The sequence below is a fragment of the Oncorhynchus masou genome, chromosome 31 (assembly GCF_036934945.1).
Source record: "Oncorhynchus masou masou isolate Uvic2021 chromosome 31, UVic_Omas_1.1, whole genome shotgun sequence".
In the NCBI taxonomy this organism is placed as follows: Eukaryota; Metazoa; Chordata; class Actinopteri; order Salmoniformes; family Salmonidae; genus Oncorhynchus; species Oncorhynchus masou.
Window position 1 is genome coordinate 29,101,117 of NC_088242.1, and position 144,179 is coordinate 29,245,295.

General features: G+C 43.6%; 5 protein-coding genes and 2 non-coding genes across 12 annotated transcripts; 4 read left to right on the plus strand and 3 right to left on the minus strand.

Moving 5' to 3' along the window:
• The first annotated feature begins 46,759 nt into the window (after positions 1 to 46,759).
• On the plus strand, positions 46,760 to 60,069 carry LOC135523755 (transmembrane protein 238-like). 2 transcript variants are annotated; one of them, XR_010452865.1, is made up of 3 exons: positions 46,760 to 47,405; positions 52,819 to 52,907; positions 59,768 to 60,069. XR_010452865.1 is itself a non-coding variant. In XM_064950635.1 (2 exons), exon 1 carries the CDS (start codon positions 46,855 to 46,857, stop codon positions 47,395 to 47,397), a length of 543 nt encoding a protein of 180 aa, XP_064806707.1. In that variant the 5' UTR covers positions 46,761 to 46,854; the 3' UTR covers positions 47,398 to 47,405; positions 59,768 to 60,069. The 2 variants fall into 2 exon arrangements, 1 of the variants encoding a protein (XP_064806707.1); XM_064950635.1 differs by lacking the exon at positions 52,819 to 52,907 and having other exon boundaries at positions 46,761 to 47,405.
• A 6,024-nt stretch (positions 60,070 to 66,093) lies between these two features.
• Positions 66,094 to 82,514, plus strand: foxk2a (forkhead box K2a). 2 transcript variants are annotated; one of them, XM_064950637.1, is made up of 9 exons: positions 66,094 to 66,580; positions 68,999 to 69,193; positions 71,461 to 71,611; positions 72,306 to 72,452; positions 72,786 to 72,979; positions 79,996 to 80,198; positions 80,294 to 80,554; positions 80,664 to 80,858; positions 81,015 to 82,514. In XM_064950637.1, the coding sequence occupies exons 1-9, from the start codon at positions 66,300 to 66,302 to the stop codon at positions 81,221 to 81,223; spliced, it is 1,836 nt and encodes a 611-aa protein (XP_064806709.1). In that variant the 5' UTR covers positions 66,094 to 66,299; the 3' UTR covers positions 81,224 to 82,514. The 2 variants fall into 2 exon arrangements, with proteins under 2 accessions (XP_064806709.1, XP_064806708.1); XM_064950636.1 differs by having other exon boundaries at positions 66,095 to 66,580; positions 81,012 to 82,514.
• A 1,002-nt stretch (positions 82,515 to 83,516) lies between these two features.
• LOC135523757 (WD repeat domain phosphoinositide-interacting protein 3-like) lies at positions 83,517 to 96,885 on the minus strand. Of its 4 annotated transcripts, none has more exons than XM_064950638.1 (11): positions 96,541 to 96,885; positions 93,699 to 93,773; positions 93,431 to 93,460; positions 92,735 to 92,836; positions 92,403 to 92,490; positions 91,806 to 91,900; positions 91,257 to 91,447; positions 90,998 to 91,083; positions 89,298 to 89,399; positions 88,831 to 88,952; positions 83,517 to 87,027 (listed from the first exon to the last, which is right to left on the minus strand). In XM_064950638.1, exons 1-11 carry the CDS (start codon positions 96,605 to 96,607, stop codon positions 86,921 to 86,923), a joined length of 1,065 nt encoding a protein of 354 aa, XP_064806710.1. In that variant the 5' UTR covers positions 96,608 to 96,885; the 3' UTR covers positions 83,517 to 86,920. The 4 variants fall into 4 exon arrangements, with proteins under 4 accessions (XP_064806710.1, XP_064806712.1, XP_064806711.1 ...); XM_064950640.1 differs by lacking the exon at positions 96,541 to 96,885 and adding an exon at positions 95,561 to 95,699; XM_064950639.1 differs by lacking the exon at positions 93,431 to 93,460.
• Positions 96,886 to 108,408: 11,523 nt separating this feature from the next.
• Positions 108,409 to 108,481, plus strand: trnar-ccu (transfer RNA arginine (anticodon CCU)). The gene has a single exon. It is a non-coding gene; the product is annotated as a tRNA-Arg (tRNA).
• Positions 108,482 to 108,598: 117 nt separating this feature from the next.
• Positions 108,599 to 114,107, plus strand: mrpl58 (mitochondrial ribosomal protein L58). The gene is made up of 6 exons (XM_064950642.1): positions 108,599 to 108,995; positions 109,348 to 109,372; positions 109,480 to 109,539; positions 113,363 to 113,445; positions 113,580 to 113,749; positions 113,937 to 114,107. Exons 1-6 carry the CDS (start codon positions 108,831 to 108,833, stop codon positions 114,019 to 114,021), a joined length of 588 nt encoding a protein of 195 aa, XP_064806714.1. The 5' UTR covers positions 108,599 to 108,830; the 3' UTR covers positions 114,022 to 114,107.
• A 561-nt stretch (positions 114,108 to 114,668) lies between these two features.
• Positions 114,669 to 114,741, minus strand: trnar-ucg (transfer RNA arginine (anticodon UCG)). The gene has a single exon. It is a non-coding gene; the product is annotated as a tRNA-Arg (tRNA).
• A 321-nt stretch (positions 114,742 to 115,062) lies between these two features.
• Positions 115,063 to 134,590, minus strand: LOC135523760 (cerebellar degeneration-related protein 2-like). Its single transcript, XM_064950643.1, has 6 exons — positions 134,076 to 134,590; positions 119,879 to 119,991; positions 119,292 to 119,440; positions 119,020 to 119,184; positions 118,535 to 118,742; positions 115,063 to 118,376 (listed from the first exon to the last, which is right to left on the minus strand). The coding sequence occupies exons 1-6, from the start codon at positions 134,314 to 134,316 to the stop codon at positions 117,615 to 117,617; spliced, it is 1,638 nt and encodes a 545-aa protein (XP_064806715.1). The 5' UTR covers positions 134,317 to 134,590; the 3' UTR covers positions 115,063 to 117,614.
• Positions 134,591 to 144,179: the final 9,589 nt, after the last annotated feature.

A 144,179-nucleotide genomic window follows, 5' to 3' on the forward strand; every position in this document is an offset into this window, starting at 1 on the left:
ATCAGCGACCGATGTGACAGTTACTCAGCGAACGACGTGACAGTTATTCAGCTACCGACGTGACAGTTACTCAGCTACTGACGTGACAGTTACTCAACTACTGACGTGACAGTTATTCAGCTACGACGTGACAGTTACTCAGCTACTGACGTGACAGTTACTCAACTACTGACGTGACAGTTATTCAGCTACTGACGTGACAGTTATTCAGCTACCGACGTGACAGTTACTCAGCTACTGACGTGACAGTTACTCAACTACTGACGTGACAGTTACTTCAGCTGACAGTTACTCAGCGACTGATGTGACAGTTACTCAGCTACTGACGTGACAGTTACTCAGCTACTGATGTGACAGTTAATCAGCGACGTGACAGTTACTCAGCTACGTGACAGTTATTCAGCTACCTGACGTGACAGTTACTCAGCTTACGTGACAGTTACTCAACTACTGACGTGACAGTTATTCAGCTACCGACGTGACAGTTACTCAGCTACTGACGTGACAGTTACTCAACTACTGACGTGGCAGTTATTCAGCTACTGACGTGACAGTTATTCAGCTACCGACGTGACAGTTACTCAGCTACTGACGTGACAGTTACTCAGCTACCGACGTGACAGTTATTCAGCTACTGACGTGACAGTTACTCAGCTACTGACGTGACAGTTACTCAGCTACTGACGTGACAGTTACTCAGCTACTGATGTGACAGTTACTCAGCTACTGACGTGACAGTTACTCAACTACTGATGTGACAGTTATTCAGCTACCGGCGTGACAGTTACTCAGCTACCAACGTGACAGTTACTCAACTACTGACGTGACAGTTATTCAGCTACCGATGTGACAGTTACTCAGCTACCAACGTGACAGTTACTCAGCTACTGACGTGACAGTTACTCAGCTACTGACGTGACAGTTACTCAGCTACCGACGTGACAGTTACTCAACTACTGACGTGACAGTTATTCAGCTACCGACGTGACAGTTACTCAGCTACTGACGTGACAGTTACTCAGCGACTGATGTGACAGTTACTCAGGGACTGACATGACAGTTACTCAGGGACTGACATGACAGTTACTCAGCTACTGACGTAACAGTTACTCAGCTACTGACGTGACAGTTACTCAGCGACTGATGTGACAGTTACTCAGCTACTGACGTGACAGTTACTCAGCTACTGACGTGACAGTTAATCAGCGACCGATGTGACAGTTACTCAGCGAACGACGTGACAGTTATTCAGCTACCGACGTGACAGTTACTCAGCTACTGACGTGACAGTTACTCAACTACTGACGTGACAGTTATTCAGCTACCGACGTGACAGTTACTCAGCTACTGACGTGACAGTTACTCAACTACTGACGTGACAGTTATTCAGCTACTGACGTGACAGTTATTCAGCTACCGACGTGACAGTTACTCAGCCACCGACGTGACAGTTACTCAACTACTGACGTGACAGTTACTCAGCCACTGACGTGACAGTTACTCAGCTACCGACGTGACAGTTATTCAACTACTGACGTGACAGTTATTCAACTACTGATGTGACAGTTACTCAGCTACTGACGTGACAGTTACTCAGCTACCGACGTGACAGTTATTCAGCTACTGACGTGACAGTTACTCAGCTACTGACGTGACAGTTACTCAGCTACTGACGTGACAGTTACTCAGCTACCGACGTGACAGTTATTCAGCTACTGACGTGACAGTTACTCAGCTAGCGTGACAGTTATTCAGCTACTGACGTGACAGTTATTCAGCTACTGACGTGACAGTTATTCAACTACTGACGTGACAGTTATTCAACTACTGAAGTGACAGTTACTCAGCTACTGATGTGACAGTTACTCAGCTACCGACGTGACAGTTATTCAGCTACTGACGTGACAGTTACTCAGCTACTGACGTGAAAGTTACTAAGCTACCGACGTGACAGTTACTAAGCTACCGACGTGACAGTTACTCAGCTACTGACGTGACAGTTACTCAGCTACTGATGTGACAGTTACTCAGCTACTGACGTGACAGTTACTCAGCTACTGACGTGACAGTTACTCAGCAATCGACGTGACAGTTACTCAGCTACTGACGTGACAGTTACTCAGCTACCGACGTGACAGTTACTCAGCTACCAACGTGACAGTTACTAAACTACTGACGTGACAGTTATTCAGCTACCAACGTGACAGTTACTCAGCTACTGACGTGACAGTTACTCAGCTACCGACGTGACAGTTACTCAACTACTGATGTGACAGTTATTCAGCTACTGACGTGACAGTTACTCACCAACGTGACAGTTACTCAGCTACTGACGTGACAGTTACTAAGCTACGTGACAGTTACTCAGCTACTGACGTGACAGTTATTCAGCTACTGACGTGACAGTTACTCAGCTACTGACGTGACAGTTACTCAGCTACTGACGTGACAGTTACTCAACTACTGATGTGACAGTTATTCAGCTACCGACGTGAAGTTACTCAGCTACCAACGTGACAGTTACTCAACTACTGACGTGACAGTTATTCAGCTACCGAGGTGACAGTTATTCAGCGACCGACGTGACATTTACTCAGCTACCGACGTGACAGTTATTCAGCTACTGACGTGACAGTTACTCAGCTACTGACGTGACAGTTATTCAACTACTGACGTGACAGTTATTCAGCTACTGACGTGACAGTTATTCATCTACCGACGTGACAGTTACTCAGCTACCGATGTGACAGTTACTCAGCTACTGACGTGACAGTTACTCAGCGACTGATGTGACAGTTTACTGACATGACAGTTACTCAGCTACTGACGTGACAGTTACTCAGCTCGTGACAGTTACTCAGCTACTGACGTGACAGTTATTCAGCTACCGACGTGACAGTTACTCAGCTACTGACGTGACAGTTACTCAGCTACTGACGTGACAGTTACTCAGCTACTGACGTGACAGTTACTCAGCTACTGACGTGACAGTTACTCAGCTACTGACGTGACAGTTATTCAGCTCACGTGACAGTTACTCAGCTACTGACGTGACAGTTACTCAGCTACTGATGTGACAGTTACTCAGGGACTGACATGACAGTTACTCAGGGACTGACATGACAGTTACTCAGCTACTGACGTGACAGTTACTCAGCGACTGATGTGACAGTTACTCAGCTACTGACGTGACAGTTACTCAGCTACTGATGTGACAGTTAATCAGCACCGATGTGACAGTTACTCAGCTACGACGTGACAGTTATTCAGCTACCGACGTGACAGTTACTCAGCTACTGACGTGACAGTTACTCAACTACTGACGTGACAGTTATTCAGCTACTGACGTGACAGTTACTCAGCTACTGACGTGACAGTTACTCAGCTACTGACGTGACAGTTATTCAGCTACTGACGTGACAGTTATTCAGCTACTGACGTGACAGTTACTCAGCTACCGACGTGACAGTTACTCAGCTACTGACGTGACAGTTACTCAGCTACTGACGTGACAGTTACTCAGCTACCGACGTGACAGTTATTCACTACTGACGTGACAGTTATTCAACTACTGATGTGACAGTTACTCAGCTACTGACGTGACAGTTACTCAGCTACAGACGTGACAGTTATTCAGCTACTGACGTGACAGTTACTCAGCTACTGACGTGACAGTTACTCAGCTACTGACGTGACAGTTACTCAGCTACCGACGTGACAGTTATTCAGCTACTGACGTGACAGTTACTCAGCTACTGACGTGACAGTTATTCAGCTACTGACGTGACAGTTATTCAACTACTGACGTGACAGTTATTCAACTACTGAAGTGACAGTTACTCAGCTACTGATGTGACAGTTACTCAGCTACCGACGTGACAGTTATTCAGCTACTGACGTGACAGTTACTCAGCTACTGACGTGAAAGTTACTAAGCTACTGACGTGACAGTTACTCAGCTACCGACGTGACAGTTACTCAGCTACTGACGTGACAGTTACTCAGCTACTGATGTGACAGTTACTCAGCTACTGACGTGACAGTTACTCAGCTACTGACGTGACAGTTACTCAGCAATCGACGTGACAGTTACTCAGCTACTGACGTGACAGTTACTCAGCTACTGATGTGACAGTTACTCAGCTACTGACGTGACAGTTACTCAGCTACCGACGTGACAGTTACTCAACTACTGACGTGACAGTTATTCAGCTACCGACGTGACAGTTACTAAACTACTGACGTGACAGTTATTCAGCTACCAACGTGACAGTTAGTCAGCTACTGACGTGACAGTTACTCAGCTACCGAGGTGACAGTTACTCAACTACTGACGACAGTTATTCAGCTTACGTGACAGTTACTCAGCTACTGACGTGACAGTTACTCAGCTACTGACGTGACAGTTACTAAGCTACTGATGTGACAGTTACTCAGCTACTGACGTGACAGTTATTCAGCTACTGACGTGACAGTTACTCAGCTACTGACGTGACAGTTACTCAGCTACCGAAGTGACAGTTACTCGACTACTGATGTGACAGTTATTCAGCTACCGACGTGAATGTTACTCAGCCACCGACGTGACAGTTACTCAACTACGTGACAGTTATTCAGCTACTGAGGTGACAGTTATTCAGCTACTCACCACGTGACATTTACTCAGCTACCGACGTGACAGTTATTCAGCTACTGACGTGACAGTTACTACGTGACAGTTATTCAGCTACAGACGTGACAGTTACTCAGCTACTGACGTGACAGTTACTCAGCTACTGACGTGACAGTTATTCAGCTACTGACGTGACAGTTATTCATCTCACGTGACAGTTACTCAGCTACCAACGTGACAGTTACTAAACTACTGACGTGACAGTTATTCAGCTACTGACGTGACAGTTACTCAGCTACTGACGTGACAGTTATTCAGCTACCGACGTGACAGTTACTCAGCTACTGACGTGACAGTTACTCAACTACTGACGTGACAGTTATTCAGCTACTGACGTGACAGTTATTCAGCTACCGACGTGACAGTTACTCAGCTACCGATGTGACAGTTACTCAGCTACAGACGTGACAGTTATTCAGCTACTGACGTGACAGTTACTCAGCTACCGACGTGACAGTTATTCAGCTACCGCGTGACAGTTACTCAGCTACTGACGTGACAGTTACTCAACTACTGACGTGACAGTTATTCAGCTACTGACGTGACAGTTATTCAGCTACCGACGTGACAGTTACTCAGCTACTGACGTGACAGTTACTCAGCTACTGACGTGACAGTTACTCAGCTACTGACTAGCTACTGACGTGACAGTTACTCAGCTACTGACGTGACAGTTACTCAGCTACTGACGTGACAGTTACTCAGCTACTGACGTGACAGTTACTCAGCTACTGACGTGACAGTTACTCAGCTACTGACGTGACAGTTTACTTCAGCTACCTGACGTGACAGTTACTCAGCTACTGACGTGACAGTTACTCAGCTACTGATGTGACAGTTACTCAGCTACTGACGTGACAGTTACTCAGCTACTGACGTGACAGTTACTCAGCTACTGATGTGACAGTTACTCAGCGTTACTACGACGTGACAGTTACTCAGCTAACGACGTGACAGTTATTCAGCTACCGACGTGACAGTTACTCAGCTACTGACGTGACAGTTACTCAACTACTGACGTGACAGTTATTCAGCTACCGACGTGACAGTTACTCAGCTACTGACGTGACAGTTACTCAACTACTGACGTGACAGTTATTCAGCTACTGACGTGACAGTTATTCAGCTACCGACGTGACAGTTACTCAGCTACCGACGTGACAGTTACTCAACTACTGACGTGACAGTTACTCAGCCACTGACGTGACAGTTACTCAGCTACCGTGACGTGACAGTTATTCACTACTGACGTGACAGTTATTCAACTACTGATGTGACAGTTACTCAGCTACTGACGTGACAGTTACTCAGCTACTGACGTGACAGTTATTCAGCTACTGACGTGACAGTTACTCAGCTACTGACGTGACAGTTACTCAGCTACTGACGTGACAGTTACTCAGCTACCGACTGACAGTTATTCAGCTACTGACGTGACAGTTACTCAGCTACTGACGTGACAGTTATTCAGCTACTGACGTGACAGTTATTCAACTACTGACGTGACAGTTATTCAACTACTGAAGTGACAGTTACTCAGCTACTGATGTGACAGTTACTCAGCTACCTGACGTGACAGTTATTCAGCTACTGACGTGACAGTTACTCAGCTACTGACGTGAAAGTTACTAAGCTACCGACGTGACAGTTACTAAGCTACCGACGTGACAGTTACTCAGCTACTGACGTGACAGTTACTCAGCTACTGATGTGACAGTTACTCAGCTACTGACGTGACAGTTACTCAGCTACTGACGTGACAGTTACTCAGCTAATCGACGTGACAGTTACTCAGCTACTGACGTGACAGTTACTCAGCTACTGACGTGACAGTTACTCAGCTACTGACGTGACAGTTACTCAGCTACGACGTGACAGTTACTCAGCTACTGACGTGACAGTTATTCAGCTACTGACGTGACAGTTATTCAGCTACTGACGTGACAGTTATTCAGCTACCAACGTGACAGTTACTCAGCTACTGACGTGACAGTTACTCAGCTACCGACGTGACAGTTACTCAACTACTGATGTGACAGTTATTCAGCTACTGACGTGACAGTTATTCAGCTACTGACGTGACAGTTACTCAGCTACTGACGTGACAGTTACTCAGCTACTGATGTGACAGTTACTCAGCTACTGACGTGACAGTTATTCAGCTACTGACGTGACAGTTACTCAGCTACTGACGTGACAGTTACTCAGCTACCAGTGACAGTTACTCGACTACTGATGTGACAGTTATTCAGCTACTGACGTGACAGTTACTCAGCTACTGACGTGACAGTTACTCAGCTACTGACGTGACAGTTATTCAGCTACCGAGGTGACAGTTATTCAGCTACGACGTGACAGTTACTCAGCTACTGACGTGACAGTTATTCAGCTACTGACGTGACAGTTACTCAGCTACTGACGTGACAGTTATTCAGCTACCGACGTGACAGTTACTCAGCTACTGACGTGACAGTTACTCAACTACTGACGTGACAGTTATTCAGCTACTGACGTGACAGTTATTCATCTAGCGTGACAGTTACTCAGCTACGATGTGACAGTTACTCAACTACTGACGTGACAGTTATTACTGACGTGACAGTTACTCAGCTACCAACGTGACAGTTATTCAGCTACCGACGTGACAGTTACTCAGCTACTGACGTGACAGTTACTCAACTACTGACGTGACAGTTATTCAGCTACTGACGTGACAGTTATTCAGCTACGACGTGACAGTTACTCAGCTACTGACGTGACAGTTACTCAACTACTGACGTGACAGTTATTCAGCTACTGACGTGACAGTTACTCAGCTACCGACGTGACAGTTATTCAGCTACTGACGTGACAGTTACTCAGCTACTGACGTGACAGTTACTCAACTACTGACGTGACAGTTATTCAGCTACTGACGTGACAGTTATTCAGCTACCGACGTGACAGTTACTCAGCTACTGACGTGACAGTTACTCAGCTACTGACGTGACAGATACTCAGCTACTGACGTGACAGTTACTCAGCTACTGACGTGACAGTTACTCAGCTAGCGTGACAGTTATTCAGCTACTGACGTGACAGTTACTCAGCTACTGACGTGACAGTTATTCAGCTACTGACGTGACAGTTATTCAGCTACTGACGTGACAGTTACTCACGTGACAGTTACTCAGCTACCGATGTGACAGTTACTCAGCTACTGACGTGACAGTTACTCAGCTACTGATGTGACAGTTACTCAGCTACTGACATGACAGTTACTCAGGGACTGACGTGACAGTTACTCACTCAGCTACTGACGTGACAGTTACTCAACTACTGACGTGACAGTTATTCAGCTACCGACGTGACAGTTACTCAGCTACCACGTGACAGTTACTCAGCTACTGACGTGACAGTTACTCAGCTACTGACGTGACAGTTACTCAGCTACTGACGTGACAGTTACTCAACTACTGACGTGACAGTTATTCAGCTACCGACGTGACAGTTACTCAGCTACTGACGTGACAGTTACTTATGTGACAGTTACTCAGGGACTGACATGACAGTTACTCAGGGACTGACATGACAGTTACTCAGCTACTGACGTGACAGTTACTCAGCTACTGATGTGACAGTTACTCAGCTACTGACGTGACAGTTACTCAGCTACTGATGTGACAGTTATCAGCGACCGATGTGACAGTTACTCAGCTACCGACGTGACAGTTATTCAGCTACTGACGTGACAGTTACTCAGCTACTGACGTGACAGTTACTCAACTACTGACGTGACAGTTATTCAGCTACCGACGTGACAGTTACTCAGCTACTGACGTGACAGTTACTCAACTACTGACGTGACAGTTATTCAGCTACTGACGTGACAGTTATTCAGCTACCGACGTGACAGTTACTCAGCTACCGACGTGACAGTTACTCAACTACTGACGTGACAGTTACTCAGCCACTGACGTCAGTTACTCAGCTACCGACAGTTACTCAGCTACCGACGTGACAGTTATTCAACTACTGACGTGACAGTTATTCAGCTACTGATGTGACAGTTACTCAGCTACTGACGTAACAGTTACTCAGCTACCGACGTGACAGTTATTCAGCTACTGACGTGACAGTTACTCAGCTACTGACGTGACAGTTACTCAGCTACTGACGTGACAGTTACTCAGCTACTGACGTGACAGTTATTCAGCTACTGACGTGACAGTTACTCAGCTACTGACGTGACAGTTATTCAGCTACTGACGTGACAGTTATTCAACTACTGACGTGACAGTTATTCAACTACTGAAGTGACAGTTACTCAGCTACTGATGTGACAGTTACTCAGCTACCGACGTGACAGTTATTCAGCTACTGACGTGACAGTTACTCAGCTACTGACGTGACAGTTATTCAGCTACTGACGTGACAGTTATTCAACTACTGACGTGACAGTTATTCAACTACTGAAGTGACAGTTACTCAGCTACTGACGTGAAAGTTACTAAGCTACCGACGTGACAGTTACTAAGCTACCGACGTGACAGTTACTCAGCTACTGACGTGACAGTTACTCAGCTACTGATGTGACAGTTACTCAGCTACTGACGTGACAGTTACTCAGCTACTGACGTGACAGTTACTCAGCAATCGACGTGACAGTTACTCAGCTACTGACGTGACAGTTACTCAGCTACTGATGTGACAGTTACTCAGCTACTGACGTGACAGTTACTCAGCTACGACGTGACAGTTACTCAACTACTGACGTGACAGTTATTCAGCTACCGACGTGACAGTTACTCAGCTACCGATGTGACAGTTACTCAACTACTGACGTGACAGTTATTCAGCTACTGACGTGACAGTTACTCAGCTACTGACGTGACAGTTACTCAGCTACCGACGTGACAGTTACTCAACTACTGATGTGACAGTTATTCAGCTACTGACGTGACAGTTACTCAGCGACCAACGTGACAGTTACTCAGCTACTGACGTGACAGTTACTAAGCTACTGATGTGACAGTTACTCAGCTACTGACGTGACAGTTATTCAGCTACTGACGTGACAGTTACTCAGCTACTGACGTGACAGTTACTCAGCTACCGAAGTGACAGTTACTCGACTACTGATGTGACAGTTATTCAGCTACCGACGTGACAGTTACTCAGCTACTGACGTGACAGTTACTCAACTACTGACAGTGACAGTTATTCAGCTACCGAGGTGACAGTTATTCAGCTACCGACGTGACAGTTACTCAGCTACCGACGTGACAGTTATTCAGCTACTGACGTGACAGTTACTCAGCTACTGACGTGACAGTTACTCAGCAACCGACGTGACAGTTACTCAGCTACCGACGTGACAGTTACTCAACTACTGACGTGACAGTTATTCAGCTACTGACGTGACAGTTACTCAGCTACTGACGTGACAGTTACTCAGCTACTGACGTGACAGTTACTCAGCTACCGACGTGACAGTTATTCAGCTACTGACGTGACAGTTACTCAGCTACTGACGTGACAGTTATTCAGCTACTGACGTGACAGTTACTCAGCTACTGACGTGACAGTTACTCAACTACTGACGTGACAGTTATTCAGCTACTGACGTGACAGTTATTCATCTCGACGTGACAGTTACTCAGCTACGATGTGACAGTTACTCAACTACTGACGTGACAGTTATTCAGCTACTGACGTGACAGTTACTCAGCTACTGACGTGACAGTTATTCAGCTACTGACGTGACAGTTACTCAGCTACTGACGTGACAGTTACTCAACTACTGACGTGACAGTTATTCAGCTACTGACGTGACAGTTATTCAGCTACCGACGTGACAGTTACTCAGCTACCGACGTGACAGTTACTCAACTACTGACGTGACAGTTATTCAGCGACTGACGTGACAGTTACTCAGCTACCGACGTGACAGTTATTCAGCTACCGACGTGACAGTTACTCAGCTACTGACGCTACTGACGCGACAGTTACTCAACTACTGACGTGACAGTTATTCAGCTACTGACGTGACAGTTATTCAGCTACCGACGTGACAGTTACTCAGCTACTGACGTGACAGTTACTCAGCTACTGACGTGACAGTTACTCAGCTACCGACGTGACAGTTACTCAGCTACTGACGTGACAGTTACTCAGCTACGACGTGACAGTTACTCAACTACTGACGTGACAGTTATTCAGCTACGTGACAGTCAGCTACTGACGTGACAGTTACTCAGCTACTGATGTGACAGTTACTCAGGGACTGACATGACAGTTACTCAGGGACTGACATGACAGTTACTCAGCTACTGACGTGACAGTTACTCAGCTACTGACGTGACAGTTACTCAGCGACTGATGTGACAGTTACTCAGCTACTGACGTGACAGTTACTCAGCTACTGATGTGACAGTTAATCAGCGACCGATGTGACAGTTACTCAGCGAACGACGTGACAGTTATTCAGCTACCGATATGACAGTTACTCAGCTACTGACGTGACAGTTAGTCAACTACTGACGTGACAGTTACTCAGCTACCGACGTGACAGTTATTCAGCTACTGACGTGACAGTTACTCAGCTACTGACGTGACAGTTACTCAACTACTGACGTGACAGTTATTCAGCTACGTGACAGTTACTCAGCTACTGACGTGACAGTTACTCAGCTACTGACGTGACAGTTATTCAGCTACTGACGTGACAGTTATTCAGCTACTGACGTGTGACAGTTATTGACAGTTATTCTACCGACGTGACAGTTACTCAGCTACCGACGTGACAGTTACTCAACTACTGACGTGACAGTTATTCAGCGACTGACGTGACAGTTACTCAGCTACCTGACGTGACAGTTATTCAGCTACTGACGTGACAGTTACTCAGCTACGTGACAGTTACTCAACTACTGACGTGACAGTTATTCAGCTACTGAGGTGACAGTTATTCAGCTACTGACGTGACAGTTACTCAGCTACTGATGTGACAGTTACTCAGCTACTGACGTGACAGTTACTCAACTACTGATGTGACAGTTATTCAGCTACCGACGTGACAGTTACTCAGCTACCAACGTGACAGTTACTCAACTACTGACGTGACAGTTATTCAGCTACCGACGTGACAGTTACTCAGCTACCAACGTGACAGTTACTCAGCTACTGACGTGACAGTTACTCAGCTACTGACGTGACAGTTACTCAGCTACCGACGTGACAGTTACTCAACTACTGACGTGACAGTTATTCAGCTACTGACGTGACAGTTACTCAGCTACTGACGTGACAGTTACTCAGCGACTGATGTGACAGTTACTCAGGGACTGACATGACAGTTACTCAGGGACTGACATGACAGTTACTCAGCTACTGACGTGACAGTTACTCAGCTACTGACGTGACAGTTACTCAGCTACTGATGTGACAGTTACTCAGCTACTGACGTGACAGTTACTCAGCTACTGATGTGACAGTTAATCAGCGACCGATGTGACAGTTACTCAGCGAACGACGTGACAGTTATTCAGCTACCGACGTGACAGTTACTCAGCTACTGACGTGACAGTTACTCAACTACTGACGTGACAGTTATTCAGCTACTGACGTGACAGTTACTCAGCTACTGACGTGACAGTTACTCAACTACTGACGTGACAGTTATTCAGCTACTGACGTGACAGTTATTCAGCTACCGACGTGACAGTTACTCAGCCACCGACGTGACAGTTACTCAACTACTGACGTGACAGTTACTCAGCTACTGACGTGACAGTTACTCAGCTACTGACGTGACAGTTATTCAGCTACTGACGTGACAGTTACTCAGCTACTGACGTGACAGTTACTCAGCTACTGACGTGACAGTTACTCAGCTACTGACGTGACAGTTATTCAGCTACTGACGTGACAGTTACTCAGCTACTGACGTGACAGTTACTCAGCTACTGACGTGACAGTTACTCAGCTACCGACGTGACAGTTATTCAGCTACTGACGTGACAGTTACTGACAGTTACTCAGCTACTGACGTGACAGTTATTCAGCTACTGACGTGACAGTTATTCAACTACTGACGTGACAGTTATTCAGCTACTGACGTGACAGTTATTCAGCTACTGACGTGACAGTTATTCAGCTACTGACGTGACAGTTACTCAGCTACTGACGTGACAGTTACTCAGCTACTGACGTGACAGTTACTCAGCTACGTGACAGTTACTCGTGACAGTTACTCAGCTACTGACGTGACAGTTATTCAGCTACTGACGTGACAGTTACTCAGCTACTGACGTGACAGTTACTCAGCTACCGACGTGACAGTTACTCAACTACTGATGTGACAGTTATTCAGCTACTGACGTGACAGTTACTCAGCTACCTGACGTGACAGTTACTCAGCTACTGACGTGACAGTTACTCAGCTACTGATGTGACAGTTACTCAGCTACTGACGTGACAGTTATTCAGCTACTGACGTGACAGTTACTCAGCTACTGACGTGACAGTTACTCAGCTACCGAGTGACAGTTACTCAGACTACTGATGTGACAGTTATTCAGCTACCGACGTGACAGTTACTCAGCTACTGACGTGACAGTTACTCAACTACTGACGTGACAGTTATTCAGCTACTGAGGTGACAGTTATTCGTGACAGTTACTCAGCTACCGACGTGACAGTTATTCAGCTACTGACGTGACAGTTACTCAGCTACTGACGTGACAGTTACTCAGCTACGGACGTGACAGTTACTCAGCTACTGACGTGACAGTTACTCAACTACTGACGTGACAGTTATTCAGCTACCGACGTGACAGTTACTCAGCTACTGACGTGACAGTTACTCAGCTACTGACGTGACAGTTACTCAGCTACCGACGTGACAGTTATTCAGCTACTGACGTGACAGTTACTCAGCTACTGACGTGACAGTTATTCAGCTACAGACGTGACAGTTACTCAGCTACTGACGTGACAGTTACTAACTACTGACGTGACAGTTATTCAGCTACTGACGTGCGTGACAGTTACTCAGCTACGATGTGACAGTTACTCAACTACTGACGTGACAGTTATTCAGCTACTGACGTGACAGTTACTCAGCTACCGACGTGACAGTTATTCAGCTACGACGACGTGACAGTTACTCAGCTACTGACGTGACAGTTACTCAGCTACTGACGTGACAGTTATTCAGCTACTGACGTGACAGTTATTCAGCTACCGACGTGACAGTTACTCAGCTACCGACGTGACAGTTACTCAGCTACTGACGTGACAGTTATTCAGCTACTGACGTGACAGTTACTCAGCTACTGACGTGACAGTTATTCAGCTACGACGTGACAGTTACTCAGCTACTGACGTGACAGTTACTCAACTACTGACGTGACAGTTATTCAGCTACTGACGTGACAGTTATTCAGCTACCGACGTGACAGTTACTCAGCTACTGACGTGACAGTTACTCAGCTACTGACGTGACAGTTACTCAGCTACCGACGTGACAGTTACTCAGCTACTGACGTGACAGTTACTCAGCTACTGACGTGACAGTTACTCATCTACTGACGTGACAGTTATTCAGCTACTGACGTGACAGTTACTCAGCTACTGACGTGACAGTTACTCAGCTACTGATGTGACAGTTACTCAGCTACATGACAGTTACTCAGGGACTGACATGACAGTTACTCAGCTACTGACGACAGTTACTCAGCTACTGACGTGACAGTTACTCAGCTACTGATGTGACAGTTACTCAGCTACTGACGTGACAGTTACTCAGCTACTGATGTGACAGTTAATGACGATGTGACAGTTACTCAGCTACTGACGTGACAGTTATTCAGCTACCGATATGACAGTTACTCAGCTACTGACGTGACAGTTACTCAACTACTGATGTGACAGTTATTCAGCAACTGACGTGACAGTTACTCAGCTACCGACGTGACAGTTACTCAACTACTGACGTGACAGTTACTCAACTACTGACGTGACAGTTATTCAGCTACTGACGTGACAGTTACTCAGCAACTGACGTGACAGTTACTCAGCTACCGACGTGACAGTTACTCAACTACTGACGTGACAGTTACTCAGCTACTGACGTGACAGTTACTCAGCTACTGACGTGACAGTTACTCAGCTACCGAAGTGACAGTTACTCGACTACTGAAGGGACAGTTATTCACGTGACAGTTACTCAGCTACCGACGTGACAGTTACTCAGCTACTGACGTGACAGTTACTCAGCTACTGACGTAACAGTTACTCAGCTACTGACGTGACAGTTACTCAGCTACTGACGTGACAGTTACTCAGCTACTGACGTGACAGTTACTCAGCTACTGACGTGACAGTTACTCAACTACTGACGTGACAGTTATTCAGCTACTGACGTGACAGTTATTCAGCTACCGACGTGACAGTTACTCAGCTACCGACGTGACAGTTACTCAACTACTGACGTGACAGTTACTCAGCCACTGACGTGACAGTTACTCAGCGACCGACGTGACAGTTACTCAGCTACCGACGTGACAGTTATTCAACTACTGACGTGACAGTTATTCAACTACTGATGTGACAGTTACTCAGCTACCGACGTGACAGTTATTCAGCTACTGACGTGACAGTTACTCAGCTACTGACGTGACAGTTACTCAGCTACTGACGTGACAGTTACTCAGCTACCGACGTGACAGTTATTCAGCTACTGACGTGACAGTTACTCAGCTACTGACGTGACAGTTATTCAGCTACTGACGTGACAGTTATTCAGCTACTGACGTGACAGTTACTCAGCTACTGACGTGACAGTTACTCAGCTACACGTGACAGTTACTCAGCTACCGACGTGACAGTTATTCAGCTACTGACGTGACAGTTACTCAGCTACTGACGTGACAGTTACTAAGCTACCGACGTGACAGTTACTCAGCTACTGACGTGACAGTTACCCAGCTACTGATGTGACAGTTACTCAGCTACTGACGTGACAGTTACTCAGCTACTGACGTGACAGTTACTCAGCTACGTGACAGTTACTCAGCTACTGACGTGACAGTTACTCAGCTACTGACGTGACAGTTACTCAGCTACTGACGTGACAGTTACTCAGCTACTGACGTGACAGTTACTCAGCTACTGACGTGACAGTTACTCAGCTACTGACGTGACAGTTACTCAGCTACTGACGTGACAGTTACTCAGCTACTGACGTGACAGTTACTCAGCTACTGACGTGACAGTTACTCAGACTACTGATGTGACAGTTATTCAGCTACCGACGTGACAGTTACTCAGCTACCGACGTGACAGTTACTAAACTACTGACGTGACAGTTATTCAGCTACCAACGTGACAGTTACTCAGCTACTGACGTGACAGTTATTCAGCTACCGACGTGACAGTTATTCAGCTACTGACGTGACAGTTACTCAGCTACTGACGTGACAGTTACTCAGCTGACGTGACAGTTACTCAACTACTGACGTGACAGTTATTCAGCTACCGACGTGACAGTTACTCAGCTACTGACATGACAGTTACTCAGCTACTGACGTGACAGTTAATCAGCTCGATGTGACAGTTACTCAGCTACTGACGTGACAGTTAATCAGCGACCGATGTGACAGTTACTCAGCGACCGACGTGACAGTTATTCAGCTACCGACGTGACAGTTACTCAGCTACCGACGTGACAGTTATTCAGCTACTGACGTGACAGTTACTCAGCTACTGACGTGACAGTTACTCAACTACTGACGTGACAGTTATTCAGCTACCGACGTGACAGTTACTCAGCTACTGACGTGACAGTTACTCAACTACTGACGTGACAGTTATTCAGCTACTGACGTGACAGTTATTCAGCTACTGATGTGACAGTTATTCAGCTACCGACGTGACAGTTACTCAGCTACCGACGTGACAGTTACTCAACTACTGACGTGACAGTTATTCAGCGACTGACGTGACAGTTACTCAGCTACCGACGTGACAGTTATTCAGCTACCGACGTGACAGTTACTCAGCTACTGACGTGACAGTTACTCAACTACTGACGTGACAGTTATTCAGCTACCGAGGTGACAGTTATTCAGCTACTGACGTGACAGTTACTCAGCTACTGATGTGACAGTTACTCAGCTACTGACGTGACAGTTACTCAACTACTGATGTGACAGTTATTCAGCTACCGACGTGACAGTTACTCAGCTACCAACGTGACAGTTACTCAACTACTGACGTGACAGTTATTCAGCTACCGACGTGACAGTTACTCAGCTACCAACGTGACAGTTACTCAGCTACTGACGTGACAGTTACTCAGCTACTGACGTGACAGTTACTCAGCTACCGACGTGACAGTTACTCAACTACTGACGTGACAGTTATTCAGCTACCGACGTGACAGTTACTCAGCTACTGACGTGACAGTTACTCAGCGACTGATGTGACAGTTACTCAGGGACTGACATGACAGTTACTCAGGGACTGACATGACAGTTACTCAGCTACTGACGTAACAGTTACTCAGCTACTGACGTGACAGTTACTCAGCGACTGATGTGACAGTTACTCAGCTACTGACGTGACAGTTACTCAGCTACTGATGTGACAGTTAATCAGCGACCGATGTGACAGTTACTCAGCTACGACGTGACAGTTATTCAGCTACCGACGTGACAGTTACTCAGCTACTGACGTGACAGTTACTCAACTACTGACGTGACAGTTATTCAGCTACCGACGTGACAGTTACTCAGCTACTGACGTGACAGTTACTCAACTACTGACGTGACAGTTATTCAGCTACTGACGTGACAGTTATTCAGCTACCGACGTGACAGTTACTCAGCCACCGACGTGACAGTTACTCAACTACTGACGTGACAGTTACTCAGCCACTGACGTGACAGTTACTCAGCTACCGACGTGACAGTTATTCAACTACTGACGTGACAGTTATTCAACTACTGATGTGACAGTTACTCAGCTACTGACGTGACAGTTACTCAGCTACCGACGTGACAGTTATTCAGCTACTGACGTGACAGTTACTCAGCTACTGACGTGACAGTTACTCAGCTACTGACGTGACAGTTACTCAGCTACTGACGTGACAGTTATTCAGCTACTGACGTGACAGTTACTCAGCTACTGACGTGACAGTTATTCAGCTACTGACGTGACAGTTATTCAGCTACTGACGTGACAGTTATTCAACTACTGACGTGACAGTTATTCAACTACTGACGTGACAGTTACTCAGCTACTGATGTGACAGTTACTCAGCTACTGACGTGACAGTTACTCAGCTACTGACGTGACAGTTACTCAGCAATCGACGTGACAGTTACTAAGCTACGACGTGACAGTTACTCAGCTACTGACGTGACAGTTACTCAGCTACTGATGTGACAGTTACTCAGCTACTGACGTGACAGTTACTCAGCTACTGACGTGACAGTTACTCAGCTATCGACGTGACAGTTACTCAGCTACTGACGTGACAGTTACTCAGCTACTGATGTGACAGTTACTCAGCTACTGACGTGACAGTTACTCAGCTACCGACGTGACAGTTACTCAACTACTGACGTGACAGTTATTCAGCTACCGACGTGACAGTTACTCAGCTACCAACGTGACAGTTACTAAACTACTGACGTGACAGTTATTCAGCTACCAACGTGACAGTTACTCAGCTACTGACGTGACAGTTACTCAGCTACCGACGTGACAGTTACTCAACTACTGATGTGACAGTTATTCAGCTACTGACGTGACAGTTACTCAGCGACCAACGTGACAGTTACTCAGCTACTGACGTGACAGTTACTAAGCTACTGATGTGACAGTTACTCAGCTACTGACGTGACAGTTATTCAGCTACTGACGTGACAGTTACTCAGCTACTGACGTGACAGTTACTCAGCTACCGAAGTGACAGTTACTCGACTACTGATGTGACGTGAAGTTACTCAGCTACTGACGTGACAGTTACTCAGCTACTGACGTGACAGTTATTCAGCTACCGAGGTGACAGTTATTCAGCGACCGACGTGACATTTACTCAGCTACCGACGTGACAGTTATTCAGCTACTGACGTGACAGTTACTCAGCTACTGACGTGACAGTTATTCAACTACTGACGTGACAGTTACTCAGCTTGACAGTTACTCAGCTACTGACGTGACAGTTATTCAGCTACTGACGTGACAGTTACTCAGCTACTGACGTGACAGTTACTCAGCTACTGACGTGACAGTTTACTGACAGTTACTGACCAACGTGACAGTTATTCAGCTACTGACGTGACAGTTACAAAGCTACTGACGTGACAGTTACTCAAGTACTGACGTGACAGTTACTCAGCTACGACGTGACAGTTATTCAGCTTACGTGACAGTTACTCTACTGACGTGACAGTTATTCAGCTACTGACGTGACAGTTACTCAGCTACTGACGTGACAGTTACTCAACTACTGACGTGACAGTTATTCAGCTACTGACGTGACAGTTATTCATCTACCGACGTGACAGTTACTCAGCTACCGATGTGACAGTTACTCAGCTACTGACGTGACAGTTATTCAGCTACTGACGTGACAGTTACTCAGCTACCTGACGTGACAGTTATTCAGCTACCGACGTGACAGTTACTCAGCTACTGACGTGACAGTTACTCAACTACTGACGTGACAGTTATTCAGCTACTGACGTGACAGTTATTCAGCTACGACGTGACAGTTACTCAGCTACCGACGTGACAGTTACTCAACTACTGACGTGAGAGTTATTCAGCGACTGACGTGACAGTTACTCAGCTACCGACGTGACAGTTATTCAGCTACCGACGTGACAGTTACTCATCTACTGACGTGACAGTTACTCAACTACTGACGTGACAGTTATTCAGCTACTGACGTGACAGTTATTGACGTGACAGTTACTCAGCTACTGACGTGACAGTTACTCAGCTACTGACGTGACAGTTACTCAGCTACCGACGTGACAGTTACTCAGCTACTGACGTGACAGTTACTCAGCTACCGACGTGACAGTTACTCAGCTACTGATGTGACAGTTATTCAGCTACTGACGTGACAGTTACTCAGCTACTGACGTGACAGTTACTCAGCTACTGATGTGACAGTGACAGTTACTGACATGACAGTTACTCAGGGACTGACATGACAGTTACTCAGCTACTGACGTAACAGTTACTCAGCTACTGACGTGACAGTTACTCAGCTACTGATGTGACAGTTACTCAGCTACTGACGTGACAGTTACTCAGCTACTGATGTGACAGTTAATCAGCTACAGATGTGACAGTTACTCAGCGAACGACGTGACAGTTATTCAGCTACCGATATGACAGTTACTCAGCTACTGACGTGACAGTTACTCAACTACTGATGTGACAGTTATTCAGCAACTGACGTGACAGTTACTCAGCTACCGACGTGACAGTTACTCAACTACTGACGTGACAGTTACTCACCTACTGACGTGACAGTTATTCAGCTACTGACGTGACAGTTACTCAGCAACTGACGTGACAGTTACTCAGCTACCGACGTGACAGTTACTCAACTACTGACGTGACAGTTACTCAGCTACTGACGTGACAGTTACTCAGCTACTGACGTGACAGTTACTCAGCTACTGAAGTGACAGTTACTCAGACGTGACAGTTACTCAGCTACCGACGTGACAGTTACTCAGCTACTGACGTGACAGTTACTCAGCTACTACATTTGACATTTAAGACGTGAGTTACTCAGCTACTGACGTGACAGTTATTCAGCTACCGACGTGACAGTTACTCAGCTACTGACGTGACAGTTACTCAGCTACCGACGTGACAGTTACTCAACTACTGACGTGACAGTTACTCAGCTACTGACGTGACAGTTACTCAGCTACGACGTGACAGTTACTCAACTACTGACGTGACAGTTACTCAGCTACCGACGTGACAGTTACTCAGCTACTGACGTGACAGTTACTCAGCTACTGACGTGACAGTTATTCAGCTACTGACGTGACAGTTACTCAGCTACTGACGTGACAGTTACTCAGCTACTGACGTGACAGTTACTCAGCTACTGACGTGACAGTTACTCAGCTACTGACGTGACAGTTAGCTCACGTGACAGTTACTCAGCTACTGACGTGACAGTTACTCAGCTACTGACGTGACAGTTATTCAGCTACCGACGTGACAGTTACTCAGCTACTGACGTGACAGTTACTCAGCTACTGACGTGACAGTTTCAGCTACTGACGTGACAGTTACTCAGCTACTGACGTGACAGTTATTCAGCTGACGTGACAGTTACTCAGCTACTGACGTGACAGTTACTCAGCTACTGACGTGACAGTTACTCAGCTACACGTGACTCAGCTACTGACGTGACAGTTACTCAGCTACTGACGTGACAGTTACTCAGCTACTGACGTGACAGTTACTCAGCTACTGACGTGACAGTTACTCAGCTACTGACTCAGTTACTCAGCTACTGACGTGACAGTTACTGACGTGACAGTTACTCAGCTACTGACGTGACAGTTACTCAGCTACTGACGTGACAGTTACTCAGCTACTGACGTGACAGTTACTCAGCTACTGACGTGACAGTTACTCAGCTACTGACGTGACAGTTACTCAGCTACTGACGTGACAGTTACTCAGCTACTGACGTGACAGTTACTCAGCTACTGACGTGACAGTTATTCAGCTACTGACGTGACAGTTACTCAGCTACTGACGTGACAGTTACTCAGCTACTGACGTGACAGTTATTCAGCTACTGACGTGACAGTTATTCAGCTACCGACGTGACAGTTACTCAGCTACTGACGTGACAGTTACTCAACTACTGACGTGACAGTTACTCAGCTACTGACGTGACAGTTACTCAGCTGACGTGACAGTTATTCAGCTACTGACGTGACAGTTATTCAGCTACCAACGTGACAGTTACTCAGCTACTGACGTGACAGTTATTCAGCTACCGACGTGACAGTTATTCAGCTACTGACGTGACAGTTACTCAGCTACTGACGTGACAGTTACTCAGCTACTGACGTGACAGTTACTCAACTACTGATGTGACAGTTATTCAGCTACCGACGTGACAGTTACTCAGCTACCAACGTGACAGTTACTCAACTACTGACGTGACAGTTATTCAGCTACCGACGTGACAGTTACTCAGCTACCAACGTGACAGTTACTCAGCTACTGACGTGACAGTTACTCAGCTACCGATGTGACAGTTACTCAACTACTGACGTGACAGTTATTCAGCGACTGACGTGACAGTTACTCAGCTACCGACGTGACAGTTATTCAGCTACCGACATGACAGTTACTCAGCTACTGACGTGACAGTTACTCAGCTACTGACGTGACAGTTATTCAGCTACCGACGTGACAGTTACTCAGCTACCGATGTGACAGTTACTCAACTAGCGTGACAGTTATTCAGCTACTGACGTGACAGTTACTCAGCTACTGACGTGACAGTTATTCAGCTACCGACGTGACAGTTACTCAGCTACTGACGTGACAGTTACTCAGCTACTGACGTGACAGTTATTCAGCTACTGACGTGACAGTTATTCAGCTACCGACGTGACAGTTACTCAGCTACTGACATGACAGTTACTCAGCTACTGACGTGACAGTTAATCAGCTACAGAGGTGACAGTTACTCAGCTACCGACGTGACAGTTATTCAGCTACCGACGTGACAGTTACTCAGCTACTGACGTGACAGTTACTCAACTACTGACGTGACAGTTACTCAGCTACCGACGTGACAGTTATTCAGCTACTGACGTGACAGTTACTCAGCTACTGACGTGACAGTTACTCAGCTACTGACGTGACAGTTATTCAGCTACCGACGTGACAGTTACTCAGCTACTGACGTGACAGTTACTCAGCTACTGACGTGACAGTTACTCAGCTACTGACGTGACAGTTATTCAGCTACTGACGTGACAGTTACTCAGCTACCGACGTGACAGTTACTCAACTACTGACGTGACAGTTATTCAGCTACTGACGTGACAGTTACTCAGCTACTGACGTGACAGTTACTCAGCTACTGACGTGACAGTTACTCAGCTACTGACGTGACAGTTATTCAGCTACCGACGTGACAGTTACTCAGCTACCGACGTGACAGTTACTCAGCTACTGACGTGACAGTTACTCAGCTACTGACGTGACAGTTACTCAGCTACCGACGTGACAGTTATTCAGCTACCTGACGTGACAGTTACTCAGCTACTGACGTGACAGTTACTCAACTACTGACGTGACAGTTATTCAGCTACCGAGGTGACAGTTATTCAGCTACTGACGTGACAGTTACTCAGCTACTGATGTGACAGTTACTCAGCTACTGACGTGACAGTTACTCAGCTACTGATGTGACAGTTATTCAGCTACCGACGTGACAGTTACTTACGTGACAGTTACTCAACTACTGACGTGACAGTTATTCAGCTACCGACGTGACAGTTACTCAGCTACCAACGTGACAGTTACTCAGCTACTGACGTGACAGTTACTCAGCTACTGACGTGACAGTTACTCAGCTACCGACGTGACAGTTACTCAACTACTGACGTGACAGTTATTCAGCTACGACGTGACAGTTACTCAGCTACTGACGTGACAGTTACTCACTACTGATGTGACAGTTACTCAGGGACTGACATGACAGTTACTCAGGGACTGACATGACAGTTACTCAGCTACTGACGTGACAGTTACTCAGCTACTGACGTGACAGTTACTCAGCTACTGATGTGACAGTTATTCAGCTCAGGTGACAGTTATTCAGCTACTGACGTGACAGTTACTCAGCTACTGATGTGACAGTTACTCAGCTACTGACGTGACAGTTACTCAACTACTGATGTGACAGTTATTCAGCTACTGACGTGACAGTTACTCAGCTACCTGACGTGACAGTTACTCTACTGACGTGACAGTTATTCAGCTACCGACGTGACAGTTACTCAGCTACTGACGTGACAGTTACTCAGCTACTGACGTGACAGTTACTCAGCTACTGACGTGACAGTTACTCAGCTACTGACGTGACAGTTACTCAGCTACTGACGTGACAGTTATTCAACTACTGACGTGACAGTTATTCAGCTACTGACGTGACAGTTACTCAGCTACTGATGTGACAGTTACTCAGGGACTGACATGACAGTTACTCAGGGACTGACATGACAGTTACTCAGCTACTGACGTAACAGTTACTCAGCTACTGACGTGACAGTTACTCAGCGACTGATGTGACAGTTACTCAGCTACTGACGTGACAGTTACTCAGCTACTGATGTGACAGTTAATCAGCGACCGATGTGACAGTTACTCAGCGAACGACGTGACAGTTATTCAGCTACCGACGTGAGAGTTACTCAGCTACTGACGTGACAGTTACTCAACTACTGACGTGACAGTTATTCTGCTACCGACGTGACAGTTACTCAGCTACTGACGTGACAGTTACTCAACTACTGACGTGACAGTTATTCAGCTACTGACGTGACAGTTATTCAGCTACCGACGTGACAGTTACTCAGCTACTGACGTGACAGTTACTCAACTACTGACGTGACAGTTACTCAGCCACTGACGTGACAGTTACTCAGCTACCGACGTGACAGTTATTCAACTACTGACGTGACAGTTATTCAACTACTGATGTGACAGTTACTCAGCTACTGACGTGACAGTTACTCAGCTACCGACGTGACAGTTATTCAGCTACTGACGTGACAGTTACTCAGCTACTGACGTGACAGTTACTCAGCTACTGACGTGACAGTTACTCAGCTACCGACGTGACAGTTATTCAGCTACTGACGTGACAGTTACTCAGCTACTGACGTGACAGTTATTCAGCTACTGACGTGACAGTTATTCAACTACTGACGTGACAGTTATTCAACTACTGAAGTGACAGTTACTCAGCTACTGATGTGACAGTTACTCAGCTACCGACGTGACAGTTATTCAGCTACTGACGTGACAGTTACTCAGCTACTGACGTGAAAGTTACTAAGCTACCGACGTGACAGTTACTAAGCTACCGACGTGACAGTTACTCAGCTACTGACGTGACAGTTACTCAGCTACTGATGTGACAGTTACTCAGCTACTGACGTGACAGTTACTCAGCTACTGACGTGACAGTTACTCAGCAATCGACGTGACAGTTACTCAGCTACTGACGTGACAGTTACTCAGCTACTGATGTGACAGTTACTCAGCTACTGACGTGACAGTTACTCAGCTACCGACGTGACAGTTACTCAACTACTTATGTGACAGTTATTCAGCTACCGACGTGACAGTTACTCAGCTACCAACGTGACAGTTACTAAACTACTGACGTGACAGTTATTCAGCTACCAACGTGACAGTTACTCAGCTACTGACGTGACAGTTACTCAGCTACCGACGTGACAGTTACTCAACTACTGATGTGACAGTTATTCAGCTACTGACGTGACAGTTACTCAGCGACCAACGTGACAGTTACTCAGCTACTGACGTGACAGTTACTAAGCTACTGATGTGACAGTTACTCAGCTACTGACGTGACAGTTATTCAGCTACTGACGTGACAGTTACTCAGCTACTGACGTGACAGTTATTCAGCTACTGACGTGACAGTTACTCAGCTACTGACGTGACAGTTACTCAGCTACTGACGTGACAGTTACTCAGCTACCGACGTGACAGTTATTCAGCTACTGACGTGACAGTTACTCAGCTACTGACGTGACAGTTATTCAGCTACTGACGTGACAGTTATTCAACTACTGACGTGACAGTTATTCAACTACTGACGTGACAGTTACTCAGCTACTGATGTGACAGTTACTCAGCTACCGACGTGACAGTTATTCAGCTACTGACGTGACAGTTACTCAGCTACTGACGTGACAGTTACTCAGCTACTGACGTGACAGTTACTCAGCTACCGACGTGACAGTTACTCAGCTACTGACGTGACAGTTACTCAGCTACTGATGTGACAGTTACTCAGCTACTGACGTGACAGTTACTCAGCTACTGACGTGACAGTTACTCAGCTACTGACGTGACAGTTACTCAGCTACTGACGTGACAGTTACTCAGCTACTGACGTGACAGTTACTCAACTACTGATGTGACAGTTATTCAGCTCACGTGACAGTTACTCAGCTACCAACGTGACAGTTACTAAACTACTGACGTGACAGTTATTCAGCTACCAACGTGACAGTTACTCAGCTACTGACGTGACAGTTACTCAGCTACGACGTGACAGTTACTCAACTACTGATGTGACAGTTATTCAGCTACTGACGTGACAGTTATTCAGCTACCAACGTGACAGTTACTCAGCTACTGACGTGACAGTTACTAAGCTACTGATGTGACAGTTACTCAGCTACTGACGTGACAGTTATTCAGCTACTGACGTGACAGTTACTCAGCTACTGACGTGACAGTTACTCAGCTACTGAAGTGACAGTTGACTACTGATGTGACAGTTATTCAGCACCGACGTGAATGTTACTCAGCTACCAACGTGACAGTTACTCAACTACTGACGTGACAGTTATTCAGCTACCGAGGTGACAGTTATTCACGTGACATTTACTCAGCTACCGACGTGACAGTTATTCAGCTACTGACGTGACAGTTACTCAGCTACTGACGTGACAGTTACTCAGCAACCGACGTGACAGTTACTCAGCTACCGACGTGACAGTTACTCAACTACTGACGTGACAGTTATTCAGCTACCGACGTGACAGTTACTCAGCTACTGACGTGACAGTTACTCAGCTACTGACGTGACAGTTACTCATGTGACAGTTACTCACAGTTACTCAACGTGACAGTTATTCAGCTACCGACGTGACAGTTACAAAGCTACTGACGTGACAGTTACTCAAGTACTGACGTGACAGTTACTCAGCTACCGACGTGACAGTTATTCAGCTACTGACGTGACAGTTACTCAAATACTGACGTGACAGTTATTCAGCTACTGACGTGACAGTTACTCAGCTACTGACGTGACAGTTACTCAACTACTGACGTGACAGTTATTCAGCTACTGACGTGACAGTTATTCATCTACCGACGTGACAGTTACTCAGCTACCGATGTGACAGTTACTCAACTACTGACGTGACAGTTATTCAGCGACTGACGTGACAGTTACTCAGCTACCAACGTGACAGTTATTCAGCTACCGACGTGACAGTTACTCAGCTACTGATGTGACAGTTACTCAACTACTGACGTGACAGTTATTCAGCTACTGACGTGACAGTTATTCAGCTACCGACGTGACAGTTACTCAGCTACCGATGTGACAGTTACTCAACTACTGACGTGACAGTTATTCAGCGACTGACGTGACAGTTACTCAGCTACCGACGTGACAGTTATTCAGCTACCGACGTGACAGTTACTCAGCTACTGACGTGACAGTTACTCAACTACTGACGTGACAGTTATTCAGCTACTGACGTGACAGTTATTCAGCTACCGACGTGACAGTTACTCAGCTACTGACGTGACAGTTACTCAGCTACTGACGTGACAGTTATTCAGCTACCGACGTGACAGTTACTCAGCTACTGACGTGACAGTTACTCAGCTACCGACGTGACAGTTACTCAACTACTGATGTGACAGTTATTCAGCTACTGACGTGACAGTTACTCAGCGACCAAACGTGACAGTTACTCAGCTACTGATGTGACAGTTACTCAGGGACTGACATGACAGTTACTCAGGGACTGACATGACAGTTACTCAGCTACTGACGTAACAGTTACTCAGCTACTGACGTGACAGTTACTCAGCTACTGATGTGACAGTTACTCAGCTACTGACGTGACAGTTACTCAGCTACTGATGTGACAGTTAATACGATGTGACAGTTACTCAGCGAACGACGTGACAGTTATTCAGCTACGATATGACAGTTACTCAGCTACTGACGTGACAGTTACTCAACTACTGATGTGACAGTTATTCAGCAACTGACGTGACAGTTACTCAGCTACCGACGTGACAGTTACTCAACTACTGACGTGACAGTTACTCAACTACTGACGTGACAGTTATTCAGCTACTGACGTGACAGTTACTCAGCAACTGACGTGACAGTTACTCAGCTACCGACGTGACAGTTACTCAACTACTGACGTGACAGTTACTCAGCTACTGACGTGACAGTTACTCAGCTACTGACGTGACAGTTACTCAGCTACCGAAGTGACAGTTACTCGACTACTGATGTGACAGTTATTCAGCTACCGACGTGACAGTTACTCAGCTACCAACGTGACAGTTACTCAACTACATTTACATTTACATTTAAGTCATTTAGCAGACGCTCTTATCCAGAGTGACAGTTTACACTGACGTGACAGTTATTCAGCTACCGAGGTGACAGTTACTCAGCTACTGACGTGACAGTTACTCAGCTACCGACGTGACAGTTACTCAACTACTGACGTGACAGTTATTCAACTACTGACGTGACAGTTACTCAGCTACCGACGTGACAGTTACTCAACTACTGATGTGACAGTTATTCAGCTACCGACGTGACAGTTACTCAGCTACCAACGTGACAGTTATTCAGCTACCGACGTGACAGTTATTCAGCTACTGACGTGACAGTTACTCAGCTACTGACGTGACAGTTACTCAGCTACTGACGTGACAGTTACTCAGCTACCGACGTGACAGTTACTCAACTACTGACGTGACAGTTATTCAGCTACCGACGTGACAGTTACTCAGCTACTGACGTGACAGTTACTCAGCTACTGACGTGACAGTTATTCAGCTACTGACGTGACAGTTATTCAGCTACTGACGTGACAGTTACTCGTGACGTGACAGTTACTCAGCTACTGACGTGACAGTTACTCAGCTACTGACGTGACAGTTATTCAGCTACCGACGTGACAGTTACTCAGCTACTGACGTGACAGTTACTCAACTACTGACGTGACAGTTATTCAGCTACTGACGTGACAGTTATTCAGCTACCGACGTGACAGTTACTCAGCTACCGATGTGACAGTTACTCAACTACTGACGTGACAGTTATTCAGCTACTGACGTGACAGTTACTCAGCTACCGACGTGACAGTTATTCAGCTACCGACGTGACAGTTACTCAGCTACTGACGTGACAGTTACTCAGCTACCGACGTGACAGTTTCTCACTACTACTGATGTGACAGTTATTCAGCTACCGACGTGACAGTTACTCAGCTACCAACGTGACAGTTACTCAGCTACTGACGTGACAGTTACTCAGCTACTGACGTGACAGTTACTCAGCTACTGATGTGACAGTTATTCAGCTACCGACGTGACAGTTACTCAGCTACCAACGTGACAGTTACTCAACTACTGACGTGACAGTTATTCAGCTACCGACGTGACAGTTACTCAACTACTGACGTGACAGTTATTCAGCTACCGACGTGACAGTTACTCAGCTACTGACGTGACAGTTACTCAGCTACTGACGTGACAGTTAATCAGCTACCGATGTGACAGTTACTCAGCGATCGACGTGACAGTTATTCAGCTACCGACGTGACAGTTACTCAGCTACTGACGTGACAGTTACTCAGCTACTGACGTGACAGTTACTCAACTACTGACGTGACAGTTACTCAGCTACCGACGTGACAGTTATTCAGCTACTGACGTGACAGTTACTCAGCTACTGACGTGACAGTTACTCAGCTACCGACGTGACAGTTACTCAACTACTGATGTGACAGTTACTCAGCTACCGACGTGACAGTTACTCAACTACTGATGTGACAGTTATTCAGCAACCGATGTGACAGTTACTCAGCGAACGACGCGACAGTTATTCAGCTACCGATATGACAGTTACTCAGCTACTGACGTGACAGTTACTCAACTACTGATGTGACAGTTATTCAGCAACTGACGTGACAGTTACTCAGCTACCGACGTGACAGTTACTCAACTACTGACGTGACAGTTACTCAACTACTGACGTGACAGTTATTCAGCTACTGACGTGACAGTTACTCAGCAACTGACGTGACAGTTACTCAGCTACCGACGTGACAGTTACTCAACTACTGACGTGACAGTTACTCAGCTACTGACGTGACAGTTACTCAGCTACTGACGTGACAGTTACTCAGCTACCGAAGTGACAGTTACTCGACTACTGATGTGACAGTTATTCAGCTACCGACGTGACAGTTACTCAGCTACTGACGTGACAGTTACTCAGCTACTGACGTGACAGTTATTCAGCTACCGACGTGACAGTTACTCAGCTACCGATGTGACAGTTACTCAACTACTGACGTGACAGTTATTCAGCGACTGACGTGACAGTTACTCAGCTACCGACGTGACAGTTATTCAGCTACCGACATGACAGTTACTCAGCTACTGACGTGACAGTTACTCAACTACTGACGTGACAGTTATTCAGCTACTGACGTGACAGTTATTCAGCTACCGACGTGACAGTTACTCAGCTACTGACATGACAGTTACTCAGCTACTGACGTGACAGTTAATCAGCGACCAATGTGACAGTTACTCAGCGACCGACGTGACAGTTATTCAGCTACCGACGTGACAGTTACTCAGCTACCGACGTGACAGTTACTCAACTACTGACGTGACAGTTACTCAGCTACCGACGTGACAGTTATTCAGCTACTGACGTGACAGTTACTCAGCTACTGACGTGACAGTTTACTACTGACGTGACAGTTATTCAGCTGACGTGACAGTTACTCAGCTACTGACGTGACAGTTACTCAGCTACTGACGTGACAGTTACTCAGCTACTGACGTGACAGTTATTCAGCTACTGACGTGACAGTTACTCAGCTACTGACGTGACAGTTACTCAACTACTGACGTGACAGTTATTCAGCTACCGACGTGACAGTTACTCAGCTACTGACGTGACAGTTACTCAACTACTGACGTGACAGTTATTCAGCTACTGACGTGACAGTTATTCAGCTACCGACGTGACAGTTACTCAGCTACCGACGTGACAGTTACTCAACTACTGACGTGACAGTTATTCAGCTACTGACGTGACAGTTACTCAGCTACCGACGTGACAGTTATTCAGCTACCGACGTGACAGTTACTCAGCTACCAACGTGACAGTTACTCAACTACTGACGTGACAGTTATTCAGCTACCGAGGTGACAGTTATTCAGCTACTGACGTGACAGTTACTCAGCTACTGATGTGACAGTTACTCAGCTACTGACGTGACAGTTACTCAACTACTGATGTGACAGTTATTCAGCTACCGACGTGACAGTTACTCAGCTACCAACGTGACAGTTACTCAACTACTGACGTGACAGTTATTCAGCTACCGACGTGACAGTTACTCAGCTACCAACGTGACAGTTACTCAGCTACTGACGTGACAGTTACTCAGCTACTGACGTGACAGTTACTCAGCTACCGACGTGACAGTTACTCAACTACTGACGTGACAGTTATTCAGCTACCGACGTGCCAGTTACTCAGCTACTGACGTGACAGTTACTCAGCGACTGATGTGACAGTTACTCAGGGACTGACATGACAGTTACTCAGGGACTGACATGACAGTTACTCAGCTACTGACGTAACAGTTACTCAGCTACTGACGTGACAGTTACTCAGCGACTGATGTGACAGTTATTCAGCTACCGAGGTGACAGTTATTCAGCTACTGACGTGACAGTTACTCAGCTACTGATGTGACAGTTACTCAGCTACTGACGTGACAGTTACTCAACTACTGATGTGACAGTTATTCAGCTACCGACGTGACAGTTACTCAGCTACCAACGTGACAGTTACTCAACTACTGACGTGACAGTTATTCAGCTACCGACGTGACAGTTACTCAGCTACCAACGTGACAGTTACTCAGCTACTGACGTGACAGTTACTCAGCTACTGACGTGACAGTTACTCAGCTACCGACGTGACAGTTACTCGACTACTGACGTGACAGTTATTCAGCTACCGACGTGACAGTTACTCAGCTACTGACGTGACAGTTACTCAGCGACTGATGTGACAGTTACTCAGGGACTGACATGACAGTTACTCAGGGACTGACATGACAGTTACTCAGCTACTGACGTAACAGTTACTCAGCTACTGACGTGACAGTTACTCAGCGACTGATGTGACAGTTACTCAGCTACTGACGTGACAGTTACTCAGCTACTGACGTGACAGTTACTCAACTACTGACGTGACAGTTATTCAGCTACTGACGTGACAGTTATTCAGCTACCGACGTGACAGTTACTCAGCCACTGACGTGACAGTTACTCAACTACTGACGTGACAGTTATTCAGCTACCGACGTGACAGTTACTCAGCTACTGACGTGACAGTTACTCAGCTACTGACGTGACAGTTATTCAGCTACTGACGTGACAGTTATTCAGCTACTGACGTGACAGTTATTCAGCTACTGACGTGACAGTTATTCAGCTACTGACGTGACAGTTATTCAACTACTGACGTGACAGTTATTCAACTACTGAAGTGACAGTTACTCAGCTACTGATGTGACAGTTACTCAGCTACCGACGTGACAGTTATTCAGCTACTGACGTGACAGTTACTCAGCTACTGACGTGAAAGTTACTAAGCTACCGACGTGACAGTTACTCAGCTACTGACGTGACAGTTACTCAGCTACTGACGTGACAGTTACTCAGCTACTGATGTGACAGTTACTCAGCTACTGACGTGACAGTTACTCAGCTACTGACGTGACAGTTACTCAGCAATCGACGTGACAGTTACTCAGCTACTGACGTGACAGTTACTCAGCTACTGATGTGACAGTTACTCAGCTACTGACGTGACAGTTACTCAGCTACCGACGTGACAGTTACTCAACTACTTATGTGACAGTTATTCAGCTACCGACGTGACAGTTACTCAGCTACCAACGTGACAGTTACTAAACTACTGACGTGACAGTTATTCAGCTACCAACGTGACAGTTACTCAGCTACTGACGTGACAGTTACTCAGCTACCGACGTGACAGTTACTCAACTACTGATGTGACAGTTATTCAGCTACTGACGTGACAGTTACTCAGCGACCAACGTGACAGTTACTCAGCTACTGACGTGACAGTTACTAAGCTACTGATGTGACAGTTACTCAGCTACTGACGTGACAGTTATTCAGCTACTGACGTGACAGTTACTCAGCTACTGACGTGACAGTTATTCAGCTACTGACGTGACAGTTACTCAGCTACTGACGTGACAGTTACTCAGCTACTGACGTGACAGTTACTCAGCTACCGACGTGACAGTTATTCAGCTACTGACGTGACAGTTACTCAGCTACTGACGTGACAGTTATTCAGCTACTGACGTGACAGTTATTCAACTACTGACGTGACAGTTATTCAACTACTGAAGTGACAGTTACTCAGCTACTGATGTGACAGTTACTCAGCTACCGACGTGACAGTTATTCAGCTACTGACGTGACAGTTACTCAGCTACTGACGTGAAAGTTACTAAGCTACCGACGTGACAGTTACTAAGCTACCGACGTGACAGTTACTCAGCTACTGACGTGACAGTTACTCAGCTACTGATGTGACAGTTACTCAGCTACTGACGTGACAGTTACTCAGCTACTGACGTGACAGTTACTCAGCAATCGACGTGACAGTTACTCAGCTACTGACGTGACAGTTACTCAGCTACCGACGTGACAGTTACTCAACTACTTATGTGACAGTTATTCAGCTACCGACGTGACAGTTACTCAGCTACCAACGTGACAGTTACTAAACTACTGACGTGACAGTTATTCAGCTACCAACGTGACAGTTACTCAGCTACTGACGTGACAGTTACTCAGCTACCGACGTGACAGTTACTCAACTACTGATGTGACAGTTATTCAGCTACTGACGTGACAGTTACTCAGCGACCAACGTGACAGTTACTCAGCTACTGACGTGACAGTTACTAAGCTACTGATGTGACAGTTACTCAGCTACTGACGTGACAGTTATTCAGCTACTGACGTGACAGTTACTCAGCTACTGACGTGACAGTTACTCAGCTACCGAAGTGACAGTTACTCGACTACTGATGTGACAGTTATTCAGCTACCGACGTGAATGTTACTCAGCTACCAACGTGACAGTTACTCAACTACTGACGTGACAGTTATTCAGCTACCGAGGTGACAGTTATTCAGCGACCGACGTGACATTTACTCAGCTACCGACGTGACAGTTATTCAGCTACTGACGTGACAGTTACTCAGCTACTGACGTGACAGTTATTCAGCTACCGACGTGACAGTTACTCAGCTACTGACGTGACAGTTACTCAGCTACTGACGTGACAGTTACTCAGCTACTGACGTGACAGTTACTCAGCTACTGACGATGTGACAGTTACTCAGCAGACGTGACAGTTATTGACGATGTGACAGTTAGCTACTGACGTGACAGTTACTCAAGTACTGACGTGACAGTTACTCAGCTACCGACGTGACAGTTATTCAGCTACTGACGTGACAGTTACTCAAATACTGACGTGACAGTTATTCAGCTACAGACGTGACAGTTACTCAGCTACTGACGTGACAGTTACTCAACTACTGACGTGACAGTTATTCAGCTACTGACGTGACAGTTATTCATCTACCGACGTGACAGTTACTCAGCTACCGATGTGACAGTTACTCAACTACTGACGTGACAGTTATTCAGCGACTGACGTGACAGTTACTCAGCTACCAACGTGACAGTTATTCAGCTACCGACGTGACATTTACTCAGCTACTGACGTGACAGTTACTCAACTACTGACGTGGCAGTTATTCAGCTACTGACGTGACAGTTATTCAGCTACCGACGTGACAGTTACTCAGCTACCGACGTGACAGTTACTCAACTACTGACGTGAGAGTTATTCAGCGACTGACGTGACAGTTACTCAGCTACCGACGTGACAGTTATTCAGCTACCGACATGACAGTTACTCATCTACTGACGTGACAGTTACTCAACTACTGACATGACAGTTATTCAGCTACTGACGTGACAGTTATTCAGCGACCGACGTGACAGTTACTCAGCTACTGACGTGACAGTTACTCAGCTACTGACGTGACAGTTACTCAGCGACCGACGTGACAGTTACTCAGCTACTGACGTGACAGTTACTCAGCTACCGACGTGACAGTTACTCAACTACTGATGTGACAGTTATTCAGCTACTGACGTGACAGTTACTCAGCGACAAACGTGACAGTTACTCAGCTACTGATGTGACAGTTACTCAGGGACTGACATGACAGTTACTCAGGGACTGACATGACAGTTACTCAGCTACTGACGTAACAGTTACTCAGCTACTGACGTGACAGTTACTCAGCGACTGATGTGACAGTTACTCAGCTACTGACGTGACAGTTACTCAGCTACTGATGTGACAGTTAATCAGCGACCGATGTGACAGTTACTCAGCGAACGACGCGACAGTTATTCAGCTACCGATATGACAGTTACTCAGCTACTGACGTGACAGTTACTCAACTACTGATGTGACAGTTATTCAGCAACTGACGTGACAGTTACTCAGCTACCGACGTGACAGTTACTCAACTACTGACGTGACAGTTACTCAACTACTGACGTGACAGTTATTCAGCTACTGACGTGACAGTTACTCAGCAACTGACGTGACAGTTACTCAGCTACCGACGTGACAGTTACTCAACTACTGACGTGACAGTTACTCAGCTACTGACGTGACAGTTACTCAGCTACTGACGTGACAGTTACTCAGCTACCGAAGTGACAGTTACTCGACTACTGATGTGACAGTTATTCAGCTACCGACGTGACAGTTACTCAGCTACCAACGTGACAGTTACTCAACTACATTTACATTTACATTTAAGTCATTTAGCAGACGCTCTTATCCAGAGCGACTTACACTGACGTGACAGTTATTCAGCTACCGAGGTGACAGTTACTCAGCTACTGACGTGACAGTTACTCAGCTACCGACGTGACAGTTACTCAACTACTGACGTGACAGTTATTCAACTACTGACGTGACAGTTACTCAGCTACCGAAGTGACAGTTACTCGACTACTGATGTGACAGTTATTCAGCGACCGACGTGACATTTACTCAGCTACCAACGTGACAGTTATTCAGCTACCGACGTGACAGTTATTCAGCTACTGACGTGACAGTTACTCAGCTACTGACGTGACAGTTACTCAGCTACTGACGTGACAGTTACTCAGCTACCGACGTGACAGTTACTCAACTACTGACGTGACAGTTATTCAGCTACCGACGTGACAGTTACTCAGCTACTGACGTGACAGTTACTCAGCTACTGACGTGACAGTTATTCAGCTACCGACGTGACAGTTATTCAGCTACTGACGTGACAGTTACTCAGCTACTGACGTGACAGTTACTCAACTACTGACGTGACAGTTATTCAGCTACCGACGTGACAGTTACTCAGCTACTGACGTGACAGTTACTCAACTACTGACGTGACAGTTATTCAGCTACTGACGTGACAGTTATTCAGCTACCGACGTGACAGTTACTCAGCTACCGATGTGACAGTTACTCAACTACTGACGTGACAGTTATTCAGCGACTGACGTGACAGTTACTCAGCTACCGACGTGACAGTTATTCAGCTACCGACGTGACAGTTACTCAGCTACTGACGTGACAGTTACTCAGCTACCGACGTGACAGTTTCTCAACTACTGATGTGACAGTTATTCAGCTACCGACGTGACAGTTACTCAGCTACCAACGTGACAGTTACTCAGCTACTGACGTGACAGTTACTCAGCTACTGACGTGACAGTTACTCAACTACTGATGTGACAGTTATTCAGCTACCGACGTGACAGTTACTCAGCTACCAACGTGACAGTTACTCAACTACTGACGTGACAGTTATTCAGCTACCGACGTGACAGTTACTCAACTACTGACGTGACAGTTATTCAGCTACCGACGTGACAGTTACTCAGCTACTGACGTGACAGTTACTCAGCTACTGACGTGACAGTTAATCAGCGACCGATGTGACAGTTACTCAGCGATCGACGTGACAGTTATTCAGCTACCGACGTGACAGTTACTCAGCTACTGACGTGACAGTTACTCAGCTACTGACGTGACAGTTACTCAACTACTGACGTGACAGTTACTCAGCTACCGACGTGACAGTTATTCAGCTACTGACGTGACAGTTACTCAGCTACTGACGTGACAGTTACTCAGCTACCGACGTGACAGTTACTCAACTACTGATGTGACAGTTACTCAGCTACCGACGTGACAGTTACTCAACTACTGATGTGACAGTTATTCAGCTACTGACGTGACAGTTACTCAACTACTGACGTGACAGTTACTCAGCTACCGACGTGACAGTTATTCAGCTACTGACGTGACAGTTACTCAGCTACTGACGTGACAGTTACTCAGCTACCGACGTGACAGTTACTCAACTACTGATGTGACAGTTACTCAGCTACCGACGTGACAGTTACTCAACTACTGATGTGACAGTTATTCAGCTACCGACGTGACAGTTACTCAGCTACCAACGTGACAGTTACTCAACTACTGACGTGACAGTTATTCAGCTACCGAGGTGACAGTTATTCAGCGACCGACGTGACATTAACTCAGCTACTGACGTGACAGTTACTCAGCTACTGACGTGACAGTTACTAAGCTACCGACGTGACAGTTATTCAGCTACTGACGTGACAGTTATTCAGCTACCGACGTGACAGTTACTCAGCTACTGACGTGACAGTTACTCAACTACTGACGTGACAGTTATTCAGCTACTGACGTGACAGTTATTCAGCTACCTACGTGACAGTTACTCAGCTACCGACGTGACAGTTACTCAACTACTGACGTGACAGTTATTCAGCGACTGACGTGACAGTTACTCAGCTACCGACGTGACAGTTATTCAGCTACCGACGTGACAGTTACTCAGCTACTGACGTGACAGTTATTCAGTGACTGACGTGACAGTTACTCAGCTACCGACGTGACAGTTACTCAACTACTGTCACGCCCTGGTCTATATTTATTATGTTATCTTCATTTATTGGGTCAGGCCAGGGTGTGACATGGGTTTGTTTGTAGTGTGTTTCGTCTTGGGGTTGTGTGGGGTGTACAGGTTAGTCTATGGCTGCCTGAGGCGTTTCTCAATCAGAGTCAGGTGATTATCGTTGTCTCTGATTGGGAACCATATTTAGGTAGCCTGGGTTTCACTGTGTGTTTGTGGGTGATTGTTCCTGTCTCTGTGTTTGTTGCACCAGTCAGGGCTGTTTCGGTTTTCGACGTTTGTTGTTTTGTATTGTTCGTGTTCTTCATTATTAAAGATGTATCGAACGAACCACGTTGCATTTTGGTCCGATCCTTGTTCCACCTCTTCGTTAGAGAAGGAGGTAGAAGAAACTACTGACGTGACAGTTACTCAGCTACTGACGTGACAGTTACTCAGTGACTGACGTGACAGTTATTCAACTACTGACTTGACAGTTACTCAACTACTGAGGTGACAGTCTCATCCAGTGTGTGTCAGTGGCCCCTGTCACTCTCTCTCTCTCTCTTCATCAACCTGCTAGTGGTCTCCAAGTCTCATCATCTCATTGTTTGTTTGTCTTGTCTCTGCAGCGTGAATTACGACAGGAGGGAAATTAATCAAAAAATGCACTTAAATGTCTTGCAGCCTGATGAAAAGAGTGAGATTGAAAAAGTTGTATTGCTTGTGAGGCATGGGAATATTGAACCACACAGAAATACACACATACACATGCATTAACACAAACACACACATACAAACACAAACATATAGTGAATCAAACGGCAAAGAGCAAGAAACAACAAGTAAAGAACAGATGTAAAGAACAGATGATGAGAATATATTGCGGGATACCCAGCTCCCCTGTGGTGGCTGAACTAGTATTTTCTATTTTCTATGTAAAGTACTATCTGACAAAGCACACTTTGGATCTTTGCAGAAGAACAATAGAACACAATAACAACTTTTAGTGGACCGAGTTGGTCTGTGGAATGAACCAAAAAGAACTGTTGGATTGAAATGTGATGTGAAATGATGATGTGAAATGTGAAATGTTTTGTGCAGAAAGTTGTTTTGTGTTTACAGGCCTCTCTTGTTTTTGTGATTTGTGTTGAAAAAAACAATACAAATTAAAAATACATACAATTCATTGATTGAACTAAGTAGCTAGGGAATATGAGCGATGGGCGATCTATATACAAGACAGTATGGAAGTCATGATATGGTAGTTGTTATGCATGACTCGATATCATTGGCGTCTATCCAACACTTAACATTCCCATCATCACCTTCCCACAGGAAAAAATCATTTATTTCATCCAATGAATGAGACATTGCCTTATTGTCCTGAATTCGGTTCCAAAGGGGTTGAGCGCAGGGTTATCTAACATTCACTCATTTGAGAAGTTTAATGACTCCGTACTTCTACGACAATGACATTGATTTATAGCACTTATTTTCCTCTGTCACAATAAGGCCACTGCATCCGAAACCCCAGGATTCATTCATTAATGTATTGTTCCCCATTACTAATCCAATTACACAATCTGGCGGCTGCCATGAATTCAGCTGATCGTTTTTTAATTACATAGGTGCATTTAACTCATTTGCTGCTTTTTAAATTAAACAATTCAGATATTTGGGATTAAGTAGGATGCAAGGGGGGTATTTGTGGTCGATAAGTGAAAAATAATTAATCTTGGTGCTTTGACAAATCCCTGGCTGACATGGCCCATTGCTTAGCCCCTTAAAGTATACAGTATATGTATTTTTAATAGGGTAGCTATATTTCCTGGGGGATATTACAAGAAACAGCAAGTAAACACCACAGTAGCACTATGCCACAAGTAGGCCAAGTCAATGATTAAATACCTGCCTTGTTTAAAACCAAAAACACTTCAAGCTCTAGAGGCATCTTTAGCCTTGGAGAGAGGTTCAAATCGTTTTAGGTAAGAATCAGGAGGAGGAAGTCGATACTCAAACATATCCCGTGGACTTTAGAAATAAGGACTGAGAGATGTTGACAAATAGCTAATCAGTCAAAGGGAAGAGTAATTGAACTTCACATGTTGTATCTTTTGGCCAAGATAATAATCCACCACAGAGCTGCACTGACTGATAAGAAGAATCTATCTTTCTCTTATTCCTCTTCAGCTCTTGGCCTTCTGTGTGTGTGTGTGTGTGTGTGTGTGTGTGTCTCTCTCTCTCTCTCACCCAGCTTTCTTTCGCTCTCCTCCTCCAGTCCCTACACAGAGCCTCAGCTGTAGAAGTTGTGGTTGGTCAGGGCAGCTTCTCCAGCTATCCTGAGAGGCTGTCTGGGCTAAAGGCTACTCAAATATCAGATCCTCCCCAGCTCCCAGGACTCGTCCTTACCTCAGCAGCACAGAATGTTCTGAAATCTAAGTTGAATAGCTCTCAACGTTTAAATGTTACACCTCCAGGGGAAATTAGTAGTCAGTCGACAAGAGGAGGAAGATTCCAGGAAACCTTATGATCCACATAGGAATGAAGAGGACAGGTATTGTAAGTAATGCGGTGTACATACAACCCGCAGTATGACTGCCCTAGCTGGCTGGATCAAACAGGGAATATATCACACGTGTCTGTTTATACTATAGTGTGAGATCACACCTCCTCCAACACTGATGAAACCAGAGAGGGAGTGACAGCCATTAGCTAGCTGTCACTTACAATCAATCATCCATATGGAGACACACACACACACACGCATGCACTAACTACATGCACACACACACACACACTAAATGCAAAAAAACATTGTACCAGTAGAATCACACATAGGATACAGCGAAGTCATAGCTTCAGGAGCTGAGAAGTCAACTGTCTCCCTCTGGACCAGAGTCTAATACCAGGATGTTACACACACACACACACACACACACACACACACACACACACACACACACACACACACACACACACACACACACACACACACACACACACACAGCCCTGTCATCTAATCTACTGGGTTGCATCTTCCACTCACCATCCCATTCACCATAACGACCTTCAATAGGACAGCTTGGCCATAACACCTGTTTTCTTTCCATCTCTCCCTCCCTCTCTGTCTCTCCATCCATTCCTCTCTTTCTCTCTTTCCCACCCTCTTTCTCTACCCATCCTGATTTATTTGCCCAGGAGAGAAGATAATGGCTACTTAGAGAAGAAGGGAGGGTGGCAGAAGAGGAGAGAGGAGGAGAGATTGCATTGGTGACATCATGCCTCTCCCTGTCTGTCCCCCAGCCCTGTTATAGATGGGTGTTAGGGAGTCGGGACATCATGGTCTGGTACTATAAATAGCTGCTACTGTCCTTGGTGGGACAATATTTTTCTGGATGATAGCTGATGAGAAGTGCCTTTTGACCTCCACCAAGAAGTGTGTGTGTGTGTGTGTGTGTGTGTGTGTGTGTGTGTGTGTGTGTGTGTGTGTGTGTGTGTGTGTGTGTGTGTGTGTGTGTGTGTGTGTGTGTGTGTGTGTGTGTGTGTGTGTGTGTCAGCCCCTCTGGGATAAACACTGTCTCTCTAAAATTACAGTCAGTCAGTTAAGATGCTACTGATACTGGACCTGAACAAAGGAGAAATGTCACCATCCTTCTTGAAATGCCAGATTTGAAGCCTAAACTCATGTCACCATCCTTCTAGAAATGCCAGATTTGAAGCCTAAACTCATGTCACCATCCTTCTAGAAATGTCAGATATGAAACCTAAACTCATGTCACCAACCTTCTAGAAATGTCAGATATGAAACCTAAACTCATGTCACCATCCTTCTAGAAATGTCAGATATGAAACCTAAACTTATGTCACCATCCTTCTAAAAATGCTAGATTTGAAGCCTATATGACTGATATATTGATATATCTGCTCCTTCATCGTTAAACCAATCCTGACATCAGCCTTGGAGCTGTGGCCACATTCAGACAAACTGCATAACAAATCTGTTCTGTAACTTGTATCCATCATTCCATTATCTAATCAAAGAGTAACTTCAGAAAGTTAGCAAATCCCTCTGCACCTCTAAAAGGTGACAGGCCAGAAATGAGCTGAGCTCTATAGAAGAATAGAAAAGTGACAGTGAAGTGGAGGAGTCTACGATGGATCTACAATCACACACACACAGACAGACACACAGACACACACACACACACACTTTTAAGGGTGGTCTGCCTGCTTAAGCGCTCTGGGACGGTCATGCGTGTCGAGACTGCTAAACCTCTGGGAAATCAGGGGCCGGGAAACCGCCAGCCTCCCGGAAACATCCCGGACCTCTAACACTTCTAACATCTGACATCCTACTGAAATGTGAAGTTGCCAAACCACCTGCCGCATCCAAGCTTCATGTAACCCTGATGAGAGAGACAGGACAGAGAGTGGTGAAACGGGCCTCATTTGTTACGGTTTTAGATCTCAATTCTCTCTCTCGGCTCTCTCTTGCCAACTCTCTCATTGAGCTATAGCTCTGGAAGTGTCCGAGGATGGCTATAATGAGAACAAAACCCTAGATATTATTGATCTATGCCTTCAATTACCTTCCCACGCTCAATTATTTAATAAGGCTTCTATCTCTCCCCCTCTCTCTCTCTCTCTCTCTCTCTCTCTCTAGAAGTTGTTCAAAGAGAAAAGAAGAAGGTTCAACTCCAAACTCGCTCACTCAGATTGATCTAAAGCGGAGTTTTGCAAGACAAAGTATCTACGTGCCAAAGCACTTTAGGTTTGAGGTTCATACTATATTTGGTGAAATAATACACTTAATAAATAGTTCTTTGAAAATGGTTAAGAGTTGCACTGCTGCTGCAGTCTTGTTACATACAATCTGTAGATAATGGAACGGGCAGCACTCCATCGGATAATCTCAGGTAATGAATGTATCGCCCCGCATTTTTGTACAGATATATGTTTGTACTTTGGGAGTGATGTCCATTTCATTCTCCGCAATGCACACAATGTCATGATTTGTAAATCACTCTATTGGGTTTAAGAGTATATCCTACCTATCACAGCCATTACATCTCTGTGTTGAATAGGTTAACCAGTCGCTTTAACGATACATGCCCACCACTTCAAAGACCACTAATAACCCCGGTCTCTTCGAATAGCCTCGCATTCTAAACATAGTAGTCATTTCCAATTAAAAGTAGTAGCCGTAACAATCCGTTTCACAAATCCCTTGTCGCAGAGCTACTTTATGGAAATGTGAAACCTTGTTATGCCTGAACACCGGAAATCTCCCCCTGCCTTATCTCCTAATGATAGGACAGAGTGTGAGTCTTCACTGGGCTTGAGCCTCTTGCCTCCCTTCGTCTCAGCCTCGCTGGGGGACTAATCTGTATTCAGTGAAAGATGGAGAGTCAGCCTGTTCACTCTGACTGCAGGTATCTACCAGGTCTAGTCTATGGAAAATCCTCTTTATAAGAGAATATACTGGGCAGGCAGGAACCCTGCAATGCAGTGTACCGTATTAATGCAGGTGCGTAACTTGGTGGGCAGTTTAGATATGTGTCCAGAAGCTGCCAACATTTTGGAGGGTATCGGGTATCACCCTCAATTTGAGCTGAGACTTTGGGTGAGCTTGTTCTCTTCAAAACCTCTAATGTTTATGCAATGCAGTGTGTTGAAAGACAGGAATCTCAACTCAAATCACACCTCAAAGTGTATAATGGGCTGGCTCATGAACACAGTCTTTGTGAACACACTTCATCCCTAACACACAGTTTGAAAGGATGTTATCGCCCTCCTTCAAGCTTTGCTCTGAATAACACAAAATACACACACACACACACACACACACACACACACACACACACACACACACACACACACACACACACACACACACACACACACACACACACACACACACACCACTTACTTGGCAACCCAGGCGTTATACAGGCAGTGAGTGAGTGCCTGCAGCAGGGTTCGTGGCATGGGCCTGTTGCAAAGGGGTTTGGTGCCCTCTAGCAGCCGAATGGAGAAACAACAGCTCAACGTTTCCATTCGGTAAAAAATTATAAATGTATAGATAAAAAAAGATTAATGATTATTGCTGCAGACCAATTACTCAGCATTAGCTTTGAACATCCAAGCAGAAGCACATACAGTATTTATATCAATTGGAGAAATTATGGTCCACTTTTAAACAAACACTTGAATGAAGCCTTCATAAACCCTTTAGTTATTTTATTTAACCTTTATTTAACTAGGCAAGTCAGTTAAGAACAAATTCTTATTTACAATGACGGCCTACACCGGCCAAACCTGGATGACGCTGGGCCAATTGTGCGCCGCCCTATGGGACTCCCAATCACGGCCAGTTGTGATACAGCCTGGATTCCAACCAGGGTGTCTGTAGTGAAGCCTCTTGCACTGAGATGAGGTCCTTAGACCACTGCGCCACTCGGGAGCCAAACCCAGATTTGTCCTTTGGACTGCCAGATGGTGAAGCATCTTATAAGAACTTTATAGCGGCCATAAACCAGACTGATCTCATAGACTAGACGTAACATAGTAAAGTAAATCCGGGACACTCAAATTAGTATGATATGTTAGGTCTTGTATAGCGTGACCGTCTAGCAACCCAAACGTTTCATCTTCGAATCTCATTACAACTTTAGCATTTTAGTTAATTAGCAACTTTGCAACAACTTACTACTTTTGAGCTACTTTGCAACTACTTAGACTGTTAGCTAACCCTTCCCCTAACCCTTTTAGCTAACCCTCCACCTAACTCCTAACATTAACTTCTAACGCATAACCTAGCTCACGTTAGCCTGCTAGCTTGGAATTCATAACATATCATAGGTTTAGGAAATTTGAATCATATTGTACATTTAGCTACTTCGTAACATATTGTACAAATTTGCTAACATGTGTTGCTAACATGTGTATAAAATCAAGCACACCGCCATGCAATCTCCATAGACAAACATTGGCAGGAGAATGGCCTCACTGAAGAGCTCAGTGACTTTCAATGTTATACCGTCATAGGATGCCACCTTTGCAACAAGTCAGTTTGCCCTGTTTAACTGTAAGTGCTGTTATTGTGAAGTGGAAACATATAGAAACAACAACGGCTCAGCCGCGAAGTGGTAGGCCACACAAGCTCACAGAATGGGACCACCGAGTACTGAAGTGCGTAGAGAGTAAAAATCATCTGTCCATCGGTTACAACACTCACTACCAAGTTCCAAACTGCTTCTGGAAGCGACGTCAGCACAATAACTATTCTTTTGGGGCTTCATGAAATGGCCGAGCAGACGCACACAAGCCTAAGATCACCATATGCAATGCCAAGAGCCTGGCTGGAGGGGTGTAAAGCTCGCCGCCATTGGACTGGAGCAGTGGAAATGCCTTCTCTTGAGTGATGAATCATGCTTCACCATCTGGCAGGCCGACGGACTAATCTGGGTTTGGCAGATGACAGGTGAACGCTACCTGCTGGAATGCATAGTGCCAACTGAAAAGTTTAATGAAGGAAGAATAATGATCTGAGGTTGTTTTTCATGGTTCGGGCTAGGCCCAGTGAAGGGAAATCTTAATGCTACAGCATACATGACATTCTAGACAATTCTTGGCTTCTAACTTTGTGCCAACAGTTTGGGGACGGTCCTTTCCTGTTTCAGCATGACAATGCCCCAGTGCACAAAGCGAGGTCCGTTGAGAAATGGTTTGTCGAGATCGGTGTGGAAGAAATTGACTAGTCTGCACAACCCTGACCTCAACTCGATCGAACACCTTTGCAATGAATTGGAACGCTGACTGCGAGCCAGGCCTAATCACCCAATATAAGAGCCCAACCTCACTAACGCACTTGTGGCTGCACAGCAATGTTCCAACATCTAGTGGAAAGCCTTCCCAGAAGAGTGGAGGCTGTTATAGCAGCAAAGGGGAAGGGGGGGGGGCAACTCCATATTAATGCCCATGATTTTGGAATGAGATGTTCAACGAGCAGGTGTCCACATACCTTTGGTCATGTAGTGTATCTTTCTAAATGGAGTGTCTCAAATTAAGAATAATATGAAATGCTCTGAGGCCGCGTTGCATAAATGGCTGTTTCGCTATTGATGGTCGGGAACGGCTCAGGCTGAATAGTTCTGGGTTGATGTGGCCAGAAACTGGTGTCTTTGATGGGTGTCACAGAATACGTTTTGGGAGCAACTGCTCTATCGTTTCTTCTAAATTGGTGCTTGATGGTTCTCTCCAGAGAAATCTAGCCACTGCAGTAGTAGTACAGCTCTCCAGGAGGGTTGGCCAACCTTGCTTTTACCAATTAAGACAAGCAATCGTAGCATTTAAAACATGAGAGTCATATTCAACCCTGGATCAACCCACCCACCAAATACTGCTTGTGTGATGGATAGTCTACAACGTGACTCTATGCTTGTGTTCAACATACAAGATAGCTGCAGGATAGATATTCCTCCCAAAGCCAGCATGGGTTTCTGAGCCAATTCTCAGGTTACAACCAACACAAACACTTGAAGTGTGAAATGACCTGGGGGGTGCGGAGGAATGCTAAAAATCCAGCGCATTTTGTAACACGTCGTATTTGTGTATCTGTTTGTTTGTTTCATTACTCGCTGTTTTTACCAATGACACTGATCTAACATCAGTTTTGCGTTTCTCTCACAAATGATAAAGGCTATACATTTTGGTGTTCTGTAAAGTGGTCCCAGATCTGTGCATAAGAGCAATTTAACCTGAGTGGTATACCAAGGATAGGGGGTGGCCTCTCGTTAACATTGACGTCACAGGAAGGCGGCTCTCTGAGGGCACAGGTGTTCTCCACAGGTGATGGCGAGGAAATGAAAATGGTGCTTCATGAAAAACAAGTTAAACTCTCCACTGAAGTTATTTGACCTCATCACAGCTTAGGCATGGCTCAAAACTGCCTGGGGAACTGTGCGCCGTTGTTTTTCCTAGCCGTCGCTTTTGACGTCGGCGGTTTGACATTGCTTTTAGTTGGTATTTTCGCGGATCTAAAGTTGGACGGTCACTTCTACGGTGATTTCCTCATCTACACGGGTACACTCATCATCTTCCTAAGTCTGGGTTGGTGGATTTTGTGGTACACGGGCAACATAAAGGTTTACTCTGAGGACTTTGAGAAAAGCACCCTGGACAACTTTGCGCACTGGGCGAGAAAGTTTTCGGAGCGGCTCTCGAAGAGCGGGATAAAAACTCTAGAAGCCGGGGAGAAGTGCATGGTGAATAGGAAGGAATCGGTCAACAGAACAGTGCCTGTTCACGCTCCATCACGAATTACGTGGGAACACAGCATCAGCGGACACGACAATGGAGGATACGACCGAAGTTTTGACAACCCGCCGAGGGAGAAAACGGTCGAGTTGGGGATTCTGAAGAACTCTGAGGTGTTATTGCAAAGCATCGTGGATAGCAAAGCGGAGAGGCTTCTCTGACGGAGCTGGTAGGTGTTTCTCAAAAGCAATAACAGGTCATTTACAAGTGGCTCTAATTAGGTGAACATCCACTATAATGTTTGGCCTCATTCTATTGTTAGATCAGATTGTCCCACCCTGCTCCATTTCCTCAACCTATATTCTCCTCCACGACATCTCAATCTGTTGTAGGTCATGCCTCAATTAGTGATTGTCATAATATTTACTTTCACACACTCATATTTTCTAACTAGCCAAAATTTGACAAACAGTAGGCAATCCTCCCGATTGCATCATGCCAATTGTTTTGGGACTGTAAAAGCTGTCAATTTGGCTCTGGGTGGAAACTCTATCCTCCCAATAGTCCAGCAGATAGGTGAAATCATTGTTCCATTTTACCATACAAGGATCGAACTTGGTACACTAATTCCAGATGCCTTGAGGAACATTTTAAAGATTGGAGGCAGTCTGGGAAGCCTGCCTGTCAGTCAACCAGGGTGAACAGTCTAATAAAATGGCTGCCATCCGGGTTTCCTTTCAGAAGAAAATCGGGTTAAGTCATTCCAAACAATATAAACAGGACTAAAATCTACCCACTAAATAAACCCCACAGATAATATAGATAATAATTCTGATCATGAAGTATTATTGAGACCTTTTTAATAGGGGTCGTATTGAGGTCATTTTGACCCTATTCCAATGGCTATGTGGGGGATTTTTCTTTTTGTTAAATTGGATGTGTCTATGTATTGACAAATACACGTGTTTTAATCCAATCAACCATATGCATTGAGCTTGTCTGAAGGTTTAAGCACACTGTTTGATGAAATCATTCAGACACACAAATGAGTAGAGGGAGTCCGGTGCCGGGCTGGCTCAAACTTATGGCACTGTGTTAAAAATGACAGCGAGCGACTGTGTGACTAGCATCCGTTGGCTCTCTCTCCTCTCTGCTGCAGCGACCACCACAGAACATCAGCAGTGTTTATAGTGTTGGCTCTCTCTCCTCTCTGCTGCAGCGACCACCACAGAACATCAGCAGTGTTTATAGTGTTGGCTCTCTCTCCTCTCTGCTTCAGCAACCACCACAGAACATCAGCAGTGTTTATAGTGTTGGCTCTCTCTCCTCTCTGCTGCAGCGACCACCACAGAACATCAGCAGTGTTTATAGTGTTGGCTCTCTCTCCTCTCTGCTGCAGCGACCACCACAGAACATCAGCAGTGTTTATAGTGTTGGCTCTCTCTCCTCTCTGCTGCAGCGACCACCACAGAACATCAGCAGTGTTTATAGTGTTGGCTCTCTCTCCTCTCTGCTGCAGCGACCACCACAGAACATCAGCAGTGTTTATAGTGTTGGCTCTCTCTCCTCTCTGCTGCAGCGATCACCACAGAACATCAGCAGTGTTTATCTCGCTGTCTGTGTTGCTGAAGCTGCAACATAATTACAGACATTTCTGACTGAAGAGTTCTGTTACCGATATCCCTCATTTTGTTTAGGAAATTCTTTAAAGTAGTCACCCTTTGCCCTTCTATCAACCAACTTCATGAGGTAGTCACCTGGCACCATCCCTATGGTGAAGCATGTTGGTGGCAGCATCAGGGTTGTTTTTCATCGGGAGGGACGGAGTCAGGATCAAGGGGAAAATGTATGCAAATGTGATACTTCCGTTATTTTATGTTGAATACATTTGCAAACATTTCCAAAAAACTGTTTTTGCTTTGTCATTATGGGGCTATTGTGTGTAGATTGATGAGCGGAAAAAGATTTTTCACAATTTTTCTACAAAAGATTTAAATATATTGTGTTCTCCAGACCACCTCAAACATTTTAAGCCATAATTGGGCTATATATATATATCTATATCTATCTATATCTCTATCCAGAACTACTTAGACATGCCCCAGCTGTGTGAAATGTGGTGGCTCTATCACAAAGTCAACAATTGTTCCCATAGCCACTGGACTATGGTCAAAATGAACTCAATATGACCCCGCATGAATGTCCTGAGTATTTTATAATCAGAATTATTGTCTATATCTGTGGCATTTATTTAGTGGGTGGATAACATTACAAAGTCATTTTTACATTTGTTTGATATGATTCGACCCTATTTCCTTCTAACAGGAAATCTGAATTAAACCTCCCAGTTTGGGCTGGATGTGTCAATGTGTAGGTCATGTATGCATAGTATGAGCAGAATTACAGTCTCATTTCAGAGCAATGCAGAGCAAGCGCAATCAATCAAATTTATTTATAAAGCCCTTCTTACATCAGCTAATGTCACAAAGTGCTGTACAGAAACCCAGCCTAAATCCCCAAACAGCAAGCAATGAAGGTTTAGAAGCACGGCTTGGGTGCACTTACAGTATGTGACGTAGTACGCAATATTCGGGGACCACCATTGGCTCGTTAGCGCTACTTTCAGAACTACTGGCTAAATGTGTACAAATGTACCAGGGAATCTCTTTTAATGTAAACATTCTTTCTGCCCTCTTGCCTTGAAGGGATTATGAAACCTCCATTATGCCACATTTGAATGATCAGTTGAGGAAGTCTATAGCGGGTATGGGGTTAATTAACCCTGCTACTACAACATTGTCAACAACACTGACCCATTTCTGCTGTCTCCCACTCCAATAGTATACAGATGCATGTTTCCATGATGCAGTTCATATGACAACATTCTTCTCTTTTCGAGAAGACTATGAAACGTCATATCTAATTGTTGTGATACACAACCCGTGCAAAGTCCAGTCCTTTAGAATAGATGCTCTTCACAGAGCCCTCCATCATGCCCCAGGCCCTGATCACACACTTCACTTTGCTAAGGAGTGTAATAATTAATGATCGTTCTATACTGGCTGCTACAAAATAAAGAGCTTCAGTGGCCTTTGGCCATTCCTATTCAGCTTCCCAACCTCACACTTTTATAGGCTTTTTTTAACCTGGTAGTTTAAAGCAGTTCTTCTAACAGGGATGACGGGTGGGTCAGGCTTCAGTCTACTCTAGACACCCTTGGGGCGCAGCCTGTAATGTGTCTTAATGGGCTTCAGAGCACCAGCAGTAGTGCTTATTGATTATATTGGATGGAGTTGGGCAGTCCTTAAATCACCTCTACTCTCTACATCAAATAACATTTTATTTGTCACATGTGCCGACTACAACGGGTGTAGACCTTACAGTGAATTGTTTACTTACAAGCCTTTAACCAATAGTGCAGTTAAGAAAAATGCCCCCAAAAAAGAGAAGAATAACTAAATTAAATAACAATAGCGGGGCTATATATGGGGGTACAGTGTCAATGTGCGGGGGCACTGGTGTTGGGGGTAATATGTACATGTAGGTAATATGTACATGTAGGTAGAGTTTTTAAAGTGACTGCACAGATAATAACAGTAGCAGCAATGTTCCAGAGGGGGGGGCAATGCAAATAGTCTGGGTAGCCATTTGATTAGCTGTTTAGGAGCCTAGACTTGGGGCTCCGGGACCACTTGCCGTCTATGACTAGGGTGGCTGGAGTGTCTGACAATTTTTAGGGCCTTCCTCTGACACCGCCTGGTATAGAGGTCCTGGATGGCAGGAAGCATGGTGATGTACTAGGCCGTACACCCTACCCTCTGTAGTGGAGGTCGACCGATTAATTAGGGCCGATTTCAAGTTTTCATAACAATCGAAAATCTGTATTTTTGGGCAACGATTTAGAAAATAAAATAAGTTATTTTTATACCTTTTTATTTAACTAGGCAAGTCAGTTAAAGAAAACATTCTTATTTTCAATGACGGCCTAGGAACGGTGGGTTAACTGCCTTGTTCAGGGGCAGAACGACAGATTTGTACCTTGTCAGCTCGGGGATTTGAACTTGCAACCTTTCGATTACTAGTCCAACGCTCTAACCACTAGGCTACCCTGCCGCCCCAATATGCAGATCTGTTGGTGCAGTATGCAAATTGGAGTGGGTCTAGGGTTTCTGGGATAATGGTGTTGATGTGAGCCATGATCAGCCTTTTTAAAGCATTTTATGGCTACAGATGTGAGTCCTGTGGGTCGGCAGTCATTTAGGCAGGTTACCTTAGTGTTCTTGGGCACAGGGACTATGGTGGTCTGCTTGAAACATGTTATTACAGACTCTGACAGGGAGAGGTTAAAAATGTCAGTGAAAGACACTTGCCAGTTGGTCAGTGCACGCTCTGAGTACACATCCTGGTAATCCGTCAGGCCTTGTGAATGTTGACCTGTTTGAAAGTCTTACTCACATCGGCTGCGGAGATCGTGATCACACAGTCACCTGGAACAGCTGATGCTCTCATGCATGTTTCAGTGTTACTTGCCTCGACGCGAGCATAGAAGTTATTTTGCTTGTCTGGCTTGTCACTGGGCAGCTCTCGGCTGTGCATCCCTTTTGTAGTCTAATAGTTTGCAAGCTCTGCCACATATGACGAGAGCCGGTGTAGTACGATTCGATCTTGGTCCTGTATTAACGCTTTGCCTGTTTGATGGTTCGTCGGAGGCTATAGTGGGATTTCTTATAAGCTCCTTGAAAGTGGCAGCTCTACCCTTTAGCTCAGTGCGAATGTTGCCTGTAATCCATGGCTTCTAGTTGGTGTATGTACGTACAGTCACTGTGGGGACAATGTCCTCAACGCACTTATTGATAAAGCCAGTGACTGATGTGGTGTACTCCTCAATGCCATCGGAAGAATCCCATAACATATTCCAGTATGTGCTAGCAACGCAGTCTTGTAGTTTAGTATCTGTTTCACCTGACCACTTTTTTTATATATTTTTTTTATAGCCCGAGTCACTGGTGCTTCCTGATTTTAGAGCTTTGTATGCGTCTCTGTGTGTGAATTGCACATTTAACATGTTGATAGAAATTATGTAAAACTGATTTAAGTTTCCCTGCATTAAAGTCCCTGGCCACTATGAGCATTTTCCTGTTTGCTTATGGCTGTATACAGCTCATTGAGTATAGTTAAGTGCCAGCATCGATCTGTGATGGTACATAGACAGCTACAAAAAATACAGATAAACTCTCTCGGTAGATAGTGTGGTCTACAGCTTATCATGAGATACTCTACCTCAGGCGAGCAAAACCTCGAGACTTCCTTAGATATCGTGCACCAACTGTTGTTTACAAATATACATAGGCCCCGCCCCTTGTCTTACCAGAGGCTGCCGTTCTGTCCTGCCGATGGAGGGTATAACCCTCCAGCTGTATGTTCTTAATGTCGTCATTCAGCCATGACTCTGAAACACAAGATTTTACAGGTTTGTCATGTCCCGTTGGTAGGATATATGTGCTTTCAGCTCGTCCCATTTCTTTTCCAGCGATTGAACATTAGCTAGCAGGACGGAAGGTAAGGGCAGATTAGCCACTCGTCGCCTGATCCTCACAAGGCACCCTGATCCTTTTCCGCAAAATCTCTGTTTCCTTCTCCAGCAAATCATGGGGATCTGGGCCTGGTCGGGTGTCTGTAGTATATCCCTCCCGTCCGACTCATTGAAGGAGAACTCTTCGTCCAGTTTGAGGTGAGCAATCGCAGTTCAGATGTTCAGAAGCTCTTTTCGGTCATAAGAGACGGTAGCAGCAACATTATTAACAAAACAAGCTACGAACAACGTGAAAAAACGAACAAAATAGCATGGTTGGTTAAGAGCCGATAAGACGGCAGCCTTCCCCTCCGGCGCCATCGTAGTACATTCACCCTACGTGATTCAGATTATACGGTATAACTCAACCATCTAAGGAGTTATCTCAATGGGTCTAATAGGGGATTGATTTTAACAATAAAAGCGACAAACCACGGGACTTTTTGAGATGGATTCAGAAATCTATCGTCGTCTTTCTGGGCAATTCAACTGCATTGCACTGAACAGACAACAGAGAAAACATCCATGGAGAAGTCGTACTCTCATACAGGTCATGAACTGGTCACATGATTCCTTACAAATGACAGTTCATATAAGCTTTTAGGATATGAACATTAACGCCTAGTCAATGTCCGTGCTCCCACTGAAATAGAATTTGCATAATAAAAAATCCCCATAAAAGTGTGTTTTTAAGCTAGAGATACAGCAACTGCGTCTCAATCCACCAGTGGTGGAAGGTGGCCGAGCTACAGGGGTGTTTGTCAGACCAGGAGACATCCGGAAAATCGTTCTTCTCACACAAGTGTTCTTGACACAAACCGGTGCCCCTGGCACCTACTACCATACCCCGTTCAAAGGCACTTCAATCATTTGTCTTGCCCGTTCACCCTCTGAATGGCGCGCACACACACACAATCTGTCTCGGGGTTTAAAAATCCTTCTTTAACATGTCTCCTCCCCTTCATCTACACTGATTTGAAGTGGATTTAACAAGTGACATCTATAAGGGATCCTAGCTTCCCCCTGGATTCACCTGGTCAGTCTGTCATGGAAAGAGCAGAGTTCTAGAATGTTTTGTATACTCAGTGTACTGTATATGGAAGTGGTTTAGTGCCCCAAAAATTATTTCCTGATCTTATATTTCTCAGATATAGGACACTTAAAAAAAAACTTCCTTTTGATATATTTTGACTGTTATTCCATATATTAACTTGTTATCCAATGTGTTTTAATGGCCTAATATGACTAAGGCCAAATGCAATGTTTCATTAACTACTTAAAAAAATATTTTAAAAAAATTGATACCGAAAAGTGTTCTAAAATTCAAAATCAAATGGCTAAATGATCTTTGGTATGACCATCTTAAAACAATTATATGCTAGCTTGGAACCTCACCCCATCCCATTTAAACTGAAAGATTATCTGTTTTTCTCAACGTATACATTCCTCAAATGAACATTCAGGCCACCACCAAGAGACAACATGGCTATTGTACAAGCCACCTATTGCGCACCAATTATGACCAACAGTTTGACTGGATAATGTTTGGCAGCAAATGACGAACAAATATTGTCTGTGGATAACGCAACAGCGCTGATATTTTAAACAAACAACATTTTTCTCAATGTACTTTCAGTGATTCCAGGCAGTATTGAGCAATAGAAACCAAATTGTAGGTTTATGATTATGGACTGTTTGCCAATCACTTCACAGTATGTCTCATTCATTGTCCTGCCAACAGTGTCTGTATCCAATGACATTGGCTTGATTTTTTTATTTTTATTTTTTTTAAATGTTCTCATGCAATCCTTCTCGCCACTTCGTTTAATAGCGGAACAGAGAGTCTAGGCCTGTTACCGTATCACTTTGAGGCACACTGTCATTCTATAGTGTTTAATATAGTAGCTTTAGGAAACCGGTCATGTAGGTGCATACTATCATTAATAAAACTAGTATACTTTGATTCTTGTGTCCATGACATCAACTCCCTCCTACCCACTGTTCTGGCCACCTACTCCAATATTGACACCGTCACTCACGTAGGTTTCCAGTTTCTGAAGAACTGAAGGACTACAAAAACAAAAATGTAAGATCCTCGCTAGCACAGGGAAGAGTGATTATCTCTGGCCCCCTCCCGTGCTACAGAAGGGGTTCGGACAGTTTGGGCTAATTCGTTGCCCTGAATGAGTACCTAAAATAAACAGCAGGAATATCTCCTTTTGTGACAACTTTGATTTGCTGTGTGAGCAACCAGCACTTTAAAAAAAGAGATGTGATTCATCCTAACCATAGGGGTTCCAGGATGATTTCCAGCAACATCACAAACTGTTTTAGAGACTGACAGACAGTCTGGTAGCGCACCAGTTCTCCCTGTCAGAAAAAGCAACAAAGGACTTTGGAAATCATATCAACCCCTGTAGAAATGGCACTGTGGTTATTGTGAGTAACCTAATTGATGTTCTTTTAACTCCGCCTTCTTGTGAGTTTGTATAAACTGTCATCTACCATTCTGTTAGATTGGAGACTGTCAGAAAACATGGTTGTAACGTTAATAATGTGGTTGTTATTGCATTGGTTACCTCGAGGCAGATATCCCAGGGGCAGAGTAGCCCACACTCATTGAATATGGCGCTTTTAAATGTTCGGTTTTCCTAGTGATTGCTCTTTCTCGCGAATTACCTCATTACTGAGCGCAAAGTTGATAGCTATATTTCAGTGAGAAACATGCAGTCATCAGACTGTAGTGCAGCTCTTTATAAAAGCCTCCCCCCAGGACTGCAGCTATTCATAATCTGTCAGAAAAGGGGGTCTTTTGAGCATCATACTATACTGTTTAAATGTCAGCCACCAGTGTTGGCCATAACCCTCTATAGGCCACCAAAGCACTGCCTGACTTCCTTTACTGATTTCACTGTTGTCTATTGTCCTGGAGAATTATGATAAAAAATCATTGTGTTGGATGATTTTTATTTTCATGTGGACAAAGTGACTGACACCAAGGCCATTGAATTGAATATTATCCAACATGTTACTGGGCCCACCCATAACCTCGGCCATACTCTGGACCAGGTTATTACCAAGGGGCTTTCTATTGGCATATCCTCTCTTGTTGATGTCGCTTTATATGATCAACACTGTGTATTTTTACTACCTTGTTGCACAAGGTAATACTGAATGCATTATTAAAAAACACTATCTTACCTCTGAAGTTGCTACAGATTTTGTGTATGAACAATACTCCATCACCTATTCTGCCTTCCTCTTGTGATTATTTAGTTATGTTTTAATAGCAAATTTAAGGGCAACCATTGATGCCATACCTCCAGTAAAGTTGAAAAAGGCTACCTCAAAACAGAGTGCCCCTTGCATGAGGGAGAACTAATCAATTAAAGAGAAATTGCGGAAAGGCCAAGCAGAAGTGGCGAAAGTCAAAGTTGCAGGTCCACTATGATAGTGTATTCGGAAAGTATTCAGACCCCTTGACTTTTTCCTCCAAAGTGTTATGTTACAGCCTTGTTCTAAAATGGATTACATTTCCGCCCGCCCCCCCGCTCATCATTCTGCACACAATACCCCTAAATAACAAAGCAAAAACAGGTTTTTAAAATATTTGCAAATTTATTACAAAATAAAAACGGAAATTTCACGTTATATAAGTATTCAGACCCTTTACTCAATACTTTGTTGAAGCACCTTTGGCAGCGATTACAGCCTTGAGTCTTATTGGGTATGAAGCTACAAGCTCGGCACGTGTATTTGGGGAGTTTCTCCCATTTCTTCTCTGCAGATCCTCCTAAGCTCTGTCAGGTTGAATGGGGAAAGTTGCTGCACAGATTTCTTTAGGTCTTCAGATGTTCGATCTGGTTCAAGTCCAAGCTCTGGCTGGACCACTCAAGGACATTGAGACTTGTCCCGAAGCCGTGGCTGTGTGCTTAGGGTTGTTTTCCTATTGGAAGGTGTACCTTCGCCCCATTCTGATGTCCTGAGCGCTCTGGAGCAGGTTTTCATCAAGGATCTCTCTGTACTTCGGTGCCTTTTGGTAAATTCCAAGCAAGCTATTTATCATGTGCCTTTTACTGAGGTGTGGCTTCTGTCTGGCCACTCTAACATAAAGGCTTGATTGGTAGATGGTTGTTCTTCTGGAAGGTTCTCCTATCTCCATAGAGGAACTCTGGAGCTCCAATCAGTGACCATTGGGTTCTTGGTCACCTCCCTGACCAAGGCCCTTCTCCCCTGAATTCTCAGTTTGGCCGGGCAGTCAGCTCTAGGAAGAGTCTTGGTGGTTCTAATCTTCGTTCATTTAAGAATGATGGAGGTCACTGTGTTCTTGGGGACCTTCAATGCTGCAGAAATGTTTTGTTACCCTTTCCCAGATCTGTGCCTCAACCTCATGGCATGGTATAGACAGGTTGTGTGTGTGTGTGGGTGTGCCTTTCCAAATCATGTCCAATCAACTGAATTTACCACAGATGGACTCCAATCAAGTTGTAGAAACATCTCAAGGATGACCAATGGAAACAGGATGCACCTGAGCTCAATTTTGAGTCTCATAGCAAAGGGTCTGAATACTTATGTAAAAAAAAAGGTATTTGTTTATTTTTAATGTTTGCCAACATTTCTTTAAAAAAAATGTTTTGCTTTGTAATTATGGGGTATTGTGTGTAGATTGAGGTAAAAAAAAAATGTATTTAATCAATTTTAGAATAAGGCTAACATAAAATGTGGAAAAAGTGAAGGGGTCTGAATACTTTCCGAATGCACCGTACTCTGAGAGAGGAACTTGGCATATATAAGCAGGCAATCTGAAATGCCAGACGGGCTTATTTTTCTAACTTGATCCTACCCCCTCCCCTCAAACATACAGTATGTGAACTTTCCTCCACAATTCAGGGATAAGATAGCCAACATTAGGCTGGGTATCAGTCATGCAAGACCGGATGAGAAGTTTGATATGTGTCCTAGCCTACAACGCAAAGTTAATACGGATTTATTTTCCCTGGTTGACACCGACATCCTCAGGAAAGTGATATCACAACTTAAGCCTTCTACCTGCCTTCTCGTTCCTATCCCTACCTTCTTCAAAACAGTTTTAATTGCATATCTGAAGAAGTGCAAGCTATTGTTTGTCCCTCCCTGTTCACAGGCACTTTCCCCACTGCACTAAAAACTGCAATGGTGAAACCCCTTCTGAAGAAAAGTAATCTAGATTCTTCAGCTCTTGGCAATTTTTGGCCAATCTCCAACCTTCCATTCTTAAGCAAAATTCTGGAGAAATTAGTTTTCAAACATCTAAAACAATTTTTTAAGTGCCAACTGTTAAAAAAACAAACAAATTCAATCAGTTTTTTTGTGCCCACCACTGCACAGAGGCCGCCTTACTTAAAGTGGTAAATGATCGTAGATGCCAAACTGCTCTCTATCCTTGTACTCTTATTGAAGTGCAGCATTCGACACTTGCCCATGATGTCCTTCTGGACAGACTGGAGAAGTGGGTTGGCCTCTCCGGTTCAGTTCTAAATTGGTTTAGGACCTATTTAACTGGTCAAGTTTTTTTGTCACCCTTCGTGACCATAACTCAGAGAACCTATCACATGTGGCGTTCCACAAGGTTCGATGTTTGGGTCTGGTACGGTTCAGTACTGAACAAAAATGAACGCAACAAGTTCAAGTTAGTTCATATCAAGGAATCAGTCAATTGAAATAAATAAATTAGGCCCTAATCTATGGATTTCACATGACTGATCAGTGGTGCAGTCATTGTGGGCCTGGGAGGGCATAGGCCCACCCACTTGGGAGCAAGGCCCAGCCAATCAGAATGCTGGGGACAATATAAGGCCACTCTAAAATGTAGTTTTGTCACACAACACAATGGCACAGATGTCTCAAGTTGAGGGAGTGTACAATTGGCATGCTGACTCCAGGAATGTCTAGCAAAGCTGTTGCCAGAAAATGTAGTGTTAATTTCTCTACCATAAGCTGCCTTCCACATCATTTTAGAGAATATAGACATTCCAACCGGCTTCCCAACCGCAAACCACGTGTAACCACGCCAGCCCAGGACCTTAACATCTGGTTTCTTCACCTGCAGGATTGTTTGAGACCAGCCACCCGTGCAATGTTCATGCTCTTCAGTCAGCTTCTTGATATGCCACACCAGTCAGGTGGATGAATTATCTTGGCAAAGGAGAAATGCTTACAAACAAGGATATAAACAAATTTGTGCACAAAATTTGAGGGAAGCTTTTTGGGAAAAATTCTGTGACCTTTTATTTCAGCTCATGAAACATGGGACCAACACTTTACATGTTTATATTTTGTTCAGTATATGTTACCCCTTGGCAGCATTATCAGAAAGCACAACATTAATTTTCACTGCTACGGAAACGATATACAACATTACATTTGTGTCACCAGAGGATTTTCGCAGCATTTGAGTTATTATGCCCCCAGCGTCTGGAAACGCCTGCCAGTGAATCTGAAGGGGGCCGACACTGGTCATCTTTTTAGCTTTACTGTTCCTTAGGGTGCTTTTTAGTCAATCAAGTTTGTCATTCTTTTAGTTGTTTTTTTTTTAAATCTTGTTTGTTGTGTAGTAAATATTTCAGCTTTTGTTTTCATTGTTTTTATTTGTTTTTTTTTCTCATGTGAAGCACATTGTTGCATTCCATGTCTGAAATGTGCTGTATAAATAAAGCTTGATTTAATGGTTTGCTGTGATTCTCTCTCTGCAAAAGACTAGATGATTCAAATCATGTGGTTTTCCTTGCTATCGCAGGCTCATTAATACAAATGCCCTCCGCCCATGTGGTATAACGTCGTGTTCTAGGGACTAAAACATTTGAATGAATAAATCGTTATTGTCTCAGAAAGGAAATTTAGTTTTCAGCACATTGCATAACAACAGGATGTTGTGGAAGTAACGCAATACTAGGAAATAAAGAAAATGTGTCAAACATTTTCTCACAGATGTTTTTGTAATATTGGTGTTCTCCTTCTCACTCATTTTTCCTCTGTTGCAGGTGTTCTCGGATTCTCCAGTTTGAAAAACGTATGCCTACTCCAAGCCCTGCTTTTCAAATCCCAACTGACTGAATACCTTTTTAGCCTATATGAACCAAAGACACTTTTTCAAGAGAATACTATTTTTATTCAGGAAGAGGCCGTCTGACACAATGTCCGGGCCCCTGCACTGAGGATAGAAATGGCAGAATTTTACTTGTAATTAGCTAAATAACGAAAAATGTTATGTCCTGAATTTTACATGGTTCATTTTGAAGATATTTTCCTTGAATAAAGTTTATTTTCTTTTTTTCTAACATCATATCTGAGTTGTTAATCAGACATCATTGACTGGATAGCTCACAGGTACACATCAAAAACATTATACTTAAATCCATGAGGGACATAAACAAATCAAAACACATCTTCCAAAGCTCAGATCCTATGATTTATTAATGTATAGTGTATGTTTGTATCTGGTTAGGTAGGTAGTATTGATATGCTATCTGTCTGTTCAGTTTGGGGTTTGTAAGAGCAAGTGTGTTGATAGCACTGTGCTGGCTGTCTGCCACTGGTTATACTGATAGATCACACACACACACACAGAGCGAGGGAGACGGTAGAGAATGTATAGTGTAGAACTATTTTCTGGAACATTCTGAACCTTGCGGAATACACACTGGCACAAGGACTGCATCTCCATTCCATATTTAATGTAACCTTTTATTTAACTAGGCAAGTCAGTTAAGAACAAATTCTTATTTACAATGACTGCCTAGGAACAGCGGGTTAACTGCCTTGTTCAGGGGCAGAACAACAGATTTATTTATTTTTACCTTGTCAGTTTGGGGATTCGACCCTGCAACCTTTCGGTTACTGGCTTGTTACCTATTAAAAATAACATTTTAAATGAAATGAACACTGTTAGTTATTGGAGTGTTAGTTAGCAAAGATGTTTCTCATGTCTATCAAACATTAATATTCTCCAACCTTTGAAGCCACCTGTAGGGCATACGATAAGTGCCCAACCAACCTCTAGTGTTGGAATGTGGTATGTTTATGAACTGGAAATGTGTCCAAAACCCCCACAACAGAGATGGAAGAAGAACATTTGAACCTTTTTGTCATCGTTAGTGAGACTAACGCACATGTTCCCCCTGGCAGCAGTCCCGCTATGGGAACTATGTGAGATGTGAAGTGTGATAGATCAAGCTCACTGGAATGTAGCCTACACGGGCCTTTTATAAAACACCTCTTTCTTGCTTCCTCATTCAGTCAGATGCACTGTAGGGTAGATTACCCGAACAATGCAGAGAAAGTACAGGGATATATGTATGAGTAGTTATCCTAGTGTAAACATTGAAATGATCTTGTTACAGTGAATGCAAGGGAAATAGCTAGCAGCCACAGAATCATTAGAAGTGGTATTTACATAGTGGTAGGAGGAGGATAAATACCTTCACGACACTCTCTCCACCATGGGCTACACTCAGTACCTGGGCCGCTGCCTTCTCTTCTTCTTCATCGCCATCTTCCTGGATGTTGTGGGCCTCATCCTGTTCTTCCTGGGCATCTTTGCACCCTTCAGCTTCTGGGACTTTTTGGTCTTCTCTGGGCCCATCATCATCTTCCTCAGCCTGTTCTTCTGGATCTTCTGGTATGTAGGCAACCTGGAGGTTGCTGTGGACGACTTTCTGCCCAAGTGACTTACTTCTGGGGATTGGAGAGAGATGGTGGTGGGGGTGTGGACTGGTGATGAGTCTAGCCAGTGGGACAGAAATGGACATGGAGTGAAAATGTATTTACAATCGAGCACTTTTGAAGACCGAGGATCCACCCTGGACATCAATTACTCAATCTCTGCTAGAGTTAGGTGTGTTATTCTGACATTGTTCCACAAAGAGAGAATTATAGATTTGCTAACTGTTTCCTTCTGCTCAGGTCTGTCTTAATATATTATCTCGATAGGACTTCTGGGTTTAAATGAAGTCTACAATGTTGTCAAAAAGCTTAGTGTATAAACATTTGTTTTGGAGTAAGTACTTCAATACTTTAATGTATTATGTTCTCTTTCAAGTGATCATTCTTTGCTGGAACTGCAGTACTTAATAATGGATCATTAGGTGACGTTTACACTGACTCAACAAGGTGAAGACTTTCACCTAAACGTGAGAGATTAGCTTGTGTTTTGGCTTCCTGGGACTCCTCGCTTTGTATCATGTCGATATGATTTTTTTCGAGGCTGTGCATTTTGTTTATCAACTTTTAAAAAGAATACACTGAATTAAATTGTACAATCGCATTTGACTTTTTAGATGTTTTTTTTTAAAGCACTGTTACTTTACATTTGAAATAAGTTGTTCTTGTGATTTTCCTATTGTGAAATCTGAGAGTTCAGTTACTCTGACTGATAAAAACCAACTGGGTATGTCCAGTTTGTCAGGAGGGCTGCAGGTAGCCTAGCAGTTAAGAGCGTTGGGCCAGTAACCGAAAGGTCGCTGGTTCCAATCTCTGAGCCTAATAGGTGAAAAATGTGACAATGTGCGATTGAGCAAGGCACGTAAACCGGAATTGTAAATCGCTCTGGATAAGAGCGTCTGCTAAATTACTGAAATGTATCGTTTCCTGGAGTGGGGCAGTGAATGCTCTCTACAATGATGGGTCTGTGTAATGGGGAAAAGGATGACTTGTTTCCTAATTACCTTTTTCAAACAACTGAGTTTCCCACCAAGAAAAGTCACAATGACAAGGAAGTTCTTCTGCCTTGGTCTGATCAAATATTTACCAGATTTTATGGACAGATAAATGTTGCCAGCCATGTACCAAAGTAAACCTTCCGTTGTACTGTAGAATGTGACACAACTGGTTTAGGGTGGCAAACAGACGCACCCATGTGCTGGGTGATAATCTCTCTCTACATGAACAATGGATGCTGGAGAAATAACCATGATCACTGCCAACAACTCGGGGGAAATAATGTAGGCCTAGTCGTTTTTAGTTTCAGTTTCCTTCAGCTATTTTATAAGATTGAAAATGTTACTTTGGTGATATTAAGCAGAGCATTTCTGCTCACCCACAATTTTTTTTGTTGGGGGCATTTGGGATTGTCATCTGAAAGAGAGGGGAAAAAACGACAAGTGGATGGATATTGATGGTAAATACCAACGGCCATGTTCTAAAAAGTATTTCACTTCAGCCTAACAGTGTGCCAAAGACAACATACCTCTACTTCCTGTGCCATAAAGGCCCGGCTTGCTTGCCATAGGGCACTTAGGCATTGTGTTTAGCTGAACTGCAATTTGTAAATGTGTCAGGCGTGCATTACTAATTCATCTCCTGGGGCTAGTTCCACAGAATCAAGGCTGCAGTTGACATGTCACACAGGTGTTGAAATGCCCCTATTGTTCCCCCGGGGTTAAGTTTCCAGTTCACACCAAGCATGTGTATACCGCTGAGTCTTTCCAATATCTGGTGCCAACCACTGAATCAAGTGCTAACACACTGCGGCAAGCGAACTTAACACCGTGTTGCACGTCCGTGTTAACAAAGAGAGCTGGGATTCAGTTCTACCTGACTACAGACAGCCCACCACTCTGCCAACAGTTGACACTTCTGTGGCCCTCTGGTGTCCCCTGTGGTGATGCCATTTCATTGATCCCTGCTAAAACCTCAGACCTTGCCAAACACCTGGCTTATGCTTTACTGCATTATAAACACAAGTGATGGTTCTGAATAATATTAACAAATAAGAGGTGAATTATTCCACACTATAAAATACTTTGTTCAGGCTTTTTCCCTTGTCTGGCCCTCAAAGAAAGTAGACTAGTGACACCACATGCACTATATACATTATAAACACTAGATGGCAGTGTTGTCTCTAAAACAGACTGAAGTTGCTGCAATGTGCAACGTCTAGCTGTTTGCTTGCACCTCATGACCCCTCCTTCACTTGCGCAGATCTGAGAGCATCAAATGTTCTGCTTTCACTCCTTCGTTTTCAAATCAGTGCAAAGGAAGTAGGAGATTATAAACAGCAACTCATTTAGTAGACTATTGATATGCATGAACCTAGTCTTGATCACAGCAGTGCAGAGACAATTATGAAGGAATGTCAGCAAGTACCCGTCCCTGCACACACATACACATGTACAAATATTTTCAGTGACAAAAAAAGGGCAAACTGACTCGACTCCACATCATGTGTATCTAGAGATTTCTAAATGTGAAATTCAAAAGAAGGTAGTTAGCTGGTTTTCCCAACTTGTACATTTCAGTAAAACGTTTAGAGACCGAGTTGATCTTGAATGCAACGCCACTATGTGATGATGTCATCGATAAACGAAAGCGCATGCATGCCACATGGAACGTTCTCTATGCGACACGCTCGTTCATGTTGCAATCATAAAGAGTTAAGCACCGGGCATTTAACGATGACACCGTGTCAAGTCGGTCATCTACACGTCTTGTGAATTAATAGGCAATTAAATATGGACTATCAAGGCTAATTTCTAATATCCACACCTTTGTATTTGACCTCCATAACATTTCGAGTCGCCTGAAGCATTGTGGGTACTACGATTTGTAAACTAAAAGGCTGCTCGGCTGCATAGAAGACACGGCAGGATCGACTATTTGAATTTGAATCATGTGACCCAACAACAGAATAGTAAAAAGTACTACTAGAGGATGTCAATTCATTATGTTTAAAATGTCCAAGAAGAAATCATCTGTTCCAAGAAGGAGCACTTTGATCAGGACCTACCTCACCCCATACAACTTTACCAAACCCAAACCGGGAAAAAGGGGGGAAGGGTTGAGTTGTGTGTTCAAAATCCACCGCTGTCCATTAAATATGTCACGAGTCACTTCAAGCCACATCACGGCACACCCCCTGCACAAAGTTCTACAGCTGCACCATTGAGAGTATGTTGACTGACTGCATCACTGCTTGGTATGGCAACTGCTTGGCATCCGACCGCAAGGCGCTACAGAGGGTAGTGCGTACGACCCAGTACATCACTGGGGCTGAGCTCCCTGCCATCCAGGACCTCTATACCAGGCAGTGTCAGAGGAAGGCCCTAAAGATTGTCAAAGACTCCAGCCACCCAAGACAGAGACTGTTCGCCCTGCTACCGCATGGCAAGGGGTACTGATGCACCAAGTCTGAAACCATCAGGACCCTGAACAGCTTCTACCCCCAAGCTATAAGACTGCTAAATAGTTAGTTAAATAGTTAACCAATAGACTAGGCTGAAACACCTGCATTTTGGAGGTGACTTACCCAAGAAATCAAAACAGAGACCAAGTTTGTATTTGTTAACTCAATGATTTTTACATATTTTTTGCATTGTTTAACAAATATTTGTTATTGTTTTTTTATTTGTTATTGTTTTGTTTTTGTTTTAGCTAAAAAGGTGGGGCTTTCACCTGCCCTGAATGATGGGTCGCCACTGGGAAGTACAAAAGCCATTGATGGAGCACATGGTCTGAACAGACTAAGATTAAGATAGGAGTGAATTATTTTATTTATTTATTTAAAAAACAAGGACATTTCTAAGTGACCCCAAACTTTTGAACGGTAGTGTGCTTATGGGATGAGTAATGCAAGATGTAAACATTATTAAAGTGGCATTATTAAAGTGACTAGTGATTAATTTATTAAAGTGGCCAATGATTTCAAGTCTTTATGTAGGCTGCAGCCTCTCTGTGTTAGATGGCCTTGAGATAGAAGCTATTTTTCAGTCTCTAGGTCCCAGCTTTGATGGGGGGGGGTGAACAGGCAGTGGCTCGAGTGGTTGTTGTCCTTGGTGATCTTTTAGGCCTTCCTGTGGCATTGGGTGCTGTAGGTTTCCAGGGGGGCAGGTGAGATTGATTTTAAATACAGAAGTAACTAATAAGGAGTAACTAATAATTAAACCTTTATATTAACATTTATAGTGATGCTATAGTCACAGCAGAGGACAAATTCAAAGCACCGACATAAATTGGATATACATTTCAAATCCACGGTGGCCACAATATTTTGAATTGTTAAGACATAATTTATTGCAACTATATGTTTTTTAATTACATTTTAGAAGTTTATTTATTTATTATAACTTTTGTTTTAGCAATCAACTACCCATTTACAAAACTTCAGTCCATTCCGTAATTTTCGGATACCATAGTTTACATTCAGCCATCGATTTGCGTGTCAGCCTACAGTGCAATCAACCTTGTTTTTCCCCAGTATTTATATGTGATTGTCATTGGTAAGCACGGTTTATTTGCCTACCCAATCTTTGAAGTGATTGGATCGTTGAGCCATCAGTAACCTCTTTTCCGCCCATTTGGCCTCCTTTGGTTGGCTGTTGTCCCTTCTCTTTCTCTCTGTCGCGGCGGTGGGTTGGAGCCGCTGTGTCCCCGATCTGGCACGTTCCTGTCCAAATTATTCTCTGTTTAAAATTGGATTCCCTTTTACGAAATCTCTGAAATTCTCAACTCTGCCAAATTTAAAGTGCTCTCCAATTATATTTTTCCGCACACAGCCTCAACATTAGAACCCCCAAGAAGATGGCGATGGGGTCGGCAGTCGCCCGGCTTGAGGGCCGAGAATTCGAATACCTGATGAAGAAGAGGTCGGCGACCATCGGACGGAACTCATCGCAGGGCTCGGTGGACGTTAGCATGGGCCACTCCAGTTTCATCTCTCGCCGGCACCTCGAAATTTTCACCGCCGGTGAAGACGGCACCGGTAGCGGGGAATTCTACCTCCGATGCCTCGGCAAAAACGGGGTGTTTGTGGATGGGGTGTTCCAGAGACGAGGGGCTCCACCTCTGCAGCTCCCACGAATGTAAGATGGGTAGTATTTTACATTTTATGTCGAGATAGAACTGCTAGCTTACGTAAATGTGACTATATTCTGACCTCCGCTTTGTTATTGTTTTGTTCCCCCGTCGCCGCACGTGTTGTGTCAAGTAACACACGGCGCTTGTCCCCACCAAACGTTAGTGAGCCGCTAGCTAATGTCAACTGGCAACGCTTGTTTTCTTTGCATAGAATGGTTTCGCGAAACAACCTGAAAATGTTGTCATTTAACATTTAATACAATTGCTAAGCGTGCATATATTTGTGTGAATATCTCTTGCTAGTACAGTGTTTGGGGGAATATGTACAGTGCCTTCAGAACGTATTCGAACCCTTTGATTTATTCTACATTGTTGTTACATCCTGAATTAAATTAATCTTTTTTTTCCGTCACCCATCTAGATAACCCATAATGACAAAGTGAAAATGTTTTCAAATGTACTGAAAGTGAAATATCTCGTGTACATAGGTATTCACACCCCTGAGTCAAATGTTTTTGTAGAAGCACCTTTGGTGGTGATTACAGCTTTGAGTCGTCTTGGGTATGTCTGGATCAGCTTTACACATCTGGATTTGGGGATTTTTCTCCCATTCTTTCTTGCAGACGTTGACGTTCTCAAGCTCTGTTAAATTGGATGGGGCGTGGTGTTGAACAGCAATCTTCAAGTCTTTCAACATATTTAATGGGATTAAAGGCCGGGCTTTGGCTGGGCCATTCAATGACTTTCACATTCTTGTTCTGAAGCCATTCCAGTGTTGCTTTGGCTGTATGCTTGGGGTCACTGTCCTGTTGGAATGTAAATATTCACCCTAGTCAAATGTAATTTGCACTGATGCAGGTTCTCATCAAGGATATGCATTTGTTTGGCTCCATTCATTGTTCCTTCTATCCTTACCAGTCTCCCTGTCCATGCCGCTGAAAAGCATCCCCATAGCATGATGCCGCCACCACCATGCTTCACGGGAGGGATGGTGCGATGAGCTGTGCCTTTTCCAGATGTAGAGCTTTGCATTCAGACCAAAGCGTTACATTTGTCTCATCAGACCACAGAGTATTTTTCCTTAGGCTCTGAGTCTTTTTGCAAACCCATCACATGTGGTCATGTGCCTTGTTCTCAGCTCAGGAGTGGCCACTCTCCCATAAAGCCCAGATTGGTAAAGTGCTATAGAGACTGTTGTCCTTCTGGCAGGTTAGCCCATCTCAGCAAAGGAACTGTAGGTCTGTCAGAGGGATCATTGAGTTCTTGGTCACCTCCCTGACCAAGGTCCTTCTTGCCTGGTTACTCAGTTTGGTCAGACAGCCAGCTCTAGGCAGAGTCTGAGTAGTTCTATATTTTTTCCACTTCACAATGATGGAGACCACTATGCTCTTGGAAACTTTCAACACTCAGTAAATAGTTTTATACCCTTCCCCAAATATATGCCACATCACAAATCTTTCTACGGCCAGTTCCTTGGACTTAGTGCATGTCAGAGCAGAAAATATACCATTATCAACTGTGGGACCTTACATTGACAGGTGTGTTGTTTTCTAAATCGTGTCCAAGCAATTAAATTGGCCACAGGTGGACTTGAACCTGAGCTCAAGTTAGTGTCATAGCAAAAGGGTGTGACTACTTATGTCAATTTGATATCTGTGTTTAATTTTCAAAAATGTCTAAAAACATGTTTTCACTTTGCCATTATGGGGTATTGTGTGTAGATAGATTATTATCCATCTTGAATTCAAGCTGTAACACAACAACATGTGGAATAAGTCAAGGGGTTTGAATACTTTCTGAAGGCCCTTCAGCTAGTTACCTGTACTTTTGCGATGGGCCGTGCTCATTCTCAGCGTTATTTCAAGTCTGATGTGTTGCAATGTTTGCGCAGCATCATGTAGAAACAAACTATACCTACCTCATGCTTCTATCGTCAGTATGGTTTCTAGATCAAGCTGAATTGCTAACTTTTCCAAATGTTCCCTGTAGGAAATGGCCAGTAGAAGTAGGGGGGTTTGAAATAGTCTTGATTAGTAGACCTGTTTACAACTCTGATTCTATGAGGTCTGAAATATCAACTAGGCCTATGTCACAGCAGGCCAGTCAGCTGGTCCCAGAGCAGATGATATGGTCCAAATATACCCCCATGTAATAATAAGACCTGTTATGTAAGTGTCATGATGGCCATCCATTTATAAACCCAGTTTAATGGCTAACTCTTCTGGCCCATATTGGTTTATTAGAGCTGCGCTGCTTGTTTTGACTGTGTGCAAAGATGGCCATAGCTTCACTGCTGGTGTGTAGCAGTCAATATGCATAATGAAAGAGACATTCTCACAATTGTTGAGTGAGTCTGGATGGCCTGCACTTGTCATGTCCTGATATTATCTGACTCTCCCTCCCTCTCACTCTTTGTTCTCTAGGTGCTGTTTCCGGTTCCCCAGCACCAACATTAAGATCACGTTCACAGCCCTGTCCAGCGATAAGAAGGAGCGTAGGAACGTGTCGGAGTCACCGGTCAAGCCCGTCCAGCACCAGATGGCGCCGCTGACCATCAACATTCCAGACAACATCGCCCACCTCATAAGCCCGCTGCCCTCACCCACTGGCACCCTCAGGTGAGACTGGAGTGAAGTTGGAGCCATGAAACGGTCAGAGCAAATTGCATGGTTATTTAGATCTGGACCTCGACGCGAGTTCCAATGCTGAATTTTATTTTTATTTTTTATTCTCTCTCCCCCTAATCAGGGACGGATTTAGACCTTTCTCAATTGGTGGGTGAAATTAATTATCAGGTAGAACAGAACCAGCAGTACCGGACCCCCAGGCTTAGATTTGAATACTCCTGGTGTGTATGTATGTATCGGAATGGCCGATTTTTAATTAGGGCCGTTTTCATAACAATCGGTAATCAGCATTTTTGGACACCGATCACGGCCGATTACATTGCACTCCACGAGGAGACTGTGTGGCAGGCGGACTCCCTGTCATGCGAGTGCAGCTAGGAGCCAAGGTAAGGTGCTAGCTAGCATTAATCGTATCTTATAAAAAAACAATCAATCTTAACATAATCACTAGTTAACTACACATGGTTGATGATATTACTAGTTTATCTAGCTTGTCCTGCATTGCATATAATCGATGCGGTGCCTGTTAATGTACGCCCAATTTTTCAGTTTTTGATTTGTTAAAAACGTTTGAAATATCCAATAAATGTCGTTCCACTTCATGATTGTGTCCCACTTGTTGTTGATTCTTCACAAAAAAATACAGTTTTATATCTTTATGTTTGAAGCCTGGAATGTGGCAAAAGGTAGCAAATACTTTCACAAGGCACGGTATCATTGAATCATAGCCTACTTCGCCAAACGGGTGATTTAACGAGCGCATTCGTGAAAAAAGCACAGTCGTTGCACCAATGTGTACCTAACCATAAACAATAACCCCTTTCTTAAAATCAATACACAAGCATATATTTTTAAACCTGCATATTTAGTTAATATTGCCTGCTAACATGAATTTCTTTTAACTAGGGAAATTGTGTCACTTCTCTTGCGTTCTGTGCAAGAGTCGGTATATGCAGCAGTTTGGGCCGCCTGGCTCGTTGCGAACTGTGTGAAGACTATTTCTTCCCAACAAAGACGGCCAACTTCACCAAACGGGGGATGATTTAACAAAAGTGCATTTGCGAAAAAAGCACATTCGTTGCACGAATGTACCTAACCATAAACATAAACATCAATGCCTTTCTTAAAATCAATACACAGAAGTATATATTTTTTAAACCTGCATATGTAGTTAAAAGAAATCCAGATTAGCAGGCAATATTAAACCTAGGGAAATTGTCACTTCTCATGCGTTTATTGCACGCAGAGTCAGGTTATGCAACAGTTTGGGACATCTGGCTCGTTGCAAACTAATTTGCCAGAGTTTTACGTAATTATGACATAACATTGAAAGTTGTGCAATGTAACAGCAATATTTAGACTTATGGATGCCACCCGTTAGATAAAATACGGTACGGTTCTGTATTTCACTGAAAGAATAAACGTTTTGTTTTCAAAATGATAGTTTCCGGATTTTACCATATTAATGACCTAAGGCTCGTATTTCTGTGTGTTATAATTAAGTCTATTATTTGATAGAGCAGTCTGACTGAGCGGTGGTAGGCAGCAGCAGGCTCGTAAGTATGAATTCAAACAGCACTTTCGTGCCTTTGCCAGCAGCTCTTCGCTGTGCTTCAAGCATTGAGCTGTTTATGACTTCAAGCCTATCAACTCCCGAGATTAGGATAATGTAACCGATGTGAAATGGCTATCTAGTTAGCGGGGTGCGCGCTAATAGCGTTTTCAATAGGTGACGTCTCTCGCTCTGAGACCTTGAAGTAGTTGTTCCCCTTGCTCTGCAAGGGCCGCGGCTTTTGTGGAGAGATGGGTAACGATGCTTCGAGGATGGCTGTTGTCGACGTGTTCCTGGTTCGAGCCCAGGTAGGGGCGAGGAGAGGGACGGAATCTATACTGTTCCACTGGCAATACTAAAGTGCCTATAAGAACATCCAATAGTCGAAGGTATATGAAATACAAATGGTATAGACAGAAATAGTCCTATAATAACTACAACCTAAAGCTTCTTGCCTGGGAATATTGAAGATATTCATGTTAAAAGTAACCACCAGCTTTCATATGTTTTCATGTTCTGAGCAAGGAACTTAAACGTTAGCTTTTTTACATGGTACATATTGCACTTTTACTTTCTTCTCCAACACTTTGTTTTTGCATTATTTAAACATGTTTCATTATTTATTAGATATTTTATTTTTTTGCCATCGCAGGATTACCATGCTCTCTCCCACTGTCTCACTTAAATTGTTTCTCGTCCCCCACAGTGCCGCCAACTCCTGTCCAAACTCCTGTCCGTCAAGTCCCAGAGGGGCGGGGCTGTCTGGCTATAGGATGGGCCGCGTGCTGACCGCTGACCTCGTCAATGAGAACTCTCAAACAGACGACAAGGACGGCTCGGGTGGAGACAGCCCCAAGGTGAGACACCAGCAACTCAGGGATGCATCTGAAGTGGCTTCCTCTCCTTGTCTCCTTTCCTTTACACTGATATGAAAAAGAGAAGATCAGTCAAGGCAGTATAATGGAAACTAAATGAGAGACCAGGCCACGTCTGACAGACCAGTACTGATGAAGGAAAGTATATGAGAAGAGGATTCCTCAGTAGACAGTTGAAATGCACTCCTAGTCCTGAGGTGAGTCGGCAGAGTGAAGCGTTCAGAACGGTGCAAATAGAAATGAGACTAAAAGAGCTAAACTATTCCCTGTTCTACCTGACAGACAGTGGTATCTGTTCTACCCAATACGTTTCTGTCTCAACGTTCTGTTGCACCCTCTTGAATACATCCCTGAGCCCAGGGTGACGGAACACATTGGATTTGTTTTGGTTCTCTGGGGTGGGTTACTCAATGAAGTCCGTTGAAACATTCGGGAAAATATAAACTTGAGTGAGGAACCCTGGTGAACGCTAGTAAAATAGGGGGAGGGTGGGGCTCTACTTGTTTTCCAACATGTTTTCAGTTTCATGTTCCTCACACAAGTTCCCACAAAACCAAACCCTTTTATTTTTTTTGAAATTGACCCAGATAAGCACATGCAATTATAGCAAAAATCTAAATGCTGCCATATCTGTAGCTTGAAATAAAGCCCAATTCACCATTTGTTCTATCCTCAGGATGACTCCAAGCCACCGTATTCCTATGCCCAACTAATAGTCCAGGCCATCACCATGGCCCCCGACAAGCAGCTGACTCTGAATGGGATTTACACACACATCACCAAGAACTACCCCTACTACAGGACCGCAGACAAAGGCTGGCAGGTTGGTGAATCCACCCTGTATTTCATGCTGCTGTGGTATTTCTTAGAATGAGAGACAAACTGACATCGAAGTAAACAGCTTCTTTTTAAGTTATCCTGTCTCACTTCATCCATCACAATTGTTTGTTCATGTGTTTTTGAACTGAACTCGATTGCTTACATCTTCCTCCCTTGTGTTCCAGAAACTGATTCATTGTTTCTCTCGCCCCCCCCTTCTGTCTCTCTCCCTGGTGTTCTACAATTCCATCATTCTCACTTCTGTCTTGTTCCAGAATCTCAATCTGCCATAATCTTTCCATAGTAATGAATACTATCTCTCTCTTTTGTGTTCTAGAACTCGATCCGTCACAACTTGTCTCTGAACCGCTACTTCATCAAAGTGGCTCGGTCTCAGGAAGAACCGGGTAAGGGATCGTTCTGGAGGATCGACCCTTCATCAGAGGGCAAGTTGTGTGAACAGGCGTTCAGGAAACGCAGGGCCAGGGGGGTACCCTGCTTCAGGACCCCGCTGGGGCCCCTCTCATCTAGGTAATACTCAGCTACTCTGATATTTCCATGTACACTGAGTGTACAAAACATTAGGAACACCTGCTCTTTCCATGACAGACTGACCAGGTGAAGGCTATGACCCCTTGGTGATTGTCACCTGTTAAATCCATTTCAGACAGTGTAGATGAAGGGAAGGAGACAAGTTAAAGAAGGATTTTTACGCCTTGAGACATGGATAGTGCACATGTGCCATTCAGAGGGTGAATGGGCAAGACAAAGTATTTAAGTGCCTTTGAATGGGGTATGTATGGTAGTAGGTGCCAGGCCTACCATTTTGTGTGGGAAGAACTGCAACGCATTTGGGGTTTTCCACGCTCAACAGTTTCCTATGTGTATCAAGAATGGTCCATCACCCAAAGGACATTCAGCCAACTGGACACAGCTGTGGAAAGCATTGGAGTCAACATGGGCCAGCATCCCTGTGGAATGCTTTCAACACCTGGTAGAGTCCATGCCCAGACAAATTGAGGCTGTTCTGAGGGCAAAAGGGGGTGCAACTCAATATTAGGAAGGTTTTCCTAATGTTTTATACACTCAGTATATTTCCCTCATATACATTGCATTCGGAAAGTATTCAGACCCCTTCACTTTTTCCACCTTTTGTTATGTTGCAGCCTTATTCTAAAATTGATTAAATATATTTGTTTCCTCGCTCTACATACAATACCCCATAATGACAAAGCGAAAACCAGGTTTTTAGAAATGTATGCACATTTATTTTTTTTAAACGTACCTAATTTACATAAGTATTCAGACCCTTTGCTATGAGACTCGAAATTGAGCTCAGGTGCATGCTGTTTCCATTGATCATCCTTGAGATGTTTTTACAACTTGGAGTGCACCTGTGGTAAATTCATTAGATTGGACATGATTTGGAAAGGCACACACCTGTCTTTATAAGGTCCCACAGTTGATAGTCCATGTCAGAGGAAAAAAACAAGCCATGAGGTCAAAGGAATTGTCTGTAGACCTCCGAGACAGGCTTGAGTCAAGGCACAGATCTGGGGAAGGGTACCAACACATTTCTACAGCATTGCAGGTCCCCAATAACACAAGAGGCCTCCATCATTCTTTAATGGAAGAAGTTGTGCATATTGCTCAAACTGAGTAATCGGGGGAGAAGGGCCTTGGTGAAGGGGGTAACTAAGAACCCAATGGTCACTTTGACAGAGCTCCAGAGTTCCTCTGTGGAGATGGGATAACCTTCCAGAAGGACAACCATCTCTGCAGCACTCCACCAATCAGGCCTTTATGGTAGAGTGGGCAGACGGAAGCCAATCCTCAGTAAAAGACATTACAGCCCACTTGGAGTTTGCCGAAAGGCACCTAAAGGACTCTCAGACCATGAGAAACAAGATTCTCTGGTCTGATGAAACCAAGCTTGAACTCTTTGGCCTGAATACTAAGCATCACGTCTGGAGGAAACCTGGCACCATCCCTACAGTGAAATGTGGTAGTGGCAGCATCAGGCTGTAGGGATGTTTTTCAACGTCAGGCACTGGGAGAGTAGTCAGAATCGAGGCAAAGGTGAACGGAAGTACAGCGATCCTTGATGAAAACCTGCTCCAGAGCGCTCAGAACCTCAGACTGGGGCAAATGTTCACCTTCCAACAGGACAGTGACCCTAAGCACACAGCCAAGACAGCGACCTGAAAATAGCTGCACAGCAACGATCCCCACCCAACCTGACAGAGCTTGAGGATCTGCAGAGAAGAATGGGAGAAACGCCCCAAATACAGGTGTGCCGAGCTTGTAGCGTCATATCCAAGAAGACTGGAGGCTGTAATCTCTGCCAAAGGTGCCTCAGCAAAGTACTGAGTAAAGGGTCTTTTTATTTTTTACATTTGCAAAAATGGCTAAACCTGTTTTTTCTTTCTCGTTATGGGGTATTTTCAAATAAAATTTGATTTGTCACATGCGACGTAGACCTTACAGTGAAATGCTTACTTACAAGCCCTTAACCAACAATACAGTTAAGAAAATATCTATAAAAAAATAACAAATAATCTATAAAAGAATAACAAATAATTAAAGAGCAGCAGTAAATAACAATAGCGGGGTTATGTACAGGGGATACTGGCACAGAATCAATGTGCGGGGGGGCACTGGTGTCAAGGTAATTGAGGTAATATGTACAGTTGAAGTCAGAAGTTTACATACACTTAAGTTGTAGTCATTAAAACTCCTTTTTCAACCACTCCACAAATTTCTTGTTAACAAAATGTATTTTTGGCAAGTTGGTTAAGACATCTACTTTGTGCATGACGCAAGTAATTTTTCCAATAATTGTTTACAGACAGATTATTTCACTTATTATTCACTGTATCACAATTCCAGTGGGTCAGAAGTCTACATACACTAAGTTGACTATGCCTTTAAACAACTTGGAAAATTCCAGACAATTATGTCATAGCCTATCAGAAGCTTCTAAAGCTAATTGACATACTTTGAGTCAATTGGAGGTGTGGATGTGTTTCAAGGCCTACATTCAAACTCAGTGCCTCTTTTGCTTGACATCATGGGAAAATCAAAGGAAATCAGCCAAGACCTCAGACAAAAAATTGTAAACCTCCACAAGTCTGGTTCATCCTTGGAAGCAATTTCCAAATGCATGAAAGTACCACGTTCATCTATACAAACAATAGTACGCAAGTATAAACACCATGGGACCACGCAGCCGTCATACCGCTCAGGAAGGAGATGAGTTCTGTCTCCTAGAGATGAATGTACTTTGGTGGAAGAAATGCAAATCAATCCCAGAACAACAGCAAAGGACCATGTGAAGATGCTGGAGGAAACGGGTACAAATAAAAAAGCCAGACTACGGTTTGCAACTGCACATGGGGACAAAGATCGTACTTTTTGGGAGAAATGTCCTCTGGTCTGATGAAACAAAACAACTGTTTGGCCATGATGACCATCGTTATGTTTGGAGGAAAAAGGGGGAGGCTTACAAGCCGAAGAACACCATCCCAACCGTGGAGCACGGGGGTGGCAGCATCATGTTGTGGGGGTGCTTTGCTGCAGGAGGGACTGGTGCACTTCACAAAATAGATGGCATCATGAGGAGGGAAAATTATGTGGATATATTGAAGCGACACTTAAGACATCAGTCAGGAAGTTAGAGCTTGGTCGCAAGTAGGTCTTCCAAATGGACAATGACCCCAAGCATACTTGCAAAAAGGCTTAAGGACAACAAAGTCAAGGTATTGGAGTGGCCATCACAAAGCCATGACCTCAGTCCTATAGACAATTTGTGGGCAGAACTGAAAAGGTGTGTGCGAGAAAGGATGCCTACAAACCTGACTCAGTTACACCAGCTCTGTCAGGAGGAATGGGCCAAAATTCACCCAACTTATGTGGAGAATCTTGTGGAAGGCTATCCGAAACGTTTGACCCAAGTTAAACAATTTAAAGGTAATGCCACCAAATACTAATTGAGTGTCTGTAAACTTCTGACCCACTAGGAATGTGATGAAAGAAATAGAAGGTAAAATAGAATGATTTATCTACTATTATTCTGACATTTCACATTCTTAAAACAGTGGTGATCCTAAGACAGGGAATGTTTACTAGGATAAAATGTCAGAAATTGTGAAAAACTGAGTTTAAATGTATTTGGCTGAGGTGTATGTAAAGTCGGAGACTTCAACTGTACATGTAGGTAGTGACTATGCATAGATAAGAGTAGAAAGGGGGTGGGGGTCAATGCAAATAGTTTGAGTAGCCATTTGATTAGATGTTCAGAAGTCTGATGACTTGGGGGTCGAAGCTGTTTTAGAAGCCTCATGGACCTGGACTTGGCACTCCGGTTCCGCTTGCCGTGCGGTAGCAGAGAGAACAGTCTGTCTACGGTGGCAGGAGTCTTTGACAATTTATGGCCTTCCTCTGACACCGCCTTGTATAGAGGTTCTGGATGTTAGGAAGCTTGGCCCTGGTGATGGACTGTGCCGTACGCACCACCATGTGTAGTGCCTGGCAGTTGTAGGCTGAGCAGTTATACAACCCGTCAGGATGCTCTTGGTGGTGCAGATGTAAAACCTTTTGAGGATCTGAGGACCCATATCAAATCTGTTCAGTCTCCTGAGGGGGAATAGGTTTTGCCATGCCCTCTTCACGACTGTCTTGGTGTGCTTGGACCATGTTAGTTAGTTAGTTAGTTGGTGATGTGGACACCAAGGAACTTGAAGCTCTCAATCTGCTCCACTACAGCCCCGTCAATGAGACTGGGGCGTGCTCGGTACTCCTTTTCCTGTAGTCCACAATCATCTCCTTTGTCTTGGTCACGTTGAGGGAGAGGTTGTTGTCCTTGCACCACACGGTCAGGTATTTGACCTCCTCCCTATAGGCCGTCTCATCGTTGTCGGTGATCAGGCCTACCACTGACGTCATCGGCAAACTTAATGATGGTGTTGGCCTTGTGCCTGGCCATGCAGTCATGAGTGAACAGGTACAGGAGGGGACTGAGCACGCACCCCTGAGGGGACCCCGTGTTGAGGATCAGCGTGTTGTCATCGTAGGAGTGTATTTGCCAGGCCAGCTGCTGGAGCTCATCTGCTGTGTATTGACAGGTCTCCAGGTGAGACTTTATAATGTTCTGGGTGATAAAATCTAGCTCTCCCATGCTGACATTGCTTGGCGCCAGCTGACTGTCCTGGTAGGAGCTGCCGTTGGTCAGGCTGGAGGAGTGTTGTTACCTACCCTTACCACCTGGGGGTGGCACGTCAAGACTTACAGGATCCAGTTGCAGAGGGAGGTGTTTAGTCCCAGGGTCCTTAGCTTAGTGATGAGCTTTGGGAGCACTAGGGTGTTGAACGCTGAGCTGTAGTCAAAGAATAGCATTCTCACATAGGTGTTCCTTTTTGTCCGGGTGGGAAAGGGCAGTGTGGAGTGCAATAGAGATTGTATCATCTGTGGATCTTTTGTGGTGGTATACAAATTGGAGTGGGTCTAGGGTTTCTGGGATAATGTTGTTGTGAGCCATGAACAGCCTTTCAAAGCATTTCATGGCTACAGAAGTGAGTACTATGGGTCGGTAGTCATTTAGGCAGGTGACCTTAGTGTTCTTGGGCACAGGGACTATGGTGGTCTGTTTGAAACATGTTGGTATTACAGACTCCGACAGGGAGAGGTTAAAAATGTCAGTGAAGACTCTGGCCAGTTGGTCAGCGCACGCTTGGAGTACACGTCCTGGTAATCCGTCTGGCCCTGCGGCCTTGTGAATGTTGACCTGTTTAAAGGGTCTTACTCACACAAGCTGCAGAGAACGTGATCACAGTCGTCCGGAACAGCTGATGCTCTCATGCATGTTTCTGTGTTACTTGCCTCAAAGTGAGCATAGAAGTTATTTTTCTCATCTGGTAGGCTCGTGTCACTGGGCAGCTCTTAGCTGTGCTTCCCTTTGTAGTCTGTACAATTCGATCTTGGTCCTGTATTAACGCTTTGCCTGTTTGATGGTTTGTCGGAGGCTATAGTGGGATTTCTTATAAGCACAGTGCAATTTCCTGTAATCCATGGATTCTGGTTGGGCTATGTACATACAGTCATGGGGACGACGTCATCGATGCACTTATTGTTGAAGCCAGTGACTGACGTGGTGTACTCCTCATTGCCATCAGAAGAACCTTGGAACATATTCCAGTCTTTGCTAGCAAAACAGTCCTGTAGTTTAGCATCTGCTCCATCTGACCACTTTTTCTATAGACCGAGTCACTGGTGCTTCCTGCTTTAATTTTTGCTTGTAAATGGGAATCTAGAGGATAGAATTATGGTCAGATTTGCCAAATGGAGGGTGAAGGAGAGCTCCGTACATGTCTCTGTGTGTGGAGTAAAGGTGGTCTAGAGGTGATAATCTCTCCCCCTCCGGTTGCACATTTAACATGCTGATAGAAATTGGGTAAAATTGATTTAAAGTCCCCAGCCACTAGGAGCGCCGCCTCTGGATGAGCGTTTTCCTGTTTGCTTATTGAGTGCGGTTTTAATTCCAGCATTGGTCTGTGGTGGTATGTAGACAGCTACGAAAAATACAGATGATTAAACTCACTAGATAGATAGCTTATCATGAGATACTCTACCTCAGGCGAGCAAAACCTTGAGACTTCCTTAGATATAGTGCACCAGCTGTTGTTTGCAAATATACATAGGCCCCGCCCCTTGTCTTACCAGAGGCTGCTGTTCTGTCCTGCCGATGGAGGGTATAACCCTCCAGCTGTATGTTCTTAATGTCGTCGTTCAGCCATGACTCTGTGAAACATAAAATATTTACAGTTAATGTCCCGTTGGTAGGATATACATGCTTTCAGTTCGTCCCATTTATTTTCCAGCGATTGAATGTTAGACGACAATACGGATGGCAAAGGCAGGTTAGCCACTCATCGCCTGATCCTCACAAGGCACCCCGATCTCTTTCCAAGAAATCTCTTTCTCCAGCGAATGACGGGGATGAGGGCCTGTTCGGGTGTTGAGTATATCCTTCCCGTCTGACTCATTAAAGAATTGTGTGTAGATTGAAGGGGGGGGGGGGGCGATTTAATCCATTTTAGAATAAGGCAGTAAGGTAACAAAATGTGGAAAAAGTCAAAGGGTCTGAATACTTTACAAATGCACTGTGTGTATATATACTGTAGTTTGAAATGGCATGCCCCCCTGTAAGCTCAGTTAGGCACTGCAGGTAAATAATTTAATCTGTCTGTCTGGGACACTGAGCTCTTAACCTAACATACCATGTGTAAAATAAACATTTTGAAACCAGATCCCCTAGATTCTTGTCTTGACGAAAACTGAAAAAAATATGTAGTGTCGCCTTGTTAACTCTAAAACCGGAACATCAGGTTTTTGGGGAACTTGCAAAGGCTACTGAGCTCTAAATAAGTCAATGGGCTCTGGGGAGGATGTTTCTTATTGGTATGCGCACACAGATGACAGCGCACACAGATGACAGCACACACTTTCACGTTTGCATCATTCTAATAGTCTTCCTGCTGTCTTCCCTTCAGGAGTGCCCCGGCCTCTCCTAGCCACACAGGGGGGCTGTCGGCCCACTCCAGTGGTGTGCAGACCCCAGAAAGCCTATCCAGGGAGGGCTCCCCTGTCCCCATGGACCCAGAGCCAGCTCGGGCCACAGCTCCCACCACGGCCACTGCCCTACAGCCCAAACTAGCTGTCATCCAGGAGGCCCAATTCGCTAAGAGTGCTACTGGTGAGTTATGTTGGAAGTTTTTTTTTTTTCAACTCTGATGGTTGGTGGTAAACCACTCCATTTCGTGTCTGACCTCTGACGCTTGTTTCTGACAGGCTCCCCTCTGAACAGCCAGCCAGTGCTGATCGCCATGCAGCGACAGTTGCCCCAGACGACAATGAAGCCTGTTACCTACACCATGGCAACGCCTGTCATGACAACAGCTGTAAGCTCTGCCCCCATCATGCAGACAGTGCACGTACTCCAACAGATTCCGATGGTCACCATGGCTACCGTCGCTGCCACACAGAATTCAGTTGTTACGCTGAAAACAGAACCGCAGGAGAACGGAGGGGGAGACCACAATGGGGTCAAAGGTGGGGAGACTGATTTACAGTACATTTTTCCATTCTTTGCTGTAACAGTCCCTTTTATAAATTAAGATTTGTAGTCTTATATTGCAAAGTGTTTGTCGCTCTTTCCCAGTCAAAGTGGAGTCTGTCCCAGCCATCACTACTTCCTCTATAGGCGGGGCCAATCGCATAATCCAGACCTCCCAGGCCACACCCCTAACAGTTACCATCGTGCAACAACCTCCCCTGGGCCAGCATCGGCTTCCTATCAAGGCCATCACACAGAACGGGACTCACCTGGTTCCCATCACTACTGCTGCTAACACAGGTGAGACATTTTCAAAATGGCACCTAACACCCATGAAGCTTTAAAAATGGCAGATTAAAATTACTTCACCAGCCTTTTCACTCTGTACTGCTTGTTTATGTCAGGCCTGCTAGGAATCCAGTAGTGAAACTCCCTCTCTATCCCCTCTCTCAGCAGTGGTGAACCCCCTCCACCTGTTGGCTGCCCATGCCTCGGCCTCTGCATCGCTGCCCACCAAGAGGCAAAATGGGGAGCTGGCCGACCACCCCGAACCCAAGAGGGTCAAAACTGAGGAGGGGGGCGAGAGCATAGCCCCCATTGTAACCAACTCGTGCATAAGCGGAGACGGGGACAATGGGGTTAGTGAAAAGGCTGGCGATAAGTAGAGGTCTTGACCCCTCTCCTTAATGAGCTCTACTATTCTACTATCCCGTCCCTTCTGTTCTCACTCCCACGACCGGACTCCCACTCGAAACCACGTTTATCCTCTACTCCAAGGTGCCAAAAGAAAACGAGGTATGGATCCACAGACCACCACCCACCCATTGGTATAAAAAGCAGAAAATAATATGATGCAAAAACTAAAAGACCAAAACAAGGACAAGCAACAAAAACAAAAAAGGAAAATTAGAAGTTGTTAGAGGTGACCCTGTTTGAGATACAAACGACAACTAAACCTTAAGTGAAGCACAGTAAGTCTTGATAACGTTTAAATGTAAATTAAGTCTATAAAAATGTAAATGAGATCAAAACAGACCTCTGGACTTTGACCACCAGAATCACCAAGCCTTCCACTGCTGATTGGAAAGTTCCTTTTTTTTTTACTTTTTTTTTTACACAGGACACAACCCCCAAGAGAGGGAAGTAGCCAATGGCATCATCCCGGCAGCATTATAGGCAAGCTCTTAATTTTGGGAAAGAAATTACCTAAGACAGTTAACAGTAGTGTATTCTGTAAAATAATGTGTTTGGGGAACCATTCCCTATATCTCTGGCAGCTAGCCTTCATGTCAACCTATCTAATGCAGTCGTGAGTAGATACACTTGAATCCTAGGATCTTCTTTGAGTGTACCACCCGTTTCCCAAGGCACACACATCTATTTAGTAATAACCATACTAAAAACTAGAAGTGGGGTCAAAAACAGCTTACGTCACCTGATATTGTGGAATCCTGTGTTTTTTTGGGGGGGGGGGGCGTGGACTCTGTTCAGTGAACTGAATGTAGTCCCCTTTTCCTTCAAGAAAACACTATGGAGTGACTTGTTTTTCTGTTGTCAAAATATTACTTATTTCTTTATCGCTGTACATCTAGATTTTTCATATTTTAACAAAATATCCTATAAGATAAAAGTATATTTCCATGCGTGTTTGACTGTATGCTTCATCAATGCTTGCATGTTACTGAATTTAGAGAATGTACATGAGCAGATAACTGAAGAAAAATAAGACTGAATCAATGCTATACTGTATGATTCTGAACAGTGCTGCGCTTACTCTTTTATTTTGAGTTATTTCTTCCCCTCCTTTCTTCTGTTTTCATTGTCATCAATGGCTGTTTCTGTTCAGATGGTATTCTATGTTTCCATGAGGAAAAACAAGTGATGTTTGTTTGGCTTCAGTAAAATGCATTTTTTTCTTTTTTTTATATATATATATATAAATTAATTTAAACCTTCGTCCTGTGTCGTACCGCTTCTGTGTATTTCTGTCTCTGCTAATGGCTCATTCCCAGAGACTGATACGGAATGTTTGTCGCCTTGTCAAGCAGTCAAAGAACATTGTTTTCAACCTGAGATGCCCTGAAGAGGCGGTGATTGTTTGTTTCAGCAGCCAGCCACAGTGAGATCAATCATCCTTTTGCAAGGCATCTCTGGGTGACAATGCTGGAAACATCACCAAATCGTATATTCCTCAACTCCTAATGCAGTGGTCCTTTAGGGGCCCAAGGTATGTTCTGTAACACTGGAGAGAAACAGCTGCTAAGCAGATAGTTTACATCTCTGCCTGGTGTTGAGATTAGGGAATACTAATCTAGTTCTAGGGAAGTAGGGAGGACAGTGCTGTTGAGTCACCATGACACTGCAGCTGCATTCCTGGGAGTTTAGTGTTCCAGGAAGTTACTACGGGCCAGATGTGTGGGAAACGGGGAGAATACTTTTCTCTATGAAACAAGTCTGCATCTGAAAGGGCACCCTATTCATTATATAGTGCACTACTTTTGACAAGAGTCTATAGCCTTGGTTTAGAGTGGTGCACCGTATAGGGAGCCATTTGGATCTGGCAACAAACTTCCCCCACATGGAGCTCTCATGTAATGGATAACAGAACCAACTGGACAACTTATGTCCATATGCTGACATTTTAACTGCCTGAAAACCATATCCTTTACTATAGTACTACTTTAGAGCTGTAAACACAGGGTGGCAGGTAGCCTAGTGGTTAGAGCGTTGGACTAGTAACCGAAAGGTTGCAAGATCAACTCTGTCGTTCTGTTCGAGGTAAGGTAAACTCTGTTGTTCCTAGGCCGCCATTGAAAATATGTTCTTAACTGACTTGCCTAGTTAGGTAAAATAAAAACACAAAGGGATAAGAGCTGTCTTGGAGTTTATGGAGCAAGCATGTTTCCGTCTAAAGTAATCTTCACACACACAAACAGATCACACGACCCACAAACTAAGTCACCTACACTACCTGATGTTTTATTCACAAATTTAAATGCAGGATTTTACAATCATGTAGTGAGTGTGCAAGTGGAATTCAGAGCCGGAAGCAACACATGAAATGCATTCAGTGGTTCCCATTGAACACAGAGAAATGAACGTTGGTACAAAGTTCAGATTTAACGGAACAAATGACAAATACACTAAACAATACATTGTAGCACAGCATTGTAAGGTCATGCACATGAGCCGATGCTGTGACAAACATAAGATGGGTTCTAAAGTTAATACTGCATGTAGATCCACACATTGAGTTGTATGTAGATCAGAATTTATGCTACAAATTTGCTTAAGCTGACCATAGTGAACAAGCAGAAGAGTTCTCTTCATTGGCAAACTACACCAGCCAACTAAACCTCACCAGAAAGGAATGGGTGTACATTGTCACACAAAGGTGGATTTTGATTTAAATCAGATTAAATCTTAGGCAGAAATTCAATCAGATCAAGCGTCAACCTGTGATGGCAGACACCCGCATAGCAGATGTTTTGACGGTGGAGCTGAGTTGGAGCCGTCAACTTTGAGCAGCTGCTCTTACGATCATTGTCACGAAGCCCACCGCTCCATTCACGTTAAAAGTTCAGAACAGGAAAGTGTAGGCTATACACGCTCAAATTGAAAACTAAATAATGAGGATTTCTATCATCCTAATCAAGGCGTATTTTACATTCCACTTTTAAACCATGCAGCCAATGTTAATGTCTGCTTTAAGTATAATGGCAGGAGATGCTTGTGGATTTGACAGCTCTATCGCAGTCCCAATGCCAAAACAACCACTATGCGGATGTCGACTAAAGCGGATCTGATCACTTAATCTTGAAAGCATTTTTTTATTTTTATTTATGTAAGCACAGGGGGTGGAAACTGTATTTTCTATTCACTGTGATCATGGCAAAACAGTTCATCAGTTCACACAATGACTTGGGAAGGCTTGGCTCTGGGAAAACGGTTGTATTAATTCATGAACGGATGTATGATAAACCCGAACAAATTAAGCTTGTCTGAGGATCCGTTAAGAAGATGTACGTTATTCAAATTATCATCCGGAGACTGATCAAGTTTGACCTTTACATTGAGTTTTCATCCTAATCAAAGTACTTGGGCCTAGATTCAATCCGGACCACAGAAGAGCTGCATTATAGCTTGATTGACATTCATTTCCGATTGAGCCGACATGCAGCGTTTACCATGAATCCAGTCTCTGCGAACACGGAAATCTTGCTTTTAAAAAGGTACATAGCCGCATAGGGGCAATCGGATTGAATCTAGCCCAAAATCAGTGTTTTTGGGTCGGCTTATAGGTACTAATTCGCCTCATCCTCATGTAGACTCATACTGTAAAGAATATTGCACATACATACACACACAGCGACATGAAAATGGCAGGAAGAGTGAAACAATAACACTTGTTAATCAGAAAATGTCTTCTAATTCTGTACAGTTTTTATGCTGTAAGTTACATATGTTCAGTCTGGCGTATTCATTGTGTTTATACAGTGAGTAAAAGCTAAACCTAGCTCTACCAGGGTGGTGTTTCACCAAGAGGAATCACTGAGGTTAACCAGATAACCGCCGTAAATACTCAGCCTTTTAATATCAAGTTCATATCAAAATAGGAACTTTTAAACTGACTCAATTCTTCAACTGTACGATGATTGAAATATTTATTTCAAAGTTATCTGACCAACTCAATGGCCTTACCTTGTGAAATCCCACCCATGCAATTTGTGTATATATACACAGTGCATTTGAAAAGTATTCAGACCCCTTGACTTAATCCACATTTGTTACAGCTTTATTCTAAAATGAATTAAATCATTCCCCCTCAATCTATACACATTCTGCAAATGTATTAAAAATAAAAACTATCACATTTACATAAGTATTCAGACCCTTTACTCAGTACTTTGTTGGCAGCGATTACAGCCTCGTCTTCATGCATATGACTATAAGCTTGGCACACATGTATTTGGGGAGTTTCTCCCATTCTTCTCAGCAGATCCTCAAGCTCTGTCAGGTTGGATGGGGAGCGTCGCTGCGCAGCTATTTTCAGGTCTCTCCAGAGATGTTCGATCAGGTTCAAGTCAGGCTCTGGCTGGGCCACTCAAGGACATTGAGACTTGTCCCGAAGCCAATTCTGTGTTGTCTTGTCTGTGTGCTTAGGGTCACCTTCCTGTTGGAAGGTGAACCTTCTCCCCAGTCTGAGGTCTTGAGCGCTCTGGAGCAGGTTTTCATCAAGGATCTCTCTGTACTTTGCTCCGTTCATCTTTCCTTCGATCCTGACTAGTCTCCCTGTCCCTGCCACTGAAAAACATCCCCACAGCATGATGCTGCCACCACCATGCTTCACCATAGGGATGGTGCCTGGTTTTATCCAGATGTGACACTTGCCATTCAGACCAAAGAGTTCAATCTTGGTGTCATCACAGACACAATCCTGTCTCAGAGCTCTACAAACAATTCCATCGACCTCACGGCTTGGTTTTTGCTGACATCCACTGTCAACTGTGGGACAATATATAAAATAGGTGTGTGCGTTTCCAAATCATTTGAATTTACCACAGGTGGACTCCAAGTTGTAGAAACAGCTCAAGGATGATCAATGGAACCAGCATGCACCTGAGCTCAATTGAGTCTCATAGCAAAGGGTCTGAATACTTATGTAAATCAGGTATTTCTAAAAACCTGTTTTCGCTTTGTCATTATGGGGTATTGTGTGTAGATTATAATATGGGAAAAAAATTATTTAATTTTAGAATAAGGCTGTAATGTAACAAAATATAGAAAGTGAAGGGGTCTGAACTTTCTGAATGTACTGTATGTATGCGAGTATATACACACACTCCACTCTCGATTCAGCTCAGAGGCACTCCCTATAGTTAGATTAGGCGGTGTTAGTTGACAAGATTTGTTTTCTATGCATCTACCTGTTAGAATCAACGCTATACACCTTTAAAAAATAACCGCCCGATCATCGTACATTTCACGGAAGACATCTTTAAAAAGCAAGTCTCCCGCGTTCGTCCCCGGACTAGCAGAACAAGGAGGCCCAGGTGACGTCCGTTAGAGTGTTCTCGTCCCCGTCTTGCTGTAGTTGTCTAGTTGTACAGGGAGTCTTTAAGTAGGTTGTCAGAGGGCACTCAGTCCTGAATTCTCTCGGCACATCTTTCATTCCTCTGATGTTTACGAGATGGTGTCTCTCTCACCTTCCCTCTGACGCTTCACATAGAGTTCATCAGCAGTGGGTGAGCAGAAACATCATCTCCTCCTTCTGTCCATCCCCCTCGTCCTCCTGCTCCAGAAAATAAACCCATCCGCCATGTACACGTCTGTCCGTTTGCAGGATGTGGTAGGGTGAAAGGTCAGATCTTCTCGTCTGTCATCTCCAGGAACTGTGCGTAGACGTCTCGGGAACACTCCCCCTTCTGATTGAACAGGAACTTGTAGTAGCTGCCATCAGCACAAATGGCTGTGGAGAGAGAGAGGTCCCAATAAGAGACCATACATCACCTATATTCTCAAATAAAAACTTTTTTTATAGAAAAGTATCCATAAATTTAACCCAGTAAAATGAGTCAATGGTGTCAACAATAAAACAATCAAATAAGTGGTGTCAAGTCAACAATAATATACAGTACCAGTCAAGTTTGGACACACTTACTCATTCAAAAGCTTTTCTTTCTTTTTCACTATTTTCTACATTGTAGAATAGTGAAGACGTCAAAACTATGAAATAACACATGGAATTGTGTAAAAACCAAAAAATATATTTTCGATACTTCAAAATGGCCACCCTTTCTTTGCCCTGAAGACAGCTTTGCACAGTCTTGGCATTCTCTCAACCAGCTTCACCTGGAATGCATTTTCCAACGGTCTTCCAACAGGAGTTCCCACATATGCGGAGCACTTGTTGGCTGCTTTTCCTTCACTCTGCGGTCCAACTCATCCCAAACCATCTCAATTGGGTTGAGGTTGGATGATTGTGGAGGCCAGGTCATCTGATGCAGCACTCCATCACTCTCCTTCTTGGTCAAATAGCCCTTACATAGCCTGGGAGTGTGTTGGGTCATTGTCCTGTCGAAAAACAGTTGAAAGTCCCACTAAGTGCAAACCAGATGGGATGGCGTATCACCGTAGAATGCTGTGGTAGCCATGCTGGTTAAGTGTGCCTTGAATTCTAAATAAATCACTAACAGTGTCACCAGCAAAGCACCATCACACCTCCTCCTCCATACTTCATGGTGGGAACCACACATGCAGAGATCATCTATTCACCTACCCTGCATCTCACAAAAGACACGGCAGTTGGAACCAAAAATCTGGACTCATCAGACCAGGACAGATTTCCACTGGTCTAATGTCCATTGCACGTGTTTCTTGGCCCAAGCAAGTCTCTTCTTATTTTTGCTGTCCTTTAGTAGTGGTTTCTTTGCAGCAATTCGACCATGAAGGCCTGATTCACGCAGTCTCCTCTGAACTGTTGATGTGTCTGTTACTTGAACTCTGAAGCATTTATTTGGGCTACAATCTGAGGTGCAGTTAACTCTAATGAACTCATCCTCTGCAGCAGAGGTAACTCTGGGTCTTCCTGTGGCGGTTCTCATGAGAGCCAGTTTCATCATAGCGCTTGATGGTTTTTGCGACTTCAAAAAGTTAGACATTTTCTGTATTGACTGACCTTCATGTCTTAAAGTAATGACGGACTGTCGATTCACTTTGCTTATTTGAGTTGTTCTTGCCAATTAATGGACATGGTCTTTTACCAAATAGGGCTATCTTCTGTATACCACCCCTACCTTGTCACAACACAACTGATTGGCTGAAACGCATTAAGAAATTCCACAAATCAACGCACACCTGTTAATTAAAATGCATTCCAGGTGACTACCTCATGAAGCTGGTTGAGAAAATGCAAAGAGTGTGCAAAACTGTCAAGGCAAAGGGTGGCTACTGTGAAGAATCTCAAATGTAAAAAATATTTTGATTTGTTTAACACTTTTGTTTGGTTACTATGTTATTTCATAGTTTTGATGTCTTCACTACTATTCTACAATGCAGAAAATAGTAAAAATCAAGAAAAATCCTGGAATGAGTAGGTGTGTCCAAACCTTTGACTGGTACTGTATGTGTCAATATGGATCCTTCTATAAACACTGGGCAGGAAGTAGCTGGAGTATGTATAGCTCATGACTGCACTGGGCTCTGTTCCAGAAGTCTGCCAACACAAACAAGTACTCAGAGAGAGATACTACCTCACACACGCATTACTCACCTATGACAGAGTTGGGTTCTGTTCCGAAGGAACACACACATGGCGAGTTTGATGGAACCTGGAACTTGGAGAAGCTCCACTTGGAGCTGAAGTACTTAGGAAGGAAACTGGCCGAGGCTAGGCTAAGAATAAAAGGAAACAACAAATGATTCCGGGATGGGTTTGGAATTACAGGAAGCACTGGTAAGGATTAGAGAATGGGTTTGGAATGGTGGCTGGTTTAAAGATTAACATTGAAAAACAATGTGCTCACTTTTAAGTTATTCCTCCAAAGAACAGGGTGTTTATCCTTGAACAGTCAATAAGACACCTCTCTCAAAAAGAGCTTAATCACCACTGCCACTCATCTCTGACCACATGTGCAACAAGGCACTACATACACTTAATCAATGTTGCAGAATTTGGACTTCGGTTAAGAGATCAAGTTGACAGTGCAGAGAAAGGTTAAATGTTCGTCTCAGACCGACCTGGACTGTTTGTTCCTCTTGGGGTCCTCTGCAGCGAATATGTGGACTGTACCGTGGTCACTAGACACACAGATGAGGGACGCATCCTGGTTGAAATTGATGCTGGGGAGGGGAAATAAGTTACCAAACAGGACTATAACAAGCAACTTACTTAACGTAGTTATCGTACCTAGCAACCTTAAGACAGGTACAGTAACTGTAAATCACTCTGGAGCAGAGCGCCTGGTAAATGACTCAAATGTAAACATTAAGCCAGGTGTACACTACACGATTTGGCTGTCCCAGACAAGTTTGAGATCGGAGACAAAATCCCCATGTCGTTGCCTAGTCGGGCCATCAATGCTTGTTTAATGTGAGTGGGTCAAAGACGCAATCTGAGGGCTACCGACCTCATCTTTGAACAGTTTCAGACATCCTTATATTTTCAAACATGTCAAATCAAATCTTATTATTGATTAGCAGATGTTATTGCGGGTGTAGCGAATTGCTTGTGCTTCTAGCTCCGACAGTGCAGTAATATCTAACAAACTACACAACATGTACCCAATACACACATGTACCCAATACACACAACTCTAAGTAGGAATTAATTAAGACCATATACATATGGATGAGCGATGTCAGAGCGGAATGGACTAAGATACAGTAGAATAGTATATAAAACAGTATATACGTATGAGAATGCAGTATATGTAAACATTATTAAGTGACTAAGATACCGTAGAATAGTATAGAATACAGTATATACATATGAGATGAGTAATGCCAGATATGTTAACAATATTAAAGTGACTAGTGTTCCATTCCTTAAAGTGGACAGTGATTTCTAGTCTATGCCTATAGGCAGCAGCCTCTAATGTGCTAGTGATGGCTGTTAACAGTCTGATGGCCTTGAAATAGAAGCTATTTTTCAGTCTCTCGGTCCCAGCTTTGATGCACCTGTACTGACCTCGCCTTCTGGATGATAGTGGGGTGAAAAGGCAGTGGCTCGGGTGGTTGATGTCCTTGATGATCTTTTTGGCCTTCCTGCGACATCAGGTGCTGTAGGTGTCCTGGAGGGCAGGTAGTTTGCCCCCGGTAATGCGTTGGGCAGATGCGGTGGGCAGATGTTTGATTTTATCTGGACAAAATCTCCAATGCTCTTGTAGTGTGAGATATGCAACAACACGTTTTGAGAGCGGTGATCAGCAATAGCCAATGAGAGCTCTCCAGAGAAGAAGCCAGTGAGGTGATGACGTTGTTTTGCATCACCCAGAATGTGTACTCTCAAGCAGAACGATGACTACTACTAGTACGCATTTGTACTCGCCTTTAATAAAAGCCAGTGTCAAATCGTTACAGTTCTGAAGTTCACAAGCAATGTTATTCAATTCAAAAGGTTAGCTAGATATTTCAACTCTGTATGGCGAGCGTGAATGTCTGACTGAACGTTTTTGAGGCTGCTTTGACCCACAATTCGTAGTTACGTTAAATCTAACCACATCATTGTTTTTGCGAGACAGCGCGGTAGCGAGAAAACCTCAAGACCAAGCCACATGGTTTAGTGTGCCCACCACTATGTTGGCAACACAAAAAGAAACTAAAGGAAAGACGGTTGTTTAATGTCAGGACTTAGAAAGTCGTGTAGTGTCCACCCGGCTTTAGAGCATTTCTCACATCTAACTTCAGATGAAGAAAAGGCCCAGGTCGGTTGTTCTCACCAGTAGATGTTAGCAGCCTGTGACCCTCGTCTCAACTCCTGAATCAGGTGGCCTGCCATGGTGTCAAATATTCTGATCAGGGTCCCCTGGAGAGAAATAAACAAAGGCACCGAGACACAGTGTTGGGAGTTGGTCACCCCTAGTCTTCAAGCAACAAGGACAACCAATGCTAGATATAAAAAGCCTAAGGCACTGTCTAGGCCCAGGAGTAGTGTTAAAAGGGTTAAGCCAATGAGTAGTTCTAAAGGGGATGTAATACTTTCTCGGAGGCAGTGGCAATCCTGGTTCCCTGCAGGTTGAGGGCGATGCAACACAGCGCCCCCTCATGGGCGGGGATGTCCACTGGAGGCTTCTCTGTGTTGGCAAGGTCTACGATCTGCACGTGCCCAGAGTGGGTCCCCGGGAACGCCAGCAGAGAGTTGTTACTGTTGGGACAGAGCACACACAGACCTGGGGGAGGAGGGAGAGGAGTTATGGATACAGCCATGAAGAGAGAAAGAGAGAGACAGAGAGAGCAAAAGAGAGAGAGAGGAAAGGAGAAGAGCAAGAGAGAGAATGTGTCGATGGCTACACATTACAACCATGTAACACTATTGTGAGGGTTGTGTGGTTACATCAATTATGAGTGTGTCCAATATATTTAGCAGAGAGAGAGAAAGAAGCTAGGATACATTACAACCATTTAACATTCTTGTGAAAATGGTTTGTTTACTTAAATGATGGGCGTGTCTAATGCATCTAGCAGGCTGGTTAGGAATCTGAGAGCTGCAGTAGACAGTAGCTGGACTGTCTGTGTAGTAGTACTGACCTTTGGGGTTATAGCAGGTCTCAAACACATGCAGCTGATGAGGGTTGTGGGTGAACGTGAACACTTTGATCATAGAGTCCAGGACCACCACGATCCTGAGGACATCAGAGAGATGCAGACATTAGGCTCAAGACTGAGAAAAGGGAGAGATCTGGCCCACTAACAAACAGCAATCTAATGGGGAAACATTGGTAAGAAAACATTTCACTACTCCTGACACCAACATATTACCTTCTGACATTCCCTTTAATGTTACCTAAAAAAGGTGAACATCTTAACAGTCATAAACCACATAAGTAGTACTTTTAAGTATTTTTTTTACTTAAGTACTTTACACCACTGTTCCCTATACAGTGCACTATAATACTTCCAACCAGATTGCTGTGCCATTGTGTCAAATTCCTCCTGGAGGAGCAGCCATTGATGATGAAATCAATCCCGGCAGTGTGAAACACAAAGATTGCATTCCTGGTTGGTCGGTAAGATGCTTGAAGAGGGAGGTAAAGTGGTACTATCTTCTTACTTCATTTGTACTTGCACGCAACACTGCTAATAGAGACACATTAAGGGAAGAAACAGGGTGGGGAGTATTCCTACCGGTCCCTTCGAAGCTTCACTGCTTTGACCTCCGTGGAGAACTCAATTTCTATAACCGTCTTTTTCTTCAGGTCATCCCAGATCATCACTGGAGGAAAACATCAGAGGACATGGTGGGAATTACAACCGACAAGACCAACATGACATGATGACGTTTGTCTCTAGTGCCAGACCAATGTAAGGAAATAACTAGATAAAAGGTCACTGTGATGGAAAAAGTCTACCACTGGGAGATCATTTTGGGGGTTCCAAAATATATTATTTCTAATGCTCATATTACATATGTGACGGAAAGTTCAACACAAGAACAACACACACAGTAACCACCATACCTTTGTTAGGTGGGTATTTGGGCTTTTTTCCTCCTCCAACCAGCGCTAGGTAGTTACACCTGAACAGCATCTCCACATGCCCGACCCCGCCCTCCATGAACTCTGGAAGACACATATAATCACCTCATTGGCCATTAAGCTGTCAATCTGGCGGGTGGCGAGTAAACTGAGCCAATGAGAATCAAGGGTGTCGCCTCAAAAACCACCGCAATTATCCAAACCATTATTCCAATAAGATCTATAAAGGTGACTAGAGAGATCCGTCCCTGACAAGGAGAATTTAAATAGTTTTAATATCTCAAAGTTTTACTAAATAGCAAACAACTCTTCACTCCATCTGCACATTATAGCAAACCTTTCCAGCATGCATGATGCATCACTGTAATAAAAATTACTGTAGTCCTGGTGTTATTTAGACCCATATCAACAAAAGCCTGCACACCCTGCAGCAACCCTCCAGAACCAGGTTAGGCCATCCCTGGCCTATACTATAGGCTAATCCTTTCCCTACAGTACAGTACGCCATTTCCTATTATGACTTTGGACCAGGTCATGTGAGAAGTCACATGTGCAGGGCTCAGTGGCGGAATGATTAACTTCCTCATTTAGCCCTCCTCATCCAACCAGAGCACCAACCCAGCCAAAGACAGACAGATCCATCTCATCTCACACACATCAGGAGCGGGAAGGAAGTACCTTGGCTCTCGCTGTCACAATGCTGTGTCCCTGTGTGCAGCAGAATGGCCTCGATTTACTGCAAGCAATGCTAGTGACCCATTGAGTTTATTTACATATCAACAAAATGGCTACACAATAACTTTTGATTAACAGTAAACCATGGAAAAGGGCACATTATGATGAATCATGATTATCAGAAAGGATATGTTTGATACACTTCTAATTATGATTTTATGCTTCATATTTGCAGTACAGTCATTATTATTATTTTTTTACATATATTTACCTTGTTTTTCTTTCTCTTTGAGTGGATCTGTGTTGTACACTCTAAACCCATTCTCCATTCCGCAAGCAAAGCATCCTGGAAGGAGCACCGACAGACAATACCAATGGTTAAAACAACCCTGATCAAAGCTAGGTCCAAATTCACAGTGAATGAATAACCACAATATTTATCCAACTTCAAAGACATCATGATTATGAGGGAGATAAACTATGGACAGTCTTTGCTTCCAGTCAGGTTCTCTCTCTTTCCTATCAGATTTGGAGCATGTCCTACGACTCAGGCAACCTGAAGTTGACTGCGAGGAATGAGCACACAGTGATCATTGAACAGTGTTGGAATATTAGCTAACAGCCATTGCTTTGTTTGGAGGGAGACCCATTCATTCACTGCTCAGGGAAGAAAAGCTGACTAGGGAAGAAAAGCTGACTAGGGCCACCCCACCCACTCATACACCCGACCCACACACACTGGTACCAAGCTTGTACCTGTCACATGTCTGTCTGCCGAGACTGATATGAAATTGTACTATCTGATTCTGCATCTAAAATGATGTATATGTTGAGTTTAAAAAGGAAGGTATATTGTGCACTTGACCAAGTTTGACGTGTAAAACATAATTAGTCTTTCCCCTGCCAATTCTAGGGCTACACTCACTAACTAAACAATGGATCATCATACTCACCGCTTGAGCTAGCTTTTGATGTACAGTAAACTATTTAGTAGTATCTTAGCAGTTGTCAAACTAAAGTTCTAACCACAGATAAAGGGGGCAGTTCTATATTTGTTATAACCATGATTTAATTCCATATAACGTTAAATATGTAGCTACAATAGCTAGCTAGCTAACGACAGAGATAAAAATGATACAATGTTACAACCCTGCAAGCGTATATCTACTGTTAACTGTAAATGAATATTTGTTTATTTGACGTTAGCCACAACATTAGCGCTATCTTGTGGAACAGTAGAACCCCCCCACAGCTGTATTTCCGGCTAGCTAACGTTACGTTGTTAGCTGATGCTAGCGTATTATTAACATCTAAAACGTGAGAGCCCAACATATCCATGATATTTAGCTCTTAATATGATTAAAGATCAGAGTTACATGTAATACCATTTAGTTTGTCAAATGACAATCCAATCACTTGTATTTCACAACAACTGAATATTGCTAACGTTAGCTAGACATAAGTAACTAGCCAAGGCTGGGTGTAAATGCTGCGTTCATAACCAAGTGGGAAGGAAGTATTTACCACATACGACTGACAACCCAAATTGTCCCTCCTACTAGTGGGAAACTGGTCTATCATCGCTGAGCTTCACATGCTGACCTTACCTAGCGGAGAAATTACCTTGAACACAGCTTTTTTTGGCAGGTTAAATAAAACATTCTTTATAAAAAGCAATATATTAATACGGTTTTTGAACATATAATAAGTTTACAAGCATGACAGCTGTCATTTTAGTTTATGGTTGACACAGATTGTTGGCAATTAGCATATCTGAGTTTATTAACGAGTCAAAGCACGTGAATGCATCCAACAGAGCAGAGTGTTATCCAGGAAGCAGGTTTGAGGAGCTGGCGAGGTAACTTTGGTCAACTCGGGATAACCGGCCATACGAAAGTGTCTCACCTTTTAGCCAGGTAAACAAACCTGCTCCAGGGCAGGCTAACTCATTGCTAACTCCAATTGCACTGAATGAAATGACTGAGCTGCGAGTTGAGGAGCAATTAAATCAGATTCCCTCCCTCTTGCAAAAATTGCATCATCATTAAATATAGTTTTTGCCTTGGCAGCAACTAATGGGGATCATTATAAATACAAAGATGGCAGTAGCGATAAGCCTGCTCGCCTCCCTACCATTGAGGAAGTACAGTTCCCGCTCAGCCCAGTCAAAACTGTTCGCTGCTCTGGCCCCCCAATGGTGGAACAAACTCCCTCACGACGCCAGGACAGCGGAGTCAATCACCACCTTCCGGAGACACCTGAAACCCCACCTCTTCAAGGAATACATAGGATAGGATAAGTAATCCTTCTCACCACCCCCCCCTTAATGATTTAGATGCACTATTGTAAAGTGGCTGTTCCACTGGATGTCAGAAGGTGAATTCACCAATTTGTAAGTCGCTCTGGATAAGAGCGTCTGCTAAATGACTTAAATGTTAAATGTTAAAAGACAGTGCTTCTAAATGCCTATTTCACACCATAGCCTGCTGAACTTGCAAGATAACTATTCTTTTAATTTTTATTTAGGCACAAATGAAAATGTGGCACTGACTCACCCAAGAATTTACATTTAAGCATTGTCTCAATGAAGAGTTCGACATTCGACTAGTCATGTGCGACATGTACAGGCAGTTACAAGCCTGCTAGAGTTAGCGGCAGGCAGAGGTGCAATATCCACTGTCGTAGTATGGATGAATCCTGAGCTGGAATGTGAAGTTAACTGAAATTAGTTAGCTTTAGGAAACCCTGAATGGCGCATATTAGTGCTAGAGGCATCACTACAGACCCTGGTTCGATTCCATCCTGTATCACAACCGGCCGTGATTCAGAGTCCCATAGGGCGGCGCACAATTGGCCCAGTGACGTTAGGATTTGGTCGAGGTTGCGCGTCATTGTAAATAATCATTTGTTCTTAACTGACTTGCCTAGTTAAAAAGGTTAAAAAATGTTTAAAGTAGATCTAGCTTGCTTTACGACGTCACAACTGGTAATTACCACCTTCCTGCTTGGTTATGAATGCAGCATGTACAGCCCGGCCTCAAAACGTCGTTAGCATGGTATCGACGACAGAACTGGCAACCAAAGAAGATTTCGACGAAGAAACAATTTCTCACCATGATCCTGGTTGAATCCCGCGTACAGTAGTCCGTTCCCATGTGCGTTTGATGGTAGTAAATTCATTATTTCGATCAGATAATCACAGTCGTGCGTTAGACAAATTTTCACAGAATGCTAGCTAGCTACCATTTCTCCTGTGCCAGAGCCAGTTAGGAAAAACAACACAGCTCTTGGTTCATCCAGGACGGTCAAAAGAGCACCGAGTGATCGATTGGGAGTTTCATCAAATATGGTGGATAAATGAAGATAGTTCAATCAGGCCTTTTACCGTTGTCTGCTTAAGGGGATGGCACTCCCATAGACACTGCGATAGCAGTCAGCTTTCAGAGGTTCTCAAAGTTGGGAGAGGTCCGTGGAGGTACTGCATTGGGGTCCACGGTCAAATCTCAAAATATATTTTACATTTCATTTTTTTAAATGAATAATACTAACAGATTAAACTACTTTTGGCCAAGGGATCCATGGAATAAGATTAAAGTGTGTGATAGAGACCCACAGTGAAGGTGTCATAATTCCCATAAAATCTAGCGGTCAAACAGGAAAATGGTTTCAATCGTTTTTCCACCATTCATTTTTCCCATAGGGGATTTTAGAAACACTTAAAATTAGGACAGTGTTTTGTGTAGGCTTACCCTGGCGTGACGTTTTGATAACTGCGCAAATCTCTCCTGGAAAAGGTCACTTTTATCAATATATTTGCCTGTAATTACCCGCAAAAATGAAATGCTAATTAGATGCTAATGTGCCTATCATACAGAAAGTAATACACATCCTGTCACAAGCTTTGACAAGGTGGGAAAATCCTTCACATTTCTCCATGCAAGTAACCTAGGAGTCGATATTATAGCCTTTATTGTTTCTCATGTAAATTATTGATATTGTGGATTTCTCGTGTATTCTTGTTTAGCATTTTTTAAATTACCTAGCTAGCTACCGTAGCCTTTTTAAAATTACTATAACTTTTTTAAATTACCAGCTAACCTCTCCTTCGATCAGAAGCAAGAATGGTTCTGTGCTATGTACCGGAATGTAACCACAACTCCGATAAGTACACATGCATTTTATTGTTTACCAACCTCTGTAAGTGAGAGGCTTTGCTGGAGCTGTGGGAGAAGGTCAACCCTGTTTGCTCGCTGCTGACAAGCTATTTTGGTTTGGTCAAAGATCTGTGGTTAACTAGATGCTTTTGAAAATTGTCTAGATATCCCCCGACTAGTTACGTGTACAACACACGTTACCATCCTTACAAGTAAAAAGAAAATCAGCATAGGCTATCATAATGACCTTTTTTAATTTTGACAAGTCCTTTGTCAGCTAGTTAATGTTAGTTCACGGTTTGTGTAGTCATACTTTTTTATGTCAAATCAAATAAAGTTTTTGTCACGTGCACTGAATACAACAGGTGTAGTAGACCTTACAGTGAAATGCTTACTTACAGGCTCTAACCAATAATGCAAAAAAGGTATTAGGTAAACAATAGGTAAGTAAAGACAGTGAAAAACAGTAGCAAGGCTATATACAGTAGTGAGGATACATACAGACACCGGTTAGTCAGGCTGATTGAGGTAGATATGGTTAAAGTGACTATACATATATGATGAACAGAGGAGCAGTAGCGTTAAAGGGGGTGGTGGGTGGCGGGACACAATGCAGATAGCCCGGTTAGCCAATGTGCGGGACAACTGGTTGGTCGGGCCAATTGAGGTCATATGTACATGAATGTATAGTTAGTGACTGTGAATATGATAAACTGAGAGTAGCAGCCGTGTAAAATAGGAGTTTGAGGGGGGCACACAATGCAAATAGTGCGGGGAGCCATTTGATTACCTGTTCAGGAGTCTTATGGCTTGGGGGTTAAAACTGTTGAGAAGCCTTTATGTCCTAGACTTGGCACTCTGGTACCGCTTGTCAGGATATAGCTAGCTAAATATTGCCTGGTGGGCTAGCTAGTTAGGCACCTTTGTTAGCTAGTTGGCTACATTAGTTAGGGTGCCATGTTAGTGTTAGCTAGCTATCTCACGTGGTGTCGTTGGACTTCCCTGACAGGCGGTGACATGCTAGCGAATGTGCCTAACGTTAGTGATTAGCGCTAACTAGCTAATGTTAAATATTCACTAGCTAGCATGTGGGGTCTGGGGAAAAGTCTGACCACACGAACAGTGAGCGAAGGTTAACTAGCTGGCTCACAAGGTTTTGTTCCACGAGTGCATCTGTTGTGCATGACTAATCAAATGACCTGTGAAGTCAGTTATACATGTCAGCAGGGATGGATTAAGCGAGCCCGAGTCCAGTACTTTTCACACTGGGCTAGTAGACAATCTGCCAAACTAGCCTGACATAGCAGTGAAATTTTCACATGCCACAGATTTAGGACTTGAATGTTACCCGGGCTAGTTTAAATCTTGAAGTAGCCACCCTTTCCCTTGATGACAGCTTTGCATTCTCTCAACTAGCTTCATGAGGTAGTCACCTGGAAGGCATTTCAAATAACAGGTGTGCCTTGTTAATTTGTGGAATTTCATTCCTTCTTAATGTGTTTGAGCCAATCAGTTGTTGTGACAAGGTAGGGGTGGTATACAGAAGAGAGCCCTATATGGTAAAAGACCAATCCCATATTATGTTGCGAAGAGAAACGACAGTCCATCATTACTTTAAAACATGAAGATCAGAAAATTTCAAGAATTTAGCAAGTTTCTTCAAGTGCAGTCGCAAAAACCATCAATCGCTATGATAAAACTGACTCTCATGAGGGCCGCCAGAGGAAAGGAAGACCCAGAGTTAACTTTGCTGCAGAGGATAACATTTATTAGAGTTACAAGCCTCAGAAATGGCAGCCCAAAATAAATGCTTCACAGAGTTCAAGTAACAGACACATTAACATCAACTGTTCAGAGGAGACTGAATTGCTGCAAAGAAACCACTAGTAAAGGACAGCAATAGAAGAAGAAGATACTTGCCCTACTCCAAGAAACACGAGCAATGGACATTAGACCGGTGGAAATCTGTCCTTTGGTCTGATGAATCCAAATTTTTGATTTTTGGTTCCAACTGCCGTGTCTAGACAGAGTAGGTAAACGGATTATCTCTGTATGTGGTTCCCACCGTGAAGCATGGAGGAGGAGGTGTGATGTATGGGGGTGCTTTGATGGTGACACTGTCTGTGATTTATTTAGAATTCAAGGCACACTTAACCAGCATGGCTACCACAGCATTCTGCAGTGATACGCCGTCCCATCTGGTTTGCGCTTAGTTGGACTATCATTTGATTTTCAACAGGGAAATGACCCAACACACCTCCAGGCTGTGTAAGGGCTACTTGACCAAGGAGAGTGATTGCTGCATCAGATGACATGGCCTCCACAGTCACCCAACCTCAACCCAATTGAGATGGTTTGGGATGAGTTGGACCGTGGAGTGAAGGAAAAACATCAAGAAAGTGCTCAGCATATGTGGGAACTCCTTCAAGACTGTTGGAAAAGCATTTCAGGTGAAGCTGGTTGAGAGAATGTCAAGAGTGTGCAAAGCTGTCATCAAGGCAAAGGGTTGCTACTTTGAATAGTCTCAAATACAAAATATATTTTGATTTAACACTTTTTTGGTCACTACAAGTCTGTGGGTTATTGTATTTTAATATACTGTACATGTTACCATTTTAGGAATCAACTTAAAGTAAAAGTTTTTTGTTTTTTTTGTCTTTCGGGTGGGCGGACCGGGTCTGCAGCTGCCATTTTCCGGTGGGAAAGAGAAATGGCCATGTATTTACTAGGAAAGGAAGCTCATCCACCATGGCAGAAGAGGAAATGCCAGACTGTTGAATGGGAAACAAGAACAAACAATGAGGCATGAGAATTGGGTGTTGAGGGACCACTTGCCACATTGTCCAAGGTGTGCGTATGTTATGATCATCAGTGTGTTTTCTGTCCAGATAAAGATGATGATACAGCATTGAAAAAGACCCTCCACTGACCAAATGTTTTGTTTTCCAGTCCAACAGGAGTGCATCCCTCAGACCATCCAGTACATGGACATCATATGAATCATCATATGAAGAAAATGTAGTCTATTTCAGAAGAACATAGTAGCATACTCATGAGTTGTTAGGTCCTTATCTGGCGATGCCAAATGGCTGTGTGCTACACTAGTTAATTTAGCAGAGAAGATTTGCTTAGAATTCCGTGGCATTATTTAATAGTATGAAGAATACAATTGAACAAAGCTGAAAGGATATTTTCTCTAAACGATTTGAGGGAGTGTGCACATACGGCTATTCTGTGTTGAGTGGTTAACAAAGAAATGGGCATTACTATTCGTACGTAATTTAGAGTTATTAATATAACTTTAGTAGCTCTACAAACATTGGGCTGTGTTTAGATGTTTAATACATTGTAAGGCTGTATGATGCGACTCTAATGATGATTTGAAAAAAGTAGCTTGAAAGGCATAAGCTCCGCTTAGTTTTTTTGCGCAGGCTGAACACACTACATCAGTCGTTCACAGTTTGACAAGCACTTGATAATGCCTAGAATTTCATGGTGGCAGCCCTTTTGTGTGGCCGAAATGCACCCCCCAAAAAATCCATGCCTTTTACGGCCTGTGGCCGTTGTGTCCTTCTCCCTGAGTGCTGAGCACTCTATTCTTTATTTCACCTTTATTTAACCAGGTAGGCTAGTTGAGAACAAGTTCTCATTTGCAACTGCGACCTGGCCAAGATAAAGCAAAGCAGTGTGACACAGACAACAACACAGAGTTACACATGGAGTAAACAATAAACAAGCCAATAATGCAAACAAGTCAATGGCACAGTAGAGAAAAGAAAGTCTCTATATACAGTGTGTGCAAAAGGCATGAGGAGATGGGCAATAAATAGGCCAAAGGAGCGAATAATTACAATTTAGCAGATTAACACTGGAGTGATAAATGAGCAGATGATGTGCAAGTAGAGATACTGGTGTGCAAAAGAGCAGAAAAGGAAATCAAATAAAAATAGTATGGGGATGAGGAAGGTAGATTGGGTGGGCTATTTACAGATGGACTATGTACAGCTGCAGTGATCAGTTAACTGCTCAGATAGTTGATGTTTAACGTTGGTGAGGGAAATCAAAGTCTCAAACTTCAGCGATTTTTGCAATTCGTTCCAGTCACTCTGAATCACTGTTCACTCACATCACTCTCCATCATGTGATCGGGTCTTTCTCACAGGCTACAAGTGAAGACAGACACATCGGAGACGCAACTGCCCGCTACCATTGGCTTCCCTGAAAATAGGTACTGACAAGAGAAGCAATATAAGTCTGTCAGAGGTCATCACACTGGATTGGGATGGTGATGGAGGTTTTGGTGGTCCACACAATGAAGAAGATGTCCCTTCCAGTGATTTGGTGCCAGTAAGGATGGTCTTCACAGAGGCAATAATACCCTCCCTCCTTGATATAGAAATCCTTTGACTTCACTGCCTCTTCAATGGTAAGGTCCCTTGCACCATAGGTACACTTGACTTCCATCACTGCTGTGGTGCCAACCAGACCATCTGGTGAGGAACCCAGGATCCCAGACCCAGTGACCCAAAGCCTTGGCTCATGTACATCCATCCCTGTAGCCATTTTGAATGCCTTGATGCATCTTCGTTATCTGTGCCCCACTTTACAGACAACACCCCATCCATTGACTGATATGTGGACCCTTTTTAGCAGCGAGGGAGAAATGAGCTTGGCCCTAACCACTGCTCCATAATTGCTAGCAGTCAACCTCCCTCTCCTAATGTTGTGCCAGTTAGGGTTGGTGCGCTGTCCAACTGGTGCCTGCCATATAGCCTCCTGCTGCTCCATCCACAGCGCCATGCCAGACAGGATGCCTGCATGCCCCAGTTGCCCTTGTTTTTGAATAATGTCCATTACAGACAGAGATGACAGGGAAGGTAGTGGTTGTTCTGGCTCAGGTTCAAGGAGTCATGCCATTCCACTGAACCTTCCCAAGAGACGGTTCCTTAACCACTCCTCTGTGGGCTCTCGGGACAGAGGGTTGTAGTGTTCGGCCGGGTACAGGTCCTCCACTGAATGTACCTGGTTGGGCACAGCTTGCTTCCTCCCCCATACTGCTGATATTGTGAACCGCCCAAATAGGCTGCGTGGCTACACTTATGAGCTCCATGGAGGCATTCGCATGTGTTAGAGAGAATCCCCTGGTCACCTATAGAAACCTGCTAAGAGGAAGGATGTTAAATGCCACATGCCTTTCTATACATGACTTTGAAAACCATGAAATGCATTTGTTGTAAGAAATGTGCTATATAAATAAAGTTTGATTTGATTGATGACGTTAAAGCTGTAAAATATTTAATTAACTTTTTCCTGAGGAAAAGTGCAGTTTTTCCATAAACTTTTAATTGATAACTTGACATATCAATAATATAGTGGGAAGGATCCTATAAATCAAGAGTCAATTCCTGATTCTACCTGGATTATGTTGGAGAGACTTCCATTAAAGAACACCCACTGTGTTCTGTTAGACAGGTAACTCTTTATCCACAATATAGCAGGGGGTGTAAAGCTATAACACACAATTTTTTCCAGCAACAGACTGATTGATAATGTCAAAAGTCGGACTGAAGTCTAATAAAACAGCCCCCATAATATTTTTATCAATTTCTCTCAGCCAATCATCAGTCATTTCTGGAAGTGCTGTGCTTGTTGAAATGTCCTTCCCTATAAGTGTGCTGAAAGTCTGTTTACTGTAAAATAAGATTGTATCTGTTCAAACACAATTTTTTCTAAAAGTTTACTACGGGTTGGTAACAGGCTGATTGGTTGGCTATTTGAGTCAGTAAAGGGGGTTTTACTTTTCTGAGGTAAAGGAATGACTTTTGCTTCCCTCCAAGCCTAGGGGCACACACATTCTGGCAAGCTTAAATTGAAAATATGGCAAATAGGAGTGGCAATATCGTCCTCTATTATCCTCAGTAATTATCCATCCAAGTTGTCAGACCCCGGTGGCTTGCCATTGTTTTTACCTCTTCCACACTAACTCCACGGAATTTAAAATGGCAATGCTTGTGTTTCATCATTTGGTCAGATATACTTGGATGTGTAGTGTCAGCATTTGCTGCCGGCATGTCATGCCTAAGTTTGCTAATCTTGCCAATGAAAAAATAATTAAAGTAATTGGCAATATCAGTTGGTTTTGTGATGAAAGAGCCATCTGATTCAATGAATCATGGAGTTGAGTTTGCCTTTTTTCCCAGAATGTCATTTAAGGTGCTCCAAAGCTTTTTACTATCATTCTTTATTTAATTTATCTTTGTTTCATAGTGTAGTTTCTTCTTCTTTTTATTCAGTTTAGTCACATGATTTGTCAATTTGCAATAAGTTTGCCAGACTTATTTGCCATTCCTTTTGCCTCATTCCTCTCAACCATACACTTTTTCAATTCCTCATCAAACCACAGGCATTTAACAGTTTTTACAGTCATGTTGTTAATTAACAACTGGAATAAGCAATTTCATAAATGTGTCAAGTCTGTTTGCTCCTCATTACACACCACGGACCAATATATATTACTTTCATCAATAACAGGAATCACTACACAACTTATTGTATGACCTCTTATACACTATTTTAGGCTCAGCCTTTGGAACTTTGGTTTTCCTAGATATGGCTACTATATTGTGATCACTACATCCGATGGATCTGGATATTTCTTTCAAGCTAATTTCTGCAGCATTAGTAAAGATGTGATCAATACATGTTGATCATTTCATTCCTGGGCTGTTTGTAGCTACCCTGGTAGGTTGACTGATAACCTGAACCAGGTTGCAGGCACTGGTTGCAGTTTGAAGCTTTTTCTTGAGTGGGCAGCTTGATGAAAGCCAGTCAATATTTAAATCACCCAGAATATACACCTCTCTGTTTATCACATTCATTATCAAGCATTTCACACATGTTATCTAGATACTGTCTGTTATCACTTGGTGGTCTATAGCAGCTTCCCAACAGAATGGGCTTTAGGTGAGGCAGATGAACCTGGAGCCATATTACTTCAACAGTATTTAACATGAGATCCTCTCTAATCTTTACAGGAATACTGGCGTTTGCGGGTTTTCTGATCTTTTAACTTCATTAAATTCAATAACAAACCAACCAAGAGGGAAATAACGTTTTAATGTTACACTGGACGGGATAATTGGTAGCTGCACAAAACAACAAACCTAGCCTGAACTGCCTAGCCATAAATCACTGTCCAGCAGGAGGTATCTCCCCAGAGAGACAAACACCAGAGAGAGAAAATGGGGCCCTCCCCACTAATTATTGCCTCCAAAACTATGTGCAGCCCCCCTTCTATTACCATGACAACCACATAAACAATTAAAGTGACTGGTTTTACCAGGTTGGGGCAGGGTCTTCCTACAGTAGTAAGACATTTTTCCAAAAAAAGAGGAATGCTAGTCGGAACCCGAGTGTATGACAGATATAACTGCATTATTATTAGTATCCACCAGAGACAGACTTTGAGCTTCATTAGATTACATTTAGCTAACCATGTAGGATGCTACACTACATGGCCAAAACTATGTGGACACCCATTCAAATGAGTGTATTTGGCTATTTAAGCCACACCTGTTGCTGACAGGTGTATAAAATTGATCACACAGCCATGCTATCGCCATAGACAAACAAACCACTGCACCACTCGAGATCTGTTGCTCTGTTGATCTGTTGCGACCGGGAGACCCATGAGGTGGCACACAATTGGCCCAGCGTCGTCCGAGGTAGGCCGGCAGGGATGTTCTTGTCCGATCGCGCTCTAGCAGCTCCTGTGGCGGGCCAGGCGCAATGCACACTGACACGGTCACCAGGTGTACGTTGTTTCCTCCAACACTGGTTTCTGGGTTAAGCGGGCATTGTGTCAAGAAGCAGTGCAGCTCGGCTGGGTTGTGTTTCGGAGGACACATGGCCCTCGACCTTCACCTCTCCCGAGTCCGTACGGGAGTTGCAGTGATGAGGCAAGACTGTAACTACCAACTGGATACCACGGAATTGGGGAGAAAAAAGGGGTTAAAAATATATATAATAATAATAATAATAATAATAAATAACCAAAAATAAACAATGGTCTTAGCTCAGTGACTTTCAATGTGGCACCATCATGGGATGCCACCTTTCCAACCAGTCAGTTCTTCAGATTTCTGCCCTGCTAGATCTACCTCGGTCAACTGAAAGTGCTGTTATTGTGAAGTGAAAATGACTAGGAGCAACAACGGCTCAGCCGCGAAGTGGTAGGCCACATAAGCCCACAAAACAGGACCACCAAGATGTTTTAAATGTATTTTTATTTCACCATTATTTAACCAGGTAGGCCAGTTGAGAACAAGTTCTCATTTACAACTCCGACCTGGCCAAGATAAAGCAAAGCATTGTGACAAAAACAACAACACAGAGTTACACATAAACAAACATACAGTCAATAACGCAATAGAAAAATCTATGTACAGTGTGTGCAAATGTAGAAGAGTTGGGAGCTAAAGGCAATAAATAGGAGGTGAAATAATTACAATTTAGCATTTACACTGGAGTGAGATGTGCAGATGATGATGTGCAAGTAGAGATACTGGGGTGCAAAAGAGCAAGAGGATAAATAACAATATGGGGATGAAGTAGTTGGGTGTGCCATTTACAGATTGGCTGTGTACAGGTACAGTGATCGGTAAGCTGATGCTTAAAGTTAGAGAGGGAGATATAAGACTCCAGCTTCAGTGATTTTTGCAATTCGTTCCAGTCATTGGCAGCAGAGAACTGGAAGGAAAGGCGGCCAAAGGAAGTGTTGGCTTTGGGGATGACCAGTGAAATATACCTGCTGGAGCGCGTGCTATGGGTGGGTGTTGCTATGGTGACCAGTGAGCTGAGATAAGACGGGGCTTTACCTTGCAAAGACTTATAGATGACCTGGAGCCTGTGGGTTTGGCAACGAATATGTAATGAGGGCCAGCAGTCGCAGTGGTGGGTAGTAAATGGGGCTTTGGTAACAAAACGGATGGAACTGTGATAGACTACATCCAGTTTTCTGAGTAGAGTGTTGGAGGTTATTTTGTAAATGACATTGCCGAAGTTAAGGATCGGTAGGATAGTCAGTTTTACGAGGGTATGTTTGGCAGCATGAAGGAGGCTTTGTTGTGAAATAGGAGGCCGATTCTAGATTTAATTTTGGATTGGAGATGCTTAATGTGAGTCTGGAAGGAGAGTTTACAGTGTAACCAGACACCTAGGTATTTGTAGTTGTCCACATATTCTAAGTCAGAACTGTCCAGAGTAGTGATGCTAGTCGGGCAGGCGGGTGCGGGCAGCAATCGGTTGAAGAGCATGTATTTAGTTTTACTAGCATTTAAAAGTTGGAGGCCACGAGTGTTATATGGCATTTTGAAGATGGTTTGGAGGTTTGTTAACACAGTGTCCAAAGAAGGGCCAGATGTATAGAGAATGGTGTCGTCTGCGTAGAGGTGGATCAGAGAATCACCAGCAGCAAGAGCGACATCATTGATATATACAGAGAAAAGAGTCGGCCCGAGATTTGAACCCTGTGGCACCCCATAGAAACTGCCAGAGGTCCGGACAACTGGCCCTCCGATTTGACTGAACTCTATCTGAGAAGTAGTTGGTGAACCAGGCGAGGCGGTCATTTGAGAAACCAAGGCTATTGAGTCTGCCGATAAGAATGTGGTGATTGACAGTTGAAAGCCTTGGCCAGGTCGATGAATACGGCTGCACAGTACTGTTTTTTATCGATGGAGATTATGATATTGTTTCGGACCTGAAGCCCGTAGCGCGTAATAATCGTCTATCCTCGGTTGCAACTATTACTACCGAGTTCCAAACTGCCTCTGGAAGCAACCTCAGTATAAGAACTGCTAGTTGGGAGCTTCATGAAATGGATTTCCATGGCTGAGCAGACGCACACAAGCTTAAGATCACCATGTGCAATGCCAAGTGTCAGCTGGAGGGGTGAAAGCTTACCGCCATTGGACTGGAGCAGTGGAAACGCGTTCTCTGGAGTGATGAATCATGCTTCACCATCTGGAAGTCCGACAGACGAATCTGGGTGTGGCGATGCCTGGAGAACGCTACCTGACCGAATGTATAGTGCCAACTGTAACGTTTGGTAGCGGAAGAATAATCGTCTGAGGCTGTTCTTGGACTAGGTCCCTTAGTTCCAATGAAGCGATAGCTTAACGCTACAGCATACAATGATGTTTTAGATGATTCTGTGCTTCCAACTTTGTGGCTCTAATTTGGGGAAGGCCCTTTCCTGTTTTAGCATGACAATGCCCTCGTGCACAAAGCGAGGTCCATACAGGAATGGTTTGTTGAGATCAGTGTGGAAGAACTTGACTGGCCTGCACAGAGCCCTGACCTCAACCCAATCAAACACCTTTGCTATGAATTGGATTGCTGACTGCCAGTCAGGCCTTATCTCCCAACACCAGTATCCTACCAAAGGTGTGGCTGAATGGAAGCAAGTCCCTGCAGCAATGTCCCAACATCTGGTGGAAAGCCTTCCCAGAAGAGCGAAGGCTGTTATAGCAGAAAAGGGGGGACCAACTCCATATTAATGCTCATGACTTTGGAATGAGATGTTCGACGAGCAGGTGTCCACATACTTTTGGTAATTTAGTGTATTTCGAGACTTAAGAAATATTGCTACCACGGGCAAACCAACTTCGTTTTCCTTGGTAAAAATTGTTACGCAGTTCGGAAAAAAGTCTACAATTTCTATTCCTTATGGAAATCGTTAATTGGAGACTATTAGTATATTTAACACCAATAGCTAACAGTTTGTACTGTTAATTTATATTCGCATTTTCCCACCAACTTTGTCGAGCCCCAGTGGCCTAATGGATAAGGCACTGGCCTCCTAAGCCAGGGATTGTGGGTTCGAGTCCCATCTGGGGTGATGTTCTTTTTCGAACTAACCGTATCATTGGGCACGAAAATAATCACGTGAGGCCATCTCTCAACTCAAAAACATCGGCAAACTGTGAACATGTTTTTTTTTTCAGAAATACAATTAGCGACGTATGGCGCAATGGCTTGCACTCTGAATCCAGCGATCGGAGTTCAAATCTCGATTGAACGTAACATTTTGTCACCATCATAGACAGTTGTCATTGCTACATTTACGCTGTGTAATTGCATTCTTGTTAGTTCGATTTTCATTAGCTGTGCAATATCAAGACTGTTTGTAACCAAACTGTCTTCCCCTTTGCAACCCATCGAGAAGAGACGTAAAGGGTTAATCCAACATGGCGACCTCCATAGCTAAATATTTTTTACTCTCTCGATGTTCAGAAATCATTCGGTCCTTTACCCGACAAAGGAAATTGCACCCTGTGTGTATAAGAAACAGAAACCTCCTCAGCCAATGTCCAAGTTTTAGTTATGGTAACAGAGCGTCTGACAACCCACAGGTTAGTGGATTTAGCAACGCTACACACAATCATATCTCTCGCACAAGCTGAGAATTCAACACGATATAGAGCTACTGTCGTACTAGCAAGGTGAATGTATCAAGTGTAAATACATTGAGCTGTCTACAAATGAAGTTGTAACAAGTACTAGTAACGAATTCTCAAGATGTCTTGCAGGAAATGTGCTGCTTTTAACAACGCATAGGGCAGCTAGCTGGAAAGTAGCCTACATGTCACAAGCTGTAGCTAGTTCACCACGGACAGTGTGTTGTGTTGTGTAAGTGCTTGGAGTGATGTTGAGTAGTTGGTATGCAGTGACTGATCGTTTCGATTTCAAATGCATCTGATGCAGGATGGACATGTGAACATTCCAGTCGGTAAGTATAAATACCAAACTATACATTAGAGAAATGTAATGGTTATTTACCTTTTCACCCATATACATGTACATAGATATTTTTATTGTATGCTGTCTGTCTTTTAGACCGTCTCACAGTATCCTACAGCCGAAGCAGTGGTCCAGGTGGTCAACATGTTAACAAAGGTATCATTACTACTATTCACATACCTGTGCCTGCAACCTGGACTCGGGGTAGAAGTAACATAGTTAACGAAAATCCGGGACACTCAAATTATTATATGTTACATATGGTATGATTGCATTACGTATTATAAGTTAAGAAGGGGTACCCAAACTTGTTTGGCCCACAATCTCATTTTGATATCTTAACATTCTCTCGACCCAACCATGTGAAAAAAAGTATGTAATTAATAGCCAGTGTTGACTAATTTATATTTTAGGCAATGGCAGTCAATTGAAAGACATTCTAACAGTATTTCAGATTGTCTTCTCAACTCACCATCACATACTTTTAATGTGGGGCTATGACGGTTGTTTTGAACTCTGCATTAATGCTCAGAGGCAGACGACAGGGTATTCCCTTTGAGTCAGGAACTAAAACTCCTCCGTAGTGACCCGTGAATGTATTCGGTCACATGATAGATTGATGAATCACTGGCCACTTTAATAAATGGATTTAATAAAGGTATAACTAGTCACTTTAATAATGTTTACATATCCTACATTACTCATCTCATATGTACAGTTGAAGTCGGAAGTTTACATACACAAAGATGACTGTTTATTTTTATTTCACCTTTATTTAACCAGGTAGGCAAGTTGAGAACAAGTACTCATTTACAATTGCAACCTGCAAAGCAGTTCGACACATACAACAACACAGATTTACATATGGAGTAAAACAAACATACAGTCAATAATACAGAAGAATAATAAGTCTATATACAATGTGAGCAAATGAGGTGAGATAAGGGAGGGAAAGGCAATAGAAAAAGGCAATGGTGGCGAAGTAAATACAATATAGCAAGTAAAACACTGGAATGGTAGATTTGCAGTGGAAGAATGTGCAAGGTAGAGATATAAATAATGGGGTGCAAATGAGCAAAATAAATAAATACAGTAGGGGGAGAGGTAGTTGTTTGGGCTAAATTATAGATGGGCTATGTATAGGTACAGTAATCGGTGAGCTGCTCTGACAGCTGGTGCTTAAAGCTAGTGAGGGAGATAAGTGTTTCCAGTTTCAGAGATTTTTGTAGTTCATTCCAGTCATTGGCAGCAGAGAACTGGAAGGAGAGGCGGCCAAAGGAAGAATTGGTTTTGAGGGTGACCAGAGAGATATACCTGCTGGAGCGCGTGCTACAGGTGGGTGCTGCTATGGTGACCAGCGAGCTGAGATAAGGCGGGACTTTACCTAGCAGGGTCTTGTAGATGACCTGGAGCCAGTGGGTTTGGCGATGAGTATGAAGCGAGGGCCAGCCAACGAGAGCGTACAGGTCGCAGTGGAGGGTAGTATATGGGGCTTTGGTGACAAAACGGATGGCACTGTGATAGACTGCATCCAATTTATTGAGTAGGGTATTGGGTATTGGATGGTATTGGAGGCTATTTTGTAAATGACAGGCAGCGATCGGTTGAAGAGCATGCATTTAGTTTTACTTGTATTTAAGAGCAATTGGAGGCCACGAAAGGAGAGTTGTGTGGCATTGAAGCTCGTCTGGAGGGTTGTTAACACAGTGTCCAAAGAAGGGCCAGAAGTATACAGAATGGTGTTGTCTGCATAGAGGTGGATCAGAGACTCGCCAGCAGCAAGAGCGACATCATTGATGTATACAGAGAAGAGAGTCGGTCCAAGAATTGAACCCTGTGGCACCCCCATAGAGACTGCCAGGGGCCCGGACAATAGGCCCTCCGATTTGACACACTGAACTCTATCAGAGAAGTAGTTGGTGAACCAGGCGAGGCAGTCATTTGAGAAACCAAGGCTATCGAGTCTGCCGATGAGGATGTGATGATTGACAGAGTCGAAAGCCTTGGTCAGGTCAATAAATACAGCTTCACAGTATTGTTTCTTATCGATGGCGGTTATGATATCGATTAGGACCTTGAGCGTGGCTGAGGTGCACCCAAATTTGTGGGCAGATCTGCTTCAACACCTGCATTGCTTGCTGTTTGGGGTTTTAGGCTGGGTTTCTGTACAGCACTTTGCGATATCAGCTGATGTACAAAGGGCTATATAAATAAATGTGATTTGATTTGAACTGAAAAAGTGTGTGCGAGCAAGGAGGCCTAGAAACCTGACTCAGTTACACCAGCTCTGTCAGAAGGAATGGGCCAAAATTCACCCAACTTATTGTGGGAAGCTTTGGAAGGCTACCCAAAATGTTTGACCCAAGTTAAACAATTAGTCAATGCTACCAAATACTAATTGAGTGTCTGTAAACTTCTGACCCACTGGGAATGTGATGAAATAAATAAAAGCTGAAATAAATCATTCTCTCTACTATTATTCTGACATTTCACATTCTTAAAATAAAGTGGTGATCCTAACTGACCTAAGACAGGGATTTTTCACTAGGATTAAATGTCAGGAATTGTGAAAAACTGAGTTTAAATGGATTTGGCTAAGGTGTATGTAAACTTCCGACTTCAACAGTATATACTGTATTTTAAACCATCTACTGCATCTTGCCTATGCTGAACAGCCATCGCACATCCACATATTTATACGTACATATTCTTATTTCATCCCCTTACATGGTGTGTATAAGGTAGTCATTGTGAAGTTGATCAATTACTTGTGAGATATTACTGCACGATCGGAACTAGAAGCAAAAGCATTTCGCTACACTCACATTAACGTTGGCTAATCATGCCTACCGTCCCGCCATAGATGGAGCCCCATCTGTGCAAAAGCCCACCATTTGATCCCATGGAGTTTTTTTGTCAATATAGCCACGCAGCACACTGAAAATCCCCAGTGCCCTTTCATGCTCGGGAATCGTGAGACAGAACAATATGTCCTCGTGAATAGTATCCCCCGACATGTATAGCGAACAAAAATCAATACATGGGCACCTCGGACCTCTCAGCTAAAGTCTATTTGGAGATAATAAACTGTAGAGTTTGAGTCGTTCATTCAGTTTCCTCTTGATTGCTAGCAGTAGCATAAATTCTTAATTTAACTATGTTATCTGAAAAAGGTATTGATTCATGAGAGTTTTTGTGCCTCTGCCTCCCCACACACACATCAATTGCGTCCGGAAATATCAAAGTCTCTGCAATAGGGTATGGGTTCAAAGCGTAGTGGGCCAAGCCATTCATGGTGGGAATGTGCGGCCTTTTCTAAGGGCGCGCTCTGGTTGAATTTGATCTTTTAGATTTTAATAATTTCATTTAAATTTTTAAGGATTTTGGAAATTCTCCTGCAAAACCATTTTCATATCAGGCAACAACACATGAGGTTGAGACCACTAGTTTGGGAACATCTGGGTTAGCTAACATGCAAAATAGTTAGTTGCATAGTATTTGCTGAAGTTGTCCGTGATGAGATTAGAACAACCTTTGGGTTTAATACAGCCATCTGCCTCCAATTTAACTAAGCATGTCCGTTAAGAACAAATAGTTATTTACAATGATGGCCAACATTGGGCCAATTGTGTGCCACCCTATGAGACTGCCAATCACAGCCGGTTGTGATACAGCCTGGAATTGAACCAGGATCTGTAGTGACGCCTCTAGCACTGAGATGCAGTGCCTGCACCACTCGGGAGCTACATTTGTTTTTTTGCCTAATAAGTAACCTATCTTATGTAGCCATACAAAACGTAACATATCCTACTAATTTGAGTGTCCCGGATTTTCGTTTTATGTTACGTCTAGTCTGCGACCAGCCTGGTACATCACAATACCCTCTAATGCAACTTGGAGTGCACTGAAAAGATTGTTTTGTACAGTCTGTATGAGAGCCTGTTGAAATGTTATTGTGATTTACTGTCTGTCTTCATAGTCAGCACAAAAGCAGAGGTCCGCTTCCACGTCTATACAGCAGATTGGATCCCAGAAGACGTTCGACAAAAGATCATCTTAAATGTACGTTAACTACCCCAAAGCGGTCAAAATGTAGATTGGTTTTGTGCCCCTCTATCTTCCCTGAGCAATATCCTCTGTGGCATTCCACGTAGAATATTGAATGCGTTATGATTTTACTCTCTCTTCCACTGCAGAATAAAAACCGTATCAACAAGGCAGGGGAGTTGCTGGTGACGTCAGAGCAGAGCAGGAGCCAGCAGAGAAACATGGGGGACTGCATCCAGAAGATCTCTGACATCATAGCCAAGGCTACTGAAAAGCCCCATGAGCCTTCAGAAGAGGACATAGCCCTCAGAGCATCCAGGTAGAGAATGACTCATGTGTGGCTGATGTTCAACCCAGAATCGATAACCAAATACAGCAGTACATTTTTTTTCTTCATCTAGCTATATTTATTTCATTGTTGTAGTGTGTATACTTTAATGTCCATGTCAGGTGGCGTTACTGGATGATTACTAAAGTAAATACATTTTTGTACATGTTTTGCTCAGGTTAGAGAAGAGGAATAAAGAGAGACTGAAACAGAAGAAGCTCCATTCAGCAGTCAAGCACACCAGACAAGTGTATTTCGACTGAGGGTTGGACACACAAGGAAACATTCATTCGTTGTCTATTTTCTTTGTTAACCAATAAATTGAACACTCAATTTGTTTGAAAGTATTTCCATTTGTTGAGTTTTTGGAGACATGGTGATTGTTGTGGCAGTATTTTTGCATAAATTAAAAATAAAAGATTTACAACGTTTTAGAAAGAGATCCACGATGTCGATTCTACGTGAAAATGCGAATGGTGACGGGGACGAAAAAACTAGCAGAGGATGGTTTCGATCCATCGACCTCTGGGTTATGGGCCCAGCACGCTTCCGCTGCGCCACTCTGCTACCTGAAAAATAGTAGCGAAATTCCATATATAAAACTAACTAGGAACGCCCATTGGTTGAAAGCATATGGGAGTGCACTCGCTAGCTAGCACAACTGCATGATAAACTATAAATGCTGTGCGGCCGTGTACAGTATGAGAACTAAGAACATTTAACTTGTTTACCTATTAGGCTGAATCAGGCCAGTGTCAATTCCTGACACTTTCGCATTCAAAAGAACGTAGTAGCTAGCTGCATATTCGTTAGTGTTGTTTATCAAAGAAGACATTGCTCTCATCATAATACTAATTGATAATAATAATAAGAATCGATTCGTGCAAATATCTCAATGAGAAAAAAGCAACGACCACGAAGGGACTCGAACCCTCAATCTTCTGATTCGAAGTCAGACGCCTTATCCATTAGGCCACGCGGTCTGTGTAAGAATAAGAAACATTTTTTATATATAAAGGATAACATTGTTGGTTTCTCGAATACTATTGTCTCTGCTGGCTACCGCGGGTCGAAATAATATAATATCTAAAAAGGTAGATGCGCTTGACCGGTTCATTAGCGCCAATTGGTGGAAGGCTCGGGGTTCGTCGGAGCGGGTAAATTAAAATCGGACTGACTTGACCGTGTGTGCGTGCACCTGCATTAACAATTCCACCAGGCAATTGACGTGAATCAATTAATTAAGATTTAGTATACATTTTATAGGCCTACCACCGTAATATAACAATACCAGCCACAAAGAGTCATATTTAAATTCCAATGCTTTAATTGCACAGAGCAGACAAGTTAGTCAATGATACAGAATGCCACAACAAGAATGGTTCTTAGTTCAATGAGAGAGAGTTAACATGGCTTGCTACAATGGCAAACCTATGGTGCCAAAGGCTAACTAATAAGCTAATAAAACTAATAATATGCTCATGTGAATGACAAAGCTTGAGTAGATAGCTAAATAAAAACCAAGTATGATTTTCATTCTAAAGATACAGTACATCAATAATACAATCACATATAGGCACCATAGCAGATAAGTGTTGTTATCATGAATCAATGCTCACAGACACACACAAGAATGGAATAAATACACATGTAATAGTAAGTAAATATCCATGTATAAATACGCAAGAAATGAGGAGGCAGAAACATATTTTTTTTTTCAAAGTGCAATCTGTAAAACATTAGAGTACAGAGAAAGCCAAGGAGCCATCAAAGGACAGTCAAATGGTTCCATTTTGGCATTGTTCCCTCTTAGAATATATCGGAACCTTTTCTGTTACCATTACTATGATACAGTGTCCTTATCTTCTTGCCCCGAAGAGCTACAGGGAGTGCAGGCTTTTGTTACAGCCCAGCAGTACAGCTGAATGCTGGGCTGGGGAAAGAAGCCTGCTCAAACTGCGACCCTCCAGGACCAGTAGTGAACATTGCTATGACAGACTGACAGTAAGCCTCCACAAGACATCATACCCTTTTTCTTCACTCAGTAACACTTGATTGACCCTGAGAGGAAAATAAAACTCCGCTTGGAACTGGCACATTCAACCCATTAGAACACTGTGGAGCAAACAAGAAGACGTTTCTGCTTTAAATAATTCTGTTGACTTCTCTTTTCTTTCCTCATTTTGTTCCACTCGACAGCTTTACTTTTACAACGCCACACCAGCATTGATCTCTCGCCAAATGCTGTGGCTGCTATAATAGGTTTGAAGCTTCCGTTGAGTTTAAGACCTTGAGTTAGTTAGCTCTAAGAAATACATACTGTTTCCTGTATACTGCAGGTGCATTGCTGAGTACATTTTCTCCTCCCCATATGGTATGGCATTACAATGTGAGTACATGATTCAAAGTAATGCAACCACTATAACATTCATGATAATAAGGAAAGGTGGTTGGAGTGTTGCTAGCCAAGACAGGGGCATTGCTCCTACTGTATGCTGTAAGGTGCAATGCAGCAGCAGTAGTGTTAGTGTTTAGTTAGTGAGCTGGGTTAGTGTTAACAGACCAGGTTTAATGGTTAGTAATACTGGTGGTGGTTAGGCTATATAATTATCCATCACTTCCTGTCTAAAGCAACTTTGTCTAAACAGGCTTAACGTAACAATGTGTCTTAGGCTTAACGTTACAATTTGCAATACAATCCCAGCGTTCTTTCCCACCACATTTTGTTTGTAGTGGAGGGTGAAAATCATCAACCCGACAATCAAAAAAACTGCATAAATGGAACGAGACCCCGAAATATTGACAGTTTAAAACATCACATTTGACTTGACCATGCGTCAGTTGTACCTTTACCTAATATAGCGAGAGTGTTGATAATGCCCCAGGAAACAGAAAAGACAACAATCTGTTTGGATTGTCTGTTGCATCTTGTCAGTACACAGACTGCAGCTATAGCTAGAGCTAGGCTAGTGGACATACCCAGCCAACTACCATTCAATTCCAGGGTTACAGGAGTCTCTGGGCACTGCTAGAACAAATCTTGACACTCCCACAAACAGAAAATATGAACATTGGTCTTTTTTCAGGATTGCCCTAAGAGTCAATGAGTACCTCGAACCCGGTTCCAGCCCTGTGACTTTCTGACAAGACACTAATTGCTTATGTCTCTCCGGACCTGGAAGGTAAGCACCTCTAGAGTATAAAATACAGTACTAAGGTCACGAGTATACAGTCACAGCGCAGTGCAAGACAAGGTCGCAATGTCCTCTGGGCAGAAAGTCATACATTTTCTGTTTCGCTTTTGTTGGCATCTTAAGTCCATTGTTCAGGCGGACAGTAGGCGATGTAGGCTTGAGGGGGGGGGGGGGGTCTAAAGGTAGAACCTTGAGTCGACTTGTTATTTGTCCAACATAACTTTTTTGTTTCAGTACAATCCAACGTTCGGAGAACTCAGAGGTCATTGTTGAGGTGGAGAATCAACAGTACCGTTTTTACTGTGAAGCATTGGGTGTTTAGTGCACCTATTCTATCCATGTTTCATGTCCAACGGGTTGTGGGTGACAGGTATCCTACCTGTGGGTTAGCTTGCAAAAGAGAGCTGAAAGAATGTGTTCGATCTCAAGGGAAAAGATAGGCAGGTGCTAATAGCGGATAGCATTAGCAGTAGATTGGTTTTAGTAGCATATTGGTCGATTGGTACTTAGTAACAGAAGCAGACAGGAGACCATACCCCATACAGAAGCCTACTCACAAGTGCTACACATCGGTAGTGTATGAGGCATGTTGCCCCCTTACAATCTGAAGCGCTTTAAGCATGAAAAAAGCATTATGCTACCAAGCCAGTCCACTATCATTCTTATTTACTAGACTTGCCAGATTTGCTGGCTTTAGGGGCTTTGGTGGCTTTGGTAGTTTTGATTTCTGTCTTGGTCTTCTGAATACGGGAGAAGATCTCCTTGAATAGAGCCTTGTACTCTGGCGTGTTCTGGCCCAGCCGCTTATCCACCGCCTCCACCTGCTTACTGATGCTCTCCATGGCCTCGGGGGTGGAGGGGGACTCGGTGGGGGTGGGCGGGGGTGCAGGGGTGGAGCCCATGGCGCAATCCTTCATGGAGGGGTCCCTGGAGACGGGACGCGAGGTCTGCACCCCTGTGTGACACATGGACTCCTCGTGGCGCCGGCACTTCCCTAACAGCTCCTCATACTTCTCCAGCAGAGCGTGGTACTGCTCGTCCACCTCCCTCAGGATGGACATCCCTCTCTTACGGACGCTGTTGGCGTGGATCGCGTAGCTCCCTCTTCTCCTCCCGGATGCGTCCCTGGCCACGATGGCGTTCAGCGCCGTGTCGCTGCAGCTCTTCCTGACGGGGCTGGAGGCAGGTAAGGACTCTCCGCTTAAGCCTCCTCCCCCCTCGCCCTCATCTCTGATCCCTCCACCCACTTCTCCTCCCTCCCCCTCCATGGTGTCTGTTTCGGGGGTGTTATTGAGGAGGGTCTGGGTGAAGCCCACGCCGTCGTCCTCGCTGCAAAGGAGGAGGGTCCTCGCCCGTCGGAGCTGCTGGAGTTCCTGGAGCTCTGACTCTAGTTCATGGATCCGTACCTGGCAGCTCTCCGCACCCTGTCAATCAATAAGTCAACGAGTCAGTCAGTCAATAAAAAATATGAAAAAGAACATTCGTTGGATTCAACAAACGTAGTCGAACATGAAACCATAAAAAAAACTTGAGGCACTCATTTTGGAAGATTACATGGAGTGAAAATAGGAGTGATTCTGACCTGCACGCGTGTCTCCAGACGAGAGAACTCCCCCAGGAGGACGTGACACTCTCTCTCCGCCCCCTCCCTGCGACCCCGCTCCGCCCTCACGGCCGAGCGCAGCGCCGACACCGCCTCTCTCAGACGCTCGTTCTCCTCCTCTGCTGGCTGCCGTTTAGCCTCTGAGGTGAAGCTGTCTGAGCGGCCCACCACGAACCCATCCTCATACCTGACAGACAGACAGACAGACAGACAGACAGACAGACAGACAGACAGACAGACAGACAGACAGACAGACACACAGACACACAGATACACACAATATGAGCTAACTTACTTGTACCTGCCAGATAGAGAGTCAAGCATCCACCTACAAAGCTCCTCTAATATAGTCTGGGGACCTTGTGATCCAGTAAACAAAGATTTGAGTGTGATTGCTTAGCTAAATAAACATTGTTGAGTAGGCTACTGAACAAAGGGAGCGGTAGGAGGCTATTAGCCCTCACTTTGGTGCGGTGCAGAGTTCCCTAAGGCAAGGGAAGGAGGAGATGGTCTTGCGTCGCTCCCTCTTCTCCCTCCGGACCCTAAGCTGCTCCAGGGAGTGGAGCTGTTCCACCTGCCCAGAGAGAGACTCCACCTGAGTCTGTAGGGTCTCGATGGTCCCTGTCAACCTGCGAGAGCCAGGGAAGAGAGAAAGGAGGGTTAGTGTGTGTGTGTGTGTGTGTGTGTGTGTGTGTGTGTGTGTGTGTGTGTGTGTGTGTGTGTGTGTGACACTGACCTCTCTATCTTGTGCTGCGAGGCCTTGCTGTCCAGAACCAGTTTATGGTTGGTGAGCTCCAGTTCTCTGGCTGTCCCGTCTAGCTGCTCGTACACCTTAGCATGCTGCTCATTCATTTCCCTCAGCACCTCAAGCTGCTTAACCAGGTACTGCACAGAGACACACATACTGGATGTTTATATCCTGTACTCACATATACCTACATACACACATGATCATAAACAGAGGAACATTTTGGAGTCATGATCCCCTACCCAGTCCTAACCGGAGCCATTAGGGGGATGGATACTTTCTGACCATAGTATCACTGGTTAAGGGGGACACTTCTATCCACTCCGCTGCCTATGGTACTCTGTTAACTCTGAAACCCCTTGGTTGTGAACAGTGAACCATTACAATGGAGTGATGTACTGCTATATTGAGATCAGCCAGCAGAGCCAACTTCCTGCATCACATGACTCTGCTCAGTCAGAGGGACAGGTCGGTTGTTATCCAATCTACACCTTACTTATGGAGTTGGGGTTACGTTAGAGTTTGGTCTATTGAGATGCATCCATGGAGCTGTTGACACTTGGCCCTCGTCTTACCTCGATCTCCTGCACCTGCTCCTCATTGGTGATGTATATCTGCTGTAGAGAATCCTCCAGTTCCTTGTTCCTCTCTAACAGAGTCTTCCCCAGCTCCGCCGCCAAGTGGAGGTCTAGAGAGAGGGAGGGAGGGAGGGAGGGGAGACAGAGATGAGTGATGGAGAGGGCCATGGGAGATGGAGAGGGAGATAGATTGGAGGGAGCAAGGGGACAGCATTAGGAAGAGGTTTCCTCTTTGCTAGTCAGATGGAACCAAATCAATGAGTGATGTCAGTGAAGATACAAAATATAGAATTTCAGTCTGCACTGGTCCGCATGACAGCCACAGCAGAACACATAGTTCCTACGGTAACAGGTTTTAATCTACGATCATGATGATGCACCGAGCCATTTTCAGCAGGGTTTTAAGAACAGCTGCAAGCAGGACAATCACACATCAAAACATTCCTCCTGAGATACACAGAGATAAACAAGATCATCCTGGACCTAGATAGAAGAGAGGGAGACAAAGAAAGAGGGACTGAGAGAGAGAGAGAGAGAGAGAGAGAGAGAGAGAGAGAGAGAGAGAGAGAGAGAGAGAGAGAGAGAAAGGGCGTATTCAGGAGAGAGAATGATAAAAAATTAAGAGCCCATCTAGGCACCATGTCTCTCTCTAAAGATTTATTTCCTCTATTTTTACCCTTGTATCTCTGTCAGTGAACGTCACTGATATGTGTGCCAAGTTCAAAAGACAATACACCACCGCTCCATAGAAACTATATGACAGAAAGAGGTTCTGCAGTCTCTCTGCAGTGGGGTGGAGGAGGTGTGAATGTGTAGAAAGTGACACGATATGAAATTGAGTGTGGGCTCAAATTAAAACGTCTAGTCGCGTACACCCTGGAACAGAGTTGTTAACCACTGTTCTAGTAGTGTAACAATAAATGGCATTGACATTCAGTCTAGACAGAGAATCCTACTCTCTCTCATTTTATGGAAATCATACTCTGAACAAAAATAGAAATGTAACATGTGAAGTGTTGGTCCCATGATTCATAAGCTGAAATAACACTTTCCATAAGCACAAAAAGCACATTTCTTTCAAATGTTTTATATCCCTGTTAGTGAGTGTTTCTCCTTTGCCAAGATAATGTATCCACCTGAAAGGTGTGGCATATCAATAAGATGATTAAACAGCATGATCGTTACAGAGGTGCACATTGTGCTGGGGACAATAAAAGGGCACTCTAAAATGTACACAATGCCACCAATGTCACAAGTTTTGAGGGGCAGTGTAATTGGCATGCTGACAGCAGGAATGGCCACCAGCAATGTTGCCAGAAAATGTCATATTCATTTCTTTGAAGAAAGCCAGTACGAGGGTTTGCATTCAGGAATGCATTTCAATTTAAAAGGTGTGCCTTGTTAAAAGTTAATTTATGGAATTTCTTTCCTTCTTAATGCGTTTGAGCCAATCAGTTCTGTTGTGACAAGGTAGGTGGGGTGTACTGTCACGTTCTGACCTTAGTTCCTTTGTTATGTCTTTGTTTTAGTATGGTCAGGGCGTGAGTTGGGGTGGGTAGTCTGTTCTTTTTTCTATGTTGTGTTTATGTGTTTGGCCTGGTATGGTTCTCAATCAGAGGCAGGTGTCGTTCGTTGTCTCTGATTGAGAATCATACTTAGGCAGCCTTTTCCCACCTGTGTTTTGTGGGGGATTGTTTTCTGTCTAGTGTTTTCTGCACTTTTCAGGACTGTTTCGGTTTTCGTTTATTTCACATTGTTATTTTGTATTTTCAGTGTTCAGTCAATAAACATCATGAACACATACCACGCTGCGCATTGGTCCGACATTTCTTACTCCTCCTCAGAGGAGGATGAAGAATTCCGTTACACCTACATTATTGTCATAAAATAACTGATAGGCTCAAATGCATTAAGAAGGAAAGGAAATTCCACAAATTAACTTTTTACAAGGCAGACCTGTTAACTGAAATGGTTGAAAGAATGACAAGAGTATGCAAAGCTGTCATCAAGGCAACGGGTGGCTACTTTAAAGAATCCCAAATATAAAATATATTTTTATTTGTTTATTTGTTTAACACCTTTTTGGTTACTACATGATTCCATATGTATTATTTCATAGTTTTGATGTCTTCACTATTATTCTACAATGTAGAACATAGTAAAAATAGATGAAAACCTTGGAATGAGTAGATGTGTCCAAACATTTTACTGGTACTGTATATAAAGAAATATATATATATATTTTTGTAACCATAATTTTGTTTTAGAGAATTTGGCAGTACGTCCAACTGGCCTCACAACGGCAGACCACGTGGAACCACGCCAGCCCAGGACCGCCACATCTGGGTTCTTCACATGGGGGATTGTCTGAGACCAGCCACCCGGACAGCTGATGAAACTGTGGGTTTGAACATCCGAAGAATTTCTGCACAAACTGTCAGAAACCTCTCAGGGAAGCTCATTTGCGTACTCATCGTCCTTACCAGGTTCTTGACCTGACTGTAGTTCGGCGTCGTAACCGACTTTAGTGGGCAACTGCTCACCTTTGATGGCCACTCGTACGCTGGAGAAGTGTGTTCTTCCTGGATAAATCCTCATTTAAACTGTACTGGGTAGATGGCATACAGCGTAGTGTGTATGTCGTCGTGTGAGCCAGCGGTTTGCTGATGTCAATGTTGTGAACAGAGTGCCCCATGGTGGGAGTTGGGTTATGGTATGGGCAGGCATAAGCTACGGACAACGAACACAATTGCATTTTATTGATGGCAATTTGACTGCACAGCGATATCGTGACGAGATCCTGAGGCCCATTGTCGTGCCATTCATCTGCCGCCATCACCTCATGTTTCAGCGTGATAATGCACAGCCCCATGTCGCAAGCATCTGTACACAATTCCTGGAAGCTGACTCACCAGACATGTCACCCGTTGAGCATGTTTGTGATTCTCTGAATCAACGTGTACGACAGCGTGTTCCAGTTCACCCCAAGATCCAGCAACTTAGCACAGCCAATGAAGAGGAGTGGGACAACATTCCACAGGGCACAATCAACAACTTGGTCAACTCTATGCGAAGGAGATGTGTCGCGCTGCATGAAGCCAATGGTGGTCGCAAATGGTGGTCACAAACCAGTCATGTGGATTCCACATGACTGGTTTTCTGATCCACACCCCTTATCTTTTCTTTAAGGTATCCGTGACTATCAAATGCATATCTATATTCCCATTCATGTGGAATCCATAGCCTAGGGCCGAACGAATGTATTTCAATTGCCTGATTTCTTTATATGAACTGTAACTCAGTAAAATATTTGAAACTGTTGCATGTTCCGTTTATATTTTTGATCAGTATAGTTAGTCTGGTGCGGAGTGGGGGGAAAAAAACTAAATGAGACATATTGAAAGTGATGTGGGGCCATTGGGGGCCCACCCAAACAGGAGTGGGCTGCACTGCATTCTGATTTCAGAGTGAGTCAGCAGGATACATTGTCTATATTTTCTTGTCTGACTCAGCAGCGAGATGTGTTTTGGGACCTGTGGCCATATCTGAGATGGAAATCACACAACAGCTCGATGGGAATATAATCACTCTCGATGGAGAGACTGAGCTGAGCTGACCACAAGGTTGAGGAGAATGATGCACACTGTGATTACTGATCAATACTCCAGTCGATCGATAACAAACGTTCATTCTACTAATCTGACCTTCCATGAGATGATATACTGTATGTTTATTGTTTTTAAGAGCATCCAGAAACAGAAAGAACAGGCATGATCTTAAACACAACAAATTCGCAGCATAATGCACAAATTGGATTTTTAACATATCACACAAATTGCAACATTTGTATTAGAGGTGGACCGATTATGATTTTTCAATGCCGATACCGATTATTGGAGGACCAAAAAAAAGCCGATACCGATTAATTGTCTGATTTTTAAAATGTATTTGTAATAATGATAATCACAACAATACTAAATGAACACTTATTTTAACTTAAAAAAATACATCAATAAAATCAATTTAGCCTCAAATAAATAATGAAACATGTTCAATTTGGTTTAAATCATGCAAAAACAAAGTGTTGGAGAAGAAAGTAAAAGTGCAATATGTGCCATGTAAGAAAGCTGACGTTTAAGTTCCTTGCTCAGAACATGAGAACATATGAAAGCTGGTGGTTCCTTTAAACATGAGTCTTCAATATTCCCAGGTAAGAAGTTTTAGGTTGTAGTTATTATAGGAATTATAGGACTATTTCTCTCTATACCATTTGTATTTCATTAACCTTTGACTATTGGATGTTCTTATAGGCACTTTAGTATTGCCAGTGTAACAGTATAGCTTCCATCCCTCTCCTCGCCCCTACCTGGGCTCAAACCACAAACACATCGACAACAGCCACCCTTGAAGCAGTGTTACCCATGCAGAGCAAGGGGAACAACCACTCCAAGTCTTAGAGAGAGTGACGTTTGAAACGCTATTAGCATGCACCCCGCTAACTAGCTAGCCATTTCACATCGGTTACACCAATCTAATCTCGGGAGTTGATTGGCTTGAAGTCATAAACAGCGCAATGCTTGAAGCATTGCGAAGAGCTGCTGGCAAAAAGCACGAAAGTGCTGTTTGAATGAATGCTTACGAGCCTGCTGCTGCCTACCATCGCTCAGTCAGACTGCTCTATCAAATAATAGACTTAATTATAATATAATAACACCCAGAAATACGAGCCTTAGGTCATTAATATGGTAGAATCTGGAAACTATAATCTCGAAAACAAGACGTTTATTCTTTCAGTGAAATACGGAACCGTTCCGTATTTTATTTAAATATCAATAAGTCTAAATATTCCTGTTACATTGCACAACCTTCAATGTTATGTCATAATTACGTAAAATTCTGGCAAATTAGGCGGCCCAAACTGTTGCATATACCCTGACTCTGCGTGCAATAAACGCAAGAGAAGTGACACAATTTCACCTGGTTAATATTGCCTGCTAACCTGGATTTATTTTAGCTAAATATGCAGGTTTAAAAATATATACTTCTGCATATTGATTTTAAGTAAGGCATTGATGTTTATGGTTAGGCACACATTGGCGCAACGACAGTCCTTTTTCGCGAATACGCACCGCATCGATTATATACAACGCAGGACACGCTAGATAAACTAGTAATATCATCAACCATGTGTAGTTAACTAGTGATTATGATTGATTGTTTTTTATAAGTTAAGTTTAATGCTAGCTAGCAACTTACCTTGGCTTACTGCATTCGCGTAACTGTCAGGCTCCTCGTGAAGCAGGTGGTTTCTGTACAGCACTTTGAGATATCAGTTGATGTACGAAGAGTATATAAATTAATTTGATTTCATTTGATTTGATAGCGTTGGACTAGTGAACTGTAAGGTTGCAAGATTGAATCCCCGAGCTAAGAAGGTAAAAATCTGTCGTTCTGCCCCTGAACAAGGCGGTTAACCCATCGTTCCTAGACCGTCATTGAAAATAAGAATGTGTTCTTAACTGACTTGCCTAGTTAAATAAAGATGAAATAATGGTGCAAAATTTATTTATTTTTAAATCGGCCAAATCGGTGTCCAAAAATACCGATTTCCGATTGTTATGAAACCTTGAAATCGGCCCTAATTAATCGGCCATTCCGATTAATCGGTCGTCCTTTAATTTGTATGATATCATATCAATTGCAACCAACCCATTTAATAGGGAGTGGCGCTTCCAGGCAGCCACTGCAGAGTAATGTGGTAAAATGTTAGAAAATCTTTTTTTTTATAGTTTTTTTTTTGTCGCACTGCATACTTTCCTGCTCTTCTAACGGATTACGGCTCTGATGACGATGGATTGTACAAACATTTTGGAATATTCGTCACATTTTCTATGGATTTACAAAACAACATGCACCTCCAATGGCACCGCAATCGAAGGTAACAGACCTAAAAACACATCAAAAACACAATCTCTCACGTGAATGCAGAGTTCTAAGTGTATTATGTGATGTCACAAATACGTCCAGAAACATCCCAGAGGCTCCGAATGTGCTTGTTGGTAAAGATCATTGATAAACAAAGTGGATTGAATTTGAACTGCTTCTTCAGTCAGTAAATGCAGACATTGTACGCGTCACTGAAACATGTTGCACACACATCATTTTGTTCCAGCGCTTGCTTTTCAACCATGCTGTTTCCTCTCTCTTGTTGCCCTGTCTTGTCCTGTCTTGCCTCAATTAAACTAATGAGGAGAAAAGCAGGCTGCTGCCAGCTGCCCCTCAGCATGGTCTAATACACAGACCTGCCTGCTGCACTCCCAGCTAAATGAACTCCTGTGGGGCCTTCGCTACTACACAGGTACCACGGAATGGGCTTTAACACTTTGAGGACTATGGACATCATATTCAATCCTTTGTTAAACATGAATTAACCTATTTTTATTTCATGACTGCTAATTACCATTCCAATATAAAATCTATGGTCAATTCAATACATTCTGAATGATAGCGTCCAGGAAGTGAACACTAAGTCACTCCTCAAAGGGTTAAACTCGCTAACAATATTTATATGTTTGTGTATATGTATGTATATTTATACATTTGTGGGTATGTATGTATGTGTATATATACATAAAGTGCATTTGGAAAGTATTCAGACCCCTTGACTTTTTCCACATTTTGTTACGTTACTGCCTTATTCTAAAATGGATTAAATACAACAATACAACAATCTACACAATCCCCATAATGACAAAGAAAAAACATAGTTTTTAAAAATGTTTGCTAATTTATTAAACACAAAAAACAGAAATACCTTATTTATATAAGTATTCAGACCCTTTGCTATGAGACTCGAAATTGAGCTCAGGTGCATGCTGGTTCCATAGATCATCCTTGAGTCCATTTGTGGTAAATTCATTCGATTGGACATGATTCGGAAAGGCACACAGCAGTCTATATAAGGTCCCACAGTTGACAGTGCATGTCAGAGCAAAAACCAAGACATGAGGTCAAAGGAATTGTCCGTAGAGCTCAGAGACAGAATTGTGTCACGGTACAGATCTGGGAAAGAGTACCAAAAAGTGTCTGCAGCATTGAAGGTCCCCAAGAACACAGTGGCCTTCATCATTCGGAAATGGAAGATGTTTGGAACGACCAAGACTCTTCCTAGAGCTGGCCGCCCAGCCAAACTGGGCAAGGGGGAGAAGGACCTTGGTCAGGGAGGTCACTCTGACAGAGCTCTAGAGTCCCTCTGTGGAGATGGGAGAACCTTCCAAAAGTACAACCATCTCTGCAGTACCCCACCAATTATGCCTTTATGGTAGTGGCCAGATGGAAGCCACTCCTCAGTAAAAGGCACATGACAGCCCGCTTGGAGTTTGGACCTCAGCCTGGGTCGAAGGTTCACCTTCTAACAGGACAACGACCCTAAGCATACAGCCAAGACAACGCAGGAGTGGCTTCGGGACGAATCTCTGAATGTTCTTGAGTGGCTCAACCAGAGTCCGGACTTGAACCCGATCGATCATCTCTGGAGAGACCTGCAAATAGCTGTGCAGCAACGCTTCCCATTCAACCTGACAGAGCTTGAGAGGATCTGCAAAGAATGAGAGAAACTCCCCAAATACAGGTGTACCAAGCTTGTAACGTCATACCAAAGAAGACTTGAGGCTGTAATCACTGCCAAAGGTGCTTCAACAAAGTACTGAGTAAAGGGTCTGAATACTTATGTAAATGTGATATTTCAATGTCTAAAAAACAGTTTTTGCTTTGGAATTATGGGGCACTGTGTGTAGATTGATGAGGGGGAAAAAAACAATTTAATACATTTTAGAATAATGCTGTAACGTAACAAAATGTGGAAAAAGTCAAGGGGTCTGAATACTTTCCGAAGGCACTGTGTATAAATATATATATTTACAAAAATAAATATGGGGGATTGGAAATGATGCAGACAATTACATTGATGGAAACTACAATCTATCTGCAATATTAAAGCTGATCTACCCCCTGCATTCATTTACTTTTTAAATTAATGATGAGGAGGCTGCTTCAATCATAGAAATAGAATCTCTAGTTATGTGGCTTCAGTGCTGTCCCACTGCTCGGTTAGAATAAGGCAGTCTGAAAAAATAATAGTGTCGAATAGAATAGGGCTTGTTAAAATGTGGCTAAGGGAACATTATAGAACATAATAAGCCATTTTAGAAAGACACACACTGAGTGTACAAAACATTAGGAACACCTTCTTAATTTGAGTTGCACACCCTTTTGCCCTAAAAACAGCCTCAATCCATCGGGGCAAGGATTACAAGGTGTCGAAAGCGTTCCAAAGGGATGCTGGCCCATTTAGACTCCAATGCTTCCAACAGTTGTGCCAAATTGTCTGGATGTCCTCTGGGTGGTGGACCATTCTTGAAACACATGGGAAACTATTGAGCATGAAAACCCCAGAAGCGTTGCAGTTCTTGACACACTCAAACCAGTTCACTTGACACCTACTACCATATCCCGTTCAAAGGCACTTAAATCTTTTGTCTTTCCCATTGACCCTCTGAATGGCACACATACACAGTCCATGTCTCAATTGTCCCAAGGCTTAAAAATCCTTCTTTAACCTGTCTCCTCCCCTTCATCTACACTGATTGAACTAGATTTAACAGGTGACATAAATATGGGATCATAGCTTTCACCTGGATTCACCTGGTCATGGAAAGAGCAAGTGTTCCTAATGTTTTGTACACTCGGTGTATAAAGACAATATTCCGCCCAAATGTCATAGGATAATGTAAAACTATATTTGCTGTAACATGTGGTATGTTAGAGATTTTTCTGCTTCCACAAACAAGGATGCACCACATCTAAAGGAGTAGCAGAATTGAACACAACACGGGATCAGTTTGCTCTGGATGAAATGTTTTGAGAAACTGGGCCCTGGATAGCATTACTCTCATAAATCCTCTTGTCCTTTATTCCAAGAGGGGAAATTGAATTATGTAAACATGTAAGCTCTACTGCTGGCCGCTGTACGCCAGATCTCCTAGATTTCAAACAGCAGAACTCAGAACCAAATACTGTCTGGAAAATCCACAGAATCCAATCACTGACCCACTGTTTATGTTCACCATGGTTCACTGCTGTGTGGTATTGGTATGTAACAGAGAGAGAGAGAGAGAGAGAGAGAGAGAGAGAGAGAGAGAGAGAGAGAGAGAGAGAGAGAGAGAGAGAGAGAGAGAGAGAGAGAGAGAGAGAGAAGCAAGCACTGTTTCTCAGCACCAAACATCCCAATCAATACCCTCTACAGACCATTGTCTCCAAACAAGGAAACCAGGAAGTCAACTGATGCATGAAGGATGACATCACCACCCAGACTCAGTCACAATGGAATGGATTATGTGTATTTCCTGGATATAGTTTTTCCAGGTTTTCTTTTTTCATGTTTTAGCAGTATCAGTTACACTGACTGGGGGATGTCTTCTTGAGGGCCTAAGCAGGAACACACATTGGCTGCATGCATAGCGGAGAGAAATGCTTTTGCAGAGTGAATAGGGTTATATTGTTGTTAGGGGGAGGGTCAAACTCCTGTCACAACCCACGGACACGGCACACACACAGGCACAATGAACAAAAGAAATCCTAGTTGTTTCAACTACATATTATTAAGTAACTGTTTCCACAAACCTTTTTTTCATTTACTCAACTTTTCAGTCAAAGTGTTACCTGAACTTGACATTTTTAGTTGACCCAAACTTAGCTCCAACATGAGAAAATGTAGGCAAAAATTCAGTCAACTTTAAATGCTGTGTTTGCTCAAATGATCTCATATTGTCTCAAGAAGTATTATTTGGGTATCTTACCTAAAGAGAACTGTGGAACTAGCTACTCACACAGTACCTTTAAGATACAATTCATTCGACTTACATTGTGTATTTTCAACATGTCCTCACCGGGGATTTGAACTCAAAACTTCCTGGTTCACAGCATTCCAAGCTTCCTGCTACGCCAACTTGTCTGTGTCAATGACTGGCTTCACATGTATTGCTACACTTTGCACTTAAATCTCAGCTCTGCTAAAAGTACACTAAAGAAAAAATATTTTAAGGAGTAACATTAAAACAGAGTAATACGCCCAACCAACAGACAACTATTCAGAAAAACCTAAAATTGCTTAAATAAGTCAATTAAAATCAATGATGAGAGAATGATCAGAAGAACTAAGAATTGAAACAGACATGGTGGTGTGGCAGGAAGATCAGAACACCATAAACCAAGAGGTTCTGAGTTCAAATCCCAGGTGTGGACTTGTCGACAAATAAATGAACATGCACAATGTTATCAAAAATGTAAGTAGACAATGTTGTACAAATAACTGGTTGCACGGTACTTTTTAGTTAAGATGCACAAATAATACATTCTCGTTGAATGATCACGAGACAAGTTGAGTAAAACACATTAAATTGACTGAAGTTTTGCCTACGTTTTCTGAAGTTGGAGCCAAGTTTGGGCCAACAATTTTTTGTTTGGTCAGGTAATACTTTCACCGAAAAGTTGAGTAAACTAAAACGGCCGTGGAACCAGTTACTTAATAATAATTTGTTGAAACAGCTAGATTTGTGAGTGTTTTTTTACAGTGCAGGCACACACACACACCCACACACACACACACACACACACTCACGAACATACTGTACTGTCTGGGTATCAAAGCCACTGTCTGAGCCCTGTCATCAAATCAGTTGGGGCTTAGTGCTGGGGAAGTGTGTGTGTGTGCCTGCGTTTATGTGTGTGTGTGCGCATGTGTACAGTACAGTGCACTTGTGAAAGGAAACATGCCTGGCTTGGAATATGGCTGTCCTTTTTTAACAGTGAATGTTGTTTTTGTAGGTGGATATCTCCAATAGGATTCACAGGAATCTGGAAAACATGGCCTCTCCTTGTTTTCTCCTCCTTCTCTCCTTCCTTCTTTCCTTTTCTGCAGATAAGCTGTATAGCAGACCAAACCCTTCCGTACGACTTCACTGCAGTTAATACCACAGAAGGCTCAAATTCTGTATGCAAATGATTCAACACACGTTTCTGTCTGCAGGATAACACGGAAACAAACTCTATTTAAAGCCTCAGAGAGGTGGTTGTTGAAGAGTTATTAAGCTGCATATAATACGAGCAGGTGCCTGCTATAACAACCCTCTCATCAGATGTAAGTCCAGCCCTGTTAACCAATGGGTCCCAACAGGCCTAAAGACTCAGCTGGGCTGGTCACATGGCTTCCGCTGAGCACAGAGTTTGGGTTAGAGCAAGCCTTGGTCTGTCTTACTAAGGGTTCCTTACACTCTTAGTAAAAGGGTTTCAAAAGGGTTTTTCGGTTGTCTCCATAGGACAGGGGTGTCAAACTCATTCCATGGAGAGCCCAGTGTCTGCAGTTTTTTGTTTTTTCCTTTCAATTAAGACCAAGCCAACCAGGTGTGGCGAGTTCTTTACTAATTAGTGACCTTAATTCATCAATCAAGTACAAGGGAGGTGCAAATAACCCTCAAACACTCAGCCCTCTGTGGAATGAGTTTGAGACATGTGCCATAAGGACAACACTTCTTGGTTCCAGGTAGAACCCTTTTTGGTTCCAACCCAAAAGGGTTCGAACTGGAACCAAATGCATTCTACCAGGAACCAAAAAAGGATTATTCAAAGGGTTCTCCTATGGGGTCAGCTGAAGAGCCCCTGATCATTGATATGTTTTTCTACTCAGTGTTACTATGCATGGTAATGTCTGAGTCTGTGTATTGTAGATGCATCATGTTTGCTGATTCCTTACAGTATAGAACAACAAATAGCCTCGTTGCACCATCAAATGTCTGCCTTGCTCAGCATGTAAGTTCTCTTTTTGACCTTAATGTTTTCACCACATCTCATTCTGCCTAAACCCTGTGGCCAAATGGCACCCCTGATGATGGAGCCTGTGCCTCTGTCTGCAGGGTGATCCAACGCCAGCGGTGTGTCCTCCTCTCTGATAGACTGCTGGCACCTCACAGTATCACTACCAGAGGCGAGCTCAGCATTCTGAGCTAACACAAAATACAACACCTGGCACTGCACTGAGAGGCCAGGAACACTGTGTGCCATGGGGCACCGAGAATACAGGCTGCACCAGAGAGATGTAGAGCGGGAGGGTGGATGCAGAGAGTGGGAGATACATGGAGAGACATGGGCCTTGTGCTCTTTTTTTTTAGCTTTTCTCCCTTCTCTCTCATATCTCATTCTGTCGTTATCCTGTAATCTTCTAGTGTCTCTCTTCCTCTACCACTCTTTACTCTTCATTTCCCTCCCGCTCCCTCGTTCTGAGTAATGTGAAGACACATCAGCCTTTATTTTTATCCTCAGGTCTACTGATGTGTCCACACACTCAGTTCCCCCTCCAGCCTCCTCTCCTCTCACAGTGCCAGTGTGTGTGTATAGTGTGTGTATAGTGTGTCTGTGTGCATGAGGTCAAATCAATAGCAGCATGAAAACATAACATCATCTCCTCCCAGCCTGGGGCAGATATATCCTAATAATTGGAACAAAGAGATGAAGCGATAGAGAGATTATGGATGAGCGTGGAGTGAAAAAGAAAGGATTGCAGGGAGCGAGGGAAAAGAGATTGAGAGAGAGGGAGGGTAAGAGCCAGGGAGCAAGGCAGACAGAAAAAGAATCATGGAGTGAGAAAGGGAGCGAGGGCGTAGGGGAGAGATGAAATGGCCCTAAATCTGTCAAGAACTTTGACAAGCTATGATTGGCTACAGCTCAGCAGATACATTATCAGCAGCTTGGGATATTGAATATGCATTTAAATGAGTGTAATTTTAACCTTTATTTAACTAGGCAACTCAGTTAAGAACAAATTCTTATTTATAATGAGGGCCTTCTGTGGAACAGTGGGTTAACTGCCTTGTTCAGTGGCAGAATGACAGATTTTTACCTTGTCAGCTCAGGGATTCAATCCTACATCCTTTCGGTTACTGGCCCAACGCTCTAACCACTAGGCTACCTGCCGCCCCGAATGAATGAAGCTTATTGTGCCAACCACATTCAAATCGAATTCAGACTAATAGCGGTTCCGCTGAATTATGGCATTACACAATCTATATAGTACAGTATGAAGGCACAGACGAAGTAGGTTATTATTATGCAAATAGTATGGTCCCATAGAATTTATGTGGAACAGAGGTGATGCACAAGGCCTGGACCGTAGTTGAAAAGGCTACTGCAATAGCTATCTACACTATTCCAGTGGATATGCAAGTCAAGCATGTTTCCTGTCTGTGTTGGCCCTCATGTATGTTCTTTGTCCCAACCAGCCACTTTCTGGTTAAAATGACATGTTCCTTGTTTATTGAATTATGGAGATGTGAACATGACAGTCTACTGGCTGTGAAAGCCACTACATTCTAAAAGGAAAACATAATATGTCATGATTGAATGAGGAAATCAATGCAACCTAATTGACTGCATAAACCAGGTTAAGTGCTATAGGAAGACCTGCTCTATTCCATTAATGTTGTTATGTTGATGTTGTGAAAAGAGGTAAGAAGATGGGGTTAGAGGTTAAAGTCCCCGAAAGTGTTTGTCAATTTGCATTAGGCTAAAGGCAAATGCTGCCAATGTCAATTAGTCCTACAACATTTTGTGGGACAATGGATGTTAGTGCAAATAAATGCCTTTCGCACACAATGTTTGAGACTTTGCCATAAGCAACCTACAAAGAACAATTGCATTGCATTGATGACAGCCGACATCTATTTCCTTCTATTTATTGTTCCTGTATTACATTGTAATCCATTGTTTACGACCACCAACAGAACACTGTGTCCAGCCAGCATCGTGTATGTGGTTTTTCTTGCCATATGACAACAACCACAGAAGGAAACGATTTTTACCATCACCGTCACAAAGGCCCTTGGTATCCATCCCTTCAATGTATTGTTGTCAGAAAGTAGCAAAAGATTCAAGTGCGGTTACACATTTCGAAAGCATTTGATATTTTTATTTGTCAAGATGCACGGGCAAATGTAGCATCGCAAGCTGATCTAGAAGCCTTCCGTCATCAAAAAAAGCCTTTGTTTGAGAAGAACAGCTGAGCTCACCAATAACGAAAAAGTGCATTGACATTGCGGATGCGGCTGGCTGCAAACGGCGGCCCCAGAAATGCGTCGCTACTTACCCGATTCGAGATCTTGCTGGTCGTACCATGGCTCTTCCTCCTCGGTAACAAATTCCTCCATTCCTAGCATCGAAACACGGATACTCCCACCCGCCTTGTCCTGCAGCCCAGAAGAACCTCGGTTACAAACCAGGTCCACAGTCAGACACACACATACACTCACTGTCCCGCCCGCCTCTGGAATAACATTAGCAACTGCCGCCACACGAGAATGAGGAGAGAGCTGTGACGTTAACCGCATCTAGGCAGATGAAGCAGATAAACAAACAACGTGGGTTTATTCTTGGCAGCAGTCACCCAGTCCCACAAAACACTGCCAAACAACCTTCTCAAGATAGTGGGTCGTTTCACCGTTTTTAAACGAAACACAATGACACACACACACGAGAGACTCGAACACCGCTTTAAAACATCACGTCTTAATTGCCCAATTATTGTTTCTTATAGGGGACTTGTTTGGTCTAAAATAAAACTGAATTGTTGACACTTGTGTGTTTTCCCACTCTCTCTCTCCCTCTCTGTCAATCCCACCTCTCTCTCACCCCTGTCCCATCCTGTTACGAAGACCGCTAGAGACAGGCTGTGTAGCTTAGACGTGGCAGATGTCGCAATAGTCTCTCCCTTCTCTTCCTGGGGCAAAGCTGTGGTGAATGTAAATGTTGGCCAAATACACATAAACATTAGGCAATGTAGAGACGGTCCATATGGTGTTCACATTTCTCCAAGTGTTCCAGTAGAGGTAGCCACGCTTACAGTTTCAAATATTACAATTCTGTTCACTATGATTCAATAAGTGAGTGTGGGCCTACACAGACATTATTTTGCATGCACGGTGCACTACGTGTATGAAATGCATGCATTGAAATACAGCCATTGTAGCTGTGTTGCCTGAGGGCCAATTGGGGAGCAGTGAATCACACTATTGAAGATCATTCACATCCCCCAAATTACCCCCCAGGCAACACAGCAGAGCAGACACTATTTCATTGCAATGCTTGAGTGTCACACATATAGCGCCACTAGGGGGCAATCTTTCACTTCAAGCAACCACCATCAAAACAGTCTATTCAGCTGGATGTGGTTCCGTCTCTCAGGCTCTGAACACTAATTACTCAGTGCACTCTGCCCAATGAAAGCTTTAGCTCTGTGAGTTTATGGCAGCAGTATTGATAGCGAGAGCCGATCACAGGTAACTAATCTCACTTAGTGAAAAAAGGAGGATGTCAATAGATCCCAGACGCTGATCTAAGGTCAGTTGTGCGGTTTTCTCCCTAGTATTGGGGAAGGTGGAGCTGGTCCGAGATCTACGCATACGGGCTACTCCTAGCTCCCTAGTTATCCGTGTGAGAGGGATTGAGTAAAAGGGCTTGGTCACCCCATGCCAGGGTAAAGACAGGACATATGGTCACAGTGCTGTAAGTATGTCAGGAAGAGATAGATATGTGTTTACTACACAGTATTAGGAATAGAGATCGGAGGATTCTGTCTGTAGGGATGTCACCCTTTAGTTTGCACTAGGTCACAGCATTGGTTGAGAGAGGGGAGCTATATTATTAGATCATCACTGAGCCTACAGTGATACATTCATGGTGGGAAATAACACACATTGCTTTCATTACACAAATCACCCATTTGAATTGCAAAGCTGCTCAGCTCTGGTCTACTGTTGTCAACAAAGCCAGTCTGAATCCAGCTGCTTTGATTTCTAAAGGGAGGGAGGCTGGTTTGAATCAAGTCTTTCTGCTCTCAACTATAGTTTACCCTCTCTAACTCAGGCCTCTCTCTCTCTCCAATAAAATTCAAAGAGGCTTTATTGGCATGGGAAACATGTTTACATTGCCAAAGCAAGTGAAATAAACAATGAACAAAAGTGAGAAGACACAAAACAACATCAACAAAAAAATATTATAATTTAACATAAAAAAAGATAGACATGTCAAGTGCTATATTTTCAGATATGTACAGTGTTTTATCAATGTGCAAATAGTTGTGGTACATCTAGTAGGGGAAGATACAGTGGCTTGGCATACCACAGATTCTCAATTGGATTGAGGTCTGGGCTTTGACTAGGCCGTCTCAAGACATTTAAATGTTTCCCCTTAAACCACTCGAGTGTTGCTTTAGCAGTATGCTTAGGGTCATTGTCCTGCTGGAAGGTGAACCTCCGTCCCAGTCTAACATCTATGGAAGACTGAAACAGGTTTCCCTCAAGAATTTCCCTGTATTTAGCACATCCATCATTCCTTCAATTCTGACCAGTTTCCCAGTCCCTGCCCGATGAAAGCTCAATTTTAGTCTCATCTGACCAGAGTACCTTCTTCCATATGTTTGGGGAGTCCCTCACATGCCCAAACACCAAACATGTTTGCAAATATTTTTCTTTATGCAATGGCTTTATTCTGGCCACTCTTCCTTAAAGCCCAGCTCTGTGGAGTGTACGGCTTTAAGTGGTCCTATGGACAGATACTCCAATCTCTGCTGTGGAGCTTTGCAGCTCCTTCAGGGTTATCTTTGGTCTCTTTGTTGCCTCTCTGATTTAATGCCCTCCTTGCCTGGTCGTGAGTTTTGGTGGCCAGCCCATTTTTGGCAGGTTTGTTGTGGTGCTATATTCTTTCTATTTTTTAAATAATGGATTCAATGCTGCTCTGTGGGATGTTCAAAGTTTTGAATATTTTTTCATAACCCAACCCTGATCTGTACATCTCCGTAACTCGCCAAGAGTGTGCAAAGATGTCATCAAGGCAAAGGGTGGCTACTTTGAAGAATCTCAAATATAAAATATATTTTGATTTGTTTAACAATTTTTTGGTTACTATATCAGTAATTTCATACTGTTGATGTCTTTACTATTATTCAACAATGTTTAAAATAGTAACAATAAAGAAAATTCCTGGAATGAGTAGATGTGTCCAAACTTTTGATTGGTACTGTATATCAATGAATTGGCGAGGGCACTAGAACAGACTGCAGCACACGGCCTCACCCTAGTAGATTCGAAAATCACATTTCTACTGTTTGGAGATAATCTGGTGCTTCTGTCCTCATCCAAGTAGGACCTACTGCAGCACCTAGATCTTCTGCACAGATTATGTTAGACTTCGGCCCTGACAGTGAATCTCAGTAAGAGAAAAATAATGGTGTTCCTAAAAAAAGTCCAGTAGCCAGGACACCAAACATAAATTATATCTAGACATAGTTGCCCTAGAGCACACAAAGAACTATGCCTACCTCAGCTTAAACATCAACACCACAGGTAACTTCCACAAGGCTGTGAACAATCTGAGGCAAGGCAAGGGCCTTCTACCACATCCCAATTAGGATCTGTCTAAAAACACTTCAATCAGTTATATAATCCATTGCCCTCTATGTTTGTGAGGTCTGGGGTTCACTTACTAATGAAAAAATCACAAAATGGGACAAGCACCCAATTGAAACTCTGCATGCATAATTCTGCAAAAGTATACTTTATGTACAATGCAAACCCCATACAATGCATGCAGAGCAGAAATATGACTATCCCCTCTAGAAAAGAGCTGTTTAGTTCTACAACCACCTAAAATGAAGCAATGCCCACACATTCCACCTCAAAGCCCTCACCTACAGAGAGATTAACCAAGAGAAAAGTCCCCTCAGCCAGTTGGTTCTAGGGCACAGAGCCCCAGGACGGAAGCACAATTAGACCCAACCAAATTATGAGAAAAATATAAAACTATTTGATACACTGGAAAGAATAAACCAAAAAACTGAACAAATTAGAATGCTATCTGGCCCTAAACAGAGAGTACACAGTGGCAGAATACCTGACCACTGTGACTGACCCAAAAGGAATAAAATCCTTGACTATGTATAGACTCCGTGAGCATAGCCTTGCTATTGAGAGAGGCCGCCATAGGCAGACCTGACTCTCAAGAGAAGACAGGCTATGTGCCCACTGCCCACAAAAAGAGCTGTAAACCAGGAGTTGGAACCAAAATATTTTTCCATTCGTTTCGTTCTGAACAGAACCAATATTTTTTTCCTTTGTTTTCACTGTTGTTCTAAACCGGTTCAAACCCCCCAAAATAACCGGTTTATATTGTTCCTTTCTGTTCCTTTTTTAACTTCTTGAAATCAACAGTTTTTTACATTTATCTCAAATTACTTCACCAATCAGTGTGGATAGAGCAGGCGAGCTAATTGTTTACATGCATGATGGAGAGACAAGTGTAGCCTATGGTACAAGATGGAACTGACATTTTACGGCTGGGGAGAGAGAGAGGGGGGGGGGGGGTGAGGAGCAGGCTTGAAGTGCAATGCAACTTGTTATGACATGCATTATCTGAATTAGGTCCATATAATTATACCTACGAGGAGCGGCTTCTATGAAGGACCATTGAATGTCCTTTGAGCTAGCTAGCTAACAAACTTGAACTAGCAAGCTAACAAGCTTTTGTGCGCAGTGTGGCACCAGAATTAAAAACCACATCTTGCCTTATTTGTAGTTTATAAATACAACGTGAAAAGTGACAACTAGGCCTATAGTATCCTTAACTAGCATTGAAAAAGTTAATCCATTCTTCTCTAGCTAATAAATATATTCTCTAGCTAATCTCCCCATCTTCTGAATCAAGCTAGGAAAGTCAGTACAGTAGCCTATGCTTCGGAGGGGGGATGGGCAGGTAGCCTAAACACGCAGACATAGGCAAGAATGTTCAGCTTGGAGGCAGATCCTGGAATAAGTTTCTGAGTGACCGAGTGAGGGCTTTGTATAGTTGCTTTGTTTTCTGTTTTGTTTTGTGGGACTAGAAAAAAATGCCTAGAATGTAAAATAACGTTTCCATGCTTTAAAAATAAAGGTTCTGTTCTGGAACAGTATGGATCACTTTCGTTCCCGGTTCCATTTCTGTTACTTAAAAAAAAAAAAATTATGTCCCTTGAACGCGTGGTGGAAACTGAGCAGCACTTCCTAACCTCATAGGTAGGCCTAGAATTTTACCACAGAGGATCAATAGTTTATGTGTAGCCCAATCCAACAGCCTGGTCTCATAGACTATACGTAACATAGAACATGTAAATCCGGGACACTCAAGTTAGTAGGATATGTTACATTTGTATTGTTATGCTACAACCTGGTCTCAGAGCATTTTGTATTATTCTGTAATTAAAGCAAAGACACCCCATTTAGTATGATATGTTACAAATGACAATTTGCATTAAATGTTGCAAATTTGCAAAAAACATACAATATGTTACAATTTAGCAAAAACCTATGATATGTTACGTATTCTAGCTAGGTGGCTAACGCTAGCTAGCTGGCTAACATTAAGTTTAGGGTTAAGTTTAGGAGTTAGGTTAAAGGGTTAAGGTTAGGGGAAGGGTTAACTAAAAGGATTAAGGTTATGGTTAGGAGAAGGGTTAGCTAACATGCTAAGTAGTTTCAAAGTAGTAAAAAAAGTAGTAAGTAGTTGAAAAGTTGCTAATTAGCTAAAATGATAAAGTTCTCCGTGATGAGATTCAAACTCGCAACCTTTGGGTTGCTAGATGTTTGCGATATACCAACCACCCTACTTTCATTTTTTTTTGCCTTAAGTAACCATCTGTCTTATGTAACCACAGTGGCGGAAAAAAGTACCCAATTGACATACTTGATTCAAAGTAAAGGTGGCACCATTTTCTTGTCTTTAAAATGTCCTAAAATGGTGACAAACGCATGTTAGTTTGTAATTTCGTCATGTAAAAAACTGGGACACTTGCATTTTCCAGTCCTAACTCCAGGTTTGGCAATTTACCTGTCTTATATCAGCTCGCTGGCACTCAGATGGGCAAGGTAGAAATATTTTAGGCATGTCCTTAAAAACATGACCCAAAGTGCAAATTTCAGGCAGCGCTGATAGTGATATTTAAGACCAAACCAGCTGGTTTTAGAGGTAACACTGTTTGTTATGGCATGCTTTTTGACAATGGAAAAGCAGCCTATCCAGCCGTGACGCACACTGACCATATGTGTATGAAACAAGAGTAGCATAATGTGCTTTTGGTGCATGTACACTTATATTTAGAAACATAAATCAAATGTTTTTTCCCTTTATGCTTTATTTGATTCAAAACCAAGCATAGCCTCCCCTCCTTTCCATGAAGGCTTTTTTTTGTCTTCCCAATGCAATCCCGAAGTAGTCAAGACTGTCGATAAAGGGTTTGGCTCCTGAGACAGCTTGGAAATACATTTTCTTCACCCAAGCTATATTAAAATCTAATGTTTGAGAGGAGTAAAACAGTAAGCTGGCATTCCCATTTATCTTAGCCATTGCAGGTCCCGTTTTGGACATGCGTAAAACCCCTCCACGATGTAGGCTGCGTGTGTAAAACCCCTCCACGATGTAGGCTACGTGTGTAAAACCCCTCCACGATGTAGGCTACGTGTGTAAAACCCCTCCACGATGTAGGCTACGTGTGTAAAACCCCTCCACGAGGTAGGCTGCGTGTGTAAAACCCCTCCACGAGGTAGGCTGCGTGTGTAAAACCCCTCCACGATGTAGGCTACGTGCGTAAAACCCCTCCACGATGTAGGCTACGTGTGTAAAACCCCTCCACGATGTAGGCTACGTGTGTAAAACCCCTCCACGATGTAGGCTGCGTGTGTAACACCCCTCCACGATGTAGGCTGCGTGTGTAAAACCCCTCCACGATGTAGGCTACGTGTGTAAAACCCCTCCACGATGTAGGCTACGTGTGTAACACCCCTCCACGATGTAGGCTACGTGTGTAAAACCCCTCCACAATGTAGGCTACGTGTGTAAAACCCCTCCACGATGTAGGCTACGTGTGTAAAACCCCTCCACGAGGTAGGCTGCGTGTGTAAAACCCCTCCACGATGTAGGCTGCGTGTGTAAAACCCCTCCACGATGTAGGCTACGTGCGTAAAACCCCTCCACGATGTAGGCTACGTGTGTAAAACCCCTCCACGAGGTAGGCTGCGTGTGTAAAACCCCTCCACGATGTAGGCTGCGTGTGTAAAACCCCTCCACGAGGTAGGCTGCGTGTGTAAAACCCCTCCACGATGTAGGCTACGTGTGTAAAACCCCTCCACGATGTAGGCTGCGTGTGTAAAACCCCTCCACGATGTAGGCTACGTGTGTAAAACCCCTCCACGATGTAGGCTGCGTGTGTAAAACCCCTCCACGATGTAGGCTACGTGTGTAAAACCCCTCCACAATGTAGGCTACGTGCCCATCATGAAACGAGGGATGAGAACCTCTGTGAACACACGAACCTCGTGTTTCGAAGTTATCTGTAACCTGTAAGCATTTCTGGATTTTCGTTTCATATGTTCAAAATCCAAGCTCTCCCTTAGGCCCACTATACCGAAGGCTGGTTCAACAGAAACGCTTGTTGTTTTTATCCTGCCGAGTTTTATGATACCATTACATTTTAAATGTATTTATTGTTCTTGTTTGTTTTTTTTACAACAAAAAAACTTATTAGAATGATTCACCTTCCTGATGTTATGGTGTGTAACGCTTGTCGTCTGGGGAAGGAGAGGAGGACCAAGGTGCAGCGTGGTAAGTGTTCATAGTTTAAATATTTTAATGAACACTGAAAACAAAACACTAAACAACGACCGAACAGTCCTGTAAGGTACAACACTAAACAGAAAATAACCACCCACAAAACACAATGGAAAACAGGCTACCTAAATAAGGTTCTCAATCAGGGACAACGATTGACAGCTGCCTCTGATTGAGAACCATACCAGGCCAAACACAGAAATAGAAAATCATAGACAAACTATCATAGACAATCCACCCAACTCACGCCCTGACCAGACTAAAACAAAAGACAAAACAAAGGAACTAAGGTCAGAACGTGACATGGTGACAACGTCCGTGCCATGCTTGCAATGCAACTTTAGGAGATGTGTGAATGCGATGTGATCTGTAAGATGTTTCCTATTCTGTTCATAAAACACAGGCCTATTTGGGAGCAGTACAACGGTGAGTGGACATTCTCCCTTTCTCTTTATATTGGATCTTTGTACCAGCTCCTGTGAAAAGTGTGGATGTCCGTTAAACTCTCCATAGTCTGCATTGTTTTAATATTACATGCCCACGGGGAGAAATGATGGTGCTTGTAAGTGTGACATAGCCCATTTAAAACAAGTTGTTTTGATTAGAATTATTTGTGCTCTTTTTTTAGGCCTTATCAATAATTCATGTAATCTTGCTCATTTACAACGTTTGGCATGCCCATGCTCAGACATATTGCAATTTACAGTAGACCTAGCCCCTATATCAGTGTGAATGCTATTGAAGCCATGCAATAACTTAGAACAATATGGACTGCAAATGGGTTCAAGTTAACCTATTTAGCAAATATAGGTCTACATTTAGTTATTTTGTTTCTGTAAGCCATTTAACAAACTATAATGGGCTAACAATGACATTGGAGTTGATTCCAAGAGAATACATAGAAGACCATAAATAAATAACTTGAAGCAACCACATATTTCGCTATAGAGCACGTTCTGATTGGCCAAGCCTCGACACACCAACAACTTGTTTACTCATCAAAACCCAGCCCTTTAGAGCTAATGCCAGCAAGTAGGTCGTTAATTGTAATAGTGAAAATAGCAAAAATTATTTTTGACACACCCCTGAACCTATAGCACTACCGCCCACGCTTCGAGTTACCATTGCATAAGGCCTCGCGAGTGGCGCAGTGGTCTAAGGCATTGCATTGCAGTGCTAGCTGTGCCACTAGAGATTCTGGTTCGAGTCCAGGCTCTGTCGCAGCCGGCCGTGACCGGGAGACCCATGGGGCGGGGCACAATTGGCCCAGCGTTGTCCGGGTTAGGGGAGGGCTTGGTCGGCAGGGATGTTCTTGTCCCATCTCACACTGGTGACTCCTGTGGTGGGCCAGAAGCAATGCAAGCTGACAAAGTTGTTGCCAGGTGTACTGTGTTTTCTCCAACACATTGGTGCGGCTGTGTATCGGAGGATGCATGGCTCTCCTTCTTTGCCTCTCCCGAGTCCATACGGGAGTTGCAGCGATGGGACAAGACTGTAACTACCAATTGGATACCATAAAAAGGGGTGCATTAGGTTTGTTAAAATAAAGCCCTGAGTGTCCTGGATTTACATTTACTATGTTATGTCTAGTCTTTGAAACCAGGCTCTGGGGTGGGCTGTTCTGCTGGCTTCTCTGGGGAGCCATTCTTCTCCTCTAGTGCTTTCAACTTCTCCTGCCGCTGTGCCTCCTCCTTCTGGTGGGGGGGGGGGGGGTGACTCTCCTCTTATGCTTGCTTGTCTAGTGTTTCTGGATTGTTCCTGAGGAGCTTCTTTTTTTCTCCCTCCCTCCCTCCCTCCCTCCCTCCCTCCCTCCCTCCCACCCTCCCTAGTAAAGGGTACCACAGCAAGGAAGGAAGGAGAGAAGTGCGTCTGTGTATGTGTGTGCGCCTTGGCTATACAGGATGTGACACTTCTCAATTCTACCCCACAGTACCGGCTACATGACTCCTACAGTAACAGCCTGGTAGACTGTCACACTGACACCATGAGTAAACAGATCACAGGTGACACTTCCTCACATTATGATTCAGACTTTATTACATATTCATACATGATTAATAGATTATACAACCAATAACCTGCTTTTCGAACAGTCCTGGCTGAATCCTGACTGTCATCACAGCGTCATTAATACAACATGAGACAAAACTTTACTAAGTAGCCATGTACCCTGCCCACTCTGCCTATTTCTCTATACAGCAGAGGAAAGGATACCCAAGTAAGGAAGGAAGGGGACTTGGAAGGAGAGAGAAGTGCTAAAAGAGTCAGCAATGGAATCTACCCTACTATTAGATGTAACAGTATACAGTATGTACATTTGATCATACTATTATCCTCCTCCTTATGCTCCGTGTTTCATGAAGAGTTTCTGGCCTACGTGGGCTGGGTGTGTCTGGTTCCAAATCATCCTCACAACTTTGGGTGAAGCCTGAGCGTTGAGCCCATTTGGTTTTTTACCATTAATCACCATGATGGCTACAGTTGGAACCAAATTCACTTCAGCAGGCTCTGGTATAGACCAGACTCTCGACTCAGGTTCTGGTATAGACCAGACTCTGGA

Coding starts and splice junctions, on each gene's coding strand:
- LOC135523757 (XM_064950638.1), bottom strand. CDS start 96,607: ATGAATTTACTACCATCAAACGCACATGGGAACGGACTACTGTACGCG. Junction 91,901..92,402: donor GTGAAGCTTCGAAGGGACCG/GTAGGAATACTC, acceptor TGATGTCCTCAG/GATCGTGGTGGTCCTGGACT. Junction 87,028..88,830: donor AGAACCCAACTCTGTCATAG/GTGAGTAATGCG, acceptor CTCTCTCCACAG/CCATTTGTGCTGATGGCAGC.
- LOC135523760 (XM_064950643.1), bottom strand. CDS start 134,316: ATGCGGTTAACGTCACAGCTCTCTCCTCATTCTCGTGTGGCGGCAGTT. Junction 119,992..134,075: donor CCAGCAAGATCTCGAATCGG/GTAAGTAGCGAC, acceptor CCCTCTCTCTAG/ACCTCCACTTGGCGGCGGAG. Junction 118,377..118,534: donor GTCTGGAGACACGCGTGCAG/GTCAGAATCACT, acceptor ATTGATTGACAG/GGTGCGGAGAGCTGCCAGGT.
- mrpl58 (XM_064950642.1), top strand. CDS start 108,831: ATGGCGACCTCCATAGCTAAATATTTTTTACTCTCTCGATGTTCAGAA. Junction 108,996..109,347: donor GAGCGTCTGACAACCCACAG/GTTAGTGGATTT, acceptor CATCTGATGCAG/GATGGACATGTGAACATTCC. Junction 113,750..113,936: donor ATAGCCCTCAGAGCATCCAG/GTAGAGAATGAC, acceptor TGTTTTGCTCAG/GTTAGAGAAGAGGAATAAAG.
- LOC135523755 (XM_064950635.1), top strand. CDS start 46,855: ATGGCTCAAAACTGCCTGGGGAACTGTGCGCCGTTGTTTTTCCTAGCC.
- foxk2a (XM_064950636.1), top strand. CDS start 66,300: ATGGCGATGGGGTCGGCAGTCGCCCGGCTTGAGGGCCGAGAATTCGAA. Junction 66,581..68,998: donor CCTCTGCAGCTCCCACGAAT/GTAAGATGGGTA, acceptor TTTGTTCTCTAG/GTGCTGTTTCCGGTTCCCCA. Junction 80,199..80,293: donor ATTCGCTAAGAGTGCTACTG/GTGAGTTATGTT, acceptor TGTTTCTGACAG/GCTCCCCTCTGAACAGCCAG.